Raw genomic sequence first — 144,179 nt, 5'->3', positions numbered from 1 at the left:
GTGGCCAAATTTCAACATGGAGGAAACATAAAGTACGGTAACATAAGGGATACATAAAGGGAGGACACACGAAGGAAACATAAAAGCAGTGGCCAAATTTCAACATGGAGGAAACATAAAGTACGGTAACATAAGGGATACATAAAGGGAGGACACACGAAGGAAACATAAAAGCAGTGGCCAAATTTCAACATGGAGGAAACATAAAGGATATTTCCTCATGTGAACTGCGGGAAACATACAGTAAACATAAAGGACATAACCATTTTCATAAGGGTTACCCTACTCGTCCACAGTATGCGGGAGAAGAACTCGAATCTCTCCCCAGAATCCTTCGTGAAAGGATCATAGTAGCCCCAATCCCTCAGAACATGAGTCCAAAATACCACCGGGGACGTAGAAGTGCTCGAGCTCGAACGTTAATGCAGCAATTCGGTGGAAACCGGAATACAGTCTACACCGATGTCCCTCGATGTGGTGCTTACAAATACGCCCTCGCAGTGGTAGGAGCGGCCGCAAATCAAGGGCTTGTGACTTGTGCCACGGCTAGAGTTACATCTGCGAATACCGCTGAAGCTTCAGCCATCGCGCTAGCTATTAAAACTAAGGACGCTCTGGGACAATCGTCGATATCTCTTTCAGATTCCCAAGTCGCATGTAGACTATTCCCCACCGGGAGGCTACCACACAGCACCACTAACCTATTAGGATCCAACCTAACGCAGAAACACATGATCATCTGGTACCCGGGTCACGCAGGACTCGAGGGCAATGAGAGAGCGGACGGCGCAGCTCGTGCTTTTGTCAACCGAGCGGTCGACCACTCTGACGAAAACCCCTTTTTACCACGAGACATCCTTGAGCACCAGCGGCGCGAGCGAAGAAAGTACAGTCCACCACATCCTGATCTATCCAGGCAGGACTGGCGCCGAATACAGACGCACACATTTCCAAACCTATATTTGAAAAATGCCATTCACCCAACGCTGTACAGCGTTCGCTGTCCTTGGTGCGGAGGCCGGCCAACTCTCGCCCACATTACGTGGGACTGCCAGAATAGGCCACCCAAAATTAATACACCAAAAATAGCCGGCGAACTTTCCGGAAGGGAGCAGTGGGAGACTTTGCTCGCCAGCGAGGATCGGGAGATGCAACTAGCGCTCCTCGACCAAGCACGGCGGAGCGCTCAAGCCAGTGGGGCCCTGGACTAGGGGTTCCACCCACACGCTTTCTGCATTTTTCTTCCTTTTAAATAAACGTTTTGCTATATATATATATATATATATATATATATATATATATATATATACATATATATATATATACATATATATATATATATATATATATATATATATATATATATACATATATATATATATATATATATATATATACATATACATATATATATATAAATATATATATATATATATATATATATATATATATATATATATATATATATATATATATATATATATATATATATATGCCAAAATTTTAAGAAGCGTGTCACTGAAGTGAGCCACAAACGTTACTAAAACTCTCGCTCTAACTGTGAAGTGGATATTAAGATTGTAGCTATTCTGAAACACTCAATGAATGAATGAATTATGGGGTTTTACGTGCCAAAACCACTTTTTGATTATGAGGCACGCCGTAGTGGAGGACTCCGGAAATTTTGACCACCTGGGGTTCTTTAACGTGCACCTAAACCTAAGTACATGGGTGTTCTCGCCCCCATCGAAATGCGGCCGCCGTGGTCGGGATGCGATCCCGCGACGTCTGTGCTAAGCAGCCCAACACCATAGCCACTGAGAAACCACGGCGGGTTATTTTGAAACATTCCGATATACGCTAGCGTGAAGTAAATAGTTCACCTGCGCGTGTTACATTGGTCGAATGTTCGTGCAGCTGAAGGAAAACAGTGAATTTACCAACAGAGTATGGAGGGCTTTAGTTTTAGTAATGTATTTACTATAGAGTAGGCGAATATCGAATTTTCGTATAGGAATAGTTGGCGTGTAATATTTTGTTGGTATTCGAAAATGAACTATTCTGTATTTTTGAACATCAAAGCTAACCAAATATTTCGCAAAAACCAACTGTTCAAATCGGGTTATTGTTCGCAATCTGCTGAACAAAGTAGCGCAAATTATAATTACCAGAAGCAGACCAGCGACAAAGTTTTTCAGGCAATGAAGAAACCAGATCGGAAATACAAGCTTTGTTTTCGGTTTTGCGGGACCCACCGTGGTTGCTTAGTGGCTATGGTGCTGGGCGGCTAAGGACAAGGTCGTGGGGTCTAATCCCGGCCACGGCAGCCGCATTTTGATGTGGGCGAAAACGCCCGCGTACTTAGATCTAGGTGCACGTTAAAGAACCACAGGTGGTCCAAATTTCTGGAGTCCCCAGACACTACGGCGTGCCTAATATTCAGATCGTGGTTTTGGCAAGTAAATCGCCATAATTTTCGAAGGGGGGGGGCGGTATGCGGTGGAAGTTTTGCGTTGGTTAACACTCCTTGGGGCTAGATCTTGTACACATACATGAATACCCAAGAATGCATGGACGTAGGAGCTGCGCCATCGCCGTAGCACAATTTGTAGTGCGACGCGTGCGTAATGCAGAGGTTGTGGATTCTGCTCTGACCATCAGCCCCCCTGCCCCCAAATTCAGTTTTCCTTTATTTCCCATTAGCTCGTCATTTTTCCATTTCTATTATAAACTAAAAATAATTTATCCTATGCTTTCCGTTTCTTCATTATCTCTTGTTTTCATGTGGTTCTGACTAACAAACACGCGTGAGCGTTCTTACAAAACAAGGCCCCTCGGGTTTCCTTCTTTTCGTCCAATACTTGACAATCGGCTATATTGTGCTTATGGCCTACCCATTTGTCTTTGTTGCAGCCTAGTCGTGTAGGGGTTTTATCTCTTACGTTACAGCCGGTGACGTTCTTGTAAAAGGCTTGCTATTTGGCGAGAGAACGTTATACCTTTGTTCTTAACAGCAGTCAAGGTGAGGTAATAATTTCTGCATCATTCTGAGAAAGAAAAATTGTTGCATAAACCATCGAAAATAATTCTCAAAGTCAGCGACACCTTTATTGTGTACTCTGCAAAGACACGAAGTGACAGTCTCTCTGCCAATGACAGCACAAAATTAAACCAGGATACAGTATATCATGCTGCAATCGCATCATTCCACTTGAAACTCTATAGCGACCCCTCTCCCTACCCTCTACACCTAGTATTTTGGCTGCAAATTGTGGTCGTGCTCGACGCGGAGGTGTCTCGATACGCACTCATTACCTCCTCCTCACCTACGTGACGTCCCTCGCGTCCACGCAAAATATTCAGATGTCTTGATGTCCGCTTCCTACGCACCTGTGCGTTCTCTTCCCGATCTCTACTCTCCTCCCGGTCTTTTCTGCGCGAGATAGGCCGACATCTATCCTAAGTGGGCTAAGAAACTAAATAACTTCTAAACAGGCCGGACTGCAAGATGCGACAGTCATCAACAACGTGAATTGTATCAAAGTACCTTGATTTCATCGTCAATAGAAAGAAAGGAGAATTCTGAATAGCGAGATAAACGTCATCAGCAAACATTATTCTAATTCTAATTATACAAATTAATTCTTCTAATTGCGACCCTTGAGGAACACCGTTGGTTGCCTTGTACGTAAAAAAGAAGCCGTTTTGTCATTGACGTTAACAAGGTATATCAAGAAAGTAGCTCTGTAAGAGATTAATAACTCAAGAGCCTACACAAGAGTGCGTAAGCTTAAACAGAAGTACTGAGTGGCGTACTGGGTCAAAACCATTGCTGAGCCCCTAGTAAATGGTTTCAACTTGCCTTCTCTGTAGTACTGGTAAGAAGCTCAGTGTCATGAAACTTGCTAAATTTGTGGTAGTCGAGCGACAAGAGAAAAATCCATGCTGATTCATAATCAAGAAGCTCTTCACACTAAAAGACAATATGTTTTGAATATCAATCTGAAAAAATTATATGTAGCAACCAGAAGAGAAATCGCGCGATATCTTAAGACACTGGTTTTGCAGCCCGACCTAAATACAGGAGAAGCACGAGCAGTAATAATACAATTCCATAAATAACACTGGTTAGCTTAAATTGCGGGAAATATACATATGTGCGAGCAAGGAACAGCCAATGGAAGGTTGGAAAGGCAGTGCCCGACAGTGGTGCGCAATATGTGAGGTATTATGGGGCATGTTAACGTTGATAAAAAAATCGCAGATAACAGTAATAAAAGGTGTTTTATTGATGAGTGCACGAATCGTTATAGATTACTGATATTGCATATACAAATAAATTAAAATTCATTAATATCATATGAATACATGATACAGAACGAACTTGAACTTAGCCGTGTTGTTCATCAAAAATATTTCATTTTACATGCTTTTGAATATCTATGAAGCATAAAGCGTGCGTACATGGTCGTCTCAAACATCATACGAACACTAGACAGTATATAACTGTCATGAGACCGAAAGAGTAGGGGAGGTCTGAACAAAAGACCTAATAGCTTAACATACAATACCTTAGCACAAATGCCTCTAAGAACAACATATGAAAAAATAAAGGAGCGTAAATTGATGTTTTCCTCGATCGACAAATCATAAATAAGGGATTTTTCGATGGAGCTAAGTATTCTGTGGACCTAACTCCTTCAAAGCCACAACAAAATAAAAACAACATAAACCATAATGTGAAACAACGTATGCTAATGTGTGCACGATTTGTTCGCGTACTAGTGCTGGAAATGGCAATTGCATTGAGTAAAACATGCAAGCGACTATTCTAAGTTGTGAATTTACAACGGCCACCTAGCTGTTAGAGGACCCTTCATAATCGAATAACATATGTAAATGTTTATAGTCTATACGCATACTTATTTTGAGCAGAAATCCAACTTCGGCAATGAAGGACGTGCAGAAATAGCGCGAATGGCTGTGGCAGTTGCATTAGTGGAATGTGAAATAATACAATCTGTGTTTTTTGTTCGCCGCAATAGAATATTGAAATGGGCGGAGATGTAAGATTAAATGGGATCGTGTTTCCTATTCAGAATATATGGCCGGTACAACTAGTATGGCGGAGCGTTAGGCTCGCCCCACTACGCCGTCTATTTCGCCTTGTAGGTGATCGCTTTCTTCGTGTCTCTCGTGGCACCATGACATTACCCCTTTTGGCGAAAGCACCGACCCGGCGCCTGCTTGATGGTGGCCGCATGGTATTGCTTGAGACGACCCATTTGGACGACATCAGATGACGTGGACGACGGGGAAGCATCAGCTGGAGCTGTTTAAAAGTGACATCACTGAGTTGTCGAACGACGTGGTAAGGACCAGAATACCGGGAGGGCAGTTTTTTCGATAGGCCCACACGCCGTGAAGGACTCCAAAGTAGGTCGAGCTCGGCGGTAGAGACACCACGATGACGGTTGTCATAAAGATACGTCTATCTTGCCTGCGACTCAGAATGGCAACGGTGGGCAATCTGGCATGTCTTGGCGGCTGCCGCTATGGCGTCGCGAGCGTACTCAGACGGGGCCTCGAGAGCAATTGGCTGGAGTGGGTCGAATGGCAATGTCAGGTGACGCCCAAAAAGGATATAGAAGGGGTAGTAGAGAGCGTTGACGTGACGAGTTCTACGCGTATGTCACAAATGGGAGAGCGGCGTCCCGGTCACCATGATCTGAGCAGGCTTACATCGAGGGCGTATCTGTAAGCGTTCGGTTCAGGCGTTCAGTGAGGCCGTTCGTTTTAGGGTGGTATACTATCGATAACTTCTGTTTTGTGGCGCAAGGGCGAAGTAGATCTTCGATAACCCCAGATAAAAAGTAGTGGCCCCTGTCGGTGAGCAGCTGGCGAGGAGCTCCGTGGTGTAAGATCTGGCAGCATCAAGTCTGCGAAATCGGTAGCACAACTGTGTCTGGATGGCTCGTGGGACGGCGAATCGGGTTGAATAATTCGTTGCATAGGCAATCCACTTATTTCTTTTGTGGTGGAGCTGATGGATACTGCACCAGACGGAACTCCGCAGCGGGCTTGTCCTCGGCTATTCTATTACGCTGACAGACGACCGCCGCTGGCAAAAGCATGGCATCAGCAGTCTCGTCGCCAGCATCTGCAACGCCGCAACCGTCAGCCGTTTTGACAACATTTGCACGGCTGTGGCACCTTCTCCGGTAAAGGCACCGACAACGTCGACGACGAAGAATCGCTTGGCATAAACGAACGCGTCGCTGCACACGAGCGACGGACCCAACGGTGATGCTCTCAAATCTCGTCTTCTACCTCCAGGGAACCGCACCTGTATGGTGTGACACACATGAAGAAGAGCTGATCAGTTGGGACTTATGTAAGCAGAAACTATACGCGACCTCTTTGGCAAGCTCACTGGTCGCAAGTGCGCAGCTGCGAAAGGCATATCCTGTTGGGCTCAGACAGCGGCATAGCCGTACGTTTCGTACATGCTTGATGTCCTAGCTCTTTGCCGTCCCATCGATTGCAGTACGCCCGATGCTGACAAAGTGAGACATATTCTGAAAGGCATCGCCGATGATGCGTTTAACTTGCTCGTTTTTAAAGATTGCTCGACAGTTGACGAAATTATCCATGAGTGCAGGTGTTCCGAAGACGCAAAGAGCCATCGCATCGCCTGGAAGCTCGTGCGGCTTCCCAACTCCCCGCTATGTCATCGTACAAAGACGCTCATTCGTCCTTTCAGTCATCCACTACGGATATCATTGTACGAATTGTGCGGCGCGAAATCAAGGCTGCGTCGCTGTCTTCCTTCGTACGCCATTCGGAGGATACTCAAACGATGACCTCCCTCATCCAGGCCGCGAAGAACTGGCAAATGCAGGCATTGAACTCGTGTGCTCCATAACCTGCCAATCGGTTAGACCTACTGCCCCTCTTCATCGACCGCCGCCGAAGTTTCGGCGCTATCGAGATCCGGCCCAATGGCGAGCACCTGACGACAAGCTCATATGCTTCCATTGCTGTGGTGTGGGGCACAATTCCCGCTAACGCCCTTATCGTCAGCCATCGTTTTCACGCTCCACGTTTTGTTAACGCCAGAATGACAACCAACGCCTGCCATTTAATGCTCCACATGGTCCGACATGCCGTGACAATGGCCCATCGGCATCCACCAGACGCTAAGGCCGTTCGCCGTCGCCGCACGATCATCGGTCCCACTCGCCTCTACCTCGCAGCCCCACCAAAAATGAAACGGGCGGATATATAAGGTTAAATGGGACCGTGTTTACAATTCAGAAAATATATCCGATGCAACCCGTAGGGCGGAACGTTAGGCTCACCCCACGAAGTCTTCTTTTTCGTCTTGTTGGTGGTCGTCTTCTTTGTCGCTCTCGTGGCACCACGACAATATTGAGCAAACCGCTGGTTGAAGGCTGACTTACACTCAATCTGTACAGCCTTCCGTGCGCCATCTCCACGCGTACGGACGTGCTGAAAACTGCTCATGTCGCACACAGGTGCACAAATATCGGTTAACTTTACACTGCTCATGTGGTCCAAGTGTAAACCACAGTTCGTGCACATGTGTACGACATGCGCAGTTTTCAGCACGTCCGCGCGCGTGCGGAAGGCGTGCGGAACGCCCTGGATATTGCGCGTATAAGTCGGCCCTTACTTTCTCGCCCTCACAGGGTACGTTTCCCGTGGCACCGGACTAGTCACTAAGTCGTCTAAATGCCGACAATTTGTCGTCTACATACTTAAATACAAGACTGTGCTGTAAATAGTTCCGTGCGTCCTAAGCATATAAACGATCAAAATTGGTACTATTACAGATTCCGGGGAACTCCATTAATAAACCAAACTGGTTTACTTCTACAATTACCAAAATTAACTGTTTGCAATCGATCGCTAAAGTGATCACGTATACAGAGACAAAACATTAAATTCTTGGGATGTACGGGGCAAACCCACAATGTGATTATTACGTACATCGTATATTATTAAGCACGTCCTGCGTAAACTGCTATAGCATATAGCCAGGAAGCCGCATAAAAATGAAACGCTTATCGGCAGTTTCTTTAGAAAGACCAACCCATACGCGGTGCCATCCATAGCCGTCCTGCGGTGTAAGTGGCCTGTACACCGCTTGTGGCACGTTTTCTCAGCGGCCCTTCTCATGAGCGGGACTCAATGTAGCACGCAGATTTTTCGTCTGGCGTCCCGGCTAGTTACAAGGCCGTCTATAGCGATCTCCTGATTCTGCGTGACTCCAGGTCCGAACTGTTCTGGCAATAGGCGGCTTGCGCAATGAGCGGCCTTCCTATGTCCTGGCTATGAGCTATATGGTGTCTACCTAAAGCGGAAGAATAACAACATATTTTTTATTAAAGTTCCTGGTTATCCTACAGGGCATTTGAATGTTATACACATCTCTTAGCACATACACAATCGACATACGCGTATGACATTGAGATGTAAATCAGAGAAAATCCACTGCGAACACACAGGATTCGAACTCACGTTGATTGAGCCAACAGCCACATACACTAACCACTACACCACAACCTACACTACACTACGCTAACCACTACAACTACACCAGACTACACCACGCCACGCTACGTCTGAGGATTAAAATGAATGGGGTTATATAGGCACCGTGGGGCCACTGCAAGTTTTCACACTTTAGTGTAGAAGGAATCCTTATATTGCACTCCAGCCTTTACTGGTACGCCGGAAAGCATTTAGCAGCTTTCATGACGTTTGCGAAAATGGGTAGGAGGTATGTCAAGTTGTTTCTGAGAACATGCTTCGAGCGCATTTGCGTGCATGGTGAAAAATACAACTGTCATTTACATACACTGTGAATGGCACCTCATTGACATTTCAAAAATCTTCCCCGTTGACATTTTGTGTCTTTTGCTAGCCTGATATTTACTCATCTCAAGCTACATGTTGCTAGCCATGTCGTAAATGTAGAGACTGAAATCTTTATATGAATGCATCAGATTTGACTTTATCGGATGAGATTACAAAAATGACTGCTAACATAGTACAATAATTCTATGCACATTAGCCGTGGGCCGTTTGCCGCTCGTTGGCTGCCGTGCGACGGCGAACATTCGCTTGCCGTGTAACATGAGCTCAGGACCAATTTTCGCGGCAGTAGCACAGCGACGAAGCCATTTACCAACGACAAAGTGGCCACATTATCTATGGTGTCTCTGGCAGCTTCACCGCAGATGGTCGCCGGGCCGGGCGTCGATATCATCGCTGTGCCTTTAAAGGATCCTTTACAAGCAAAAGTCGTGGAACTCTGGATTAAGTATAACAACCTGGGGTTCTTTAGCGTCCACTTCAATATAGGTACACTAGCGTGTTTACTTTTTTTTATTTCATGCCCATTGAAATGCGGCTGCAATGGCCTGGTGGATCAAACCCATGACCTGGAGCTCAGCAGCGCAACGCTACAGCTGCTGGGCTACTGCGGCGGGCAGAGACAAAACGCTTCCCTCTAAAACCATTGCTATACGATTTGGGACATAAAATCACATCATGCCAAGATCAAACGCCTTTGAAACGTCAAGGAACAACACACATGCAAATTAGTTCACATCAATTGCAGTGTCTTTAAGATTTTAAACATTTCCTGGGGTCCCTTGTGTCCTGCGCCCTCTTGGCTTCCTGGAGAGGTTGGGAGGTTTCTTCCTGGATGCCCGGTAGTTCTTTCTGCGAAGTCGGCGTCCGCAACCTCCGACGCTCTTCCGGCAGAGAAGCTGATGAGTGCCGAAAGGATGCACACGCTCGAGGACAGAAGACTCAACTAGAATTCAGTTTACGCTCTTGCAGGGCATCAGGCGAAGAAGAGAAAAGTGATGGAAAGTAAGATAACTAACTAGCTCTAGAGGGACCTGCGACAGCAAAACAAACGCTGGTCGCGAAAAGTCTCAGGAATCCTTTTCAGACATCCTCACTCCTGGTTTTAAGCATTTTTTCATGCGAAGGGTCTTTTCTCCTTCGGGTCTTTCCGAGACGTGACGTCAGCCCTGCTGTCATGCTGTCACAGTCGCAACCAGTTTTCCTTTTGGTTCTCGGACGGCGAATAGTGGAGAGGGTTCAATGTTCGGGCCGCTCATCAAACGTCAGGCGCACTTAGGGGCAAGGGAATTTGATGAACCACACGCCCACATATTTCATGCCCACGTGTATGGATTGCTGACGATCCATGGTGAGCACTACGCCATCGTCAGATCAACAATCCCCGCCATCTAGCACAACATTTTTTTAATGTGTGTGTGATGGCTGGTAATTTCGAGTATGAAGCCATGGCAGCAGGCGGTCGATTTCATATAACAGCCCATTGATAAACTCAAATTGAAATTGAACGCTAGTTTTCGACATTGCTTTTTTTACTATATTGCTAAAATATAATTGTCGAATGTTTTCCTTAAGCAAACGGAATCATCTGCCTAGCAAAAATATTAATAATAGCGAGTAAAATGTACTCCAAAACTTCAAAGTGCCTACAGGGGACCTCAAGTGGCATGGAATGTATACCAACGGCATATGGCACTAATAAAACCGTACAGATAACGCCTAATTGCATCTTCCACTCAAGCGAGCAAAATGCTGGCTCAAAGAGAGGCACCGCAATGCTGCTCGATAACTGTCAGAAGCAATGCTGCATTGCCCAGTGTAAGTTTGGTGAAGGAGCGGTAAATATGCTGTGCCGTACTTCTTATAGTGATAGCATAAACTGCATTTGTGAACCTACGTCTTCGTAATCGGTCTACAACTGACCAAGTTTTCTATTTCGCGACACCAGGAACTCTTTGGTATAATGTTTGTGTTTCGCTGCTAGTAGTGGTAGACTCATGTAATGAAGAGCTTCGTTAGAAAGTACAGAGATGGGTCTGTAATGGCGACGAATGCGAACACTAATAAACGTTTAATTTAGTGGCTGCTATGTGTGAGCAAGTCTCTAATGTTGCCCAGCTCTGGGTACTGTGTTATAACCTATTCTTGATTACAAGAGGAAACTTCTAGGGTCCACAGCGAAATATGTTTTCAGCATGCTAAATGCTCGGGTACCCTTTCTTTAGAGCTCGTACCTCAGTGGCCTCCATCAAACAATAATACTAGCTATTAGAAAATTTACTTTTGTCTCTTATGATTATATGAATACAAAGTATAGTTACTGGCCGTACACCAATGGAGTGACCGAGCCAAATGAACGTAAGGTTGAAGATAAGGCGCGTAGCGGCGAATTCGGCTCCCTAAACAAAGTGGCCATATTTCCCACGAACTGTTCATTCGAATGTATGTGTAAGTAAGAACAAATGTTCTTTTGAGAGGTGGAATGCAGCTTCATATCACATAGTCAGAAATTCTTTTAGGTTTCGCGCGTACCTTTTTCTTTTTTTTTTTGTCCTGGAGTTATCAGCACGTGATCGTAAACTTTCGCCCCTAGCACATATATTCCTCTGCTTACGCACTTTCCGATGTTAAGTCTGACCCGAGGAGATCATGTCATTTTGTCGCCGCCTACAGAAATCAGTTATCCGTAAGAACCACCCTCGCTATCTTGGACACAAAATGGGTGCCGGTCAGTAAACTAAATGGAGCAAACCCGCTATCTCCTTGCTACCTGCTTCAGACGATGTCTTTACAAGAACGCCAATGACTGCACTTGCACTTAAAGAGAGGATATGTGTCAAGGTGAAGCAACCACCGTCAGACGCTGATAAGTGGGTCCAGGAGGTTGCATCGCTGCTGTATTATTCCCCCTTGTAATGTGAATGCCACGCAGCACTAGTACTCCATGTCGTGTTACTCCTAAAAAGAACAAAAACATTAAAACGTCTTCGGAAGCCATAAACACACAGGCACACACGGCAATGCCTGATCCACTAAAGTTTTCCTCCTGCTGTCAGAAAGAATCCGACGGCTTTCCACAGCTGGCGTGAGTGTTCCGAAGCTCGTCGCCCCGCTCTCCGTGCTCGCCGAGACAAACAGCGGCTCGGTTGACTTTCTGCAGAGAGAGAGAGAGAAAATGAAAGCAGGCGTCTGGGCACTTGCTGCGTTCTTCGCCCGCCGCCGTTTGCTCTCTCGCCACCTAGTCAAATTTGCTTCACACGCGAGCGCGCATGCCTGTCGGCAGAACGTCTCACTCGGGCCGCTGCTATTTCGGGTCGGTCGTATCACGCTGAGCTCCGTGAAACAGGGTTTACACCGGCGGCGGACACCTGTTCAGGCAGGCGCAGTTTAGCTGCCCTTTTGTTACATACGTACTGACGTCTTTTTTTCTGGCTTGCACTGAGCCCCGTACATTCGGCACACTGGCCTGGTCTATCGCGAAGAAAAGCAAATGGCATACCTCTGTTTGAGCTAGCGTGGTACAGGGCAGAGGTGGGACGTCGTCTGGTTAATTGGTTGGTAAACTGCCCCCGGATTCGCAACGCTCTTTCGGAAGCCGCGTCACTATGAGTCACTCTGAGCGCTACGCGCTATTGTTAGTTCCTCGAGCTTGAAGCACTGAGTGTGGCCATAACAGCAAGAATAGAAACGAAAATGCATGTGTAGTCCTTTAGTTTGGAGGCGAAGAAAAACGAAACAAGAGTAAGCAATCAGGAGGCAGCTTTGGCATTCTTTACTTTATGACGAGCTCAAGTTTCGTCGCTAGTTACTTCGATTTGTAAGAGAGCATGAAATCGAAAAAGTGCAGCTCAACTGTGTTTAGTATAGTGCAGAGATATGTCAGTATCCTGACTGTTCAAACAGAAAAGTGACTTCTATTCTAAGAGAAATAGGTTAACGCTTGCAGTTGCAAACAACATGGCACGTAAGCAGGTTAAGAAATTTTTTTACTGCTATGGTGGTGACTTACTAGAAAGTGCATTTCCTTTGTCCATTCACCCATTGCGTTACCCCGACGATGGTATTTGTCCTCAACCCCGTTAGTGTGTCGTCGTCAGGCTACCTCTTCAAGCTGAGCTTCACCATCGCCATGAAGGGCAAATAAAAAGAAATCTTCGTCCATGCAACCACAGGGATTTAAATTGAAATCACGGCAGTATCATGCACTTCAATATCAAACGGGTTAACTGTACTGTGCTATCATGAGGCGCATTTATTCCTTAATACAAGAAAAAGAAAACAATATCATACTACAGAAAAAACATCACTACACACTCACTCAAAACAAAAGTAAACACACAAATGCATCTAAGAAATCCATCCAGTCCGGCGTATTTTCCTGCGTAGCATCCACACTTCTTACAAAATCTACAATTCCCTGATAAAAGTGCGTAGTATATCGCGGGATTTCTGAACGTCTGTCACATAGTCTAGATCTCCAGATAATCTATAGACGCAGGAGTACGCATATGTTGTACAGGGGCGACGCTAGCATTCCTAAACGTTAAATTATGGGGTTTTACGTGCGAAAACCACTTTCTGATTATGAGTCACGCCGTAGTGGAGGACTCCAGAAATTTCAACCACCTGGGGTTCTTTAACGTGCACCTAAATCTAAGCACACGGGTGTTTTCGCATTTCGCCCCCATCGAAATGCGGCCGCCGTGGCCAGGATTCGATCCCGCGACCTCGTGCTCAGCAGCCTAACACCATAGCCAGTGAGCAACCACGGCGGGTATTTCTAAACGTTAGAAACTTCTGCATGGCATGAGGTCTATGCCCTTTTCAAGCCTTGGTTAGAGAAGCTCCCAGAAGATATAGCATCTGTACCGTCTACAACCGTGATCTATAGTCTCGGTACGTGGACGCAGCCGGCAGTGCGACGGCCAATGCACGAAGGAGCACCTCATACTTAGCAATGTTTTAACGGGAAGCGTTTAATTAAAAAAAAGAGAAAAATTAAAAGGCTTTCACTACAGGTGGTAGATACATTCTACAGTCCCGCATAAGTACACCTTGACATAGCTGACCCAAATAAGGCATGGGCTACAGGCATTCAACGTTTGGCAATTAGTGCAAGGCGCTGCGCACGGACCAGGAGAGTGGTATGGGGTATGTGCTTGTATTTCGCAAGCCACGACGAATACTGTAGTAGTAGTAGTTGTTGTAGTAGTAGTAGTAGTAGTAGTAGTAGTAGTAGTAGTAGTAGTAGTAGTAGTAGTAGTAGTAGTAGTAGTAGTAGTAGTAGTCGTATATTAATTTAACTCTCGCATACATACAGTAGAAAAGGGACAGAAGCAAAAGGTGTTTTATATGCCGGAAAAAGCCTTTGTGCAATCATGGTTTCAACATATACGCGTCTCTTACACAAAACGTAGTTGACGCATCACAGAACAACATGAGCGATAAAAGAGTGTTATTTGGTGCTCACAGAAATCCCTAATGGCAGGCGCATTTCATACAGTCATTTCATTTCCCGGGAAAACTTCTTTAGCTTGATTTTTAAAAGCCTGCGGACTAACGCCAAATTCTAAGTTCTCTTCCAGTTCATTAACTAATCGCATTGCCAGGTATTACATCGTTTTTTTTTCCATAATCTGTCTTTGTTCTTGGCAATTGTTGTGAATTTCTTCTTCCTGGATTACGCTGACTATTTTCTCTGCGTATGTACAGCTCATTCTTTTGTACTTCTTTAAGTACTTTAGAATAATATATTTGGCTTGCCTTTAGGATTTAATTTTATGATATAGCGTTGATGTACGCAAATGGTCGATACTACCACGATAGTTCCCGTACAGGCGAAGCATTTTCTTTCGTGACACAATCAGTTTGTCACATTTTTTTTTTACTTGAACGAGAAGGAAAGGGTTTAACAGAGGAGCCCGATTTTTATTAATCATATCATGAGAAGCCAACAAAAACAGACATCAAGGACAACACAAGGGAAATTACTTGTGCTTACTAATCGAATTAAAGGAATGATAAATTAATGGCAATGAATGCGGATGAAAATACAACTAGTCGTATGTGGGGAACAATCTCACGTCTTCGCGTTACGCGTGTGATGCCCTAGCCGATTGAGTCACCGCGGCGCACTTTTCTCATACACTTTCTTGGAAGAGACAGAGAGGGATATAAGAAAGGCAGGGGTGTTAACAAGTCGAGAGTTTCGTTGGCTACCCTACGCTGGGGGAATGGAGAAGGGGAAGAGAGAGAAGGGAAAGAGAGGGGGTATAGAGACGTTCACAGACAGTCATTGAGTCAAAGCCGCTCGTGCAAAGCAGACGTTCTCAAAAAGCACAAAAGTGCCTTCACTGCCTTCTGAGCCAATGATCTGTTGGGCCGGTGCTTCAGTACTGTCTGTTCACTCAGAGGACGATCATCTAGTTTCCTCAAGGGGTTGGACAAAGATTGTCTTTGTGCTTGGGCACTTTCTTGGGTATTTACGTTTTACTACTAGAACTAATCTTGAGAGTGTTAGCCAGCGCCACCACTCACAAAGCTTGGCGGCGGATGTGGAACACCCTTTCTACCACAGGGGTCACGAGTACGTGATCTTTTTGGGTGAAGGCAACTGGTCAATAAGCTCACACGTACTACGTGAAGGCAACATTGTTGCCGGATTTGAGACCCTCGTTATGTAATAAACGAGATGAAAGGGGGTTAACCGAGGGGCCTGATTTTTGTTAATCATATCATAAGAAGGCAATAAACAAAGACTCCAGCACAGCATAGGGGGAAATTACCTATACTTAACAATCGAGATAAATAAACGATACATGAATGTTAATGAAAGTGGACAAAAAAAAACAGCAACTGGCCGCAGGTGGGGAACGATGCCACGTCTTCGCATTACGCGTACGGTGCTCTACCCTATTGAGCTACCGCGGCGCCGTTTTCCTTTCCAGTCCACTTCTTTGGTTATTTATGTTTTACTACGAAAACTAACCTTGGGAGTGTTATCCAGCCCCACTCAGAAACCTTAGCGCAATATATATATATGTGTGTATATATATATACACACATATACATGTATACATATACATGTATATATACATGTGTGTATATATATACATATATATACACACATGTTCGCGGAGGTATATATATATATATATATATATACCTCCGCGAACAAAAACCAACTTAAGTATAAGCCTTTAGCCAAATAGATGCGTGTACACGGTTCCATAGTTTTGTATATTTGAACTAAACAAAACTCGTCGATTTAGATCTGGGGAGTCTGAGAGTTCTGAAGTATGCGCATGTATTTCGAATTAAGTAACATGCGCTAATATGACATAAGGAAAGGAGGTTGCTTACAACGAAAAAAAAGACGAGGTCAAAGAATTTACTTAAAGAAAGCTTTACTTTCTGTAACCTTACAGAATTTAATTACCCCTTCTATATTCATTAAATTGTCTAATTTAATTGCAATTATCGAGCATGAATCACCGCTGGTTGAGGGACAAGCATTGGTTGTTCGTAAATTTACTTTACAGAAGAAATGGTACCTTTTTATTTGTTGCACTATTTTACTTCTAGAAGACATGGGTGTATGGCTTAATAGCTGTAGCCTTCTGCCGCTGACCGCGAGGTCGCGAGCTCGAGTTCTGGTCGTTGTGGCTCCGTTTCTATGTGGGCGCGTTCAAGAAGCACTCGTGCACCGAGCACTGGGTGCACATTAAAGAGCCAAGGGCGCTCAAAATTAACCTGCAGCCCTCCACTGCGGTGGTTGTCATGGCCCCCTTTGTTGCTTTCGAAGGTTAAGCTCCGCCATCCAATAAATGCCTTGAATCGGGCCAATTTAAAACCAATTCTTCGTTGTAAACTGTTTTTAGCCCCTTAGCAGAGGGCGCCGATTTGCGTTAATCGGCTGGACCTAATACTCTGAACATGAGCTGAATTTTGGGTACTTTGTTTTAAAGAAATTCAATGACACGAGAAATAAACCATATGTACCAACCTATTCACAGCTTTCACTTCATTAATTATTTTAAATGCCATTAGTACCTCGACTTGAAACCTATGCGACAAGTGTCGCCCCACGATTAAGGCGTCGAGGGCTACGCACCGGTAGTTCCTGTGAGTATAACTTAACAACTCTTTGTGTTGCACGCCACTAGCAAAAGGCATTGTTCTTTATTGGAGCAATACACTCTGTGTGCAGTTATACTGCCATCTATTAGGAAACGCCGTATCAGAAATGACTATTGATAGAACGGCACAAAGTGTATTATGTTGTGCCTTAGAAAATAACTATGTATGTCGGCAAGAACGAACGTACCAACGACGTCAAATGCGACTTAATGGAAAAAGGCTTAACATGAAAAACTAAGCCCTTCTAGGACTTTATCTACGTCAAACTGTTTTCTTGTTACAAGAAGGTTATTGAATAAATCGAGGTTATTTGTTATCCAGAGCAAAATTCACAAAGAGGTAACTGTGCCAACGCTGAACGAAGCGTGAAAGAGAGCAAGCAATAAGATAAATTTTGCGTACTAGTATTGGCCGACACCTTTAGCATTAAACGCCAGAATAATTATAATCAAAGACTTACTAGACCAGCATGTGTTTCGAGGAAGGCGCCTGTCAAAAACACGAGAAACCCTTCGGTTTTGAAAGCGAAGAAATGTATTTATGACATCCGAGGGAAATCTGTTTTTTTTTAAGTGATAAATCCGTTCACACAAACGCTTCAAAACGCATTTGTCTCAGTTACAATGTGTTGATAGAATATTACAAGGTTTAGAAATTACTCATTCACTGAAATGCCTTCTGGCGAGTGTTTAAGTTTTATTATTCATCATATGAGGAATCCTGCTGTGTGCACACAAAGAAATCTGTCTCTTCATTGCCCGCAATGTGTTCCAGTATCTGCAGAGCACGCCACGCCAGCCTCTGCTCCTCTCAAAAGCCTGTGCAATGTGGTGCACCTCCGGTGTCTGCCTTTTCACTTTCGAGCATAGAGTTCTCATCCTTGCAACGCAATGCGCTAGTCCTACTTTTCACGGCTGCACATAATGCTCCAGTAGTTCCAACGCGATGTTGCAGTCCAGCGCGAACCCCGTGCAAACTGGCGTATCTTTGCCATTTAGCCATTTCAAGATTCCGTATCAGCTGTACACGTTCATGTTGGTACTCATACGTCGGCATAGCTGTGGCTCACGTGGCTCACAGCTCACGGCGCGGATGCGGGTAAGTTTGTGTACGCTACTCTTGTGGCGTTGTTTTACGGTGCGCTCTAGTTTATGCCGTATATATAAAATGTAGATAGTTCTGTTCTATTCGGCGTGCACTTCATAAACCAGTTCATTGAGGGTGAGTGCCAGTTGCATGCTCGTACATATGTTGTCCAGCACCTCCTGCTCGAGCCCTGCACTCGTGCAAGTGCAGGGAAATTTCTGAATTTGTTCTGCACAAAGCCTGTAGCAGGTGAAAGGAATGGCTACGTGGAGATAATATCTTATTATGCTGGTATTATGCACCATATTATACTAGCGAGGTTCGGCACCTCCTGAGCAGGCGAATAGAAAAACCTAATGTTGCTGTTCTTATTGACGGTCCGTAATATGTTTCATGCAGGCTGTAATCATGTGCTATATAGGATTCCAACTTGATTATTTTATGCATGTCTCACCTCCCTGCCGCTGCCTACTGCTCTGGTGGTGGTCACTTTCAAATGGCTTATCGCTCTTATTCTGCCTCCGTCGACAAGTGTACGTGCATTGGCAGTACATAAATATTATTACATTAAAACACATTACTTAGAAACATGGACGTCGACCTGCATAGCATACCGATAGGATTCCTTCGCGTCATTGCACGGAACTTCCGCTGTTAGAATAATCTCCTCCCTACCGAAAAGTCGCGATTTGGAACACCAGTTGCAGACTCTTTTTTTATGGCCTCTCAGGCTTTTCTTAATTTAGTGACGTACAGAATTAGCGAAGTAGAACACTAGCCGAATATCCATTTGTTATCTGTATGGATACAATTACCGGTAAATTTACAGGGGATGAAGCAAAAAAATAATTGAAGTCTTTTAATAGTGTTTAAGATAAGAGATTGTACTCTCTATTTCTCCTGTTGTTCTGTAGAAATGCGCAATGTCTTTTCTTCCCGAAAACACTAAAATATCAAGATTTGGAAGAAATTCAATATATGGGCGACAGTGGAGGCAGCGTGGTATAAGGTGACATTTAATTAACACAGTATTTATTGACAACATACGGAAATGATACGTTCGATAACCTCGACGGTCAATGACTTATACTTTGAATATGACCAAATCATTTGCAAAATATTTGTTGCTGCAGTTAATAACCTAATGGAAAAAGTGTCAAAGTGCACAGAAAAAATGAATGCTCACTGCTGAAATTGCCACTAGCGCAAGCAATGTAACTTGCCACTAATAAAAGGAGGCCTCAGTATTAAAGAGCGCCCATCCCCCGCGCAAATTGTAGATGTGACACGCGAGTCTATGTGCTTGGGAGCTTTGTCTTTGTTCCCGGTCATCACGCTTTCTATTTCCCCGCCGTTTCCCTTTTTTTTTGTGCGTGCCGAGACGTGTCTCATTACTAGGCGGCCAGCTTTGTTTCAGGTCAGAGCTTAGATAGGAACAAGCGATACATGGGTGCATTGCGGAGGATTCCAAGCACCGTGGATGGCATCGAAAAGCCATCAGGAAACGCTCACGCGCTCTGGCGCGCTCCGACCATAGATGGGAGGGACGCACTGCTAGCTGACCCCATCGCGGCGCGGATTGGCACGACCAAAAAGACACAAGGGGGCCGCTGTCACAGCCCACTCGCGCAGTGTGGCATCCTTGTTCTCGGCTTGCTGGCTCACCGCAGATGACGTACCGGGAAGGCTCGTACAATCGACCGTGCCCGAGAAGGGGCTCTGCGAGTGAACAGACAGGTAGAAACACCCAGCTTGGCATGAAGCCTTCGCGGACAAGCATAAAGACCGTTTGACGAAAACAAAAGTGACCCCTCTCGTCCCTGGGGTCATGTACAAAGGGCGTCCCCTCTGCGCGCGGCGAACGAGTAAGATGGGCCAGGGAACCCTTCTAGGTCAGATCCCTCGAGTCGGACCTCTTCTAAGTCGACTGCCGTAAGCGGTGCGAGGGAGGGACTCGTCTGCGCTGACCCTTCTCACATTGCCAAGGTCACGTAAGCCGCGCGCCTCCTACGAGGCAACCCCACAACGCGGTCTACTTTCTCCCCCGATTTCATATATAAACGACGTCACTAGCGATTTTGCTCATTGCAAGGCATACAACAGTCAAGCTGTGGTCTCTGACAACGGCGTCACTACGGCCTTCTGCGGCGCACCTCCACACGGCAGAAACTGTGCGCTCGCCAGCAGTGCTCAAATCTGGACAGTGTGTAACCGACCGCTCGACATGGAGTTACTTTCGGCAAGTCGAAAACTTCTGTTATCGCTTCATTTAAGGTGTCGATTTTCGCCTGAACAACAGAGTGGCACAGGGGCCTCCGCTTCTCGTTGTTCTGGCGTTCTTTAAAGTTTGTAACACGTGCTACGCGTCATGCATTCTGGACCTGAATTCTGGGAATCATTTGCACTCTAGGATTGTTTGTAAGGGCACTCGACGGCTAACTATGACAGACAATGAGATGGTAAGCAACCAAACGGCCTTGCTTATCATTTCATTAACTAAAGCATCAGCTGTGTGAATTCGGCCTTTGGATTACGACTTTAGTCTTATCCTACCCACTAACCATTTGCGAGAACGGGCACTAGTAAATCACCGCAGTGAATGGCATGAAAAACAATATGTTTGTGCGTGGAGTGAGTGAGTGACACAACTTCATTTGGTGCGTGGAGAAAAATTTTCCTCACACTTCCAACGCTGCATGTGTAAGATTTTTTTGATGGGAAGCTATTGTGGACTGGTTCCTTTTTGTTACACTGGAAGCCATCATAAGACATTAGTTCAATCAATAATACACTGAAGTTTATTGACCATTTATGTTGCGTACTCGGCAGTTCAAATGCATGGTTAGGCATTTTAGGCTGACTCGTTGTATAGTAAGCGCATTCGAGCGTAGTAAATAAATTCGACTATCCGATAAAGTTGTTTTATTTAGACACCTTCTCACAGGCACAATAAGTTTCAAACTCTTCCCCATCTATTCTATATATGTGCTTCAGTTTTGTTGGTCTACTGCTCGCACGACCTGCTGATGCTATCATTGTGTAATTACTGCTTCAGTTTACCTTTGCTGCTTAGGGGATGGAAGTACGCTATTGTTACGTGTGTGTCCCAATAAGCGTAAAGTCTGAGAAAACACTGTGTACATTTTTTTATATCGCATGTGAACCGCTTTGAAGTGATGTGCGTACCCCATTAACAGTCTGCACTTTATCCGTCCCAGCGACACATTGAGGGATCCCGTATAGTGACCTAAAGCCGCAGAGAGAGTTGCGCAAGAACAGCTACGTACAGGTGAAGTTAGAAGGATGCTGTCATTTCTAAATCTTAGTTTCCTCGCTGGATTTGCTCAGTTACATCGACATCCCTACAGCAACAGGGCAATCATTGTGACAATTATATGCACTACAGTAATTTTTAGAACTCCAAAAATACCAAGCGCTTTCAATTTAGAGAAAGTACACGTGAGCTCACCAGCAGGCATTGCGGAAAAATATTTTTTGCTGTATTACAGGCATGTGTCGGGCCTCTTGCGGTTTAAAAACAAACATTTATATGTTTGCAGTGCAGGCTGTATCAGAGTGCCAAAATGTAACAGAGTTCAGCCAACCAGATAAATGTACCTTACTTTTTTTTTTCAGTATTTTCTGCACAGTTAGCGAGAGCATAGAAGTGGGAGCATGCACAAAAATGTCATAGATCGGGAAGGCGGGCAGCTACTTTTTCTAGAAGTGTACTCTTCTTGCCAAAACGATTATCAAAACCTTCGAAGAAAATAGGTACCACTTAATTACTGCTTTGTTCCCCACGCTCTATTGTCCCAAGAAATTTAAAATCTCTTCCCGTACTCACGTTCGAGTGTAGCAACGTTAAGCCGCGGCATAGAAAATGCATTCTATCAGAGCATAATAAATGCTGCGATTTACTGGATTAATGGATTCCTATGGACGACACGCAATTCTTGATTGAATATTGGATTTAACAAAAAAGTATAGGGTTTTACGTGCCAAAAGCACGATCTGATCATGAGGCACTGCGGAAAGTTGGACTACCTGGGGTTCTTTAACGTGCGCCTATATCTAAGTACGCGGATGCTTTGACATTCCGCCCCCATTGAAATGGGGCCGCCGTGGCCGGGATTCGATCCCCCGACCTCGTGCTTAGCAGCCCAACAGCATAGCCACAAGGCAACCACGACGGGTGTTTGATTTAAGCACCCATATGCGCGCTTCATTAGCTTCTGTACGTTTGCAAGCGTTTTTATTACTTTGTTCTTTCTGATTTCAATAAGAAAGGTAAACGCTCTTCATGAATACTCTTTTAAATTGCAGTGTAGACATGAAGCCATAGACGTAATCGTATTGTGCCCTCGTCTTCTGGAGGTGGGGTGCGTACGTCCTAGATACTTGTGGTACTTAGCTTAGTCACAGGAAATTTTAGTGTTATACAGTTGTACTTCATTTTGCTTGAATAGCACTTTTCTTTACCATACAAAACGCCATACTGCCGTCCCCTTTCCAGTTGCTTTTCTCCCTACTATTGGCAAGTCACGGAGCCACTGGTCTCCGCGGCTACCGGCTCTTCAAGGGCTCTCTGGGCAGCGGCATCAGTCAGCGTCTCGGCGGCGGCGGTGGCTTGAACATGGGAAGTTTGAGCAGCTTCGGAGGATTCGGACACACCGGTGGGGGCTTCGGCGGTGGTGGATTCAGTACAGGCAGCTTCGGTGGAAGCGGCGTGGGTGGTGGAAACTTCGGAGGTGGAAAGCGCAACCAAGTCTACATTGTCGAATATGTTCGAAGCAATCAGAAGGTAGGTGTGAATAATATTCAAGCTATATCGCGCAGCCAGGCTAAACCCGACAGGCCAGGTATCGCGTTCGATCAGCGGAAAGAAAAGCAATGAAGATGACAATTATTAAAGTTTCAAGTTTGAAGTATACGTTTACTTCCAAAAGGTTGGAGGAGACGGACAAACAAAGCTGCAAATGCAGCTTGAAAAACACCCTGCCCAGACACCTCCCGATGTAAACGCTATGACACTGAGGATGCTCAAATTCATAACGCATTAGAGAAAATTATATCTTCAGCCGACTTTTTTGCTTAACGACCAATTTTGGGAAGGCAACTCCCAATACATTACTTGGGAACACGTTGAAATCGTCCATGAAGTGTAAGTTTGTTAGAGGAAATGATGAGATTGGCCTTAAATATCAGCATAGCAGGAAGCTTTATAAAAAGCGCCCTAAATACGAAACATTATTTGCGCCGATATCATTAAGTGTTTACTGAGTGTGAGGTTTATTACTCACTGCTTTCATGAACTCTAAAAATTCTACCTAGGAGATGCTTCTTAATCGATAAATCAACTGACATCAGCAGATGATGTTGATTAATGAACTGACTGCAGGACAGAACGTCCGTGGTAAGAAAGCGTGGAGATGAGTAATTTTTGTTATAAAAACTAGCAGAGATAAATACCTGCAGCAAAGCTCCACCATGTGTCGCGACATCGAAAGTTTGTACTAGTGAACCACTCTTTACTCGCGGGATATGCTTTTATACCAAGCCATGAAAGTCGATTTTGATTACTGCCACTGCTAGACCAGATCTGTTTATGCCGTGAAGTAAATAGCCGTAGACGATACTTGAATCAACAAATGAATCAAATGCTCTTAATGTAACTTGATGCATACTTAATGCAAGTTTCCAAATTATACGTTCCACTACATAGATTACCTGCAAATGCTTTATAAATCCGATCGCAAAGTGAGCTGAAGCAAGACGAGGTTAACGTGGAGATGACGTTGTCTTAGAGTAAATGTAATGATGATGATGAAAATGATGATGATGATCTTCTATAGTTAGCTTTCGTCAATTTTATGAAAAAAAGGTTACTGGATCACTCCTAAACTGCTGGACAGTAAATAACAATACTACAATGTCGGCAACAGCTAAAAACTTCATGCCGATCTTCTGCGAACAAACTATTCAGTTTCTCCATTTCACAGACGTTATTTAGGCTACTGAATAAGCTTTCTGATTGCATTTACATTGTACATCATAAACAACTGCAGAATTGGGCTAGAGGTTATAACCTTAATAACTACTTGTGATAACTGTTACTTACGTGTTCTTCACTTCTCGTAGTTTCCTTTATTGTTTCTCTCCACTACTCCAGACCCCTAATGCAAGAACCGTTTTGGGCAATTTATGAATCAACAAAAATTAAGTATAAACTTGCATACCCATTGTCCATATAAGCCATTGCATACTTCAATGGCTTATATGATGGACTGCGGCTGCCGTACTGTCACTTTCTAATCTGGTTTTGCAGGGTCACAGTTCTGGCTTCGGCAAGTCGGCAGGAGGGGGCTTTGGCTCAGGGCCCATCTACATCATCCAGCAGATTAGCGGGGGTGGTGGCAGCGGTTTCGGAGGCGGCGGTTTCGGCGCAGGTTGGAAGCCCGGAGCTATGGGTGGATTCAGTGGTAGTGGATGGAAAGCCACTGGCGGTGGCGGGTGGAAGGCGACTGGAGGCTCCGGTGGCGTGTGGAACACGGGAGGTGGCTTCGGTGGCGGCTGGAAACCGGCAGGTGGTGGACTAGGAGGAGGATGGAAGGCAGGAGGTGGCGGTGGAGGTGTCACTGACACCTACGTAGTGATCACCAGCAAAACCAGTGGTGGTGGAGGTGGTGGCTGGTGGTGAGCAAGGTGGTTCACTCGCGAGCACTTGACGGATCTCTCTCAGGTGAGGATGCTGCACGAACCTCCTTTAATAGGCAGATGTGTGTAGTGAGCTGAGCTGGCAGCGTTTAGATGAATTGAAATGACAAATAAGAGATGTGGTTGTGCCAAACACTTCTTCACATGCGTATTTCTTTATTTTTTTAGGAAATTGAAAAAAAATATTTGTAATTTGGGAAAACGTTTTTGTGGTTGAGTTGCTCCCGGTTGGAAATTACATAATTATATTGGTGAAATATAGAAAATACACAAATAAATATAAAATCAAACTGCATTATTCGAGCTACATTGGGTATCACTCCTCACCATAAGCAAATAGAGGACAACCTGCGTTCTGCCATCTTCTATTTTAAGACTTGTTGATTTTACACATAGCAAGAAGCCTAGTAAACAAGCATGATGCTTTAGTTTATGCCTTAAAAAGCCGTTGTCCACATTCCGTACCAAAGATGTATCGTAGCTTAACTGTACTTCAGTTTTCCGCGGAAAGCAGAATAGCTGACTAGAAAAAGAAAGCCAAAACAAAACGACTGATCCAGTTGACTAGAGTATTTAGGTACGAATTTGATACGATGGCGTCTGTAGGAAATTTGGCTGTTTTTACCTCGCTGTTGTTCAGAACAGCATTCGCCAATAACCGCCGTTCAAAAGGAGATAACGCACGATGTTTTGCATGCTTTGCAACTTGACTTCGCCATTTATGTAACACCATGTCATATTAAGGCGTAAAATTGGACGCCTTTGATTAAGACATACCGCAAACTTGCAGTAAGCACTGTTAAGTAGAGTGAAGTGGGCAAAAGTGCATTTTATATGTGCCTGACTCCACGCTCTGTCACCATACTTTTTTTTCTCAGGCCTTAACCTTTTCTTTAATTTCTTTTGTAGAGTAGCAAATGGGACGCATGTCTAGTTGGCACTCTGTCTTTCCTTCTTTCTCTCCTCCTTTTAAGAGTTTCGCAGTACATTAAGCGTCAAGTAAAACTCTTGCTTGGGCTAATTGGTTCATGCTTGAAGTAGTAAAGGCAAGGCGCAGAAGACCAGGACTCAAGAAGAAGAACACAAACGACAGGACAGGCCTGTCGTCGTCGGTCCTGTTGTTTGTGTTCTTCTTCTTGAGTCCTGGTCTTCTGTGCCTTGCCTTTACTACTTCAAACATTAAGTGTACTCAAGCGTCTGGATATACAATATAGCAGGTGCCATAAGGACGTGTACGGAAGACGAATAAAGCTACAATAGTTTTCTTTTCTTATTATTTCCCACTATATTGTTACTACGCGTAATCTTTACTGATGATGCATAAATTATTGTTGTGTATACTTGCGTGTTTTTTGTTTGTATGAATGAAACTATGTATATATCTCTTTGTTTTATTTTTTGCCCCAGCAGGTATTTCATCAGGACGTACTCAGCGGTCATCTAGCCCAATAACTGAGGGCATTGACTATTGGAGTCAACCTTGGAAGTATTCCTGAGCAGCAACTTCGGTGTGATCCAACAAAACAGCCCTACACGCACCCTCCTCTTTTGTACAAAAGCTAGCACATTCTCCACTTGCGAAGAAATGCCTACCATGTCAACTTGCATCAACATCTTTCATCATCGTTCATCATGAATGACAACTGCGATTACGTTGGCTCACACTCAGACGTGAAGTCCTCATACCGCACGAATAACACAACGTGAAGTCCTGCTCGCCTCATCGCCTTACAATGTGCTGAAATGTGCTGAAACCACAGTTCTCATGCTCTCACTTTTAACTGATCAAGCGTTTATGAATAAAGGTTTTAACCATGTTGCTGCTTGCATCGAAGCACAAAGGCGAAGAAAAGCGGAGAGATATTGTATGTTTTTCTGCATTTTAATGCAGATGGCGTAGATATTACTGCAATAAAATTGCATTCCTATAACTTTGTGTTGTTTCTTCATGGCATAAGTACAGGACAATTACTCATGCAGTCGACGTTTTCGGTATTACAGAGAACGTGCAGATCCAGAAATGCTAATATTCAAGTAAAATTACATGCGGCTGTTATACGCACAAAAAAACCACCATCTGATTGTGAGGCTCGCCGTATTAAGGGAGTCCGTAGCTGTTTTGACCACCTGTAGCTTTTCAACGTGCACCTAAGCACGTGCGTCGTTGCATTTCATCCCCATTGACATACGGCCTCCATGGCCGGGATCGAACCCGCGACCTCGAGCTCAGAAGCACAATGCCATAGGTAATGGGCTATCGCGGCCGCTGTAAATGCGAATATTCAGCGCAGAAGTATTTCAAGACTAAATACACTTATATAATGAGGTAAGTGACCACTAAACATTTTCGCGTATTGTTTATGCTGATCATGAATAATATTTATTTAAGAAAGCCACCGATCGGATGCGAGAAATCGGTAGCCGCTGCCCATTACTAATGGTAGAATATATATATATATATATATATATATATATATATATATATATATATATATATATATATATACGAAGAATACCAACATTCAGCGAGTGTGACAGCGTCCCCGTAGGCCATACCAGTATCTGTAAAAATGATAAGATGAGCAGGCACCGTAGTGAGTGAGGCAGCGATAAGAAAGAAGGCTGGGGTGTTGAGTAGTCATGAGTCAAGCTGGTTACCCTACGCTGAGGAAGTGCAAAAGAGAATAGAAAGACGGGGAAGACGGGGGAAAAAAACTCAATGCCTTTCCATTCTGCGAAGAAGCATGATCAGCGAAGCTGTGTATGTTGTCCCCGTAATGGGTAGTGCACCTCTGCCGTGCGTCCCCGAAACTTCACTATCTTCGGGATCGGCCCAAGTGTAGGGAGCGCTTAACGCCTGCATCACCTTAGCCGTGGGTCGGCTTGGTATTGTACTATCTTCGGGATCGGCCCACGTATGGGGAGTGCTTAACGCCTGCTTCACCTCCACCGCGGATCGGGAAGGTATTGCACTACCTTTGGGATTTTTGCCTACACGCAGGCAGGATAAAGGGGAAAGTAGCCCTTAACAGCTTCGCTGCAAAAATATGCGGTGAATGTGAGCACGTGCACAGACGCCACTAAGCAGTGAAAGACACTCGCAAGACCCACTCGTTCTCAGAAAGCATAAAAGGGCCTTCACTGCCTCCTGAGCCGATGATCAGTGGAGACGGTTTTCCAATACTGTCTCTTCACTCACTCGACGATCATCTAGTCCCCTCAATGCAGTAAACATACATTGCCTTTGGAATTCGAATTGGTAGTGGTGGTGTTGGTAGTGTAGCAGCGGGTGTGGTTAGCCTGGAAAACATTGCCGGCAGTAGTTCCGCTTCAGCTTCCTGAAAGTTGACATCAGGGGTATGTCACCAGGTGTCGAAGAGCGCCGTGTTTCTAGTGCTGATGGACTGAAAGTCAGCAATACAAGGATTACAGCGTGGCCTACACGGAGAGACGTTTACAAGCGGATCTCAGGCACTAATTAAAGATCTAATGAGCAAGGGATTTAACGTAAAATTTCAGCGGATGCCATCCCGCCTAAGAATTGAAGGAAATGAGAAAGCTGACGCTCTCGCATGCGTAGCGGTGACATGCGTCCTAAAAGTGAGAGTGCCAAACCTCTTTCAGAACTCAAAACATGCAATCCGCAATTACTTTAGGACAATCTACAAGACTCAATATCAAGCCTGTGTGACCTATGGCCTTAGTCGCGAAGAAGCAACGCTGTTGTAAGGCATCAGAACCGGCTCCGCATACTCCCCGATTTGGTTATTCAAGACTGGACGATGAGCTCCCCCGCTCTGTGCCCTCTCTGGAGATATCGGTGACATCGAACATTTCATTTGGCTATGCCCACAATTCGACACAGAAAGAATAGCGATGGTAGAAAGCCTGGAAGAGAATGGTCTTTCGCACAGGACCTTTGAAGACCTTATTATACCCAGAGGGCCCGTGGCAATCAGGAAGAGAGTGCAACGACTGCTTATTCGGATTCGGATTGAGGACAGTGGCACAATAGGTGGTCAATGCTCTCCTCGAAACCACAGCAATTGGAATAAGTACTGAATAAGCTTTCGTGAATGCAACTCCCAACGATAAACAACTCAAAAAAGACGCTTCGCGTCGCGCAGTCCGGCTGGAGGTCCAAGCTGCAGCGACTTGTTTATTCTGTGCAGTCTGGTGCGCCTTGTATGTGCGGTATTCTACTCGTATAGAGCAACTTGCTGCGTCACGAATGAACGACGAAGCACATGTGCCGACGCTCTGCTGACAATTCGGCTAGGAACTTCGTCTAAATTAAACACGGATAGGAGACCCAGCAAGATAAATATTGAAGAAACTAGTCAGGAAATCATTGATATTACAAAATCTGGAACAGTGTTGAAGAGCAAGTTTTACTGAACGAATCATACATTGCTCTTGAAAAGTGGTTTGATTAATTTGGCATGAAAATTGTTCTAAATAAAACAATGTGCGTTTGTATTACAAGCTAAATAGCGCCTTGGAATTATACTCGCGCCCTACGTCATATTAATATTAAGCGCACTACTGTATTAAAGTACTTGGTATAAAAATTCCTAACAAGCTAAATTGGAATAAGCACAGAAAACAATACTGGATCCGCTTCAAAGAAACTTCCTCTGTTAAAATGCAAAGAAAACGATGCCACACCCGATCTCCAGATAATGACCTATAAAGCAATCGTACGACCGGCTTTGGAGTAAGTTCGTATAGTCTGGGCATCACATAGTGAACAACACATTAAAATATTTGAACAAGTTCAGAAAGTGGCCGTCAGGTGCATTTCTTCATGTTGTGACAGGACTAAGTACGTAGGTCACATTTACGTTGATACGGATGGATCATGCTGGAAACAAAGCTCTACACCTGCGTTTTATAAACCCGCATACCAACAGAAAAGAGTTTATACGCTTTGCCAATTTACAACATCCACAACGGGATAGCATTACGCAATACTTTCTGCTTTAGTTACATATGTCAGCAGTCAGAACCACTTCGCTGGGTAATTCTTAGTGGCTCACAAGCCTCATTGCTATGCTTAATGAAATCAGCTAAAGAAAAGCAAACAGCACATTAACATACGAAATACAGAATACATACGTCATAGCGAAAGGTCTACGACACGACGACATAACTTTCCAGTGGATTCCAAGTCACTGTGAAATCATAGAAAATGCACGTGCCATGCTGATCACATGACACGTGCAGCACATCAAGAGAATGAATTAGCACTACTTCCTCTAGAGGCAAGTGATGCGCGATGTCTATTGAACAACCTATGCCATAGATTGTCCAAGGAAACTTGATCCATAAATGATAAGCAGAACTCTCAATTATATAATATAGATCCTGGAATAGAATTCAATATTCTGTTTAAGATTAGTCGACCTGCTGAAACAACAGTTCATAGGCTTCGACTAGGCACTGTCTATACTAAAAGCTTCCTGTATAGGATAAGAAAAACTAACAGTGCAACATGCTCATGTGAAGAGGCTGAAGAAGACATAGAACGCCTTCTTCTACACTGTAAAAATCACGATGCTCCCCGCAAGAACCTCACGAAAAAAGTACATGGCTTGGATCGACGGCCATTATCCGTAGGAGAATTATTAGGTCCATGGTCAACAGAAAAATTTCAAACCATCGCTGAGCGCGCCTTATTACAATTTTTGGAGGAATAAAAGAAAACACGAAGATACTAAGTTATACAATGATACAATAGTTATTGCTCGCGTTGTTATTATTAACAGGCACCCTTAATTCCATATTCATTGTGTCTTCATGTTCATGTAGCTTTTGTATTTGTTGCATTTAGAGTGCGGCATTCAAGTGCCCAACATCTGTGTGAACATCTTGGTTTTGTGAACATTTATGCTCTGTGAACTCAAATGTTGCGTGTGAACACTTCTGTTGCGCGAACATTTATTCATATTGCAATACTGAGACTTTGAACGTGAATGTTCGTTTATTTATTTATTTATTTATTTATTTATTTATTTATTTATTTATTTATTTATTTATTTATTTATTAGGGAACCCACAGCGCCAAGGACTTACAGTGGGGGGGGGGGGGTACACGAAGAAACACATACGACACCTCTGCTCTTGGACAGTGTTAAAAGCGATAACAAAAGAGGAAAAAACGAAAAAAAAGACAAATTCCTTAGCAATGCACATCTACAATCTACAACATCAAAAAGAAAGCGTCAGTTCATTCAACCCTCACAACATCACTCGGCAGTCTATTCCGTTCCCTAATGGTTTTAGGAACAAAACACATTCTAAACAATTCACTTTTTTCGCAAATTCACGGACCTTAAAATCATGGTCAACACGATTGGATCTATAAAAAGGCTCTTGCACAAGCTTTTCGCGATCAACCCGAACGGCTGAATAATAAATAACATGGAAAAACTGCAGCCTCAACTTCTTACGGCGCGTGTCTAGCAATTCCCAGTTTAGTGCTTCCTTCGTACGCGATGCGCTGTACTGAGCCCCGCGTATGCCAGATACGAAACGAGCGGCAATGTTCTGCACCCGCTCCAGCTTATCTTTATCTTTACGAGTAAGCGGGTCGCAAACCGTACACGCGTATTCCAGAATTGACCTCACATAAGTCTTGTACAAAATGTCCCGAGATGACTCTGGCAAAGTATATGCATTTCGGCGAAGAAATCTCAGGGTTGCGCATGCTTTAGAACCGACATAATCGACTTGACGGCGCCAATTCAAAGCGGGAGTAAAAGAAACACCTAAATATTTAAATTCGAATACCTGTTCCAACATTACATTCCTAATAACATATTGTTGCATATCAAGGTTTTTCTTTCGTGTAAATTCCATGTGAACAGTCTTAGACGAATTCAAATTCATATTCCATTTGACGCACCACTCCGAGATTCTGTTCAAGTCTTCCTGAAACATCTCAGCATCACGGTCACAAGTGACTACTCTTAGAGGACGCAGTCGTCCACGAATAACCGCATTTGATACACTATTCCGTCATTAATGTCGTTCACGTACAGCAAGAACAATAGCGGCCCCAACACGGAGCCTTGCAGAACACCGGACACAACTTGCACCTTCTGAGACTGAGTACCATTCCCGACCACAAACTGCTGACGCAGACGTAGGTAATTTTTTACCAATGATATCACTTAAGGAATGTTATTGTAAAAGGCCATTTTTTATTAGTAAACAGTGCGTCACGGTATCAAATACCCTTTTGAAATCCAAAAACACACACTCCACGCTAACACGCCTGTCCAGTGCTTCTGACAGGTAGTGCACAAATTCAGTCAACTGTGTAGTGCAAGATAGGCCCCTTCGCAAACCATGCTGACGAGAATTAAACAATGAATGTGCGTCCATATGTGCTGCTATACTAGTATACAAAATATGTTCAAGAGTCCTGCACGCAACTGAAGTTAGTGATACTGGTCTATAATTTGGGACGGTGCCACGAGGACCAGATTTGTGAATTGGCACTATGCTTGCAATTTTCGAGTCATTTGGAAGGCAGCATTCGTCAAGCAATTTTTCGAAGATAATCTTCAAGTATACGGTGCAACCGACTGAGCAGAAAATTTATAAAACTTGTTTGGCAAGTCATCAGGACACCCAGCCTTAGCAATCTTAAGAATGTGCAGCAGAGACTCTATACCATCAATGCTAATAACAACATCATCCATAATACTCATCACCGGCTGGAAATTCAAGGTACTCATATCATCATGCCTCCGTTGCAATGCACAGCTGAAAACAGATCTAAAATACATATTAAAGAACCCAGCTTTTCCTACGTCATCATCAATAAAGCTGTAACCAGACACAAGCGCTGGTATAGTCACAGTGTCTTTTCCATTTCTCTTTGAAAGTTTCCGGAATGCCTGCGGATTATCCTTTAATTTCGACTCCATTGAAATTACAAATGAATGCTTTGTAGCTGCCACTGCAACTTTCATTTTTTCGGTAGTTTCATGCAGCATCAACCAATGATCACGTGTCGGCTTTTCTTTATATTTACTGTAAGCTAGTTGCCTTTTGCATGTTAGACTGCGTAACTCCCGAGTAAACCAACGTTTACTTTTACTTCTTCTTTTCGTTAATGTCGACGCCGGAACAAAGCGCTGCCTCAGCTCAAACATCTTCTCCTTAAATATAAGGCATAATTCAGTTACTCCAGTGTAGTCGGCATATGTTTCAAATACCGTCCGGTACTCATTCAACGCTTTATTTATCTCGCTTGCATTTGCTTTTTCGTAGTTATATATTCACCTGTTTGCTGTTCCAATGCTTCTTAAATGTTCAACATTCATTTCACAAAGCACAGCATTATGATCGCTTATTCCAGGTAGCACTTGAGTAGAGCGGACGAATTCAGGTTTATTTGTGGATAACAAATCTAAGATATGGTTCGCACGTGTCGGTTACAAAACAGTTTGACGTAACGCAAAAAAGTCAACAAAGTTAATCAGTTCTTGACTAGACCGACCCGAAAAAAAGTTAAAGTGAGATTGATGACTCCAATGAATGTGTTCATGTGTTTATTTGTCCAGTTTGGTGATCGTTGACAACTTTGCGGTGATGACTATCATGTAAGAGAAGATGAGTAGCCCGTGCCACACACAGGCACCAACCTCTCCTTAAATACATTAAATAAAAAGAAGGCCATCGGTAAAAACATTGATTCAAAGGGCTGGTCATCAGTCATTGGCTAGCCGAAGAAAGATAGCATGCTTGAAGTCTTTTATTTGCTTTACAAAAGAAAATTTAACTTGGATCGCGTAGAGTACTCACACCCCCCTGGTCGAGCTTCAGCAAGAATCAAACATGTGAATGCTCTTTTGCCTTGTGCACCAGAGTTTATATATTTAAATACGGATTTTTGCCACGGCCTATCGTTGGCTGGAATAGTCTTGTTCCTCACGTGTTTGTTAACTTCAACTCGGTTTACCCATTTCGAGGAAGACTGAAAATGTAGTGTGTATAAGTTTATGTTGATTTACCGGCCATGAAACCGCTTGAAGAAGCTAAGTACTGTAAATAAAAACATAATTGAACTTCTCATTTGTTAAATGACGATAGTATTCTACACTGTGGTTTCGTTTTTCTCCAGGCATTGTCTACTAATATACCATGAATCAATCGCGCTGATAAAATAAAGTTGCAATCAACCTTGTATTCATTCTTGTTACGAAAATCTTCGATAGTGTTATTCCCCACCACATCATTTTTTCCAGACTTGCTCCTGAAAGTATAATTAAACCCCACTTGAACTTTCGCACACTTATTTGCTTAAAAACAGCAGCAACAAAGACAGAGACAAGGGGCAAATTCCAAGAACTTCCTTCCGTTAATTAGCCCATTTTCTTATCTCAGACGAGGATCAATCTCAGAGAGCCAGAAGCGTGGAAAAATCCACAAAACGTACAAAGGGGATACGGACAATGCTATAGCCTAGCAATGCATTTTATTATTCAAAACAAACGCGTTTGAGGAGGGTAGGACAGGTGAAACTTTCTTGTATTTTTAGTCACCATTTAGTAGCTGTCCGCCATACGTGGTGCGTGGATAAATGGACTATCTGATTTTTAGAGAGATTCATAGAAGGAATGCTGACACTGAATCATGGATGACTATTGCTTCTATTATTTCGCATGACAGCGCGCTGCCCGGTGCTGCATCGTAAGGACCACTTTTCTTACATCTCATATGTGGTAGCCAGTTCCTGGCATTTACTTTATAATACTTGAAGTACTGTCCCCATTAGTCAAGACTGTTCAAGTGTGACGTTGGTACGGCAGAGTACAACGAAGCCATCTGTGTACTTGCACAGGTACCAACACACGCTGGTCCCTCCAGGTATCTGCAGACCTGCGGTAGACAGCAAGGTACCGATCATTGTGGTGGTGTGCTTTCCTGAAACCTATGCAGGTCTCAATCTTCATGACATCATAACTTACCAAGACGCTATCGATAAGCAATGTGCGATGAAATTAGTTTTGATGCCACTCACGTCACTACCCACGCCACCCGGTCCGCTGACAGTCTGAAAGCTTTTTCTTGTGCTCTCAGATATTTGATCATATTTATTTTGCGCCTGCTGTGTAACCAATGAAGAATCTTCCTGAATATAGAAATTTAAACCCTTTCGTTATCGTACCGAAGCCAAGATGCATTCTTTATCACTAAATTATTATCTAGGCTATGTTTGGCCTGCATTCTATCAATGTATTATCTATTAATGCAACAATGAGATCATGGGCACTCAAGTAATCTTTTTTTCAAAGGCTTAAGGCCTGTTATATGACAGTGTATATCATTTGCAGTTATAAAAATACTGGAGCTTTGACTCTCAACCCCGATTAACAACGTGCCGTGAGAGCAATATATAATTAACCCTGAGAAATACAATTTCATTCTATTCATATCTAAACCAGCTTCAGGTTTTCTTGATGAAGATCAAGTGGTCAAGTGATCAAGATCATGGTATTTATATCTAAACCAGCTTCAGGTTTTCTTGATGAAGATCAAGTGCCTCTCTAGTAGAACACGTCTGTATTTAAATAAAAAGCAACAACAATCACTTAAACATACTTTGGTCCATCATCACTTTTTCTCGGTTGCCGCTGCAATATTTTAAAGGCAAGGCTTCCCATGTTACAATGAATATTTTCCAGTCTTTCGAGATACCACCCATTTGGCGATCTTGCACGGGAATGACTGTAAGAAAATAGGAAAATGTTTGTAGTGGTGACAACGAGGGCATGGAGTTCTGCTCCGCTTTAGGTGGAGGGAAGAGCTTCGCACCGATCCTGAGTCTCTTGCATGTGTAATCATGCGAACGACAATTAAAATTTCCAGTCGGATATCTTGGAATACAGACGTGCTGGAAGCATTCTTCCAAGTGAAACTGTGTAGAAACATGACTGCCTCTAAATTTTGAATACAAGCATACATATTTACTGAAGTTAATGCAAAGCTAATTTTATTTGACAGCGATAATTATCATCTCACTTTGTGTCCCCCTGGCCACATAACTTATCTGCACAGGTGGTCTTCGCGTCCCGGCCAGTGCCTAATTTTAAGAAAACCATAAAGCTTAATTTTGAACATATGGTACTTTTCTTTCATTCACAGTCGGTGTCTGCGAGCTAGGACACTGTTTCTCTATCTCAGTTGTTTTCTCCTAATTTCCGCGTACATCTTTGGAGAGCCGCCAGTTGATGCAAGTTGACGTTGCCATGCCTCTGCCGGGGATGGCGACTTCAGTGGCGGCTGCGTCTTGGAAGCGGACTGGCCTCCAGAGCGACACCGACGGCGATGACACCAGTGTCTACTCGCTCAGCAGTGAGGACTTCTCCGATGACGCCTTCGAGCTTCTGCGGAGCCGCAACGCGAAACGAAGACACACCACCAGGGCATCCATGTCTTCGAGCACGTCAACGATAGGACCAACTCGAAATACCGCAATCAGTACGATTATATTTGTACTATAACTCGATACCAAGAACCAGAGGCGACTCAACAGACATTCTGTATTGGTGCAACTTGAAGCGGTGGCGCCAAATCAGGTCGCAGACGTTAGAGTAAAAAAAAAAAATAGGTTGCCTATTGACCTCACACATAAGACTGCGTTGAGAAATTTGTTTAAATTTACAGAACTTGATGGCATAAAGCTAGGCTCATACATCCCCTTGGACAGTGGTTCCATTACTGTTTTCATCTACGACGTGGAGATCCCCATCTCCAACACTGACTTGTCGACTGTAGTGAAGCTTGCCGTTGATGGCATCACCATAACGCATGTGTATCGCCTCGGCCAATCCCGCAGTGTGAAAATTATTTTCAAGGGCAAGACACTCCCTTCGCACGTCAAGGTGGGCCACTTTAGACACCCTGTTCGGCATTCATCCCAAAGCCACTGCAATGCCGCAATCGTATGAGGCTGGGACACGTGAGCGCCGTGTGCGAGAACACGAGAGTTTTCTCACGCTGCAACGAGCCCCACGCTGCAGACTCTTGGGCAGCCATGGTTCTCAAATGCACCAATTGCCTTGGGTGCTATGATGCTTCCTCAAATGACTGCCCCTCGCACGTCAAAGTGGGCCACTTTAGACACCCTGTTCGGCATTCATCCCAAAGCCACTGCAATGCCGCAATCGTATGAGGCTAGGACACGTGAGCGCCGTGTGCGAGAACACGAGAGTTTTCTCACGCTGCAACGAGCCCCACGCTGCAGACTCTTGTGCAGCCATGGTTCTCAAATGCACCAATTGCCTTGGGTGCTATGATGCTTCCTCAAATGACTGCCCCAAAATGAAGGCCCCAAAATGAAGAAGGAAAAGGTGGTCTTGAAGCAGATGGAGAGAGACTTTTCGTCTCGTCGGGAAGCTGGGGCGGCCGTTAGAAAGGGATGTTCTCGACGCCATTGGAGTTCAAAGAACGCTTATGCCTCTGTGAAGAGTACGCCCCATTCGACAACACCTCCTCCTTTGCCCCCTAGACCTGGCGGAATCCAATCTAAATCTGACAAGGTCATCGAGGAGAACAATACAACTTGGTCCGCACTACTAAAGCCACAGCCAAAGTCAGAGTCACAGGGGAAGTGAGAACCGAAGCCACAGCCGATGCCACTGCCGGACCCGGAGCCGGAGCCACGTCAAGTGATAAAGCTGCGCACCGCTGTAGAGTGCACAGCGCGGGTTCCTGACAAGTTGCCCGAAGAAGACCGGCAAGTCGTTGTGATGCTCCGGTCTCTGATGAATACGTTTCGAATGCTCTTGAAAAACCTGTACACTCCGTCAGCGCGAAGTGCAATGCCAAGTGCTGGATGCTCTCAGTTCAGTACTTGCAAGTCTTGAGTAGGCATCATGGCTCCCCCGCAGCATTCTATTCGCACTGAAGTAAAAAAAATCCTGGGGTTTAACGGCATACTGCCAGGTACTGCAACGTACTGCTGACAACCTACGGCTCCCTGGTCTTCACAGGTGACTTCAACGTGCATCACCAGCTTTGGGGAAGCATCAGATTTAGCTTCAGACGGCAGAGTGACAGCATCCTGATTTTTCGGCGAGGCACTTGCTTAGACTTGACTGATTTCAAGGCGCTTTGCTGCGTGCACACACAGTGTTGCCTCTGTCCCGCTTTCCTTTTTTTGTTCCCCCTTTCCCTTCCCCTAGTATAAGGTAGCAAACCGGACGCTCGTCTGGTTCACTTCCCTGCCTTTCCTCTCTTTGCTCTCCGTCCCTCTCTCTCTCTCTTTCATTCACAGTCACATCAATTACGGCATTGTTTTCTGAGGAAATACATGTTACGGTCATATATCGTTTACTCAGCACTTTGACCTACCGTGGTGACTTTGGGGTTTTGGTGTTACACAGCTAAGCACAGGGTCATGGGATCAAATCCTGGCCATGGCGGCCGCATTTGGATGGGAGCCAAATGTAAGAAGCACCCATGTACTTCGATTAACGAGTGGGTCAGAGAACCCTAGGCGGTCAAAATTAATCCGGAGTCTTCCACTGCGGCGTGCCTCATAATCAGATCGTGGTTTTGGCACGTAAAACCACACAATTTTTTATTCAGCTCTTACAAAACCAAGCAATGCACATGATCACTAACAACGGATTTTTTGCGACTGTTACTCTGTTACTTCATGAAAACAACATTCTTCTGGGGACGAGCTTGTTCACAAATCATTACACAAATACATTTTAGAAATTATTGACTAAACAGCTTTCACACGAGTTCATTGATTCCAGTTATCTGATTAATAAGAAGAATATCAGGTTTGTACGTAACTCCAATTTTCTAGTGCATATAGTTAATTCTAACTATGGAAAAATTATATCGTCGTTCACGGCTATAAAACAATAGAATGGTTTACTCAACACGATTAAATCTGCATCATTCTTTTATGCATTTAAATTTACTCTTAAGCGTGTTTACATGTATAATAAGTTTACATTCTTGCTTATACCACCGTTGCCATTTTAATATAATGACAGTATTTTTATGTACTAGAGGATTGCATACTGACAATTGAATTTCATTTGTTTATTTTCTTATGTTACATTTAAGTAATTGCGTTTGTATTATCTAAGTTGCCTACGTCTTTCATACCTCTCTACATTGTTATTACCAGCCAAGGATCCCGTTGCAGTCTTCGACTTTGGGACCATCGTCTATGTATTATTTCTAACCTATTCACTGCATTTAAAAACAATAAACTGAAACTAAAATAGCCATTGTTTGTTAGTGATGATTGCCTATCCTCTTACGTAATTCTCCACTAAGGTCCCATAAGGGTAAATAATTGACGATGACCATCCCGATGATATTGATGACTAAAATTTAAAATTTTATTCTTAGCAGCAGATAAACCATCATGCCATTTGACGCTGACAACCGGAGCGTGATGAGCACTCTACACACGATAACGTGGTTCGGCAACATCAAACGCCGATACCTGATACCGGAGCAGGGTTTCACCACAACAGCCATCATAGGTGATATCCTGACATGGATGTACAATATGTAGACTTGCTACTACACATGTAGAGAAAGCCTGCTAGCGAAGCTGTTCCCATTGTGCATGTCGGCCGCCATGGGGACGCGCTGTGTGAAGGTTACATTTATGGTGACCCCGTCGCAACTTTCGTCACTTCCGACACACAGTCCGAAGATTCATTCTGAAACCGTTTCAGTGTCACAAGTTCCTCAAAAGAGGAAAAGTGAGTCATGTTTACAAACTGTGTGGTGCGTGCCCGGTGGGTGGAACGGCGACCATTTATTCTCTTCAGCAGTTCAGTTTTGATGTAATGGGTGAAATGGTCAGGGATTTATTGCGCTGCTGAAATAAATAGCACCACCTTTTTGCATACCTGGCACCGGTTATGAACTTCTTGGACGACAGGGTTCAAATCTTGAATTAGTATCAGTCCTCTCCTTCTGTTAAGGATTTAGTTTAATATTCACAATTGCTTGTTAATTACTACCACAAGTCGAAAATGTACGGATTTGTTGCAAACCTAATACTGCGGAAAGCACTCAATTATTACCTCCTCCCTCTTTATAATAGATTTCCAATGCATCTGTTGAAACGCCCTGACATTATCCCTATCCAAGGCGTTGTCTTCTTATCGGCAAGGTTCGCAATAGTAGGGTTCTCTCCCAATGTTCAGTTTCTTATAAGCAATACGAACATTAATAATTACTCTCAGGGATGGCCGACCATTTTCTTATTGATTTCTAAGTGGCCAACTCTTTCTAATCGTTTTGATAACGAAAGTTTCTTTTATTTAGGATGATCATTGTTTTAACGTCATATAGTATCGTCTTTAGTATATTTCGGATTTCAAAGTCACGCAGTTCACGGCACACATTCCCCTTTAAGAGACTAATGCATGCATCGACTGTGTGGAGACGTGGTTTCTCGGACTCAGCCAAACTCCTCAAGAAAGATTACTGAGCCCAAAACACTGCTTAGACTTCTGCCAGTGAGGCCAGGCCAGCTTTCACAGCTGAGCGTTCTGAGCGCGCGTACAAGAGCTCGAGCTATGTGCCACGGGCCGTAGTTTACCCAGCATCCGGCGAGAGGCAGCCCACAAGCGATGTATAATACTATGTTTACCCTTTAGTACTCTTCGGCGTTTTGCAACACTCTTTTTTATTTATTTTTCTGCAAACTAGGGGTTGAACTGTTTATTTTGGTCGCTTTAATAATCGGAACCCTTTTCATCGCATATTCGTATTGGATTTCGTTAAAAAATACTTTTATTTGTAGATTTCTTACGAATCACAATAAAATATTTACTTTTTTGATGGTAGATGTTGGCCTGCCCCCCCCTCCCCCCTTCGGTTTCTCGTCTGTTGTTTAGAAAAGAAAAAAAAAGAGAAACAATAAGTTCTACAGCGTCTGCACATAAGTTAGGAGGAAGATGGGAGATAGCTGTTTGTAAAGAAACAAACCATGCTGTTGTTAATGCAATTATACGTAAGGCTGCGCTATCCACTCGGCTGGCAACATCATAGACAACTAAAAGCACCAGGCAAAGGCACGGCTCTGTAGTCGCCCCCCCCCCCCCCCCCCCGATAGCTTCGCCCTCTCCTCCTACTTGAGGTTTTTCATCTATTTTTTTTTTTCAGACTCCTCTGGGAGGCGCTTGCCATACCGCGGTTTCATTCTCCTCCTCCGTCCACTCCTCGTTTCAATCCGTAATCATATAGAGATAATCTTTACATATTCCCTCATGAAAATGCAATCAACTTATTTTTATTTTTTTATATGTTTGCATATTTTATTCCTCTCATTCATCAATGCCAAGCAGCATAATGAACGAGGCACAATCGCTAGCTCAGTTGAAAGGCAAACAAAGACCCGGTATTTGTTGCGCGCTAGTAATATAGGAAGCGTCGTCCAGTGGTTAAGACATTGAAGTAAGCTTGACTGCCCGCCTGCCCAAAACTCATTAGCGGCCACGCATTTCATGCCTTAGCATTAAACCCCTGTATCGTAACACGGCAAAAATTACCGAAGAAAAATCAAACACGCTTTCTCTGTAGGAGCGGATGCTGGGTGGGAACGATGCACCGGCCGACCTTTCAGTGTGCTGCACTTCATCTTGTGGCCCCACCTACGGCACTCGAAACGATGGGCGCAGAGTTTCAGTCAGCCGTGAGCAGCACTCTTGCCTGATAAGCTTCGAGAGCGACACAATTAAGGCGCCCCGCTACTGCAGCTCCACTCGGCACCGAGATGCATCACGGCTGGTCGGCGGACGCACGTTCCACTGACCGACTGACAGCGCGGTGCACACGGAATGCGCCGCCGCCGGTCGGGCCCGGGCACTCGCGGCCGCACACCGTCTATCTTTAGGGGGCCCGCGGCGGGGGCCCCGCCTGCACGCTCGGGTCCTCCGTCAAGGTCGCCTTCGAGGGCTGCTGCCTAGACGCGCGCCGCGAACCTTCGCCAGGCCTCCCGCTTTCAGACAAGCTATAGCTTTCAGTTTCGTTGCGCTCCATTACAATATTTGCTTCATCCACTTCAAACAACGTTGTGCCGAATTCACTCTATCTGTCTCCCGTTTATGTCCCGCAGTCGTACAACCTCTCATTCGGCACCCTTCTTGTGGAAGGTACTCGGGAGCTTTTGTTTTGTTTGGGTATACTTTGTAACCATTTTCAGCCAAAGTGTTTAGGCATTTGCAGACATACAGGAGTGCAGAGACTACGCAGACAGCGATACGACTTGGTTTGGCAAGACTGCCGATCAACTGTTGCGATTTTCCATTAGTGAAGTGAGTTCCCTGGAATCCGGTCCCACTGGAATTTTTTGATAAGACAGATGTATCGAGATGGCATGATCCATTTTTCTTACGTGAGCAGAAAACCATGGAAAGCTTTTACTCCTCCTTAAGAACAACAATAAAAGCAGGATAAGTTATGTTCTCAGTGCGCGCAGATCTTTTTTTTTATCCCGTTGGCATAGCCTTTGGAACTTCTCTCAGTCTTCTGCGATAGGAATTATGGGCAAGGGTTTCCGCCAAATTGAACCAACCCGCATTTGAAGGAAGAGTTCTTACTTCATTGACAGCACATCTAACCACGTCTTCAAGAGAAATTTCAACTTGCAGCTACTTTCATTACAGCACTCTACTCATATTCATTGACAACGTAAGGAAATACATTTTAATTACGACTTACCACGCTTCAATGGAAGTGTCAGGGAAACTGTGGCGCTGCTAGTCAAAGAGAGTTAAAGAAGAAGCCTTAGTGCTTCGTCACACAAATGCACAAGTTGGTCAGTATGCGGCTAGCGCGTAGAAGACACTCCGGTACATCAGACAGTGAAACGTCTGGCATGGGATGACCCGATAATGTAGGCTGCAACCATCCAACCGGCAAGTATATGGAACTCAATATAAAGCATTTATTTTTGTGACATGGACTAGAAAGGTTATTTGAGCCATGTTTGTCGTTCGGTTCATTTTTTTTGCCTTCCACATTTCGCAATGCGTTGGTCGTCGTCACACCACAAGAATAATACCGAAGTTCTTCTGTGGTCACGTAAGCTAAATAGCACCGGGCGGCGTCACCCCCTGACAGGAAGCCCTCCCTCGGAATGCCTAATGCTGGCTATTTTTTTGCTTACCTGGTATTGTTATTGTGTTGGCCTCATGATAGAAAGTCCCAGTTTCCGTGGCAGCGAATTCCCTCACGACGTTTGCCAAATACTACACCCCACCAACAACGTACTTACTAATTCTAGGAACTGCCATGACTTATTCGAATGATTCAGCTAGAAAACGATCTTAATTCGCTAGAATCTACTCAAAAAATATAGTGCGAATAACTGTGATAAGAATGAACATAAAATCAAGCCGCTCGTCAAGACGCTCGTTTGCGCAGATAGCAAGGGCCTTATTAAAGGTCTTCCAAAAAATGCTCCAAAGTGTGGGGATGTATGAATAGCCATATTATACCTAGGTACAAATTCCAGTTACTGATACCAAAAAATCAATCTTTTCACTTAGTTTATCCGGAAGATTGCGATAAAGAAGCATTAAAATGTGCTCATATTCGCTTTATTCCACTAAAAATGCCTTAATAAAATCGCTACTAAATGTTCCCTAAATATGTGGAATATGCTGAACAGTCAGTTTTGCCTCTTAGAAAGTCAAAAGCCTCAAGACCTATCAACTAATCTCCTAAAATGGCAACATTCCCCATTTTATAATCTTATTTCATTGTCATTATTATCGGCCAATCTTCAACCGAACACGAGATGAATGCATCTCTTAATGACCTACACTTGCACCAGCCCTGTGTTAGCAGAGACCATGTTATGCCAGGGCACCGGTTACGCACTCTACGCATGACGTGAAGTACCGAACTACACTGTTTTCTCTTAATACCACCTAGAAATCACTTACCTTCGTTTGCTCTCTAAACTACACTGCCGTCTTCCTATCATTTATGTTTCACCTAAGATTTTCCTTTCAATCGCTTGTAATGCCTAACGCGATCGCTAGCTTCCTCTCAAGTTTCTTTATTACCTTCCAAGTTTCCCCTACATAGGTTGCTACGACAGAATACATCGATTGTAGACTTTTTTGTTCAAGGATGTTGGTAAGCCGCCATGTGTGATTTGGGAGTGCCTGCTAAATGCGCTCTAACTTATTTTATTCGGCAGATTCCCTTGTCAACATACGAGTTGCCTGTGTGGACTCGGCCTAGATAGATGTACTCCTTCACTTCAATAGACTGGCTACCAATCACGAACTCTTTTGAAACAAACTTGTTTCCTACGTTTATTGAATTGAGATGTTACCTTTATTCGCGATGTAATTATCATAACAAGTAGTATTAGAGCACGAGCACCTCGATAATAAGCCGATAAATGTTCTATGCTCTGATGTTCCCTTCAAAATGGCCTAGCGTTACGGTAACCTCATCCGAAGTATACGGTTCAACTAAAGTTACAAGGCGTTGCAGATAAACAGTCGAAAGCATTCGCATTAAAAATTACCCGCCGTATTTTTTCCGCTCAAGAGATATTCCATCCTCTACTGCAACCATTCTTTTCGACATATCTTGCAAAGGCCACCTAACTTGATAAGTACTTGCACTTGAAATTCACGTAGCTTATTTTCAACTGTATCTAAGAATGCCTATATTGCTGTTGTGGGGAATGTATAGTTCAGTAAAAAAAAACTGGTTGCTACTCTTCATATGCTGATTACATTGCATTGTCTAGCATTGTCGGCATACACCTTTCTGGCAATGCCGAATGATCGTTTTGTTCGTATCATGTTTATTCTGTTAGTATCTGACACATCTTTCCAGTGTTATGATTTGTATTTTTCTCATTTCATGCGCATTTCGTTAGTTAGTGTCACCCTAAATGTTCCCAGTGTTATAATTTGCAATATCACTTATCTAAAGTTTGTTGATGAATTTCGACAGTTCGGTCAATTTGACCTACTATGCAAAGTTGCAAACTACCATATCATCATCATCATCATCATCATCATAATCATCAGCCTGGTTACGCCCACTGCAGGGCAAAGGCCTCTCCCATATTTCTCCAACAACCCCGGTCATGTACTAATTGTGGCCATGCCGTCCCTGCAAACTTCTTAATCTCATCCGCCCACCTAACTTTCTGCCGTCCCCTGCTACGCTTCCCTTCCCTTGGAATCCAGTCCGTAACCCTTAATGACCATCGGTTATCTTCCCTCCTCATTACATGTCCGGCCCATGCCCATTTCTTTTTCTTGATTTCAACTAAGATGTCATTAACTCGCGTTTGTTCCCTCACCCAATCTGCTCTTTTCTTATCCCTTAACGTTACACCTATCATTCTTCTTTCCATAGCTCGTTGCGTCGTCCTCAATTTGAGTAGAACCCTTTTCGTAAGCCTCCAGGTTTCTGCCCCGTAGGTGAGTACTGGTAAGACACAGCTATTATGCACTTTTCTCTTGAGGGATAATGGCAACCTGCTGTTCATGATCTGGGAATGCCTGCCAAACGCACCCCAGCCCATTCTTATTCTTCTGATTATTTCTGTCTCATGATCCGGATCCGCAGTCACTATCTGCCCTAAGTAGATGTATTCCCTTACGACTTCCAGTGCCTCGCTGCCTATTGTAAACTGCTGTTCTCTTCCGAGACTGTTAAACATTACTTTAGTTTTCTGCAGATTAATTTTTAGACCCACTATTCTACTTTGCCTCTCCAGGTCAGTGAGCATGCATTGCAGTTGGTCCCCTGAGTTACTAAGCAAGGCAATATCATCAGCGAATCGCAAGTTACTAAGGTATTCTCCATTAACTTTTATCCCCATTTCTTCCCAATCCAGGTCTCTGAATACCTCCTGTAAACACGCTGTGAATAGCATTGGAGAGATCGTATCTCCCTGCCTGACGCCTTTCTTTATTGGGATTTTGTTGCTTTCTTTATGGAGGACTATGGTGGCTGTGGAGCCGCTATAGATATTTTTCAGTATTTTTACATATGGCTCGTCTACACCCTGATTCCGTAATGCCTCCATGACTGCTGAGGTTTCGACAGAATCAAATGCTTTCTCGTAATCAATGAAAGCTATATATAAGGGTTGGTTATATTCCGCACATTTCTCTATGACCTGATTGATAGTGTGAATATGATCTATTGTTGAGTAGCCTTTACGGAATCCTGCCTGGTCCTTTGCTTGACAGAAGTCTAAGGTGCTCCTGATTCTATTTGCAATTACCTTAGTAAATAGTTTGTAGGCAACGGACAGTAAGCTGATCGGTCTATAATTTTTCAAGTCTTTGGCGTCCCCTTTCTTATGGATTAGGATTATGTTAGCGTTTTTCCAAGATTCCGGTACGCTCGACATTATGAGGCATTGCGTATACAGGGTGGCCAGTTTCTCTAGAACAATCTGCCCACCATCCTTCAACAAATCCGCTGTTACCTGATCCTCCCCAGCTGCCTTCCCCCTTTGCATATCTCCCAAGGCTTTCTTTACTTCTTCCGGCGTTACCTGTGGGATTTCGAACTCCTCTAGACTACTTTCTCTTCCATTATCGTCGTGGGTGGCACTGGTACTGTACAAATCTCTATAGAACTCCTCAGCCACTTGTACTATCTCATCCATATTAGTAATGATATTGCCGGCTTTGTCTCTTAACGCATACATCTGATTCTTGCCAATCCCTAGTTTCTTCTTCACTGTTTTTAGGCTTCCTCCGTTCCTGAGAGCATGTTCAATTCTATCCATATTATACTTCCTTATGTTAGCTGTCTTCCGCTTGTTGATTAACTTCGAAAGTTCTGCCAGTTCTATTCTAGCTGTAGGGTTAGAGGCTTTCATACATTGGCGTTTCTTGATCAGATCTTTCGTTTCATGCGATAGTTTACTGGTATCCTGCCTAACGGAGTTACCACCGACTTCCATTGCACACTCCTTAATGATGTCCACAAGATTGTCGTTCATTGCTTCAACACTAAGGTCCTCTTCCTGAGTTAAAGCCGAATACCTGTTCTGTAGCTTGATCTGGAATTGCTCTATTTTCCCTCTTACCGCTAACTCATTGATCGGCTTCTTATGTACCAGTTTCTTCCGTTCCCTTCTCAGGTCTAGGCTAATTCGAGTTCTTACCATCCTGTGGTCACTGCAGCGTACCTTGCCGAGCACGTCCACATCTTTTATGATGCCAGGGTTAGCGCAGAGTATGAAGTCTATTTCATTTCTAGTCTCACCGTTCGGGCCCCTCCACGTCCACTTTCGGCTATCCCGTTTGCGGAAGAATGTATTCATTATCCTCATATTATTCTGTTCCGCAAACTCTACCAATAACTCCCCCCTGATATTCCTAGTGCCTATGCCATATTCCCCCACTGCCTTGTCTCCAGCCTGCTTTTTGCCTACCTTGGCATTAAAGTCACCCATTAGTATAGTGTATTTAGTTTTCACTCTACCCATCGCCGATTCCACGTCTTCGTAGAAGCTTTCCACTTCTTGGTCATCATGACTGGATGTAGGGGCGTAGACCTGTACAATCTTCATTTTGTACCTCTTATTAAGTTTCACAACAAGACCTGCCACCCTCTCGTTAATGCTATAGAATTCCTGTATGTTACCAGCTATATTCTTATTAATCAGGAATCCGACGCCTAGTTCCCTTCTCTGTGCCAAGCCCCGGTAGCACAGGACGTGCCCGCTTTTTAGCACTGTATATGCTTCTTTTGGCCTCCTAACTTCGCTGAGCCCTATTATATCCCATTTACTGCCCTCTAATTCCTCCAATAGCACTGCTAGACTCGCCTCACTAGAAACTACCATGATTTGATGTTACTTCTTAATCAACACTTTTGTTGCATGGGAAAGTCAGGGATGTCTGTGTGACGACACGATAGAGCGTCATCTGTGCTACTGCCCATCCTTCGAATGTAAGTCATATGCGCTGCGAGAAAGTATCGGCCACTTAGATGCGAGGGCGCTCATGGAAGAAAAGATGCTGGCACCTTGGCCGAGAGCACTGTCGCGTATACGAAGCCAAAAAAGCCCCACTTCGCTTTTTGAAGCTGACCCGACACTGCGACCGCCTGTTAGTGTCAGTGAATATATTCCTGAGTTAGTGTGTCCACACTCATTGCCTATTTCTTCTTTTCTTTATGTACCTTTCCCCTTTCCCCTTCCCCGAGTGTAGGGTGGTCAACCGGACATTACCTTGGCTAACCTCCCTGCGTTTCTTCTTTGTCGCTCTCTCTTCTGCAATGAGCATTGCTATCTGCGTATATCACTCCCAAGTTCATTCTCGCTCAGAACACACGCACGGAGGCATGCACACACTTGACTATATCAGTTGCGTTTTTTCGGGTGAGCTATCCTTAGTGTGGCGTTTTTCCGGTGAAAAAGAAGGCCACAGAAATGCGAAAAAAGAAAAGCTGGCGCAGGCTGGTGCTTGGGCACAGCAGCAGCACTCCTGCTCCCAAACGTGCTGCGAGCGAGCTAAATGTGCTAACCAAACCAGTCGCATCAATTTCATGGGAAGTTCATGTTGAATGTGTACGCTTATTTCCTGCTATTTGCGAGCCTCACGTTTAATTTGAGTATGGGGGACGGGACAGTCTTGACCACGATTAGCAATATGCGGAAGTCACGTTGTCGCGAGCTGTGTCGGAAACTGGATTTTCCATGTCAGGTGAACCAAAGTATTGCAGCCAGCATTCACAAAAGCCACTTGCGTTAGAATTGTGCATAAGGGCAACTTCAAGCCAATATGACGTTGGACAAATCCTTATAGGGAAGGCGCCCTGCCAATAACAAATAGCAGTTACCAAAAAAAAGAAGCTTTGTGAATTGGCCCCCTGATGTTTTCAAATATACTCTCGAGACATATCATATTTATGGACTGAACGTAAATTTATTATTTACTGAGTTAGTCATTTATTAACGTAAATTTGATTAATTAAATCGATGAACTTCCATTATTACGGTGGCTGCTGACCGTTATTTTCGCGCGAAAGGAAGGTATCGTGGCTTTCTTGTATAGCTTGGTGCATGAGAACTGGACAACTTGCATACTCTCAATACTTCGGTTCGAAGTCACTACGGAATAATGTCTCTAGCTAGCCAACCCCGCGATTCTCTTTGTTTGTACCACTAGCCTTACTTTGCTAGAAATGTACGTGAAAGTCGGGAATAATCTCTATATCTTCTGCAATAGACGAGTCTCCCAGGTGGCCTTCAAATACAAACTTCACTTTCAGCCTGAATCCGTGGATGTGGAATGAATACGCAAGCACGCACATACGGTTATTGGAGCTCAAATGTGAAAAAAGTGGACAGACGGGCGCACAGATATTAGGAGTGTTGCCTTTGACATAGATTGGTGGCGCATACCACCACCCCGGATTCCTACAAATTAGAAAACGATGCCTCTTGTAGGCACGAGAAGGAAACACTCACTTAAGTGCTGTTTTTCGGATTAACTAATCTAAGAGTCAGTGAAATAGATTTCAGGCCAGGAGGCAGATAGTATGGCAATACGAAAACAAATTAAATCCTGGCAAGGCGCGTTATTATAAAATTTACTTTCGAGCTCTAATCAATCGATCTGATAGCGTCACATACATACATACGTACATCACATACTCCAAAAATATGAAGTGGGGTGAACGCACTAACCATACTGCAAAAAAAATTTGAGTACACCTAAGCATTTCTTATGAGTTGTGAATGCGACAGCATTAATGTCCGATTGAACGCCGCTGAGCGATCCATCGAGTTAACTCCTCGCGGGCAAGCGAGCGTGTTAAGACGTTTGTCAAACGTTTTCTCCCTCTTATTCCCGTCCCCTGTGCCAGTATGTATACGTTGATGGGAATGTGAAATATTGTTATTATTGCTCATCAGCCTAGTTGTCACGCACATAGTAATCGACGTTCTTTGGGCTGAGAAGTATGCGAAAATAGTTTAAAACTTTGGTTATTAGTAATCTAAGGAATATTCGGCTGACTTTGAAGAACAATTTGCGGAGAAACTACTAGTTAAGTGCAATTAAAGAGCGATCGTACATAGTGTAAAGCCCCCTCTTACATATTTCTCCTAATTGCGTTTTTCGGCGCAGTTTTCAAAGCACTCCCAAAATATCGCGCAAGTCCTGATAAAAACCTGTTGATACCAAGGGCCAACTTTTCGAACGGTGGCCGAATGCATGGTTTCGACAGCTAAGACCAATCTGTGAAAGCACTGTGCTATTTTATTGTGGAAAGTTACCTCATTACTCAATTGTGAGCGTGCGCTCCTATTTGCAGTGACCAAAAGACACACACAAAAGAAAGGAACACTGACAGACACGGACAATCGCTGCTCTCACAACTGATTGTATTCCATTAAAAGAAGTTGAATATAAAGGCTGCTTCGCGCATGCGCGTCCGGAGACAAAGAACGCGTGCCGCCAAAACACCCCACAAAGTACATATTATCTTCTTGCTGAGCAAAGGTCACATTCCGAACTACATAGCACAATTGACGTATCACTAATGCAATCACTGCCCTTTCATTTTATGTGGAAGGCTTCCAGTAGCTCTCGTGCGGTATGGTCTTTGCCCCTACCTAATTATTACCTTCGCTCTCTCAGAGCTCCCGCTAGAAGTGTTCGCCACATTTTCATTCACACTCTCTATTTCGTAGCGAGAAGTTCGACTTCTATAATTGAAAGAATGACACTGAAGGTCGCAGTGCTCTGTACGGTAGCGGAGTAGGTTAAGGGAACCAAAATATTTGATCGCCCTTTTTACCCACCGCAGTAACTCAGAAGCTATACTGTTCTGCTGCTGAGGACGAGGTCGTGAGTTCGATTCGCGGCCAAGGCGGCAGTATTTACATAGCAGCGAACTGCTAAAACGCTCGTGTACTTTGATTTAGGTGACCGTAAAGAACCACAGGTGGTAAAATTAATCCAAAGCCCTCCGCTACGTTGTCTCTCGCAGCACCAGTTCGTCTTCGGGCAATAAACCCCATAAATCGATCAGTTGCTTTTTAAAATAAAACTCTGCTTCCCATTCAAAATTTTCCATTTAGCCGCTACTAGCGTCTGTCGCTCATGACTGCCATCGGAGATCTTACTCAGGCGCCCACTGCGTTAATAGGAAATCGCGAATGTGCTTACGCAAGATAACGTTTGGGAATACGGGCCCAGCTTTCTTTCGTATGCGAAAAACACGGCAGACATTTGCTCATGGGCAAGTGCTGCTTGAATTATGTACCTCTGCGAATTCGGACCATGGCCATTGACTCTTAAAATATTCACCTATCTTGCCCCCCGTCAATGCTTGTCTATTCCCTTCAGCGATGTTTCTCATCAGTGAGAGAAAGCTAGACGAAATCCTTCGCTGCTACCGAAAAGGGAAATTGCCAGCTTCGAGCCGCCTACTCCCAAACGAAGGCAAGTGTGCGCTATTGTGCTATCTAATAAAAGAGGACAAAAATAAAGAAGTGAGAGACAAGAAAGTGTACCTTCGCGCACCGGAATAGACAAAGAGAGAGCATCAATGGTGAGCACGACAATGCGTGGTGCACGTTTCGGAAGAAAGGCGTTCCTTGGGTAGCAATGTGGTAGGTCCGTTGCTGTTTTTAGAGCAGCTCGCACCATTCGTTGGCACAAAAAGAGAAGCAATACTTCCTACTCTCTTCTCAAGGCATGCATTTCAAAAGGCAGACGCGACAAAGACGTACGGAAAGCGTTTCCTGGCGACTGCTTACTATTGCTATATGGTTGTGGCTTACTGTACTGCACACGCGTCTTTGAAAACTGTGAATTGTAATGCGTTACTTTTTCACATGTGGGTTATCTGGTATGTGACAGTGCATGCAAGAGTGCTTGCCCTGCCAGCTTTATGAAGGCCTAAAGCTTTCTTTGCTATTGTTAGTCTAATCATTGATTTCCACGTCAGGGTGTTCTTTATGGTGACCGGTATATACAGATACCATGGTTAGTCCGGCACCCTTATGTGTCAACAGCCACCATTATTACCCCCGAAGATATTTTTTGTTGAAATCGCCACAAAATCTAGAATGAGCAAATGTATTAAATTTCCTTAGGCAATTGGTTACGATAAGCGATAGCTTTAAGAGTGTTTCTTATAGGCTACATACCAGAAATATTTTTTTTTCTTGCTGAGTTTTGGCATTCAGTACAAAGTTTCTGGCTAAATGTATTCGGCCAAAACTGAATGAATGACCTCCGGAAGACGCCATTTGTTGGTTAAGAGCAGGAACACAGGACGAAAAATAAAGGGTTTAGCACGTAACTCGCATTCTTTGAAGGCACGGTTAGAGAAGACCGACTGAAGCAATATCTCCGGCTACAGTGCTATGACACACGGGATGAAAAGCAAATGAAATGTACACCAATGGTTCACATGTGGCTAGAACTATATGTACAAATTCCAAATGAAACCATATATGACTTGGGGTGAACCTCGCTTCCAGTTTTCTGCCTGGTGTTATCGCCATTTTCCGAAAAGGTGCCTCTGTAATTATTCATTCTTTTTGTTGGTTTTGCTGATCCTCAATGTGCTTTGCACAGTTAGCCTAAATATAAACATTCCTTAAACACTTATACGTCTCCTCCTGTGAAAGCTAGGTACGATTCTTACTTTCTCTGTCCACCAGTAAGAGATATAAAAGGGTAATCCATTAGACAAAGGGGCGAAGTGCGAGAGCACCCGTGTACTTAGATTTAGGTGCACGTTAAAGAACCCCAGGTGGTCGAAATTTCCGGAGTCCTCCACTACGGCGTGCCTCATAATCAGAAAGTGATTTTGGCACGTAAAACCCCCTAACTGAATTGAGTTACACAATAAAGAACCTATAACCAAGCAGTGAATGGACCTAAACAAATGCATACGGTAAAAATCAGTTATTAGGGCGACGATTTCTTTGACTCTTTCTCTCACGACTGTTGGGCGGTTATTTGGCCGAGTAAACTCTGCCGATCCTGGGGACAGTGTAATCAAAGGTGGTGACTTGGTGACTTGGTAGGCCCATCCTAATACCCGTGAACATGTGTGGTGGTGGTGGTTGATTGTAGCAACAGGCGGGTTTAGCCTCGCGGTCAAGACCAGCAATTGCTCCGCCCGAGCGTCTCGCACAATACCGCTGAAGGGTTTCACCATATGTCCATCAAACCAGTCTCTCTTAAAAATTCGATAAGGAGACGGGAAGTTTCTTTGCGGGCTATAACTGATCCCTGGGGAAATATAAGATGTTGCAGGCGCGCATGCGGAAGGTCCTTTTTTCGCAGATTCTTCAGGAGAGCGCCCCTTTCATCTTGGAATTGCTGGCAGGACCCGAAAAAGTGCTCAATGTCCCCTGTCTCGTTGCATGCCGTACAGTTCGGAGAATTGATTCGTCCCGTCTTAAATAACCAGGCCGGCGTATTAGCAAATCCTGTCCTTATTCGATATAGAAGTGAGGCCTCCTTTCGGTATATGCGGTGGAACCCAAAGTGACGCAAAGTGATTTCGAATGTCAGATTTTTCCACTTGATTACCCTTTAGAGCCTTGATTTTGGGAGAATGATAGAGCGCTGCGTATACAAGCGCATCGGCTTTTTCGTTTCCTGAGATACCAATGTGGGAAGGAATCCACTGAAACTTTACTGTGAAGCCTTTGTTGTTGAGTTCTTTCATGATGGCTAGTGATTTGCGTGGGAACTTGAGGGATGGCAGACCACGGTATACTTGTTGTAACGCGGCCTTTGAGTACGTAAGGACAACGACATTCTGCTGAGGCAAAGTCTTTAATTTGCGCAGAGCAGAAGCTATTGCTACGACTTCCACAACTGTCGACGAGGCTATACAGTCCAGACGGCCACACCACGTATATCTCAGAGAGGGACTATAAAATGCAGCTGCGCAGCGGTCTTCGTCTGCCTTGACAAAGCCATCTGTGTATACTTGTAGGTGATTCGCGTAAGTCGTGTTCAGGCGTTCCAGGACTAATGACTTGGCTGCTGCAGATGGAATGCAGCTCTTTGACTGCAATCGTGGTAGATTTAATTGGCATGTGATGTCCTCGAATGTCCAGGGTGGTTCTATCCTTTCCTCTGTCTCGAGCGGCGCAATCCTAATACGTGAAGCGTGTTTAGTGCTGCATAAAAATGTGAGTGCGGCCTGTTACCTATAAGTCGTAAGAGGGCTCTACCGGGCGTAGTCTGACTCAATCGTAGTAGCTGGATGATAAGAGCCTGAGAAGCTTGAAGTCGTAGAGGGCGTGACTCAGATTCGTAGAGCACTTTCTTGTTTTACGCTGGCTGAGGGACTCCAAAGCAAAGTCGGATACCTTTTCTGTGGATGGCTTCTAGGCGCTCGTATTGGCTGTCTGAGGGTGACATCAGAGGTAGCTGATACAGGATTCGACTGGTAACCAACGCTGTATGACCCCGTAGCATCGACGTCGGGTGGTTGCCTCAGCGTATGCCAGCGACTCGCTTGAGCCCATGTAGCCCGGGTGACGATGACGCCACAACGTGGTCAACCCCGCGGCGTCAGAGTAGCCTGTGGTCTAAGGTAACGCCAAGAAATCGGACGTTGGTGACTTGTCGAATTTGGTATCCGTCCAAATTCAGCGTCAAGCGTGTAGATTTTCTTTTCACTCTAGGAAATATTACAAATGATGATTTCTCTGCTGATAGCGGTAATCCAATCGTTTCCAAGTGGCCCTGAATGGCTTGTACTGCTCCCTGGGCTATTCGTGCGAGGCGGCGATGCTGGTAGCCGTAGGCCCATATGCAGATATCATCGGCATATATAGATTTCTTCACTGGTGTTCGATGGTTTAGCACTTTTGGGAGGCTACTCATGGCAATGTTAAATAATAAGGGAAATAAAACACTCCCCTGTGGCACGCCGCGAAATATACGTATTTCATCGCTCAAAGTGTCGCCATGACGAATTCTGATGCGACGATCATTGAGGAACGTATGTATGAAGTGCAAGACATGAGCCGTGACGCATATAACTTGTAACTAGCTGATGATAGGTCTTTGAGACACGTAGTCGTAAGCCTTGGAAACATCCATGAAAACAGCAAGTGTCGACAGGCCGTCCGCATTGTAATGTTCTATGTGGCTTAGCAGGTCCAGCACATTGTCTTGAGCGCTTAGGGGCTGCCGAAACCCAGTCATGCACGATGGTAGTTTTCCATCCTGCTCGACATGCCAAGTGAGTCTTGTGCACGCCATCTTCTCAATTAGCTTCGCTGCACAGGAGGTCAGCGATACCGGTCTGTGTGAGTCCAGAGCTGCAGGAATCTTTCCAGGCTTCAGAACCGGTACCACCCATGCTACCTTCCATAAATGTGGAATATCCCCACTGGCCCACACTTGGTTCAAAAATGCCAGCAAATCACGTCGTCTATTAGCCGGTAGGTTAGTCAGCATCTGATTACTGATAAGGTCAGGTCCCACCACACAGGGACGTCGGAGGCTGCTTATAGCTAGTTCCAACTCCCTGACTGTGAAAGGAGCATCCATTAGAGACGATGATAGTGGTGGAGGCGGGTTGGTGGTGCCGGCTGACCTACCGGAAGAGTATATTTCACCAAAGGCATTCGCGAGACAAGTGAGCGTCTTGCCTAACTTCAATGCTAGGGTTTCAAATGGCTTGTTTGGTCGAAAGTTTCCAGCAAGGTTATTAACGACCCACCATATCCTTGGAACTGGCGTGAAGACCGATAGGCTTGCACAAAATGGTGCCCATTGATCTCTTCTTAGTTTCCTTGTATAACGTCGAATCACTGCGTTTTTCCTGTTATATATAGTCTTCATTGGTGGGTCACCCTTCGTCCTGATCAGCCTCCGTTCCGCTCTTCTGCGGGCAGCGCATAGATTTTTGAGCTTTACATCCGGGGCGGGGAAGTGATCGGGTAGCTTCAGCTCAGCGGCAGCTAATCTCTTGCTACGTAGCATGTCCGCAAACAGGTCTCCAGATGATTCGCTTAGTCCGTCCCTGTTCGTATCCCAGTGCGTCACAGGACTGGATCTTCGGCCGTTGGTTCTATATCCAAAAATGTTAACGAAGACAGGAAAATGATCACTGCCCATTCTATATGGGGACTTTAACGCGCACCATATTCTCTGGGGCGATAAGGCGATTGATGCACGTGGAAAACAAATTGTTAGTGCTTTGAACACCGAGGGACTCTGGTGGCAAATGACAAACAGCCAACGTTTTTTCGACCACCGGCCTCTTACAGTGTCATTGACTTGACGTTACACTCAGCGGACATCCTCGCACCGTCAACGACGAGTAATGATAGAATGAACATGTGTCATCGGACTGGGCTTAGTGTGGTTCGTAACGCGGGTTGATTCTGGAAGCAGTGCTTGCAATGCTCAAGCACCCGCAGGCCTCATTGCGTTGACCAGTGAAGCTAACCAATTAGCGCACCCAGTAGCCTATATCAGAAGGTCTACCGCAAAGCTATCGTTTGACTTTGACAATTATCCTCTAGTGCTTTCTAACAATTTCTTCAGTACGGGCAGTTTGCCTTGTTTTAGTGTCTGACGATTGGGATTGGGCGATAGAAAGGTTGCTTAGACCACAAATGAAAAGAACTGTGTGAGACTCTCCTGTGTTAAAACGTCTCCAGGAGGGACAGTTCCCAGAGCGTGGTGCGGCGCTCTTTAAGTACTCGCGTGGTGTTAACGATGTGGTTCATTCTTCAACATGGGGAGCAATGCCACAACAGTTTAGTAATTATGTTCGTGGCCCATTCGATTGCTGCACAGACAAACCGCTGGTTCACAGAAAGGCGTACGGATAACTTAGATCACGGCGTTGCTGCATTGATCCGCTTGGTTACGGCGCTCACACTACCATAGCACCATTATTAGCGATCAACGTCGGAAGTGCCTTGTTACAGCTCTTACCGCGGCGGTCAGTCGAGAGAGCGGCACTGGGTGCTTCGACAAGAGAGAGAATATTTTAATGGGAGAGAGAGAGAGAGACAAAAGGGAAGGAAAGACAGGGAGGTTAGCCAGTGTAAATACCGACTGGCTACCCTGTGCTGGGGAAAGGGGTGAAGGGAATAAAAGGGGAAGGAAGAGGGAAAAAAACAAGAAAAATGCACACAGTAACGCCATGTTATGCGCAACAATTGTCAAAGGCGGTCGCACAATTCACATGTTCTTAAGAATTTGAGCAAAGCCCTTAACGCTTGAGTGCCGAAACCCGTCTGGAACAGTGTCCTAGAACTTTCCCTCCTGTGAAGGGGCGATTGTCCAGTTTTTCGAGAGCGGTCACAAGCACTTTCCTTGGCACATTGTAACGTGGACAGTCACAGAGTAGGTGCGCGATCGTCTATTCACAGCCGCAGGTGTCGCAAGCAGGGCTGTCGGCCATTCCAATGCGGAAGGAATATGAGTTCGTGAATGCCACGCCGAGCCATAAGCGGCGCAGGAGTGTATATCGACGGGAGAAGCTTTGTCTCTGGCTGGATACTTTGCGTATGGGAAAGGGAGAAGGGAAATAAGAAGGAGAGAGGGGAAGTGTGGATGGCACTGACAGTCCACAGTGAACTATCGACAAAAACCCTGTCAGCGCTATGGGCGGAAACTATGCGCCGACCAAGGGACGGTTTCGCAAAGCTTTTCGTTTATAAGTGATCTGCGTCATTGGTCAATCACCTTAAGTAATAATAAAATTGTGTCCTATCTCATGATTTACTCGCATTGATCTGCTCTTAGAAACAGTTCTAGCTTGACAACATTTTGTGAGAATGGATCCAGTTTGTGCTGTTCCATCTGCTTCCTGGCATCTGTACTTTTTTTATTCAATGGGATCTGGATTCACACTAATAGACAGAATTGTCGCATTTAACATTTCACTGGTTATGGTACTCAGTGATCTCAGTAATATTTGCGCGGTCGGCTACAAAACTTTACGGACCGCGGGATCTGAAGAAAATCAGGCTACTTCAGCAGCTTGGGCACATAGTTTGGTACGCCTTCTCACTCGGTTCTAGTGCGCTCAAACAACATGGTGTTGTGCGGTTTTAGTGGCTGAGGGCACGAACCACTTGAATATTGAACTTATTCGTTGAACCTACACCCCATAAATTTTTGACGCCGACTTCACATGCGAGACTGAACGCGCCTTTGTCGATCTAGCTGCCTGCACATCGATTCACAGAGATTGCAAAATAGACGGTTCTCTCGGGGCAAAGTCCACCTTAGATCGAAAAGTTTAACGACCTCAGCAGCTTCGTGCTTTCAGGCGAACAAACCGAAGAGCAGTGTCGATGAAGATTAACCAAGCATGACCATTCAGCAAACTAACCCCGCCTGTTTTCATGGTGTTACAGTTAATTTCTGGATGCGAAGGCGATGTGCTCTAGTCTTTGTTCATACGACGCTTGAACCATGCATAAATAGGTGCGATGAATGGCTGGTGCACGTTTGGGACATGGTTCTTCATCAGTTTAGAATCACACTCACAATTGACCAGAATCAAGCACTCTCGATTGTCCTTAATCTCGGCATATTATTCCCAATGTGATCGCATGGTGTCGCTCCGGCATTTAGGCACGTCATCAGCCTTACGGTACCATAGGCAAGCAGCGAATAGAAAGGTTCTGCACACCTCTCAGTGTCGCTCGTCTGCCCACTTGTCTCTCAGCTTCTGCTAATACAGCAGGGGCCCAAAATGAGAATGAGGTTGGGAAAGCTCTTTTCAAGTGCTTCCGGAGGCAGATCTAGTAGCAGATTTAGACTTGAGGTTATCAAAAAACAACAGTGCTTTGAAGCTTTGTGATTTTGCGCGATCGTGAAATTTCATCTAAAGATCCCTCATATATAGGTTGTTCAGTTTGTTAGACTATTCAGAATTTTCAAAAATTACATATGCTGGATAGCAGAATTCTAATCCATGAAATTATTTACTCGCAGAGGTGGAAATTAAGTGAGCTAGTGAATTTGCAACACCTACCAATTTGGATCGCATTCTGAGAATGACACCGTTTTCGGGATATGCGTGGTCAAACTTACGGTAAAAATACACGGACGCCGCACTTCTCTTTCTTTTTAGGAAAATGTCGCTTGGTACATTGAACTTTAGAAATGAATATCTTGAAACTGGTCTTGTTCTGGGAATTAGTTTGATATATACGTGCTGTGAACTCACGGATCACAGTTTATAATCTGCAATATGTGCGTGATATAATCAGTTAAAATTTGATTGGCGCAAGTTAATGAACTAGTTTATTTTGTATTCTGATTTCTCCTGCGTACCATGCACGCCTCTTCGACTAACCCAGTTCAGTCATTAAAATTGGGCTATCTGCCCCGGGTGATATTTTGAAAATCTGTACACTATATAAAAAAAAGAAGCGCCCTATAGTGACTCAGAGGGTATGGGCGCGAGCTAGTTGGTAAGCCCCAAAACCCAAAAGTTGGTAAAATGAATTGGTATTGGTAGGTAAATAATGGTAAATGGTTGGTAAAACAGTTACGTGTGAACATCCGAAATTTCGAATACCAGTCGAATAGTTCCTGCTGTTTGGTTCGTATTACATTCGAGAATTCGCTATTCGGAGTTGTCTGATATTCGCGTCTTCCAAATATATAAGGGATAAACACACTTATTGGAGTAGACAGAAAGATGGATGTGAGGACTGCTTCGAACGATCCTGCTGCAGGATAGCTGCGGCTGCGCGGGTTCAACATTTCTTGAGTGAATGAACGGGGTAGATAATTTCTCCTCAATAATTTTCATTCATAAACTAAGATTTCAAAAGATGAAGCTCCAACAGTGACAGCACATTAAGGAGGATCAAAGACAGGACAAGGCGCACTAAGAAGGAACAAAGACAGGAAGCGCCTTGTGCTGTCTTTGTTCCTTCTTAGTGTGATGTCACTGTTGGCACTTCATCTTTTGAAAGTTATGCACCAACTAGCCCCACAACGTGCTTTATAAACAAGGAATTGGTTGGATTAATTCAGGCAGCCTGAATACGAATTTGTGCCGACTTATTATTTGGCCAGTCTCACTATTTTGAGTTTTTTACGCACCATTTTACTGCTTTTTAAAGCACTGTGTGAAGCCGTACTATCTGTATACATATACGTGCGGCTGCTACAATTATGTTCTCTCGTTTCATTGCTGTCATAATCCACAGTTCCCCACATAACTTAAAGCAAGGCGCTATGTTCACGCCGCGGCCAGTTGGGGCGCTTGTTGGCAGGTGTCCAGAAAAGCTTGATATGGAAGAATGCATATTTAGGAGGTGGTTTTTTGGCTCTTCCTGAAATTAACTCGAGGTTCATAGCTATCGAAAATGCGGTGAGTTACGCTGGGGAACTGCTGTTGTGAAGGGCGCTGATTGGTTCGCAAGACTCGCTTTTGATCTAAGTATTAGATGGCTGTGTTCTATCCCGTTCAGTGCGATCTCCTTGTCGTAATGCTTCGTGATAACAGCGACACCCTTCGTACGCCTTAGTTCGTTCGGCGGTCAACATCCGGTGGATTTTAAATGTGGTTCTCAGGCTTAGCCACTGTTAACAGAAGTTGTTTGGACAGCTAAGATCATCCGAACCTGGCCCCCAGCAACTTGCTTTCTCCTCCTACAGTCAACATCTGCCCCCTAATGTTAATTTAACCAAAGGATCTGTAATAGAGGAAAACAGTCTGTCACAAAACAAGCTTTACTTGTAACTCAAGCTCCAGTGTATTGTTAAGTGTTCACACAGATCATTCACGCAGTGTATCTATAATTCTTTGGTTAACGGAAACACCCTAGAACAGATATAGATAAACTGCATGCTGTCTTGTTAAACAAAACAAAACAGCACAAAACAAGCAGTAATTACATAAAAGCAGCTGACCTCAATACTCTGCAAGCTTTGAATAACAGCATATCATACTATATACGGTGCTCAACGAGTGAAACGCGTTATTTGGAGCACATGGTTTCTGGCGATTTTTCGCTGCTGAAAACTAAGAAAACCAACACGAGTAATTGTGATATACGACAAGGTGAGAGCCATTGTAAAGCAATGTCACGGAATTTGGTCCCCCAACGATCACCTAACACACCCGGCTGGCGCAAGAAGCATGGACCGCCATGAGCTCCGAGTATTGAGTTTCAATTGCAGAGCACTGTACCTAAAGCGTTCACTCGTGCCCTGCAAGTGTGCTCAATTTTTGAAAAGATATGAAAGAAGGTAAAAAAAAGAACAGCAGTGATAAGTCACTCTTCTACAATTTGTTGCTAAGCAATGACGCGGAATAGTTTTAGCCTTATTTGCGCTTCGACGGAAAGACTCGGATTTAGTAAATCACTGTTTCCTTACGAGGCCTATGAAAACAGTAGTGATCGTTAAACCTCGCATGCTGAGATAATTCACTTTGACTTACAACCCCTAGGGGCGCAAATCAGGAGGTCTCCACCGGAAGCTATAAGAAAACAATTAAAACCACGGCCCATGATTGCGCAGCACCCTACGAGAGCCTCAGCAAAAACAAGGCCAAATCCCCTGATAAAAGGCTAAAATATTCCTTAATGGAGCAGATAAGTCCTGCGGAAATCCGCAAGGTTGAGTAAGATTCAGCAAATGAATAAAACCCTCCCCATGTCAATGAAATTACGCGAACGTGTTTGGTGCTCTGATCGCTGCTTCTGCCGACTTGGGCAACTCTGCCCAGCAGATTTCGGTCGGATGTCGGCGACATGGGGCGCTATCACGTGAAACTATTCCAAACTCATCTATTCCAATTCTGCAATCAGCCCACCACGATTGGTCCAAAACTTTTTTGAACCAACCCGACTTCACCTGCCTGTGACGCGAAATCAAGAAAACCACGATAGCTTCCCATCTGATACGACGTGTACACACTCATTATGCATAACTTGACCGAACAAAACAAAAATAGTTAGTTCTGATTCGACGCCTTTTTGCCATTAGCCCTCGGCGATTGGTCAAAAGTTTTCGGGCTGCCCCCACTTCACCTGCGTCTCTCGCGGCGTCACAAAACCGCAAAAATTTACCGCGTGAAAGTGACGCGTACGCGTTAAAGATGCATTAATATGCCGAACAAAACTGAATTTTCTTCTGAATAGCCGCAGGCTGCCCCGTTCCGAATGGAATAAAAGATGGCTGCCGCCGATCGCTGCGGAACTGGCTACTCGCCCCTGCCGGAGAGCACGGGATTATTTGGGTGTAATAAAACTTTTTGCGTGGCTGTGTAACGTCTTTGAGAACTTTCGGCACGTTTACGACCTCGTTCTGCCATTTCTTCTTTGCTGAAGATCCGTTTTAGCGTTATAATTAAGCTTCCGTTGCATGCCGCCGCGATTGTCGATGAGCCACCACAAGCTAAGTAAGAGAAAGCGGACCAATCGAAGACGCCCGCACCACCCTCTTCATCCGGTTATCGATATTCAGTGCAGTGGCTCGGCCCCATCGAATCCCTCTCCACTTGAGCATGCTCCTCGCCTCTTGTGAGCCAATTAGGTAAGACAAGCCGCACAGTGCAGGCAATGTTATTCATTTTTCAAGCAAACAAAAGTGACCTCCTATGAACGAGGGGAGAATTTGATTGAATTGTTCAGACAACCCTGCGGGTGACCACCCGATGCTTGCGTCAGTGGTTGGGCAAATTTGACGTCAGGAGATTGGAATAAAAACATATTGGAATAGTTTTACGTTATACGGCACATGATTGCATATACCATGCGGGTAATCTCGTCAGTAGCTCGTGGGATCGTTATTATAAAATCAAGAGGAGTTTTCACCAGTTCATTTCGGGTGAAGAATTCTGTTCTAAGGGAAGACACGAGCGAAATAATGAAGTGTACAGTCATCATCGTTACACAAAAAAATGACGGCATATGTACGTTTAAAATTTGTGATGTCCCATTTATTAATCGGCTTTAAGCACAGCTGGTTTAGCCATAATGAATCTTATAAAAAGTTTCAACATTTCTCTGTCCGGATCACCTCACACGGCAGCACATATAATGCTGATAATACTGCCTACCGTGCAACGCTTACATAGCTATGCTACAAAATTCCAGTATTATATAAAATATTCACCAAGATAATATCCAATAGAATAAGGGCAGCACAGGACTTCAGCCAACCACGGGAACAGGCTGGTTTTAGGAAGAGATACACTACAATGGACCACATCTACATCATCAATAAAGTAATAGAGAAATCCGCGGAGTACAACCAGCCTCGTTATATGGCTTTCATAGATTACGAAAAGGCATTTGATTCAGTAGGGATACCAGCAGTCATAGAGTCATTGTGTAATCAAGGAGTACAAGATGCTTACGTAAATATCTTGGAAAGTTTCTAAGGAGATTCCACAGCTACCCTAATTCTCCACAAGAAAAGTAGGAAGATACCTATAAATAAATGGGTCAGACAAGCAGACACAATCTCTTCAATGATATCTACTGCGTGCATGGAAGAAGTATTCAATCTTTTAAACTGGAAAGGCTTTGGAGTGAGGATCAGCGGTGAATATCTCAGCCATCTTCCATTTGCAGATAACATTGTCCTGGTCAGCAACACTGGGGACGAGTTACAACAAATCATTGAGGACCTTAACAGAGAGAGTATAAAAGGGGGGTTGAAGATTAATATGCAGAAGACAAAGGTGGTGATCAATAGCCCGGCAAAGGAACCAGAGTTCAGGATCGCCAGTCAGTCTCTAGAGTCTGTGAAGGACTATGTTTTCCTATGTTAATTACTCACAGGGGACACTGATCATGATAAGGAAATTCACAGAAAAGTAAACTTGGGTTGCAGCGGATTCGGCAGACATTGTCGCATCCTGACCGAGAGCTTGCCATTATCATTGAAAAGAAAGGTGTACCATCAATGGACCCTACCAGTGCTCACATATGGGGCAGAAACTTGGAGACTGACAAAGAAGTTTGAAAACAATCTAAGGACCGCGCAAAGAGCGATGGAACGATGAATATTAGGCGAAACATTAAGAGACAGGAAGAGATGGTGTGAATCGGAAAGCAAAGAAGGATAGTAGTTATTTTATTTGACATTAAGACAAAGAAATGAAGCTAGGCAGGTCATGTAATGCGTAGGTTAGATAACCGGTGAACCATTAGGGTTTCAGAATGGGTGCCAAGAGAAGGGAAGCGCAGTCAAGGACGACAGCAAGACTTGGTGGGGTGATCAAATGAAAAGATTCGCAAGGGCTAGTTGGAATCCATTGGCGCAGGATAGGGTGCCCTGCAAGTATGCTCAATTTTTGAAAAGACATGAAAGAAGGTAAAAAAAAAGAACAGCAGTGATAAGTCACTCTTCTACAATTTGTTCCTAAGCAATGACGCGGAATAGTTTTAGCCTTATTTGCGCTTCGAGGGAAAGACTCGGATTGAGTAAATCACTGTTTCAAGGACGACAGAAGACTAGGTGGGGTGATCAAATTAAGAAATTCGCAGGGGCTAGGTGGAATCGGTTGGCGCAGGATAGGGGCAATTGGAAATCTCAGGGAGAGGCCTTCCTCCTGCAGTGGACGTGATGTTGATGATGATCACACTAGAAAATGAAGTTAAAATAATTGTAAGCGCCTGTCATGTTCATACTCCAAAAGACGGCACAAAAGTTCACATTCCGTGCAAATTATAAGGCCATTGAATGCGGTTGTCTAGATTTTAAAAAAATCTGTTCACCGAATTTTATTTTTCGCTGAGATGACAACAGGCATATAACTTAAATGCCTATGAGACTTTCCGAAAAAATTATGGAACTCGTAAGCTTGGCTTTTTCCCTGGGCCATATTTACAGGGCAGAAAAATGTTTTCGTGCAGTGAGACCACGACCAGAGATTATTACTGTTTGATATAGTTATGGATGTAGTACCTATAGATGGCTTTACCGAGAGGAAGTTATTGTTCCAGTAACGCATTGTGCATGGACCCAGTTCAAATTTACTTAACATATACAGGAGATTTTTTTAAAAGTGTCATGTAATTTTTAAAATCGACTGTTGCAGAAGCGTATTTCTTGCCGCTGAGCTGGATTATTAGAATAGGTGGACTTCACTTGCAAGCGAAATCGAAACACATATCCAACTTCAACTGGTTAGCAAAATGTACTAATTAACTTCTTAACTAATTACGTTGGGTACATATTGAAATTAACGAACTGTAACCTGTGAGGTTGGAAGATGCATCTCCTTGAAATGAATATGCGGGAATACACCAGTTTCCAGTTATTATTTTTCAAAGTTGTAGACGAGACAATGGTGTTCCGGTTATTTTTGGGCTTCAATGCATAAAAGAGCGCTTTGGTAAAAAAGTCATTGCACAAACAGTGCATTTTTACGCCAGTGCATGTCTTGAAGCTGGGCGCCATTCTGGATACGCCATTCTGAAGTGGATACGCCTGACAATCTTACTGGCTACAATTCGTAAATTGCAATGATTGCTCCACAATAATAGCACGACTAGATGGAATGTGATGTTAGCTATGGTATTATGCTGCTTCCGGAAAATAATTGCCCCGGCCACGATGCAAATGTGCGTCTCTGTCGGTTCGGGTGAGGGCGCCAGCACGCTATTGCGCTGGGGTGGGAGGAAGCTCCGACGACCCCAAAGGTCGCTTGAGCAATCAGTGCCTCTAGCTGTTGTTGGGCTGCTTCCCTAGAGGAAGTGCATCCGTGGCCGCTTGTTGCGGAGGCCTGGTGAGGACTCTAGGGCCTTCTGGTCTTGAACAAAAGAGGCTTTGTGAAAGTTTTGAAAGTTAAAGCACTGGTATGCTTCGTAACTTCCTTGTTTACCTGCTGCGTTACGAACAGAACCGCATAGCTCGGATGTTAGATGAACCTATCAACAGGAGCATAAATAGAACCTGCCTCATTTAGACTGCTGTTACAGAAACGAGGGCACAAGGCGCTAGCTTGGCACTGAAAGAAGCTCTGCAAAGACGATTAAAGGGTGCGAGTGACGTTCTTCTACTGCTAAACAGCGCTGGACTATTACGAAGCACAGCTTCTAAAGAAGCATAATACTTTCCGCTCCTGAGAATAAGGCGCCTTCCCGAGCGTGATTCCCTGCCGTCCAGTGTGAAGTTCTTTTTTTTTAGTTTTTCTTGTGCCACGTGGCGCTTCCTGTTAGAAAGGGTTTTCAATTCAAACCGTTACGTCATATGACCTTTCAATCATCTATTGATATTTAAAACGAAATGAACATTCAGGTTTAAAGCTGTCTTACACCAAAATAAATACTTTAGTATGACAGATAGGCGACTCGCAACCTAACACCTCCAAATATAAATGCGAAACGACTATCCGTTCTTGATTGCAGACCCTAACAACCGCAATTCACAGCGTGATGGTGGTGGGGTGGTAATGAAAGATTGTAGCAACAGGCAGGTTGAGCTAAAGGATTGGGATTCGCAATTCACAGCAGCTTTCTCCACATCACGGCCGTCCCAAAGGCTCTCACAGGACGAAGTAGACGGAGTACTTACTATGGCAGCTATGCTTGTAAGCGCTTTGTTTGACAAACAACTAAGTCGACATTGTCTTTTCGTCTTCGTAATTCCTTCACGACGACAACAAGAAGCGTTCACGAACACTTTGAAACATTGCATAGCTTTATGTTCCTCCATTAGTTCTTCCGTCTTCCTTCTGCACAAATAAGCTACTTCATGCGCCATATATAGGCGAACATTTGCCAAATGCTGCGTCTACAAAACCTGCGAGCCTGTGAGCAACACGGTACTATTGGTTCAGCATCCAGTCGGCACCAATAGACCATAAATATAGCGCATTCAGACCACTCTCACATGTTACGACGCGCAGTAAAGCGGACCGACTAGTTACATTTATGAACTTCTTATCCTTGACTTGTGAAGTGCTTTTATACCAGGTGTTTTAGCGAACACTTGCGAAAATTATTTAAAAATTGCTTGTGGCCGACAACCCCATTCTAGTCCTTGATCTGGTCTACTCGAAGATGGGGACATTACTTTCACAATAAATTGAAATGCATAATCAACTAATTACCAAAGATTCACTAATCATTTTTAACTAATTACCTTACGGCACATATCGAAATTTTCAAATTATAGCCTTGGAGCTCGCAAGGCTGATCCACTTGGAACAAATTCTGAGGATGACAGCTTCGAGATAATAATTCTCAAACTTTGCGAAAAAAAATGCGTTGATGGTCCTCTAACTTTAGTGCTTCAATGCATAAAATGACGTTTCGATAAGAAAGTAAGCTGAACGACAATGCATTTTTACTGCAAGTTTACCCGCCGCGGTTGCTCAGTGGCTATGGTGTTAGACTGCTGAGCACGAGGTCGCGGGATCGAATCCCGGCCACGGCGGCCGCATTTCGATGGGGGCGAAGTGCGAAAACACCCGTGTACTTAGATTTAGGTGCACGTTAAAGAACCCCAGGTGGTCAAAATTTCCGGAGTCCCTCACTACGGCGTGCCTCATAATCAGAAAGTGGTTTTGGCACGTAAAACCCCATATATTATATTATTACCGCAAGTTTGATGGCGCACATTTCAAAAATCGTGTCATCTACACAATTCTTTTGAACTGGATATGCCTTGCAGTTTCACCACCTGCAATTTGTAAATTGCCCTATGTGTCTAAAACGAGAAGAAAAAGGGTTAAACGAGGGTCCCGATTTTTATTAATCGCATCATGAGAAGCCAACAAAGACACCAAAGACAACATAGCGAAATTAGTTGTACTTGCTAATTGAATTAAAGAAATGATAAATTATTGGCGATGAAAATGGATGAAAGAACAACTTGCCGCACGTGGGGAAAGGTCCCACGCCTTTGCTTTACGCGTGAGATGCTCTAACCAATTGAGCTACGGCGGCGCCGTTTCACCATCCACTTTCTTGGGTATTTGTGTGTTACTACTAGAACTAACCATGGGAGTGTCAGCCAGCGTCACCACTCACAAATCTTGGCGGCGGATCTTGAACATCCTTTAAGCCACAGGCTTCTCGAGTACGTGATCTCGCTGGGTGAACGCAAGTGGTCAATAAACGCGCACATGCTGCCTGAAGGCATCAATGTTGCCGGATTCGAGACCCTCGTTACGTAGGAACGAGAAAAAAGGGTGTTAACCGAGGGGACCGATTTTTATTAATCGTATCATGAGAAGCCAACAAACAAAGACACCAAGGACAACATAGGGAAAATTACTTGTACTTTCTAATTGAATTAAAGAAATGATAAATTAATGGCGATGAAAATGGATGAAGAAACAACTTGCCGCAGGTGGGAAAAGATCCCGCGTCTTCACATTACGCATAATCGCATTACGCGTAATAAATCTAAGTACACGGCTGTTTTCGGATTTCGCCCACACTGAAATACGGCCGCCGTGGCTGGCATTTGATCCTGCAACCTCGTGCTTAGCAGCCCAACACCATACTGACTGAGCAATCACGGCGGCTTTAGACGATAGACTACCCAGTGTCCCAAGTTGGTGGGAAAACGGTTAGGCGCGGACAAAGCGACGGCCATACCGCAAACTAAGTGAAGTTCTCAAATAACATTAATTGCATTAAAAACACAAAAAACACAAGTCCTCAGAACTAGGAGGATAGAGTTATGCCAACGAGGACTAAATAATGGCTACTCGTCGCCAATGTTGGTCGCGTGAGCAGGTATAAAGAGAGAAATCAGCATGCATCAGCGATTTCTCCGGCTCTGAACTCAATTGCTGGGGCAGCAGCAGCCGCTCACAGCGGATGGAGGCATCTAAGCAGTTTCTCTGCTAGGAGCACAACTTCGTATTCGTGGGCTACAGTATTGCCGGCAGTGGCTTCCGAAATTCATGCACCGACGCGATTCCATGCTCAGTCATCATTGCGCATGAAAGTGCGTAAGCATTGCCAAACCCGAGTGCTGTGCCAAATCTCACCAGTAAATGCATCCGGTTGCCAAACGCACATTGCCTCCCACTTCGCAGTGGTGTAAGTTTGACTCCCTGAGTCGGCGGTGGGTCAAGTTTAGTTTTTCTTGATGTATGCCGAAGTTTAAGCTGAGGTGAGGAAGTTAACTGACGACGGAGGAACGGAAACGATGGTCGCGCTAAGCAGGAAAGCAACTGTTGCGCTCCTTTAACTGCTGTCACAGTAAACCAGTTTGTACCATGCCTACCTACCCAGCCTAATAGTGGCTGGATCATTGGATATTGGCGTTAGCTCACCTACGTTTCGCTTTTGGAAACGCTTCTGAATTTAACGACACCTGTTTAAACAAAAGAGCAATTCAGTTTTTCACGCTATCTCTGCTCGACAAAACTTGGCACAAAGTGCGATAAAAAGGGGCGCAAGGGCATCGACTTGGGATTTACCCATGTTGTCAAATGCTGTCAGTAACTTGATGTCTGCATTGCCTAATCGTTCGCATTCGTCGAGGTGGAATCGACGGTTTGATGACACCTCGTTTGGTATGGAAGGTAAAACGTCTAATATTTAAACAGCCCTTATTGGTCGGCGTTCTCTCTTTTTCTTGTGACATGAACTTAGAGGTTCTTGAGCTTTATGGTTTAAAACTAAGAGTGAAAAACGAGATAAATTCACCGTAGCTCAACTGCCAGGAAGTATAGGAATAATTTTCGTCAATTACACAAATAGAACCGGTATTCGTCAAAAGTACTTACGCTAGAATGATTTGTAAGATAAAATTTATCCTAATCCTGATGTTCGACATATGTTCGACATTAGCGATCACGGATGACCAAACGCAAAGCGCACTTAGGAAAAAAAGAATCTTTGGGTAGAATTCACAAAGCTTTTTTTTCTTAAGCACTTTTTCCCATTGGCAGGCAGCTTTCGCTAATAATATTCCCGCCATTGGGATTGGCTGAAATTTTCCATTTTATAAACAATTCTAGCATAAGAGATTTTTTGTGAATACGCACCCAGGGCTCGAATTTACAAAGCTTATTGTTAGTAAGTACTTTGCCATTCGCTGGCCACCTTCGCTAAAGTTATGTCCAGCGTCAAGATCAGCTGGAGTTAGCTTTATGAACAATTCTAGAGTAACAACCTTCTGTCGTCGACTTCACAAATGTTCTCGTTAGTAAGTGCTCTTTGTCTTCGCTAATATTATGTCCAGCACCGTAATTTGCGGGAATTTGATCTTGCGAATTATTGCAGCGTAAGAGCTCCTTGTGAATATGGGCCCACGTTCGCAGGAGAAAGAAAAAAAAATAAATTGTGTCCGACAATCACGACTCTAGCTCCAAACCTCTTCGTTTATTAGGCTCGCACCTGCAGTGGTGTAGAAGTTGCGATGGGTAGTATATGACGCAGGGGGCCCATCAATAGTAGGCAGTCTGAACAAGCTTGCTTGATATGTCCATGCTCACTATTATTTGTACATGTATATGAATACCTTGATAATCCCAATGATATACTCTCCTCGTGGTCAATGAAATTTTCCAAAACATGTGCCATCGCCTGAATATTGCTATCACCTGAGAATTTGCTTTGACGGTTCAAGTTTTCCCACCTTGTATACCGATGAATGACATGTACGCTTCATTCCGTCTTTCGAACCAAATTAATAAAATCGACGAGATCGCAAGGAAGATACCTACGCAGACACAAGAAACACGTATTACCGTGTTGCTGAAATATATGTAATAGATTCACACAACAGTAGGAAAAATAATTGGTGCACTAGGCAGTTTTGTTGAACATGTGATTCCGTGTCCCTCATGAACTGACAGAAGACCTAAAACCAAACACCTTACTTTCCTGATGTACAGCTTCAGGTAGTTACATAAATCAGAATTTGTCACACGGCTTGCCTAAATAGCAAGTAGATGCGCTCATAAATTTTCTCTCGCGAAGTCGTGCGTACCCACGTCACTGGAATCTGCAGAGAGATCGCACGTTCCACTTGGCGACGCCAGAGACGTACGAGGTGCAGAGAGAAGGAAAGGCACCGAAGAAGACGGATACACGTGCCACACGCCTCGCCTGCAGCTGCTTCAAAGGAAAGTGTCGGCTGCATGAAAGACGCGTCGTCGTGCTCCGATAGGGAAGAAGGATGGCTCACGCTCACGAAGCTGGCGCGAGCGGGTTGAAGGTGGTGAGAATCTGCGCGCGGGTCGGGTGTCAACAAATGCGACAGCGCTTCCTGGCCGCGGGAGGCCACTTTCACTGATGAGATAACGACGCATAACTGATCCAAAGCGTGTAATATAGGCTCCACGGGCAGCTGTGATGGAAGACTTCCTTGACGAAAAAATGCAACCAAAGGCGAGCTGTCTACGCTGGACGGTTCTGTCGCCATTTATATCCGACTTGTTGTCACACCCATGCCGGAGTCCCGGTGACTCACTTTGATTTACGCTGCGTGTCCCACATAAATCAAAGCAGCCGCAGCATCAAACCCTGCCCACACCAGAACCACGTCCTTATTATGGTTAGCAAAAAGAAAAAAAAACGTGAAATGAAACTCACATTTGTCACTGAGTGTATGTTATGGACCAGGCATTTCATCGAAATTCGCGCGATTCTCGTGTATGATTACTGTCGCATGTCTGCATGACGGCTATGATTGACGCCATATTTTGTCCACCTGACATAAGCAGACTCACGTCACACTGACACGCATACGAACGAGGAACAAGGGATTAGGTATTAAAAAAAATAAGTTCGAGGGCTTGTTGTGCCGAAACCACAATCTTACTATGAGGCACGCTGTAGTAGGGTACTCCGGATGAATTTTGTCCACCAGGGTTTCTTTAACATGCTCCGAATGAGCGAAACACGGGCGTTTTTGCATTTTGCCCCCATCAAAAGGTGACCGCCGTGGCCATGACTTGATCCCACGACTTCGTGCTTAGCAGCACAATGCGATAGACACTATTTCGTTAAAAATGTCCGATCCACTATAGTGGTGGGTCGGACATTTTTAACGAAATAAAAAAAATGGCTGCCGTTTGTCTTGTTCTTCCTTCCTTTGCCTGTTTGACCGTATGCGTCTGAAACTTGTTGCTTCTTTTGCATTCGTTGCTAGCACAACTCCCTGCAACATATGGTGACTTGATGAATCTCTTACCGTCTTCCCCTTCCCAAAGACATGACTGCACAGATTACGTCTGCTCATATTGGTCAATGATACCGAATTCGTGTTATGGCCCGAGAATAATTATTTCCGGCAGTCGGCCATTGGTTCATTTCCATCATTACTGTATTGGAGACTGCAGGCAGGGAATTAAAACAGGCAGTAGCGAAATTACCGAATTAATGCTAGTTATATTTACCTAACTTAAAAAAAAGCCCCCGTTTCGATATACGTATGTTTTCAATAAGGAAATTCAGGGGCCCGCGAGAACGTAGCTTACTGGTTTGAGGTCAGAGACCACCAACCCCTCGGGGCTCTGCTGTAGTCTAGCGTAAAAGTATTTTTCCTAGCGTAAAATAGGCCCGCGATTGCACGCAAAGTGCCTCGAGTGGCCAGTCGCTCGGCAATATTGCGTGTACTTGCGAGCTACCTTCACGCTTGGAAAAACACTTTTATGTAGCACGCATTGAACAACATAAAGCTGTATCGGGAGTTACTCATATCGCTCCACAATTTTCTCAGGGACGCTTTTCATATAATTATAATATTTGGGAAGTTGGAGGAGTATCTCCAAGAGACGGCACACAACATTACCTTGCTTTTGCACAACTACGTTGCATTTGCATATTTTAATGTTTGGCTCAAGTTACGGGGCACACCCTGTATATCCGGGGCCGAATTCCTAAATATTTTCGTTCGTAATGAATGTTTATCAATGGCCGTCCACGTTCGCAAATATGTACGACACCAGGACTGGCAGGCATCTACTGTTTCGAACAGTTCTAGCGCAAGACGTTTCTGTGAATTCGGGCACTGACCTTAAATAAGAAAATATGTACCGTGAGCTGGTGATTCCGACGGCAGGAATGGAGTGATTGGAAAGCGGAAACGCAGGTCTAGCTTGGCTGAAGCGACCAGATAGATGGCGGGCTGCAGTTTTTTCCGAAGTGCATGCGAAACCCTTCGTGTTAAACTTACGACGCCAATGAAGCAGCGTTAAGCTTTTCTAAAGCTTTTGTTAGTTGCTTGGACTTTTTTCATAACGGTATTATCGCAAATTTTTTGCGACTTTTCTAATTGTATGATGAAAAACTGGCATTTTTAAATATAAACATGATATTTTTCATAGAAGTTCATGCTTTCACATTTTTCACAGCAAGGGGCATTCTTTGAGATGAATACGAATAATATGACCTAAATAATGGTTATTTTATTGCTCCAAGTAACGCTATTGTAAGGAAGAAACAAACAACTAAGGTATTGTTTAAAATTCAGTCATGTGGTCACAAGACGTTGGCTGTATTTCAAGTGAAATATTTGGCATGTTGGACTCGTCATTTGAATGCGCTTTGAAAGAGGTATATACGAAGTTGAAAATAATATTCAAACCATATTTAGAGATCATGCGGGTTCTGACAGCGGCGATCTCCTTGATTGCATCACACATCGGAGCGGGCTTATTCTTGAAGTAAAATTTGTTTGCCACCTTACAACCTTTGTAGCCTGGCCTAACTGCTCTGAACCAACCAGTAAACAAAAATACCTTACTAATAGAAAATATTTTGCTGCCTAGAGGAAGTCCACACAAGCGTACTCGACGAATTTTCGCATGTTCTTCCGACGCTTTATTCGACCCCCCACTGAACAATAAAACGCTGCAAAAATTAGAAAGAGGAAGATGCGCCTATTTAAGCCCGAACCTGAACTTGGAGAGATCATGGAAAAACATGCGCTAGCCGGGGGTTACACTTGGCGCATCATAAAAGAATTCGTGAACAGTGAGAAGAAAGGAAACACCGTAAATAAAAAGAGGAACCGATATTCGCACCGCACTTGTGTCCTAGCTCTCATTGAGTCCATTGTGAGGCGCCTTTGACTCTGGACATGACTCTGCAGACCAAAGACGGTGATTTGGAAGTGAAAGGGCCAGTCAAAGTGAAAGCGTCGAGATCAAGCAGCCTCGGGCGCTGAAACATTGCGGAGTGCGAAGAACGAGGAGCTAAGCCGAGGAAGTCGTGGAGCATCCCTCGCCGCGCGCAACAAAGGAAGCGCACGGCCGTGTTTTGCCTGCGTGCCGACGCGCGCGGCGGTCCGTCCGCTCGTTACTATCTTGAAGCATGCCCTCGCCGTCGGCATGCACCTCCCCTGGCCGCAAGGGACGCCCATGGCATTTCCGCTCGCCCGTTTCCCTTTCGATCGAACTGCTGCTTGACACTAGTTGTGGGTGTGTGACCCCTCGGAGGACTTCACCTTTTAGCCAGGCCCCTCGCGCCTCCTGGGCACAAGGCAGCGGACGACAGCGCTTCTGGAGCGTGCCACTTTCTCTTCGTTTTCTCTTTCTTCCTTCCTGCCGCTTTCCTCTCCTTCCGACCAGTCTCGCTGTCTTTTATTATTATCTTGAAAGCGGGGAAAGCAGAAATGAAGCGCAGGTGTGAGAGTTCCGCGAGGTACGGGGGGCCCGCTAAGGTGCACTGTTTGTCCCTCCTCCGGGCCACTCGTATAAAAGTACGGGACCCCCCTAGATCAGGACAACGTTGAGTCGAGAAAGCCGTGCACGAGGAACGCGGACAAGCTCGCTCCTGCGCGCACAGCTCACGGATCTCGAGCAGCCATGAAGTCGCTGGTAAGTGGCTGCGCACGTGAACGCACTCGTAAAAGTCGGGTATTGGGCACTGTGGCTGTAGAGCTGGGGGACGGGGGAGCCCATGAGCATCGTGGTCCGGCGCTTGCAGAGGCGGCTCATGTAAACTCCTATCGCGAAAACGATCGTTAAGGAACACCAGGACCAACCCCATAATTTATCTGCTGGCAGCTCTTGCGCGGGCCTCGGAGCATCTGCTTCGATTTATTGTTTTTCACACAGGTGTTTCCTTCCCTCTCTCCCCTGAACAGCGTTTGGCAACTGCGTAGAATCAGCTGTGTAGCGCTTTTCTTCAAGCATTTAAAAGGACATGACAAGGTAGTTGAAAGAAGGAAGCATTACCTTCCATGACGAAGACATGTCTTCGATTAGCTCCAGAAACATTGATTACACAAGACCTAAAAAGCAGCTGTAGTGTCAGCAAGAAATGTTTTGTCCGTGTGAAGTTTTCCAGTGCGTCTAGCTTCTCTGGAGTATACGCACAAGTCCATATTCATCATCGCATAAGAATTTTGCATATGAATTCTTTCTTTGTGTCCGGCACAACTCACCATCCTAAAGTAAGTTAGTCATTCTAAGTTACTGTGAAACAGACGATTGTTCGTGGTGCGACGCAAGGTCTGACCCTTTGCGGCGCGCTGCGGACAACGGTTTGACAAAAGTTTTGACGTCTACCTATATGAGGGATGACAACTGACTTAAAACGCCATAGTTAGTGAATTGAATTGAATTCTGGGGTTTTCACGTACAAAAACAACAATTTGACTATGAAGCACGCCATAGTGGGGAGACTCCATATTAATTTTGACCACCAGGGGATCTATAACGTGGCCCCAAGGCACGATTCACGGGCGGTTGCGCATATCGACCAGTGGGAATGTGGCTGGCCCGGCCGGGATATATATATATATATATATATATATATATATATATATATATATATATATATATATATATATATATATATATATATATATATATATATATATATATATATATACGTTATCACAGGTTAGCATATTTCAAGCTCTCCCAAGCAATAAAAATCACACTGTGTTTTGCACCTTCCATTATTTCGATGCTCGAAGGTGGCTCAAAGCTATACGTGAGCCCCGACATTTTTATTGCGTATGCATGGCTTTATCGCCGCACTGAGTGCTAACGTGCTTCTTCTACATAACATTGTGGTACCTTTCCTGCATGTATACAAGCCGCTTACATAAATTCACGAAACGTGATAGTAACAATTGTCAATGCAACAAAGATAAAAAAAAACTCAACTGACCGTTCATGCAACTTCTACTCTAAGCCAGTCGTCAGAGTTAAATCAGTAGTCCTTGCTGACTGTAACATGTCAACCAAAAAACTGTTGTAAGTTGACAAGAGTAATGCAAAAATAACATCCTACTATAAGCATTTATATTATTAATAAGCATTTCCGCAAAAGTAAGAACAAAAGAGTGTAAAAAAGTGTTTACAAAAAGGGTAGGTTTTAAGCAGTTTAAACTAATGCATATTCTTGCTCGGTGTTTCTTCTTCATCCTTTGCTGCTTTGAGCCATAATGTTTGGCAGCAGTGTTGAGAATGTTTGAGACAACGTATTTTTGTGTTTCTTTCGGCGAACCCCGCTTATGAAGTTTGTCGCAATTTCGCCTAGAGCTTCCACATATGCGTTTCCGCACGGGACACGGTGGCGATCACAAACTCCCAAGAGGCAACACAAATTAAAAGCAGCAATACGAGAGCTTTGTTGTGTCAATACTTCGAGATTATCTTCTCTGTAAGATCCGTTTTTACAGATAGGCTGCTAAAATGGGGCAGTACCATATCAATTCTAATATTTTTTTACATCCTTACCTTCCGTTAAAAATCATATCTTGGTTCATGCAGGCAAGATATGAAGAGATATAAAAGAAGGAAGGCAGGAGTCCATTTTGGATATCTTTAGCAAGCACCGAAACTTTATGCTTATAGGAATGTGGAGTTGCAAAAACAGCTGTAAGATTTCTTGGATATCGGCTAGAATCCATAACTTAACCATCTGATGAATAAATCCAGGAACTGCTGAACTGCTCACGAAGCGTTCTGACGGGCAGCAATCTTCAAAACACAGCGAACAATGAAAGTACCCTACGATTATGGAATGCGCCATTTCTGTGGGCCGTGTTTCGCGAAGAAAGGAATAGAAAGAGGAAGCAGTGATCATGCAGAGTTGTCGGGCTATCCTCCCTAATGATGTACGACCCCCCCGGTGACTAGAGCAATGGGATCCCGAAAGATCATCAAACAGCCCTCGATGGGACGCCATCAAATAGAAGATACGCCGAATGCAATGTCAAAGTTCATTTTATCCAGGTCAGAATTATACCCTGTTGTTTCGGCAACAACAGTCTCGATACTATGTGTGCTGCGAATTCTGCCATGTACTAGGGCCTTTTAAAGTGGAATACGCTTCTAGAAGAACATGCAAGCCTTCCCGGCGTTATGAACCAATAGAAAATCTGTAAGAAGCAAACTATATAATGATTCAACTGGGACTCAAGAACCAAGATATAACGTTATATGTATAGTCTAGATATAGTTATGACCTCCAGGTGCTACTGTACAACCATGGTTCAACGCAGGAGCGTTTAATAGCTAGGTTTTCCGAGAACTTGCCTTAACCGGAAATATCACGCAACAGACGTGAGTCGTTGCGCTATGCTATTCCACCATGCTATATGAGTCAGCTAAAGAAACAATAGCCAAGATGGCCTGTTCGAAGTTAATTTGTTTATTGCAAAATTTCTTTCATACAGATCTTTCAAACTCAATAAGATTAGCAGCTGTGGTCCATACGCCATACCGAACGACTTAGTCTAGAGGCAGTTACTAACAATCACGTGGCCGTGAATGTCCAATTGCGGAATTAATTTCAAATAAGTCTGCTTTCATAATTATCCAGAGAAGAACATGGTACCTAACAAAGGAAATGTGAAGGTGCCGACTAGTTTCATCGAGATCAGAACAAATACCATTGGATACCAACCACACTGCAGAACGCTACTAGAAATTTCAGTAACTGGCACAATTTCCTACAGCGCCTAATTGCGAAGCTTATAATACTGTATACCAAAATTCCCAAAAGGTAAACGTTTGCCTGCATGCTTAGATATCATCACCAGATGCTCCAGTTTGGAGGCTCATGGTTCTGTGCACATTCTGTTTTCTTTCTTTCCCCATACTGGCAGATATTGATAGCATCCCTGATCGGGCTCACGCTAGCCGGTAGCCTTGGAGGTTACGGTGGCCCTAGCAGCGGAGATGCCGCAGGCGACTCCGGTGGAGGAGGCTCGGGATGGCAGCCAGAAGCCGGTGGTGGAGGAAAGGGAGGTTCGTCCGGTGGCGGGTGGCAACCGCAGGGCGGTGACTCTGGATCTGGCGGCGGCGGTGGCGGCTGGCAAGCCCCGGGTGGAGGAGGCGGCGGCGCCGGCGGTTCCGGGGGCGCTGGGTGGCAACCACAGGGCGGAGGAGGTGGCGGCGGCTGGCAACCACAAGGTGGAGCCGGAGCCGGTGGCTGGCAGGGAGGGGGCCTTGGTGCCGCCGGTGGCAATAGTAAGTCGCCATTTGCAATTTACTCACAAGGTCAGAGGTTACCATTGTATTTCATGCGTGTGAAATTATTTTGTAATTATCCACCCATGTACACAATACTTTACCTAAATTTGTGAGCAAAACAAACGACAGGGCTAGGTTAGAGCGAGTACACACAGTATACATAACATTTGTGTACTTGCTCCAGTCTTATCCTTTCGTTGTTCTTGCAACAAATTTAGTTATATGCAACCAACTAGCCCTCCGCCAAGTATTCGGTAGCAATAATTTGACACGCGTTATGAGCTACGTCAGTGCAGCCTTTCTATACATGGTATAATCTGGTGGTGCTTACCACTTAAGGGATAAAGGGCTCAGTGGCGCTACTTTTGCACACACAAGCTTCCACCAAAACTTTACTTCGCATATTACGTATCTCTGTACTGAACGGAAGATAAATGGATGTGTGATAAATGCTTTATTTTGTTTACATTGAGGATCACAAGCTGTACGTCGTGAGATGAATCAACAGTAACGTTGACGAGGCGTGAAGAAATTTTGCAATCAGTAAATTTTTTACCCAGGTGGCCATGGCAGTAGCGGTGGCGATGGTACAAAGCACATTTATATAATCCGCACTGTCACAACAACCGGTGCTGCTGGACACGGAGGCGGGGGAAAATCCGGCCAAGGAGGTGGCCACGGAGGATGGCAAGCTGGTGGTGGTTCTGGCGGCTCTAGCTGGCAAGCCGGTGATGGCTCTGGCGGCACTGGTTGGCAAACCGGTGGAGGCGCGGGATGGCAGACTGGTGGCGGTGCAAGTGGCTCGAGCTGGCAAGCTGGCGGAGGCTCTGGCGGGTGGTCCAGCGGCGGCGGTGGTGGCGGCTCTACCGGATGGCCCAACGGTGGAAGCAACAGTGGTGGCTCGGGAGGATGGCCCAGTGGTGGCTCCGGAGGATGGCCCAGTGGCTCAAGTGGTGGGTGGCAAGCCGGTGGTGGAGGCGGACACGGTGGCAAGGCTGGCGGTGGAGCAGCGGGTGGCGTCACGAAGCACGTGTACATCATCAAGACTCTGAGCAGTGCTTCGAGTGGCAGCGGCCATGGTGGCAGTCATGGAGGTGGACAGGGTGGTGCCAGTGCTCACGGTGGTGGCGCTTCGGGTGGCCTCGGAGGAGCACACAGCGGCCACGGAGGAAGTACTGGTGCTCACGGAGGTGGCCATGGCAGTAGTGGTCACCACGGAGCTTCTGCCGGTGGCGCTCCCGAAAGCATAATTGTTATCCGCACCGACGGAGCCTCCGCCAGCGGGGGCCATGGCAGCCACGGTGGCGGCCACGGAGCACTGAGCAGCTTCGGTGGTGCAGCTGCGGTCAGCCATGGTACGGTTGCCAGCGCTGCTGCTGGTGCGGTGTGGCGAGCAACCCTTGGCGGAGGAGGCGCAGGATGGCCCGCTTCTGTCAGCGACAACAGCGGTGCTGGCTGGCAGACCGGCGGCGGCCGCAATGCTGGCGGGTGGCAGGCTCCTGGTGGCGGCCTCGGAGGAGGCTGGCAACCTGCAGGCAGGACGGCTGCAGGCGGGGGCGGCGGTGGTTGGTGGTAGGCACCGGAACCAGAACGCTGCTTTGAATGCAAGACCTCACCGTAAGAGTCCAAATACATAACGGAATTCTTGAGGTGGCGGGATACCATAGCGACGTAGAGAAAGTTACCTTGAGCACTTCTCTTTAAGATAATACTAATTAGCGCTTCTTTCCACTTTAGGCACCTTTATGGTCGGGTGAAATTGACTTTCGACTTTATATGCAGTTACAGAAGATAATCACATACTGAACAAGTTTCCGCGGAGACACGAGGACAATGCCGAGAAAAGAGAGGAACGAGCGCTAACTCACAACTGAAGTTTATTCTCGGCATTTTCCTCGTGTCTCCGCGCAAACTTTTTCAGTATGCATTTCAACCAAGTAGCCCAACTATTTGCTCTCATAAGTGGATAATTACTTCGGAGTGGGCATCCATCTGTTAAGTTCCCTAATGACGTGTGGTGCTCCAACAAAATGGCCTGCCTTCCTAGAGCGATCGTTTGTCTGAAGGCATCGCATCTCTCAATAATAATAATAATAATAATAATAATAATAATAATAATAATAATAATAATAATAATAATAATAATAATAATAATAATAATAATAATAATAATAATAATAATAATAATAATAATAATAATAATAATTTTACGTGCAAATAAAGACATATTTTCATAATGTCTGCTAAACCACTTGCTAGACTGGAGTTGAGGAATTAATTGAGTCAGTTTAACATAAACAGAGGGTCACTAAGGTGACTGTTTTCGTATGTTGGTAAGACATAAATGCAGCTTTTTGCGCACAAGACGAGAATAGGGAAGAAACAAAGACACACGAGCGCAGGCTTCCAACAGATGTCGCTGTGGCGCTCACATGTCTTAACCTCTTCTCTGTCATCGTCTTGTGCGCAAAAAGCTGTAAACCGAGGGGCTATGTGAAATTGGTATGACGGCTTCGGGTTATTTCTGAGCGTCTGGGAATTTTCAACGTCAACGCAATGTCCAATACACGAGAACTTTTGCATTCCGCCCTCATGATAACGTGGCCGCCATGCTGTTCAGGTGCTGTAGCTGCCAGTCGAGACGTGAAATGAAAAAAAAAATATATGCACAGGGAATGTTTTGGGTACTCCGCGCTCGGTCTTCCTTAGGTCGCTCTTGTCAGGGTAGAATTTATGATTGAGCCCGCTTCTCGCGTTTAGTCTCAACAGGGGATCAAAATAACCGGAGCCGAATTCACAAAGCTTATCACTTGTAAGTGATATTTGTCATTGCTTCGCTAATAATTAGTGTCACGCATAAGGAATGGCTGAAAATTTATCTTACAAACAATTATAGTGTAAGACGTTTTTGTTATGGGCTCTGAAAATTATGAGTCGAAAAAGAAAAAGAATGAAAAAATACCATCACGTGAGAGAGCTTAGTAAAAAGAAAATGGCTTTGTAAGAAGACACGCGCAATCCTGAGCGAGAAGGAGCAGGTGGCATCGAGCATGGCACGAAATTTTCAAACACATGAAATATCATCTCAACAAGAACAGGCACCAGCGGATACACTGATGATGCCAAACAGGTGAAAGCAAAAAAAAAGAAAGAAATTTGATGACAGAGGAAAGGAACAAGAAACCAGTATAGAAGCCTCCATTTAACCTTGATTATTTTGTCGCGCGCTTATGAAACTCACTGCAGAGAAGTTATGTCAGCGCAAGAACATAAGTAGCAGTGTATAGAAACTTCTTGGACCGTGAAAATCTTATGATGGGCACATACATACTCGTAGGCGCAGCTTTCGCGTCTTATTGGAGAAAGGCACATTTTTGGGGGCAAAGCGACTATTTGTCTGCCCCCGCTCGCTTCAGCAGTTATTTTACACAGCTATCAATCCAAGTGAAAATCTTCGTAAAAAAAGAAAGAAATTCGCACTACGTAAACACTACATTACTGAAAAACTAGTCAGCTGGCCCTGGTGACGCAGTGAATACCAGTGCCGCAAAGTTCTGTCGGAAAAGCGCTCGTGGTCGTGTGCTATCATGCTTAATATGCCCATCTCGAAAGCAGAAGAAAATTTTTTTTCCTTTTTTACATGTGCCCCATATTATTTCTTAGCTTGAGCCTGTCATGCACTCGCACTTTTCAAAGGGCGTACATCTTGCGAACCAAATCCATGCGGAATCGTGCCTATAGGACAGCAATGTACTTCAATGCTATTTTCCATTACCGTTGTGGAGTCTAAATTCTGCCTTAGTGCACTTTTATATTCATCCCGCCTGCGTGCAGCATTATGAGGCAGCATTTCCAAATCCACACATTGCACAAAGCAACATATGGGGTTTTACAAAGTTGAAAACATACTCGTATCTTTAAAGGGCCTCTTACTATATTTGTTTGGTCGTCGTAAATAGACAAGCGTGTGACCTAGATCACGCTGTAGTGATCGCGCCGGCAAAGGTATTGCACCGATGTACGCGGCAAAAAAAGAAACAGCCGAGAATTCAAACAAAAGCTCTTCTTGGACGAACTTGGGCCGCCAGTGAGATTACCTCTCATCCATGGCATTGCACAAACGGCAAGCAGTATCGCAAGGAAATTGCAGATTCGCGTAGAAATCTCGTGCAAATACCAGTAAATGCTCCGCGCAACAAGGAAATAACCGATGACAAAAAAAGAAAAGCTTGGGAGAGAAGAGAATGTGTACCATATGGGCCAATATGTGAGAATGGAAGAGAGAATGTCACTTGGTCACACTGTTTGAGGCAACAGGAGAGTGTGGCTACTGCGGCAGAGTGTTGCTGCCGTCTTCTAATCATTGCCTGAAGGCTATACATTGGCTCTATGTATCTTAGTTACTGCGAAATTCCTTCGAGAAACTCTTTGCAGTAGAAGGTTCTCTGGACTATCAGCCTATAATTCCTTGAGTAAAACCAAATTTCTGGAGGGGTTGATAATGGTCATTAAAGGAAGCCCACAGCGAATGTTATTCGGTTTTTACCAATACGTCCTTAGCGCTAAATTAGTATGAATAATGAGCATAACTATACGTTCGTTGCGCAATCAGAAAAAGTTTGTGCAAAGGCGAGCTTTAGAGGTTTCTAATATCGGTAGGAAAGGAAGTAGTAGAAAGCTCTATTATGCGGTGACTCAGAGTGGGCCCCGCTGGCAAAAGTGGCGTTCAGCGGTGGTGAATTGGAGAAATGAGGCTTGTTGCTTTACAAATAAAGGAATATACAGCGGGTGTACTTGCACAGCTGTTGTTTCGTAAGACCTGTTTCTCATTGGACAGAGCTGCTGCTCACCATTCTTGAATGTGAGGAACAGCTACTGTCCATGATTGTTGCATCCGGACAATGGCGCAGTTTGGACAATGTAGTAAGTCGCGCAGACAAAGGGCTTATTGTCTAGTAAACATAATTACACGAGGTTTAAGATTCAAGCCGAGTGGTTTAAGTTCTGACACACAAGTTACCTTGACTTATGCCACAAGCCAAGCTTGACCTGTGCTGTAGGGTAACACCAGTTTGTGCTCTCAAGTCGTTGAACGAAATATTTCCCTAAATAACATGACATAGCGCATGCATCTAAATTACCTTACATTAATACAAGACTAAAGCACTAAAGCCTTTTTTTTTCTTTTTGATCCGGTACGTTAAATGTTTCTTTCATTTATTTTGATTAATTTTTAATATTGAAGCCCTTGTCCTTTTCTCCAGTGTGGAGCAGACGATCAAATTTTATTCTGGCGATCTTCTTTATATTTCCTTTCATATGCACCACCCATTCTTTGTGTTTCTACGCATCACTTTTCTTTTTTCTTTATCAGAAGATCACGTTTTGCATACTTTCCCAGGCCTCCTCAGAATAAGTACTGCAGCTGTTGAATTTTGCGCATAACATTGCTAAGCTGTCTATATGGTGCACCACCCCGATATTCATGCTCCTTTCTTGCATTCATACTTGTGATAGCTGATTTCGCTCGTCGTCGACAAATTTTCTAGCGCTGCCACCTAGCTTGTTACTGGGCGTTAAATCAATCTGTTATCACGTCTTGTGTCCCCCCCCCCATAAAAAAACATTTTACTACACGTTACCTGGCTAATCAGCAATTAGTCTAAAAGCGATAGCTGTGACGGGCCGTTTGAGCTCTCGACATGTCCGTACGTCAGTCGAGGCCGCGGCGTAGTTCCTTCGGATATGTACTTGAAAGTTGTCTAAGTGTATTTTGCATAATCGCAAAAGTTGACATGTGCTCGAAAGTGTTGGGAAATATATTTGTTCATTCACGCGCACTTGTTGTTTCTCGGTAATCCTCTTTTTTTTTATCCCAACATCAGTTATACCACTAAAACTTGGTTTACTGTGTCTGTCCGTCCATTCTTTCCGCTACACCACTGGCGATGGCGGCTGCAGTCATTTGCCGTTTCTTCGTTTAGCCAGCTCCTCAGTCATAGCTTAACCCTCAGCATAGGACAAAGGAAACTTTGCCAAAAAAAGAACAAGAAAATACAAAAAAACACAGGGTAGCCAATTAAAATTTTGAATGTAATGTATCTTTTGCATGAAATAATACACTGGAAAACACCATTTCTGTTTTTTTTTACTATGGTGAATATTATTAAACCACCAGTATGGTATCTCTACTGTGATATGGACATGTTGAACACAAAACTAGGCACGACACAACATTGACCAGGACTTATTCTTCCGGTTACTGCTCCCATATGCTGCTCCATCTGAAAGATGGGTGAAATGTCAGTTCACTAACAGCGTAAGTAAAGACAGAATGAACAGAAACAAGTACACGCTCGAGCAGTTACTTAAGAAAGTGCATCGAATGCAGTGAACCTGCCAAGGTCAAGAACCTAACAGTGCATGCCGCAGAAAATGTGCTGGCATGATTCCAGACGAGTTGTATACATGTATTTGTGGGCACCGAGAAACTGTGCGTAAACATTTGGTTTGGCTTTCTTACATTCAGATGACCAGCCGCGGCCCACAATCCAGATGGGCCACGTACCTCGGCCAGGAGTTCGACTGTGCCATCAGCAACGATACCTCAAGCATACATTCCACTTTACGGTTACTTCATCTGTACCTACCCAACTCCCAGAAACATCCTCTCGTAAATCATGTGTGCGTGTTCTTTTATCTCATGTTGTCATTGGGGTTTTCATAATAAAAAGCGTCAATGTGAAATTCAAGGCTGTTGTAACCATTTTTAATTAACCATTCACGGTCTTTATTTCAGACGTACGTCAGCTATCAGGTTTATATCACTCTGCCTCCTTTCTATCCACCTTTTCAGCTTCCACAACTTGTAGTAGCCAAAATCTTCAAGGGCTACAGCATCCCTGCCATTTATTTTTTCTTTTTCTTTTCTTTCTCTCAGGGAACAACTGCAGCTCTTCATTTTTTAGAAATGAAATTCTTGTAATGAGGGCGAGTATTGTGGCGCATTCTGGGAATGGTATCTCGAAAATGGGACTGGATTCAAGCTTTATACCTTATGTACGTTGGTGCGTACCCTGATCGGCTTTAATTCTGCGACGAAGAAAAGCCCTAAAGACATAAGCATAGAAGCTAAGTAGTGAAATTAAGTACTGATATGGCACACCTTGTTATTTTTTGTTCAATTAATGTCTGTTTCTATAGCCAGATTTTTAAATATAAGTTGGATATAACATACAAAGACACTGTAGTAATGAGTAAAACGTTTGGTGAATGCTCCTAATTCATAATGGAGTCTCCTCTACTCTTTCACAAGCAGCAGTCCGAGAATAAAATTAATTATATCTTCATCGTCACTGTTTAAGTCAAGAACAAGAGCTCGAAGCTTGAAACTGAGGTTTCGTTTGCGTTGAAAGCATAAAATTCCGCATACTCCTGCAAAATTCAAGGAGTGCAGCACAAGATTGATAGTAAAGCATATTTATTCCACTGGCAAAAATGACACCTACAAAAAGAGCCAAAGCAAGAGCCTATAGCACTGTAGGGATAAAACAAATAATTGTTGATTTTGCTACAAATTAGATGCGTAAAATTAATAAATATCAGCGGAACGCAATTCGAAATACGTGCTTCGCACCGTTAGAAGAACAGTGTGTTACAGAGTTTCAATGTTTTTTTTTGTTTTTTTTAGCTTCATGACTACAAGTGCACAACCATACACATAAGCACACAGACACATACGCGCAAGCCCACCCCCCCCCCCACACACACACATACAAGATATGAAGTCAAAACTTGAGTTAGGAAGACAAGAGCTGCCTTTGAAAGCACACAAAAGCCTCAATACCTCACATATCGTTGCAGCCATTCAATGTCCCTAAAATAATCACTTTAACTCACTTCGAGTTTTCTCACTGAACAGGGTTATATTTACAGGGTGTTTCAGCGAAAACTTTCAAACTAATTAACGAAAAAGCAGTAATTATTTTCTTACCTAGTTACCTTAGGAGGCATACTGCAATTTACAAATTGTAGGCGGTGAAATTGAACGCACATCCAGTTGAAAGAGTTATGTAGATGACACCATTTTCGAGACATGAGCGATCAAACTCGCGGTAAAAATGCACTGTCGTTCTAGTGACTTTCTTAACAAAACTTCATGTTATGCATCGAAACACTAAAGTAATCGGGCCCTCAATGTGGTTCATCGCAAAGTTTGGGAATTAATATCTCGAAACTGATGTTATCCTGAGAATTTGTTTCAAGTGGATCCGCCTTGCAAACTCCGAGGCGACAATTGGTAAATTGCAATATATGCCATAAGATAATTAGCTAAAACTTGATTAGCGAAATTTTGTTAATTAGTCGAATATGCATTCCAATTTTTCTGCAAGTAATATCCACCACTTCGGGTAGACCAGCCCATGGATTAGAATTGTGATATCTGTGACAGGCAATTTTTAAAACATATTTAATCAAACCCCGCCGCTGCCAGTGTTTGATCGCGTGACCTCGAGCTTAGCAGCGCAACACCATAGTCGCTAAGCAACCGCGGCGGGTTCAGCAAAGTATGATTGAAGAAACTGACCAAGGACAATTCTACCCACAAAGAGGCAGCCGCTTCCATAGGCCTCGAGAAGAAACATTCCCGTCGTAAGGGAGTAAACATTGCGCCTTTAAACTTCAAGCCTTTACCTGTGTCGGTATCCACTCCACGAGAAGATACCACGAAGGCTAAAGATACTACTATAAATGCTCAGCCTCGCGTAAGCGACACCTGACTTGACTCGCAAACGTGGCCTTCTTTGCATTCCAGTAACAGCAACTTCGAACTTCGCTCCTAACGACAGCAATACAGACAGAGCGCCGTTGTGGACAGTCACATCGAGGTGTCGCTCAAGCAATTGATAAGCACCTTGCAGCAACTACTTGCCAGTTTAAACATACCTGTGGCTAAGACAGCAGTGCTAGTAACGCAGGCTGTTGAGATGATGCTGGCTTCTCTCGATTAGCCTAAATCATTCTTACCGCAGGTGTGTCACAGCATGCATCTCTTTCACCATAACTTTCACCCCTTACTAGCGCCTGCCTGTTCTATCCCAATCTGTCCCCTTTTCCCATACCCCTGCGTTGAGTAGCAAATCAGAAGCACTGCTTTCAGGTCGACCTCTTCACGTTTCCAACATTAAACTCAGTCTCTCTCTTTCGTGTTTGTGTGTGTGTATTATATTGAAGTATAACGAGCGCAAAAATGCGAGAAATTACTGATCCACACAGATCACTTCATCCCATGTAGACAAGAAACAAGACGTACGCGCGCCACAATTTTGATAGCTTTTTTTTTCTTCTTACCTTTGAGCAGTGGAAATTTATTAATATTTTAATCCAGCCGCGCTACAGTGCGAAACCTATACCCGAAGATAACTGCATCGTGGCTATAAATCATCAAATCGATTAAAAACTAAAATTTGTTGAGTGTGACTTTATGAGGCACCTTTCCTAAATTAGCGTTAGGTCACTTTTACTGCTACGCTTCTCTCCCCGTACTCTGGAAAGTGAAATAAAAGTACAAGTTTCCGGTGAGCAAGCAAAATATTTAAACAGGTCAAAGCTTTGAAAGTAAGTCCTGCCAATGACTTTCTTCCTATAGAAATTTTCATATACTACAAGGCGTGGTTGGGGTAAGCTCATGCAAGGCAAAATATCACGATAGTGACTGCCGTAAGCAAATTATGTTAAAGCCGCCGATGACAATTTTATGTAAGATTGGCAACAATTCAGTTTTTTCTGGCCAATAGATGCCTTCTTAAGCCTAATATTCAAGCATATACGCAACCTGCAGTTGAGCATTAGGAAACGTAACATCCAAATTACCATTCAGGAAGTCGTACTGCCTCGACATTTATCTGATAAAAGAAATACTCCTACATCCTAAATGTTCGATAGGAAAGCTTGGTTGTACGCACTATTATGTTATTTTTTATGTATCGCTTGAAGTAAATTCCAATTTTCCTGGTATGCAATGCGGTGAAGCTGTAGGCATGCTGTTTAGAACCTTTCCAGTTGGTTGTTTCCAATCTCCCTAGTAAAACCTATTCAACCAATCTACTTCGTCAGCTTCGAGACCAAAATTCACGAATAATTGTGACTTAATAACAAGTTCAGCGTGCTATTTCATAGGGCTGAGAAATATACGTCTTAGACACACCCTCTGGAAAAAATTCTTGTGTGCCTTCTGGACCAACCTGCTAACCAATAGCTGCGAAAAAAAAAACTCATTTTCAAGAATTGTGGGCTCGTGGACGAAAACGCATTGCATTATGAAACTTCACTGGAAAAAAATCTGTAGACTTTAGCGACTCCACTGGCGCTGAACTCGTTTACTGCTGCAATAGCAGGCTTGCTTGCTTAAACATGTTATATTGAGTTTTGGAGTTTTACGTGTCAAAACCACTGTATGATTACGAGGCATGTCGTAGTGGGTGACGCCGTAATAATTTTCACCAGCTGGGGTTTTTTAACGTGCCCCTAAATCTAAGTAGATGAGTGTTAGTGCACTGCCTCCCCATCAAAATGCGAGCACCGTGGTCTGGGTCAAACCAGCCACTGTGCTATTGCAACGCGTAGGCTTGCTTGCTTGCTCCTTACGCCATAGCATTTACCTACTATGGTGGATTGGCCAAGAAGCCGGTGGTTAAAACAGCTCTGACAGCGGCACCACCAAGTCCTGATGAACTACTGCTTTTCGGTGCACACAACATCGTCCTCGCTCACCGCAATATCAAATGTTGCGGCCTACAAATTGTATGTAGAGGCGCCATCGCTCTCGGATACTTTGGGGCCCAAACTATTGCACGAATTGTGAAGTTGGGAAGCGGAAATATTGGGCGACAGCCCAGTGGTTGTAGAGCACCCACTTCTCCTGTGCACATTGACACGGGGACGTGAGTTCAAAGCGCAGTGGCGGCGGTGGGCAGTTTCGTTTTCACATGGCGTCCGAAATAGGGTGGTCCACCCACGCCACCTGATTTTTGAAATTATAGTTTAGGCATGTGAGCGCCAATTTCGCTATGCACAGCACGCTTTGCCGATGTTCGTATGTTGCACCTAAAGTGTTGCATTACTGTTATGCCTCTACCATAAAGCGATTAAATACCATGGACTGTTCTATTACCAGGTCTCTGTACGTTTGGCCCGCAGTTAGCCCATGGGTACGTAAAACAGGCATCCCACCCTGGCACTACTTAAGCTTCATAGTGCTACGCTACGTAACTTGGTTTTTAAATGCTTGCGCTCTAAATACATTTGCACCCTTTGGGCCGTACACTTCCCACACAACGATAATGGTCCTCTGCCTTGCTTTCGTTACTTTCCTGTCGAGCACGCTCTGTCATGCTGATAGCTTGCCCGCCGCTCGTGACTTGGAAGTACCGGGCTCGCAGCGTTAAAGAAAGGAAATGCGTACAAGACAGATGACTATTATTGTTGTGTGGCAAATATACACTCCAAAGGGTGCAACTGTTTTTAGAGTGTGGGGATGACAACAGCGCAACCTTGTGGGGATGCTGGGCGAAGCTTTTTTTTTTTCGGGAAAGGGCGAGGAGGGCGATATCACTATGGCACTGATCAGCGATGGCTGTTATGGTCAAGTAGTACTCCTTAACGTAACGAAAAAAAAGTGAATGGCCAGACGAAGCAAATTCAGTTTCGGACATACAAATGATGTCGCAATAAAAAAGAAAAAGAAAGAAAGGTTTCGCATGGCAGAGATTGATGTGATTCCAGCCGTGGTGGCTCAATGTGTATGTAATTTCGCCGCTGGGCACAATGTAGAGGGTTCAATTGCTGTCCGCGGCTGCCGTTATGTGAGGGGGGCGTCAGAACGCAAACATTCATGTACTGCAAATTGGGTGCCCATTGTGCATGAGGTCGAAACTCATAAGGCGTCCGCACTATACGGCTTGTAGAGGCTTATACGTACGTGACAGAGCAGTAACGACGTTCGTCAGAACACTTTTGTTGTTTTTATTGTTGTTGTTGCCTCAAAACTTACCAATATAATGTAGAGCCTAGATGACAGTGGCACATACACACTCTTCGATACTGGCCGAGAACGGGGTAGTTCAATATAACCAAAGAAAAAAGAATCATAAAATGATGTAAACAAAATTTGCGAATAGGCATATGGGAAATAATAGATAGATGCATGTTGATGATTGTAATGTAATGACCGAATTAATGAAAACAGAAATGCAGCTAATTTAATTGATTTACTGACGATACGCTGCCATTCTCATCTTCCTCGTTGACCATTCAACCTTGCACCGTCATATAATATATATATAAACTGTCCCCATGTCTCCTTGGGAACCTGAAAAGAATGCAAAAGTGAGAAAGCGCAAATTAAGGTAAGCAAGGGAACTCACAGAGGCGACTCATCCATGCGCGAACAGGGCGAGCGCAACTATGCATTGTCCTTGAAAGTCGTCGTTCGACTATTAATAGCCGCTCCCGTGTCTGGGGTGCCAGTTCACTATCAAGGCTGTTTTTAACGAACTGTAGCCTCCTCAGTGTGGAAATTACTTGCTCGGTGCACATTCATCTCATACGAAAATATGACGGAACTAAATAGAGAGCTATACACCATGACCTTATGCAAAAATACTGTTGAACTGGTCGATACTTATAATTTTCTCGCTCAAACTGTTACTTGCTCTTGCTTCTATATTAATCCTGAACTACTGCTTCTTTTGCTTTTCTCGTGGCATGAGCGCCAGCCAGTTACGTATTCTGTCGTATTCGATAATGAAAACAAGGGAGGGAGGCGCTTTTGGGACAACAGAAGCTAAGTTTAGCTTACTGCGAATAATTCACGTGTAGCCTGGAATTTGGGGGTGCAGTGTAGTGATCGCACAGATCTGTCGTCTCTAGAGCCAAACCCTATAGGTTCTCCAGTGAATTCTCTTCCTTCGCCCGACGTACAGTCTGAAAACAATCGTGGTGAGATGCATACGGTTGCTGTTCAGCCAGCAGAGATTTGTGTTCCGTGAACAGCAGGCAATTCAGAAGCCACGCGTGCACTATAAGGAGAAAGATATGAGTGGCGCTTCTGCAGGAGAAAGTGAGGTGCCTCCTCGAGAGTTGGGCGATGCAGCATACCAGCAAAGCGTTTTTCCCGTGGTCGAGCGCAAATCGCTGTTGAACTGCTCTCAGCGAGAGTTCAGAGTGTCAGGCGGAAGCGGAAATGCGCTAATCAGGCGCAGCTCCTGCTGCCGTTGACTTCACACGGTCTTGCTAACAATTCTGCGCGCTCGCAGACGTTCTCGCCACTTCTCCTTACTTCCCAGGCGCTCCTCTGACATGCAAATGAGGCGTAAATTATTCGGCCAGCAGCTACACGAGCGTCTTCATTAGTCCTTATCGAGTTTTCATACACCCTGGGAGTGTTGGGCCTATTAGCGGCGCTCCTGTAAGGCATGCCGCGCCGGCAGCGTGAACTGCGCTGCCGGCAGTTCTTGTGTTGTGAGGCGCGGCGCGAAAACCGCTATGCGGGCACGAAGACGAGCACACGTGCGCTTTGTCCCACTGCTTTTCTGTACACGCTTAGTATGTAAGCTATACCACCGGTGCCTTTGCTCGTTCCTTAGTCCTTTGGCTTTCAGGCGTTTCTCCTTCACAAGTATGTCTCGTCTATAGACCGCGTACAGTGTGTCACGAAAATGTCAGCAAGTGATAGAATTCCCGAAGAGTCCCCCAACAAAACGAGCAGAATCAGCTTGCACAGGTGGTGTCTACCAAGCATTGTTTCCAAAAGAAACAGAACGAAGGAAGGAAGCTTTGCGAAATTCTCATTTCAAACACGAACAGCACGCTACGCATTCACCTGGAAAGCACTGTTTGGCGAAATGAGAAATGCCACGGATGCAGTGCAAGACCCCAAAGTAAGAAATGAGTACCAGGAAGAGAAACTTCACGAGTGCAACGGTGTGCCAAGCGTCTATAGTTTGTGTCCGGACCTGTATATGTTTATTATCCGGAACTATTCGTTATGAACGACCCTCTTGTCTTACGCGCTGTAAAATATAGCGAGTAACAAACACTAGACTTTTTATACACGAGAATGTTTGCAAACACTAGCAAAATGCGCCGATTGAAGTGCCCTTTTATATTAAACCTGGAAGAACGCATAGCAGCACAGAACAGACGAACTGATCTGGATTGAGAAGAATCTAAGGTGCATGTATAAGAACACATGCAGTCAAATTTAATTCTAAGCCCATTCACTACGGTGCCAAAATATCACTTTAGGACATTTTTTTCTTCATTTTTTGACCAATTTAACCAATCACCATTACTTGAACCAGCGCAATACGTGGGCGCCGCCACGTAGGCAGGCAAACACTTAGGACTCGTGAGTGGCACACTCGTGTTTGCAAAAATACTTTGGAAGCCCAGCCACCAACACGATCCCTCTCGGCATCCTATTATTGAACAGCGAGTGAGCCCACGACACCACTCCTCATCATTCCCAGATGAGGTTGGTGATTGCTAACACCGTGCATCACTCGCCTCGTCCGAGCTGTAGTGTGGGCGCCGCAGCGGAGCATTTCCGCTTACGCAATGAGCACGCAGGTATAATGATACAAGATCAGGCGGACACGCTATCGGTTCACACGCCCCTTTCCTATTGACAGTCGATGGCATTTATTGTCCCTTGCCGGAAGTACAAGAGCGGAAGACAAGCCGAGAAAGGCTGTGTAGAAGCAAATTTTCGCTACCGTGACAGGGCGCACAAATGACGCAGTAATTTAGGAGCAGCGAAAGGTGATGAGAACCAGTGCACCTGAGATACCTCCCTTGCGCTACTTCTCTCGGGTTGTCTCACACTTTCTAGCCGTGTGGGCACAGGGCGGTAAGGACAATCCTGCATCAAGTGAGTCTTTCGTGGATGTGAAGCTCAAGGGGGACAACGGAGGCAACCTATTTGAAACCAGGTAATAGGCGCACTGCCTATTACCATGCCTGTTCCTTGGTGCACTGCGTAGTACTTAGCGCCAGCCTATGATGCTCCACCCGAAGGAACCAGTCGAGCAGCGAAAGTAGAATGTATATACATATTTGAGTGCGGTACACTGACAGTGCACATATAATTTTCATTTGAACCACAACTTGTAATCCGAAGACTTACGTCTGACTCTCTCTCTCTCTCTCTCTCTCTCTATATATATATATATATATATATATATATATATATATATATATATATATGCGATCACATGGAATCGTTCTCCACTTGCGGCAACTTGTTTTTCATCCACTTTCGTTGCCGTTCATGTAGCATTTCTTTAAGTCAGTTAGTAAGTACAATTTCAGCTATTTGGCCTTGGTGTCCGTGTTAGCTGGCTTCTCATGCCATGATTTATACATACATATATATATATATATATATATATATATATATATATATAATGTACAAGTGTGCAGCATAAGCGCGTCGATAATAGTGTGTATCGAAGTGGCTTGATGGTTAGCAGACAATGGAAGCCAGGAAAAGGGAAAATACCCAATTTCCGTATTTATTTTGCATGCCGGACTATATACAAATGAGGCCTCAGCATTCAATACCCATCGACCGCCAAGAAGAGATATGAAACTGGATCCAAAGTCATGACCTCCACATGACACGTACGGTGCTCTAACAATGAGTACACGGACAGTGATGGTTGTCATTCTCTTGTGTATTTAAATATGTTTGCCGGCACCACGAACGGCATCAGAAATGCTGTGCGAAAATGCGTTCTATTCACTTCTGTCTTTCTAGGTACACTTGTAGGCAAGAGTATGTTTCCTCGACAATATTGCTTGTCCTTATTGCGTTACGCAAGTATAAGCCCCGAAACGTACCCGAAAGCCGGTGGAGCAGCAAGATCGGTAGCCATGGCTGGAGTAGAGAGAAAAACACGGTAACCAATGAGTAACTGTGCGACTGTTGCGCTTGGTAATTTGGGCGAAGTTTTCGTACCGGACAGACTCTGAGAGTGGTGGTGTCTGTGCATGTATTTCAAAAGTCACAGCGTGACACAGTATAATGGACGAATACGATGTTGTGAGCGTTCCAAAGAAAATGCTATTCTTGAGAAGACTACGGTGCCGTATGGCATTCGCAGAAGTGCTCTCTTGATTATTTATAAGCTTTTCAAGCAAAGCTTGTATTCACTCAGAACTTTCGGTGGTGTTGTGGGCGCGAAAATAGACCCAGTTGGTCCCACAGCAGAGCACCTGCGGGAGAGGGCGGTTTGATGAGTTCACAGTCACGCTGGTGCCAGTGCGTGAATCCTTTGCAAGGATTCCAGCTGCATAGAAGCGCGCTCATGCTACGCGAGCAACACATCAAAGCCGTTTCACTTCCGGCGGGGAGAGAAATGGCAGGAAAGGGTTTCGAGTGCGCTGCGCCGGCTTCGTTTCCGTTCAATTAATTCACAGAAAATGGATGGGACGGCCACGCGTTGTGCGTTCCCTCGAGGAACTGGCAGCCTTCGACGAGCGGCGGCGAGAACTTGCCCGTGAAAGGGCTCGACATTGGCGCGGCGATCCAACCGTTAGAGCCACCAGACAATCCGACAGCAACGAGAAGAATGTCCCTAGCTGAGGGAGTGGGAGGCCGAAGCGATCCGGCACCTGTGGGTTACTTAACCGTGACGAAGGTCAGGTGCACGCCGGACAAGATTCGCTTACCCCCATTTTCCTGTAGGGGAAGGGTTATTCATTTCTTGCTCGACCTCTATTTCAGTCTGTATTCGTCTTTTTAAGTGCCCCGCTTTAAAGCTCCGCCCATTATTAGTTTTCCAAAGGCAAGCTCTTCTCCAGTGCCTTGCTCTTCCGCACTCTGTGACCATTTCAGTGCTTTACCTTAAAGCTTGAATACTTTAGAGCAGTGCAGATTTGTGAAAGACAAATTGTCTTTCTATAGAGGCTGTTTTTTTAGTTAGAAATAAGGACGTAAAGTGGAGTTTCTGTTACTGAATTCGGTATAAGTATCGATTCGAGTTTCGACAGCATATCACCGGAAGCATGAATGAAGTTTCACGATTTCGCACTTCGACTAGATGGGAGCTTCATACGAGTTATGCATCAGGTGCCACAAGTGTAATACCTGCCTTACTACGTGCGCATGGTAAAGGAATGACATAGAGATAAAAGGGATAAAGGAAACGGAGATGTTAACCAGGGTGAATTCCTTTGTCTACCTGTCACCGGGGAAAGGGAAAAGATAACTAAAAATGCTGGAAGACGAGAAAGAAAGTTCCCAGGGTGCACGCAGCCAGATGCACAATTCTTCATAGTTTATTTAGTCATAAATGGTCATACACAGAACGGTCATTTTTAAATTTTACGGAATTTTCAAAGATCGCCTATTGCAGGTAACACAATCCATCAGCTGAAATATTAGAATAGGCGGACATTACTAGCACCAGAAATGCAAACAAATATTAAACTAATTATCTTAATTAATTACTTTACAGCACATATTGCAATTTACGAATTGCAGGCGGAGAGCTTGCAAGACGTATCTACTTGAGATGATTTTCCAGGATGACACCACTTCCGAGTTGTTATTTCTTAGAGTGGGGGATGAAATACATAGGTGTTTCAGTTACTTTTGTGCTTCAATGCATAAAAGAGCGTTTTTTTATAAAAAAAAAACAGGAACAAAAGTGCATTTTTAGGGCAAGTTTGATGGTGCATATCTCCAAACTGGCATCATTCTAGAAATTCATTTCAAGTGGATAGGTCTTGCAAGCTCACCGGATACAATGCGTGAATTGCAATATGTGCCGTGAAGAAAATAATTCAAAAGAGAATGAGTGAATTAGATGATAAATTAGATGAGTATTTGTTTAGATTTATCGAGCAAGTAATGTCTGCGTCTCTGGATAATCCAGCTCAATGTCTAGAATTACGTTAGCTGCAATAGGCTGTTTTTAAAATTTCTGTAAAACGTAAAATGATAATCCTGCAGACTTATGGATCCCAAGAAAGGCAGCAGCGCTTTAGTGGTTTTGTACTTCTTGAATGCTCGAGGCCTCAGTCCCAAGTTTCTTCGATCTGAGTTTCTTCGAAAGGCCTATCATTTAATTTCCCTAAAGTGGTTCGAAAAGCAAGGTTGCAATGTTCGTATGATGGGCAGTCCCACAACAGGTGATTATGGAGTTTCTACTGTGCCACATGTGTAATGATTCACGCTGTCCACCACTCCAATTAGGAATGCATAGGCATTCACAAAAGTAATGCCTATTCGTACGCCTCACAGTAGTGTATCTTTAGGGCAAGTAAGACTATATAAAAGTTGCAGCTTCATATGCGTGCTCATTGCATGAAGGCGCCAGTTAGTGAACTGCCATGATTTCTTCGTTAACGTACTAGTACTGGCCAAAACGCTAAGGTGCCACGCAACGTCAGTTCTGGACAGCGGAATTGCAGTGCTTTCGTCTTCTCCATGGACCACACGGGCATGTAGCCTTGTGGGTACTATAATTGAAAAAGATATTACACTGCACCGTTAACCATTAAAATATGATGTTGCCGCATTATGGCCGCATTGTGGCAAGGTATTCTAATCGCGGACGCCAATTATTCATGTGGGCCTCAAGGCTGAACTTACAGGAGAGATTGTAAAGCTCTTCCGGATAAAAACCGCTGCGCCTCCTACATTGTAGGCTCCAATATACATTGCAAGCATCTTTGGAGGGGCTAACACCCTGCTTGAAATGGTTTAAGCCATAACTATGACTATTATGTTGCGACCTAGGCGCCAATTATCAATGAAAAACTATGCATTCGTTCAGTTGAGTCTTAATTGTGTGTTTGATAATGTGACCATTTGGCGAACCCATTTCTAATGTAGGTTGTAAAAATGCTTTCGCGTAATAATCTTCTCATTTGGGAAAGCGGGTTAGGCTCTTTACCCTCCCCTTCTCAGTGCATAATTTTGCGGTATGCGAACACCTTTTTATAAGACACATTGATACAAGGTTGAAATTTAGAAATAAGGGCTGCAAAGACCTCAATAATTATTACAAGTTTGTTAAGTAAATCGCATGGTATTTGTGTTGTTATGAGCACATCATAGCCGCCTAGCTATGCCCTAGAGCACTGCGGCAACGGCGTTCCCATCGGATGTAATAAAGTGAACTTCGCAATACTTAGACGTTTTCAGAAAGGCCACATTTAAGCGCTTTAAACGTTATAAGGCCCTTATTATGTATACTCCAAAAAGTGTGGACAAAGACGCTTGAAGATAACAATGAGGCTTAGCCTTATGTTCCCCAGAAAAGTCAGGTTAGTCATAATACAAAAACCAGCCATGCAGGTCAGCTGATTCATGCAATTTGAAGCTAATCAACACCTTAAATGGCGCTAATTTTTCAGTACCCTGCAATCTCATGCGTATTACTAAGATACCCGAGCATCTTCTCTTGCAAGAGACAAAAACAAGAGGAACGCGCGAGCCACAGAATGGCCTCAGTGGGTGAGGCATGTGTCCGTCATCGAGGACACAAAAATAACTGCGCCGATGTCTGGGCAACTGACCTTAAGGCCACCAAAAACAAAACTTAAAGATTAAAACGTAAAAAAGTTGTAATGAAAAAATGACGTCAACCAATAGGTAAGAATTGCTTCCTCCTTCACTCACCGCAGACTATTTTCTTTGCACAAAGGTCATGAGGTAAAAGCCATGAGAGCCAGCCAGCCAGCCAAAAAAAAAAAAAACACAGCAAAAAGGTAGAAGTCGGATAGAGAGATCTCTTTCACATGCGTTCGCCTGTAGCGTTTTCTTCCTCCGCTTCATCTTCGCTGGTTTTTTATATATTTGTGTGTATATATATATATATATATATATATATATATATATATATATATATATATATATATATATATATATATACTTATTGCCACTTCAACGGCCCTGCGACTGGCCAAGCAAGACCACTTTCCTCTGCGGCGTGAAGTGGAAGAACGAAAGGGCGACAAAAACAAAAATGGCCAAACGCGTGCAAAAACGAAAGCCTCAAATATTTGACTCCCGAAGCGGCAGCGCCGACGTGATTTATACGCTAGTCAAGAACACCTGCCCCCCGCCTCTCCTCTTTTCCTGTACTGCTCTCAGGGAATGCGCTGCCCCCTTCGAGGTTGCGCCCCCACACCTCTTCTTAAGGAACCTCGAAATTCATGTTTCGAGGTCAGCGCACCGGCACCGGTGTGATGTAGTGCCGAAAAGCTTTCTTGTGACGGCGGGGAGTATCCTCCTTTTTTTTTTCTTACTTTGATATCACCGCGTACAGTACTTGGCGTCCCTTTCCAGCCCTCTGCACACATTGCTCATTGTACTATACGGGATGAAGTCGGCTAGGACACGATTATAATATAGGGGCTCTACCCTCCACAGCGAACAAAGCGTGTCCCAAGCGAAAACGGTGCCGTCATTCGTGCACGATGGAAAGCGAACGGCCAGCGACAGCGCCACGCTTCTCATCGTATTCGTCACGACCCTATAGCTGCCTCATTGATCTAACCTCCCAGAGTAAGAATTGCTGTGCTGAAAAGCTCACTGACTACCACCGATTATCATCAGCGCATACGTTAGCTGATTTTATCACTGTGTTTTGCCCATCCGAACGTGCAAAACGCCAGTAGGTAATAAAAAATATGTTGTCGGACAAGCTTGCAAAAGAAACAGTATCTTTACTACCTGCCTCAGTATTTATGGGTAACCACTTATGTAGGAAATAATTGCTTTTTTTTACGCAGAACAGATGTACGCTTACTCGCACTACTTTGTGGGTCAGCATACAGGGTTCATGTCAGGCCGTTTGCTGGTGCGTGCACTTGAAGCACATATAGCATGCGTATATGCACACACAAATATATCCGGCGAGAAATACATTACTTACGCCCCGCCACGGAGAGATTCGAAAAGAGAGCGCAGCTCTAAATGTGACGGAATTTCCTGCAGTATGCACTCATGTCTAAAATATTTGCGTGTACATGAGGCTCATACACTGCGTCGAATGATTGCGCTAGCTCATACGATATCAACAAAACTACAGCCTGACTGCTTCGTGGAAATAGGAACCCTGTGTTTAGGAATATAGGTTAACTTCGTTCTATATTTGTATTAGTTGGTGCTCACCCGCGACAATAAATCTGAAATATTCTCAGGTGTGACCAATGAAAACACGTCTGCACAGTGACGCAGTGACAGTAAGTTATAATAACGCCATGAGTATTGTAATAAACATAGAACCTATCCACCAGGTAAAAAGTAAAGTGAAAAAAGAAGAACATTCCTGTTTGAGTGTTTATTTACTGCGAACGTTTGCATAGGGATGAGTACGCTATCCAAAAATCATAGCTAACACCCACACGCACGCACGCACGCACGCACACACACACACACACGCATCACGCACGCACGCACACGCAAGCATGCACACGCACACACACACACACGCACACACGCACACGCACACACGCAGAGAGATAAACAACACGAGGGAACAGTATAAATATAAATATAAAAACTAATGGTGAAAAACTTTCACAATCGCACAGCATGAAACTCTTTAGACGCACTCTAAAAACATACAAAGGTTTTGACAAAAACTGCAAATCTATGCACACGTCATATAGAGACTGCGTGTGACCAGTGACAAGCACAATTACTCTGGTTATGATGAAAGGTATCATTTAAATGTATAGCGTACAAGAAGTCTGTTGCATAATAAAAGCACACCAAAGCACCCATAATGTCAAATGGTAAGATAAAGTCATCACGGTGTTTTTTTCCAGCCATATTTCGTGTAACGTCAGCCCTTTGGTATGTCCGGGTTTGAAGGTTTTATCGAAAAATATTTGGATACAGGGAAGTATATGGTAAATATTAGTACAGAAGGAGGTCCCAGAGTTTAAACCGCCGAGGGGACATCCCTTGCTAAGTACAAAAAATATCAAATATAGACACGCAGTGATGTTGAGGACAGTATTACCAAAGATAAATTAAACAACGAGAATACATAACTTCATTATAACATCATTTTACAGAGAGATATACATAACACAAATTAAGTACTAGACGGTGATACATAATGTAAAGTGTAAAAAGCGAAACGCGGTTCATTGTCAATAAAGGTAATTTATTACTAACAGTCTGTTGACCACAAGTGAATTTTCAGTGCTTTATGAAATGAGTGTTCTGAATGGACGCACTTGATATTCATGGGCAATGAATTCCAAAATATTATACCCGAAAAGAGCGCTGTCTGACTGCCGTAATTTGTGCGTCCTTTAGGTAATAACATTTTATTTTGTTCCGAGAATCTTGTATCATTACGGTTGAGTAGTTGGGGGCAGAAATATTATTAATGACAGTACCTTGATTTCGTATGCGATAAATTAAAGGACCAAGCTTTGGCTGTAAAGAGTAAGTGAGCGGAAGGATACTTAGTTTCTGGTAAAGTGGAAGGGTAGATGCCAAGTGAGGACTAAATGTAATCAGGCGTACTGCTTGGTTTTTTAAGTGATCAAGGCATGACATGTGTGTTTGATACGTGTTTCCCCATGAAGTGAGGCAATATATCATGTGACTATGTATGAACGCGTAATACAGTGACCGTAAGATGTGCTGCTGAATAATGTCGAGATTTGTTTAATACACGTAAACAAAAACCAATTTTTTACAAAGGATATGGTATGTTTGTTAAACTTTAGATGCGAGTCAAGAACGACGCGTAGAAATATGGTCGTATCAGATGGATAAATTATGTGGTTATCTAGATTATACTCGGAACTAAAGAGTTTTGCTTATGATGAGTATGAAAAATTATGAAGCATGTTGTGGTGTTCATTTGCAGCGCATTCTCAAGACACCAAGACGCGATTTTTCTAAGGTCTTTGTTTAGTCGTGTTCTTAAGTTAATAAGGCCTTTATCTCTAGCAAATATAGTTGTATCATAAGCGTAAATTATGCATTCTGAATTGTTAAGGCAATTAGGTAAATCATTATTACACAAAAGAAAAAGAAGAGGGCCTAAAATGAATCCTTGCGGGTAAACCTTGATTGGTAGTTATTGGCTGCGATGTGAAATCAGCGAATTGGACAACCTGGGTACGGTCAAGTAGATAACTCTGTAAAACGGTTAGACCAGGTCCAGTGATACCTAGTGATTTTAACTTAGAAAAAAGTATGGTGTGGTTAATTGTATCAAATATCTTAGTAAAATCTGTAATTAGCGCCGTGGCCCAGCACCCGTTGTCAATGAAGATTTTAATGTGGTCAGCGAATTCTGTTAGAGCAAGTTCAGTGGAAAAATTTGGACGGAAACCAAATTGACACGAGGTCAAAAGCTTAAATTTTTGAAGGTACTTCATGAGGCCGTCAGCAAAAAGTTTCTCGATTAGTTTACTAAAGAATGATAGGATCGTTATCGGGCGATGGTTACCTAATACGCTCGGATCTCCTTTTTTAAACTAGCACAACTTTTCCTCGTTTTAATAAGGAGGGGAAAATACTTCTGGAATATATATTATTTATAAGGATAGCAAGAACCCCCGATAGCTCATGTGCCACCAGTTTAATTTTAGATGGGTCAATGAGGTCAAACCCTAGGCCAGTGCATTTTAGACCACATAAAACACAAAAAACCTCCTGCGGTAGTCTAGGTCGTCAATAAAATGATTGGGAGCAGCATGCATAGTGCGAAATATGAGTCGGTAGGTTGGAAGTCACTGTTGAAAAAAAACTTATTGAATGCGTTAGCTATATCAGGTGGGTTAGTGAGACGCCGGCCAGCATCATTAAGTTCATTTTTATTTTTTTTTATTTCACAATAACCCTAAAGGCCCTCTAGGGAGGGTATTACATAGGGTAAATGTTACATAGGTGAGGTGAACAGTGCGTAAATGTAATTACAATGGAAAAACAAAACTGGGAAAAAATTAATTACAGTGCATCAACGTACAAACACAAAAAATGATAGTTATCAGTACAGCAACTCTAAATGATTTGTACAAAATGGGACACTGTCGTGGAAGCTTTGGTTAACGGCGCATTAAAAAAAGAGAACAAAAAATGTTTACAAATCAGAGAGTCAGACGTGATATATTATGTATTCATGGTACTGCGTAGAGCGTCTGTAAATTTTGAGGCATTTGTTTCGGTGACAATGTGTGATGGAAGATTATTCCATTCTTTCGCGGTGCGAGGTATAAATGACTGACCAAATGCGAGGGAATGACACATTATGCTTTTTACTTTGCAAGAATGATCCCGACGCGGAAAGATGGCTGAGGGTTCACACATGAACTCGTTATGAAGAGATGCGTGATAGTAAAGTTTATGGAATAGTGTTAAACGAGATATATTACGGCGAAGTGACAAGGCTTCAAGCTCGGCGCGATGTTTTAATGCTGTTACACTGGTTTCTCGTGAATAATCTGAAAAGATGAAGCGTACAGCACGGTTCTGCAGGGCTTCTAAGTCAGTTATTAGGTATGCCTGATGGGGATCCCATATGGCGGACGCGTACCCTATTTTAGGGCGTATTAGTGTTGTGTATGCCAATTTGCGTAAGTGTACGGGAGCATGTTTGAGGTTATGTTTAAGGAAACCAAGCGAACGGTTTGCGGAAGCGAGAATATGGTTAATGTGATTATTCCACGTCAAGTTAGGGGTTAAGTGTACGCCAAGATATTTGTAGCTGGAAACTTGAACAACAAGGCTGTTGTTTAAGATGTAAGATGTTGATGTTCGGGGCACCTGATTAGTAAAAGACATGAATTTAGTTTTAGTAAGATTTAGAGGCATTAGCCAAGTTGAACACCATACGTTTATTGCGTTTAGGTCAGATTGAAGAATGTCGTGATCATAGTTAGAGTGAATATTACGATATATGACGCAATCATCAGCAAATAGTCTGATATTGGATTTGATGCCGTCTGGTAGATCATTAATATAAATTAGAAAAAGTAGTGGCCCAAGTACACTTCCCTGTGGTACACCAGATGTTACGGGGACTAGAGATGAGTTGTGATTGTTAACCGATGTAAATTGCATCCTGTTAGAAAGAAAGTCTTTTATCCATGTGACAACAGTAGAGTCAATGTTCAGCTGTGTAAGTTTGTGAATAAGTCGACGATGAGGGACACGGTCGAATGCTTTTGAATAATCTAGGAAAACGGCATCTACTTGAAATCCGGTGTCTATTGATGAATGTATGTCGTGAATAAAACCAGCGAGCTGAGTGTCACATGAATAGCCTCTGCGAAAACCGTGCTGTTGCTTAAATATGAGGTTATGTTCTTCAAGGTAGTTAATGACCTGGGAATGTATAATATGTTCGATTAATTTACAAATGTTACTTGTTAAAGAAATTGGTCGATAGTTAAGCGGTGAAGAACGATCCCCAGACTTAAAAAATGGCACTACCTTAGCCACCTTCCAATCGTGAGGGATAACGCCTGTTGATAGTGATTGTGAAAATAAGGCGGACAGTATTGGGAAGATGCTTGGGGCAATATTTTTTAGAATTGTTTTATTTAAGCCAGTGTTATCAGCGGAAGATGAAATCTTAAGATTAGTGAGGAGAGAATAAATTCCAGGATCGGTAATTATTATTTCCGGCATCAACGAATCAGTGCGAGTTATGGTGGCTAACGGTTCCAAACATTCGCGCGTAAATACCGATGAAAAAGTTTCGTTCAGTAGTTGGGAACAATCAGTGTCAGTTATCGCTGCGCCGTCATGATCAGTAAGGACGATGTCAGAATTATGCTTGGGATTAATGACACGCCAAAAGCGCCGAGGGTTAGTTGTTAACATGGATGACAGGTCCCGTTTATAGAATTGTCTGCGCGTGGCTTTGAGTAAACTTTGGTATTCTTCGTCACATGCCTTGTACCGACGCCAGGATTTAGATAATCTATTTCTGTCAGCTTGCCTGAATAATCTTTTTTTCTTGTTATTTAGGCGACGAAGGTTCAGCGAAAACCAAGGAGCAGTGTTATCAGATTTTATGGTAATTACCGGGATGTATTTATCTATGAGATTAGTGAGTGCATTTTTAAGTAGTAACCAGTTTTCTTCTACTGTCCGCGACAAGTAATCTCTCAGAAAGTCGATAGAAATAAGCGATAGTTCATTGTTAATACGATCAAAGTTAGCTCTTTTGTAGCACCTAATCTGCTTGCTGATAATTTGCCTTTTGGTAAATGAAGGAACAAAGCGACCAGTTAAAACATCATGATCGGATAGACCAGTAATATGAGTTATTTCAGAACATATATCTTGATTGTTTGTTAAGATCAAATCAAGAATATTAGAAGAGTGTGCAGAACATCGTGTCGGGCTTGAAATTAATTGGGTTAGGCTGAAATCTAGACAACACTGGAGGAACGCATGCGACTCTGACTGTGTGCTACAGGTTGATTGTGTGGACCATGCTATGTCGGGGAAATTAAAATCACCAAAAATGATTACATTAGAGTGTGGAAACCGATGAGTAAGTTCAGTAAAAATGCGATGAAATTCTGCTGTGAACCCATGAGTGAGGTCCGGTGGGCGATAAAAGACACCAATAATTACGTTACTTGATCTGAACTTAAAACAAGTTACTACGCATTCAAGGAAAGTGCTAATAACAACGGGCACTACGATATACTGTCTGTTTATTGCAAGGAGGACACCACCACCTCGACGATTTTTCCTATCGCAACGAAAGATATTAAAATCAGCTTCACAAACGAATATGTTTTCATTAGGAGTAGCATCGTTCAACCAAGTTTCAGTTAATGCTATTACTGTTGCCGACGTTGAGTCGATTAGTGAAGATAGTGCGACATTTTTAGACATAACGCTTCTAATGTTAGCGTATAAAAAGCAGCAACCGTCCTCAGTATTAATCGTACTATTTGTTAATGTTTGTGGTGTTTGTGGAACCTTAGGTGAAGTTGAAAGGTTGGCGCCATGTCAAACTGGAGACACAACCGTGGAAACGAGCTTCGCACAATTTGCTTGAGTGTCCCATACGTACACTTCCTTGTTAATTTTTAGTTTGTTAAAGACAAGGCTTACACGGTCTTTTTCTTTCTTTATGGTTTTAGAGAACTGCCAAAGTTTACGTCTTTTATCGCGAACCGCCTCCGAGTAATCACGAGAAATGCCAAAATTAGTATCTTTCAGCTTGTGGCCATTACTGAGCACTGTTTCGATTTCCTTTTCATTGAAAAACTTCACAATAATTGGTCGAGTGCGTGCGCTTGAAAATCGTCCGAGGCGGTGCGCACGTGCGATTGAAGCTGCTGATACTCCTAGTTGATCTTTGCAGAATTTAGTTACTATTTGCTCGGACGTTTCCCAGTCTTCCGAATCGCCCGTGTCTTGTATGCCATAAAAGAGGAGATTAGAGCGCCTTGAGCGGTTTTCCAAATCGTCTATTTTATCGTGAATTATCGATATATCACGCTCGCTGCTGCTGCTGCAAGACTGAGGTGACACTCCTGATGCAAACTTTGATTCTAAATGCTGGATTTGATTTTGCATTTTGGCTAGATTAACGTCTTGGCTTGAGATTGGTCTCTCTGAGGAAAGTGACTCAAGTTTAGCTTCAACTTCATGTACGCGTTTAGTTAGTACTTCAAGGTCATTTTTTAGTCCAATGTGTATGTGTAACACTTTGTTCACCGATTCCAACAAGTTAGAATTACTCGCTTCCAAGCGTTGTACGGCACTGAATACCACGTCAAGTTTTTCTTCTTGTGCTTTCGTCATTGGACCAGGATTCGCTTCAATGTCTCCGCCTAGCAATAACAGGCGCCAAAGATACAGTGCTGTACGCGCAAACCGCTTGATACCGTTGGACATATCAGGGGGCCACGACACCGCAATGAGACAAGGATTGTTGCTACGATAACATGAAGCTTCAAGGTAACTAACCTGTACGAGTGCAAACGGTGAGCGAAACATTCCAACTGCGGTGGCGTGGCCCGAAGTGTGGAAGAAGGGTGCGTGGTTATATGCAGGCAGGTCAGCTGACATGGTTCCGAGTTGCCAGCAGAGTGGATGACTATCAATTAGGTTTGTCGGCGCGACATCTGGTGGATCCCGGCCGCTTTTTGTAGAAAATGGCTCGCTGCTTGAGAACTGGTTGTGGTAGCAGCATTCGCTCAGCCGAGGCCGAGCCAGTGGTGCCGGTGGCGTGGAACAGGACTGGCCAAGCAACGCCGTGAACAGGACCTGTACGAGTGCAAACGGTGAGCGAAACATTCCAACTGCGGTGGCGTGGCCCCCATTTGCTACAGGTAGTTGTTTAGTCATGTTGAAAAATTTATTAGTTCCCATTTCTTGCGATTATTGTTCCCATTTTAATAATCTGGTTTTGGTAATAATCTCGTTTAGCGGTTTTTAAAACTCTAGATAATGTTTGAGAGTATTTTTTAAGCAATTTTTCAAAGCCAGATTAAATGGTGGAAATCAAATTTTTTTGTGTAGGTTATCCTTTTTACGAATACACCACAGTAAGTTATTCGTAATCCATGGGTTTCTGGGGGCCGAGTACCGTTTTTAAGTAACAGAAAATGACGAGCATGAGCTAACTGTTTCGGTTATCTTAGCAAAAAAAAATGATTAAAAGCTGCCTCAACATTCGGTTCATGAATAAAAACGTTCCAGTCAATGTGTGATATTACTAGCCGTCGTCGCTCAGTGGCTATGGTGCTGGACTGCTGAGCACGAGTTCGCGAGATCGAATCCCGGCCACGGCGGCAGCATTTCGTTGGGGGCGAAATGCGAGAAGACCCGCGTACTTAGATTTAGGTGCAGCTTAAGGAACTCCGGGTGGTTGAAATTTCCGGAGCCCTCCGTTACGGCGTGCCTCAAAATCATGAAGTGATTTCGGCACGTAAAACCCCGTAATGTTTTTTAATGTGTAAAATTCTCTGTTGAAACAACTTGGCTCTGAAGAATTTTTTTTTGAAGTTTTTATCTTGAATTGGTTGTGCGATTCGGCAAACTAGAAAATGGGGTAATGGTCCGTGATATCAAAGCTAACAACGCCAGCAATCTGAGGTGAAATGACGTTTGTTAGAACATGATCAATCGGAGTACCAGGGCTATTTTGACATGTAGCGTGTAAGTGATTGTAACAGTGATTCCATGGCCGACAAAGCAATGTGCGTATTATGCGCAACAACTGTTCGTGACATCCGTAATGTCTATGTTTATGTCACCAACGCAAATTAAATTCTTGTTTTCACGAATCAGACGGGTTAAATGCTATCGAGTTCTGCGCAAAAACTCATGTATGATGACGACGGGGAACGATAAATGGATGTGATGACCGTGTTTTTGTTAGACAGAAAATAAGCGCGGTCAAACTCAACCCACACGGATTCGGCTTTATCAAGGTTAAGTGTAATGTCAAAGCGGCGTTTGTAGAAAAGCTGTTCTGAGATGAAAATGGCAGAACCACCGTGGCGGTCACTGTTTCGGTGGCTGTATTCCGCATCATAACCATGTACTGTGAATAGGTTATTATCCTGAGGTGATAGCCATGTGTTCGAAAGACAGATAACCGAAAAATTATGAGAGGAAAGAGTTAGAAAATTTATTAAGCCATCCTTATGTTTGGGTAAGCTACGCGTGTTAAAATCGATGACAGACTTGTGTGATGCGGATGACTTACTGAGTAATTGTTTTAGTTGACCTACGCTGTTATAAGTGCAAGGTTGGCTATCAGAAAGTTGATTGTTCATGTGAAGACGGAAAGATCATTGACCCCAGAGATGCGGTGCACGCGTCTGTCTTTGCACTTGCGAGCTAGAATTCTGCCATTAGTAGTCCAGAGGAATTCCCACTGTTTCTCTCGTTTTAGCGCAAGTCCTTGCGCAAACAGCTTCTTGGTTTCGGGGTCAAGTGTTCATTAACGTACAGTCGACCAAAAAAGTTTACGGACCATGACATTTGACAAAAAGCTCAATATCACCTCAGCCTCAAAACACAGCCTGGTGTTCCCATTTCCAGCCTTTAGTGGTATGTGCGAACAACATTCGGATGCCCGGTTTTACTGGCTGCTTTTAAAGGCTACTCGTATATTTAGAACTTTCTGAGATCTCGTGGTCCGTAAACTTTTTTGGTCGACTGTACATGGGCTTTGGATTGCCAGTTGGTGTTGTGAAACCGATAGCGCGAGGCATCAATCACGCCTTTGTTGGCGCTGCAGCAACCTCGGCTTTCTTCGCACGAGAACAGAATCGGGCAATAATGTGCGGTCCTTCCTTTGCCGGAACACGGTGTATAACGTCAATTTCTCAATCGTCGACTGTACAGCCAACTTTCTCGCCGATCTGCTTAAGGATTGCGCTGCAGCAGTCGCCCTGTATCGAAGGAACTCCTTTTATTTCTAGGTTGTTGTTGCCGGAGTTCGAGTTCGAGTTGCTGCTCGAGTTCAGCCACGCGCAGTGTTAGCCGCTGGTTCGCCCGGGTCAACTCCTTGTTATCATTGACAAGGGCAGCTTGATAATTTTTCATTTCCTCATAAAGCTCATTGAACATGGTTAGGCTTTTCCTCATTTCCTCAACCTCATTACTCAAAGTTTCAACAGATTTCGCAAGTTCTGCTATCGTCGGCATCATGAACTAGCACTTCACAATTAACAGCAAATGGCAGCACAGGCGCGGCAGGGAACGTCAAGTGTTAATGCGCGAAACTTCTCTGTATGCATTTTCTCATTTCAGTCAGTGCACGTGGAAATGGCGTGCCACTTTTTCCGCTGTTTGTGGGTCTCTTGAGGTAACCGCGGCGGCAGCTTATTCAGTGTTCTGGGCGTCTACAGCGCTCAGGGCGAAGGCAGGGAGTTTCGAATATTTTGCCGCATACGAATATCAGGTGTCGAGGTTCTTGGAGTAGTTCTGGTGTAGAGCACGGGCTCTCGCTTGTATTCACTCTTTCTGGAGAGAATAGCTTAGTTAGTTAACTTGAGTTTAATGGCAAAAAACCAACCAAGGCCATGTTGCACCAGTCACAAGACAAAAGGAAACGCAATGTTACAGCAGGTAAACCTACATTGCATTATAGTTCGTGTAAACAACGAGTTATCTCTAAAAAGTGGAACAGGTTAGTAAATGGCACGAGCGGGTGATCTGCCAGTAATAGGGCAAGGTGTAAAGGTATATGTAAGTATATAGGTTGTGTAAAAGCTTCCGTCGCTGTGTTTCAAAGTGTGGACATGTTATAAGGATATGTATTACTGTAAGAGGTCCATTGCATTTTTCGCAAGTCGGCGGGTTTTCTTTTCGGAGCAGGAAGTTGTGTGTTAGATGTGTGTGTCCAATCCGAAGTCGACACAGGATCACATCATAGAACCGTTGCTGATGAGTGCACGACTTCTACTCACCAATTACGGGTTTAGTAAGATGTACCTTGTTGCTTATACAATGGTCCCATTCTTGTTACCATGTTGACTTCAAGGCTTTACTAATCGCAGTGATACTATCCTTATATGGAAGCGTTATGTTTGTTATGTATTTGTGCGCTGCCCTTGATGCACATCTATCCGCTGTTTCATTAGCCGATACACCAACATGGCTTGGTACAGAGCAAAACCTAATTCACCTGCCGTATTTGTTTGACGTTACCATGTTTAAAATATCCCTTATCAGGGGTTCACATTCGTATTTTATGTGAAGTGCCTTCAGCGTGCTTAATTAATCAATGTATATGATTGTGTTTTCGTGTTTTTGAGCGATGATCTTTTTAATCACAGTCCATATTGCATAGACTTCAGCTGTGTAGACAGAGAAGTGGTTCTTGTGGGGAAGGAGGAAAGGCTAGCGCTATCTTCTGCAACCCATGCGGGAGCACGGCTCAGCGCCAGCAGGGTGGCGGAGATGGGAATTAAAGAGAGAGAGGGTAGGAGGCAGAAAGCTAGAGGGTCGTCCTATCAGTATCAGAGCAGCCCGGCCTGCAGGGCCCAAGGGGTTCGAGTGGAGGAGTAGGCTGGAGGTAGACCGTATAGGAGGTGGCCCAGCAGAATCGAAGTAGAGGCGGATCAGGAAGCCCGAGGTGGTGAAATGGCCGTTAGGCTATCCGCCTCTGTAGAAATTTCCTGTAGTCTCGCCGAGAGCCCCGACGAGTCGAGGTACTAGACGACAATTAGGAAGGCTGGTTTCTGATAACGACAGGGGAAGAGCATATCTTCCTGTCGTGAACATGGGAGCCCCAGGTGGGGGAACTCCTGCAGAAGTCGGCCGCGGTGCTGCAGGTGACCAGAGCAGGCCAGCAGGAGGTGCTCCAGAGTCTCCGGTTCATCGTAGGAGGCACAGGCAGGCGAGGTGGCATTCCCAAGGCGACGCCGGCGGGCTGTCGCCCAGTAGCAGCCAACTCGCAGTCGGAGCAGCAACGAGGCATCCCTTCGTGGGAGGCCGTGCTGTGGAAGAGGCAGTGGAGGCTGGCCTTAAAGCCCCTGAAACTTCGTAAAGTAGTGCCACTCTCCTCCTCCGCCTTCACTCCTCCTCGTTTCTCCTCTCTTTGACGCTCCCTCCTCGACCATGGCACCACCTACTTGCTCGAGCGCAGCAGACGACCTTTCGCAGAGTGAATGCACGCATAGCAAGGTAGTGCTCTTTAGGCGTTCACGTTGGCTTTCCAGCTCCGCATAACTTCGTGTACAGCATAGAATCTTTAGTCGGATGCTTATACAAATTCGGTAACGGCAGCTTTTGTTTCATTTTTGATAACTATTTCTTTAAAAAGTATCTGACGGAGTGTTAACGCTGTGCGTTGACGACTGCGAATGTATCGCGTGCCCTACAGTTAGGTACGCAACATTTGTCAAGGGCGTGTCGCAAGATATTGTTGCGAATGGTTGTAAATAACACGTTTACCATCGAATGACAACCTCTTGGCTTCCAGCAAGCCCTCAGCCTAAAGAATCCGCGCCGCCCTTACCATGTGAATTCGCGGCGCGTATCAGCTATGACGTACAAAGGCTGACGGAGATCACTGCTCTGGAGGCTCGAAAGTGTATTACAAGCTACAGTGCCGCCAACGTGCGTGCTTGCCAATCTAAGCGCGCGCAAAGCCTCAGAGGTGGGCGCTGGTGCTATTATGTTTCTCGTGTCTCAACGCCGACAGAAATACCGCGGCCGATCATCGAGTCGGGACTGTGCGTACACAAGAAAATAAAATGAGTTTTTAGCATTCGTGCGCGAAGCGGGAGCGCGATAACAATGCTTGACCCAATCTCAAACAAGACTACTGTGGCCTTCAGTAATTTTTTGAGGTTAATGACTTATCACGAATAACACTTCATCGTGCGTTGGTTCGTCCGTTTACTAAGTGACATACTTGTCGCGAACCGAGTTGCACTGAGGTGCATGCATTGAAGACGGTTGAACTCCCTTCGAAGTAACATTTGTGAGATATGACTTTATTAGTGAAGTCATGATCGCGCAAAGAATCCCCCCGCCATGACGCGGCCGAAATTGCGGCAAGTGAAATGGTTTTATCCATAGGTTAAAATGATATGAAACGGCATTCGAGTTGCAAGCTAACAGTTTATTTTCACATAGATGCATTACAGATTTGCCTTTGCAGTCACAAGTCCGTGTCCACCATTTATTGTCTCATTGCGTAAATAAACGCACCAGCCTAAGAGTCCTACAGCAAGCGCGTCTCAATAAGGCATAGTGACTGTAGAAACTAATAGTGGCATAGACGAGCAAGCGAACGACTATATGAGCGCGCGAACTAACGAGCGAGCAAACGACTAAACGAGCGTGCGAACGAACGAGCAAACAACTAAGCACGAACGACGACTAAATCAGCCAGGGAACGGGCGGGCGACCGCACGTTTTCTTTGCGAGTGCTGCACCGCCGCATCTTCAGCTTCGCACACTTTAAAGCTTACGCGAATTAGCACATACGTCTCAATTACCTATGATGCGGTCGCTCGACGACGAACGCACCGCGTAACACTGTTTCGGGAGAGCACGCACGCTTTTCATCGGTGCCTCTGTATCGCAAATCCACCGGGCGACCGCCAACGAGGAACACGAACAAATGTGGCAAACAAAGCTAGTCTATCTAAAGAAGGCTAGTAAGTAACCACAAAAGGCAGAGAGTTGCTCTCCTGAGGCGCTTTCATGATCGAGACTGAAATTTTATCAAAAGGACTGCGCTGAATCTTACAAATTTCGTAATCACGTTATCGCACGCAACGTCGCGTGCCCGCGAACTCAAGCCGGTTGGCGTTCAAAACGATTAAGCGCACCAAATATGACTAACACGACCACGTAGTGCGCATATAAGCAAAGCAGACGTTGCGTAAAAATCATGTTAAAGCGTGCGTACAAATGACAACATGCACAGTGAACTGCGCAATATCTACTACGTTATTGCCCGCAGCACAATACGCAAGCCTGGCACATACAATACTCTGAGAGAGTCACACCTTACATCACATAGTCGCGCGGAGGAAGTTGGTCGGAACTTCTCCCTCCCGATTCGGTGAAGCCATGTCTTTCTTCTTAACCCGTTGCGCTTACCGGACGGTATCGCGAACATATTCTTGCCTTTGCTAAAACTATATTGGCATCCAAACGCGCAGCAGGTCATGGTAACAGAAAATGACGTGAAGCGACGTCGCAGTTGCCACAAAACATCCTTCAAGGCGTTCACAAGACCAAAACTACACAGAATAGGAACGGAAAGAATGCTGCCAACAAGCGCCGCTTCTCGAGCAAAGATGGCACTGAAGCGCGACTGTAAACAAACAAAGCCGGCGCAAGGGGCCACGTGATGTCATTAGGCCAATAGCGACGCGGCGTCGGCTTCGGCCAGAGCGCTGGAGGAGGAGGCGGCATTCTTCAAAGCGTGGCACTACTTTACGAAGTTTAAGGGGCTTTAGGCTGGCCCAGGGATACCCGTTTGTCCGGGTGGCCAGCGAGGGTGTGCTGGCGGAGCCTGTGTCTCGAGAAGTCTGCGACCGTTACAGCAGGGCTGAGGGCGACGCTTGAGGGGTGGGCACTCTTTGCCCTTTCCGCTGCACTACCTGCAGAATCCTGAGAGGGCTAGCCTTGGGGTTGAGCTGCTTTCTTCAAGACTGATGGCCCTTCAGGACGCAGGATGCTCACTATCCCTGCATTGGCTACCGGCACATGTGGGGACCTCGAGCAATGAAGAGACGGCTGTGTAGACAGAGGCGGGCTGTGGCAAACGAATGCTTCTTTCCCAGTCTTTTGTCACGGCCCCCACGCTCACGTACTCTTTTGTTTAAGAGACATCAGTGTAATATTCCACGTAATTTTCATATTTCTCTTGAAGAGCGCGGAATTCTTGTATGATGTGTTTGTGCAGGGTGTCATCTTTCTTTAGAGTTATCAATGCCCAGTCACATAACTGCATGAATACCCCCCACGTGGGTAGTCATTGTGGCCGTTTAGGAACCCGCAGGAGCTCATCAGGAATGTCGTAATCACGACAGTATTGCTCAGAAGAACTTCAGTTTGGCCTAGTTGGTATTTACTGCAAATCATATTGACCGCAAAAAAGACGGGGACATAGGAAGAAAAAAGACCGCCTGTGCTGTGTATGTGTTTTCTAATACCGCCTATGCTGTGTATGTGTTTTCTAATACCGCCTGTGCTGTGTATGTGTTTTCTTCCTATGTCCCCGTCTTTTTTGCGGTCAATATGATTTGCAGTATTGCTCATATCGCAGAAGAAGAGGTCTAATCATTTTCGGTTTATTTGTGCGGTGTAATCGTGAATTGCACTGTGTGACGATGTTGTAATGTTGTAGCATATGTGTTGTGGTGAGGACTGGATTTTGAGCATGTAGGAAAAAGTTAGTAGCGCTCTGCGATGCTGTAAAGGAGGCTCATTACAGTCGACTTATAAACTGTGGACTGGTGATGTTCTGTAAGCACCACTTGCCAGTCGTAGTCCTAGGTTATGAAATGGATCAAGTCAACGGACGTAAGCATGTCTAGCTCAACGATATATGATGCTACCATAGTCGAATATGCTACGTGCTAAAGTGCGGTAGATGTGTAGCAGACATATGCGGTCAGGGCCGCAGCACTTCCGGGACAGGACTTTTAGGATGTTAAGTTTGTTCGCTTTAATTTTAGGGCTATTTATGTGCGCGAGAAAGCTCAACTTTTTGTCAAACAGAACACCCAGAAACATGTGTTCGTGTTTTATCGGTACTGTAGCTTCCTGTAGCTTAATGACGGGATCTGGTTGTAGGCCTCTTTTTTGTGTAAAGACAACACTAATAGTTCTTTCACTTCAGAAGCGAAAACCATTTTTAGATGCCCAATGCGTTAGATTATTTAACGTAATTTGAACTTGCTGTTCGTAGGTTACCAGGCTCGATGCCTCGCAGGATATTTGTAGGTCATCCACATATAATAAGTGCATTACAGAGAATTGAATTACATTACGGACTGAGTTCATTTTCACCACAAACATTGTTGTGCTTAGTACGCACCCTTGTGGCACACCATTTTCTTCAATGAATATACGTGACAGCGCCGTTCCTAAACACACTTGGAATGTTCCGTCGCAAATGAAATCGGCTAGACATTTTAGCATTCTAATGCGGATTCCTAAATCTGCTAAGTCCCTTAAAATACCAAACCTTCACGTTGTGTCGTACGCCTTTTCTAGATCAAAGAGTGAAACAATATTGCTTGCGTGGAACGAACACACGTATCTCGTGTTCTAGCCGGACTAGGGGATCCGTTGTAGAGCATCCTTCTTGTACCCACACTGATGGTTATCTAGCAGGTTCTCCGTTTCAAGGGCATATGTCAATCTTATTTTTATAATGGCGTCATAAAACTTTGAAAGAGTGCTATACTTGTGAGTGCTATAGGTCCGTAGCTGGTTGCTGTTGCGGGAGTTGTTCCAGCTTTAAAGAAAGGGATTGTGATGGCTTCCTTCCACTCATTCGGCATTTTCCCGTTTGTCAGATTATATTAAAAAAATCGGACCAAGATTTCAACTGCATTAGGAGATAGATGAGCGAGCATTGCATAATGTACTCTGTCCGGACCAGGTCCTGTTTTTTGTCATTGGTGAGTACTCTATTGATTTCGGGTAGTGTTAAGGGAGCATTATACGATCTCTCTGAACTTCCTGTGGTTAGAAGCTATAGTTTTTCTGCTGATTGCTCATATTTTAGGAATATAGCGGAATAGTCTACTGATCTTGATATGCTATGAAAATGCCACCCTAATATGTCTACTTGTATTCTATACTTGTTTGTGTGCTTGGAGGTGAGAGTATGGGGATAGTGTGATAACCGTAGTCACCTCTGAACTTGCCAAGCTGATCCCACATTATTTAAATACCACATCGATCTATTTATTCAAGATAGATAGTTTATTCACGACTGTCTTTCTCCTTGTCTGCGTATGTTCCTGGCTTTGGCTTTTGCTTTTTTGAAAGACAGTAGATTATCTTGTGTAGAGTACCGCACGCTTTGTTTTGCCATTTTTTATTGCTTGCGCATTCATCTGCTCACCAGTGTTTTCATTTTTTTCCTAAGACGGAGAATTGCGGGATCGTCTGTTCTTCTGCAGGAAGTATAGAGGCAGTAATCGTTTGTTACATCTATTGTTATATCAGCAGATAGCAGCAGATAGTTTCCAACGTGGTGATCTTGATGGCATTATCTGGAAAGGAGATAATATATTAATGATACCAGGCATATGGTCACTACCATATGGATTTTCGATAACACCCCATTAAAAATCAATAAGGAGAGATGGAGAGCACAGCGCCAGATTTAGACAGCGCATTGGTCCTGTGCTTTGGGAGCAGTATGTTGCAGCACTAGTGTTTAGAAGGCATATGTCATTTGTTAATATAAAATCGTCAAGTGTTTGTCCCCTGGTGTCACTCGTTCTGCTACCCCATAACGTGTTATGTGCGTTAAAATCACCCGCTATTACGAAAGGTTCAGGTGGCTGGTTTAATATTAACTCCAGATCTCTTACAGTACAATGTGAATGTGGTGGATTGTATATTGAGCAAATGGTGATAGTTTTGTGTGCTAAAACAGGGACGGCAGTGGCTTCCATGTGACTATTAAAGGCAACTTCTCTAACTGCTATACCGCTCTGAAGAACAATGGCTACACCACTCGAGAGCCGATTCGCCTGAGTACGGTCGCGCCGTACAAGAGTGAAGCCATATAAAATGTTTTTGTGCTTTTCGCCTAAGTTTGTTTCCTGTAAGCACAGGGCCACAGGATAGATGTTAAATAACAGGTCTTTGATGTCACCTAAGTTATGTAAGAGACCTCTACAATTCCAATGGAAAATAAAAGTCATTATGAAATTGAAAGGTAAAAATTGAGATTAACACTGAATGAGACTAAGAAAGCTGTTAGGTGACATAGACCTAAAGAAGGTTGATATGAAGGAGCGATAACCTTTAGGTTATCGCTTTCTTATGTAAAGTATCTATTGCGACTTTCTCCCTCTTTCCGCGCTCAAGAGAGCGCTTGACCTTCGGCGTCGATGACACCGGGATTTTTGGGTCGACCTCGATCGCTCTCTCGGAGGCGCAGGAGGACCGAGAGTTGGGCGCCGAGACACATGTCTCGGGCATTGTGCTTCGTTTGATTTTAGGGCCCTGCGGGACTGGTGTCTGCAGGGCCTTCGAAGAAGGTGGAGCAGTACTGGCTGCTTCGACCACGGTGGCGGGAGGGGTCACTGCGGCACCACTGCGCGTGCGCTCGGAGGACTCCGGAGGCCTCTGTGACACTGCCCCCGCCTGCGTCACACCGGCATAATTTTTTCGCGAAATGTATAACAATCGCTTTCTTGCCTCAAAGAACGAGATTTTTTCTTTACCAGTTAATACAATGACCTCTTTTTTTTCCAGCAAGGGCAAGACCGCCAGTAAGCTGGGTGACCTCCTTTGCAGTTAATGTAATGTGGAGAAGTGCAGTTTTCAGATTGATGATCGTTGGAGCTGCATTTAGCACAGGTTGTTTGGCCTCGGCATGCATGTGAAGCATACCCAAGCCTTTGGGCCTTGAAACATAGTCTGGGGTTCGGGATATACGGTCTCACGTTTACTTTTACATACCTTGCATCGAGCGAGGTAGGCATTACACTTGTTCCGAAAGTGAATATAATACGCTTTGTTGGGATCTCTTGGCCGTTCCTGCAGATCACAATTCTTTGGACTTTGGTAATATTTTGTTCCTGGAAACCTACCAGCAGTTCCTCATTGCTTAAGCCAATAAAGTCTTCTTCGGATATCTCACCCATGCTTGTATTTAGTGTTCTGTGTGGTGAAATTGTCACTGTCGCGTCACCCATACTGGTGTGTTCTGAGAGCTTTTCCGCTTGATCTTTGTCATTTATTTCTTGAAGGAGGTCCCCGATAGTCATTTTTGAGGCTTTGTATGTAGGTCCGATTTTGTCTTTTAGACGCTTGCCCACTAGGAATGGGGAGAGCTTTCTTACTGGTATGTTGTTTTTACTGTGCAGTACATAGTACTTGGGAAATGATGGAGCGTTGCTCCAAAAAGGGAACTGGAATGGCGCTTTGGTATGGCACCTTTTCAGACACCGATCATAGACAACAGATGCTTGCGCTGTCATGAGAAAAGTGTGTATGTTCGGCGACAGCACCGACCGCCCACCAAGGAGCCCAACGTGGGGACGCGGCAAAGCTTGTGTACAAGTCTGCATGACGCCAGTCGTACGCCGTCCCTATAAGCAAATATGATGTACCAAAGGTAGGATAGCCACACAAAGTTAACCCTTGTCGCCAAGAAGAAAGGAAGTAAGTACAAGAGAGAAGACAGGAAAGGTCAAAAAGTGAGAGAGAAAGACGAAGATTCGAGGAGAGAGAGACAGGAAAAGCCGATTGCCGATTTCTCCCAGGTGGGTAAGTCTGGAGGTGCTGTCTATGTGAAGTAGAGGCCAAAGAGGTGTTGCCTCCGCCGGGGGGCCTTAAGGTCCGAACACCCAGCATCTGCTCAAACCCAGGATCCCCCTTTCCCCAGACACGGCTAAGCCGCACACGGCTACACGTGGGAGGTTCCAACCCTCGTGTGCTCGGGTACGTGGTGTCGCAACACATCAAACGCCTGCTGATGCAGACGGCCCCGCGGGGTGTAGTGAATAGCGTCGGCAGTAGGCTCATTAACGTGCGTCTCTGACTCTTAATCATCAACCTATGGCACTGGATTAACTTAATTGGTTACCCTATTTCCTCCTGAGGGCTCGTTGGCTAAAAAAACTTAGCAGGGAGATCAAACCGCGGTAAAAAAAACACACAAAAATGTGGGTTTGAGAATAACTGCTTATCTGTCTTGTACACTGAAAGGGGACCTATGACATAAAGAGAAAAGAACGCGAAACGCAAGGAAAAATAAAGGACATCTAAAGAGCTGAAGAGTAGCACGCAGGATACACTGAGTGTATTTCACAGGTACATAGCCCAAATGTGTGAATCTGGGTGCCCAATGAAGCTTCGTAGATTTCATCAATGAATTAGATGGCCGACCACATTGGCTATAACTGTGTCATTGCTAACACCCCCAGGTGGTATAGTAAGCCATTTTTGTTGATGGAGAAAGTGTGGCTCACCCGTAATTCAAAGTTAATGTGAGCATGAAATGGCTGCCGGCAAAGCTGATTGATTGGTTGGAGATGAAGCCACAACCTTAAAATGGGCATATTGCATGTTGGCAATGGCACACCCCACCCCACCACGTTACACCACGGGAGCCTGTTCTGAACTAAACCTCATTGAAAGTGTCCCACCAGTTAAACAACCATCCGCGTCGTGCCGGACACTGTCGCCTGGATCAAGCAGCATGGCGATATCTCTGGAGGCGGCGCAAAACCCGCGCTACGGACCTCACGGACCGCTGGCGTTGAACAAGCAACCCTGTCTCATCACCAAAAGGTGACACTCAAAAATATGGTGCGCTGTATCGGCCTTTTGAACGTCGCTATTGGAAATGACAAATAAAACTTAAGCGTACCAGAAGTTACAGCTTGATTGATATTGTGAACAAACATTAGAAACTTGTTCGGGCAGTAACTAGCGTATGTAATGTGGTCCTGTACAAAGAGTTGGGGGCTAGAGACCGCATTTTCTGAAGTTTTGACTGATTGCCTGGATGATCTCGCCTTGTTCTCGCAACTTGCCTGGGTGTTTTCGTTTGAGCGTCCGGATAACGGATATTGCTTTTGGCTTAAGGTCACTTGAAGGTCGTCGACAACGAGAGCTAAAAGGCGTTTCTACCCGCCGTGGTTGCTCAGTGGTTATGGTGTTGGGCTGCTGAGCAGGAGGTCGCGGGATCGAATCCCGGCCACGGCGGGCGCATTACGATGGGGGCGAAATGCAAAAACACCCATGTACTTAGATTTAGGTTCAGGTTAAAGAACCCCAGGTGGTTCAAATTTCCGGAGTCCCCCACTACGGCGTGCCTCATAATCAGAAAGTGGTTTTGGCACGTAAAACCGCATAATTTAAAAGGCGTTCCTGTAAAGTTTCTTGAGCCATGCACGTGCGGGTTTAATGTGGACAATGAATTCAGCTACGGCAGTGCACGTGCTTTAACAGCATGAAAACAAGACACCCGTTACTGAATAGGTATGCATGCTATGTCAGCATAACCTGAAATTAACCTGCACCACCACCTCTGAATATGAAACATGAGCGCAAAAGTGCAATGACGATTTTAGAGTGAGGATGGTATAATGGCGACAGCGTGCCGAGGACGGCATGAGGGCGGTAGCGCGATGACGACTGTATGACGACGATGGCATGAGATGGCGTGATGACGAATGTATGATGACAACTTTATCACGATGATGGCGTGAAGAGAATCAGATGGCATAACTGGATTGACGATGACTACATGACGACGAAATAAGCAGATGAATAAGAATGGGCTAGGGTGCGTTTGGCAGGCATTCTCAGATCATGAACAGCAGGTTGCCATTATCCCCCAAGAGAAAAGTGTATAACAGCTGTCTTACCGGTACTCCCGTATGGGGCAGACACCTGGGCCGGTATTTTGTAGCGATGCCTTTTCCGATTCTATGCTTTTTCAGGCTTTTCGCGCTTGGCCGCTGGTCAGAGCGACGGTCTGCCCACATTATCAACGCGATCAGGCGGCCGTGTGTGGTGGATGATAAGAATAGCATAGAATAAGGCATAAGGCATCGCTACAAAATAGCGGCCCTGGATGCTTACGAACAGTGTTCTACTTAAATTGAAAACGACGCAACGAGCTAGGGAAAAAAAGAATGATGGGTGTAACGTTAAGCGATCAGAAAAGGGCAGATTGGGGTGAGGGAACAAACGCGAGTTAATAACATCTTATTTGAAATCAAGAAAAAGAAATGGGCATGGGCAGGACATGTAATGAGGAGGGAAGATAACAGATAGTCATTAGGATTACGTACTGAATTCCAAGAGAAGGGAAGCGTAGCAGGGGGAGACAGAAAGTTAGGTGGGCGGGCGAGATTAAGAAGTTTGCAGGGACAACATGGCCACAATTAGTACATGACCGGGGTAGGCGGCGAAGTATGGGAGAGGCCTTCGCCCTGCAGTGGGCGTAACCAGGCTGATGATGATGATGATGATGATGATGACACGACGATGGCGTGAGATGGTAGGCCGACAATTGTATGAGAATTGCGGCGACTGTATGATGATGACGGCATGATGAGAATTGGATGATGAAACCGGAATGACGACGGTGGAACGACCACGACGACATTACGACGATAGAATGCACGAGGACGACTGCATAACGAAGACGCGATCACGATGATTGACAGCGGCGTCTTAACCACGATTGAATGAGCACAGCGTGATTAGGATGCAGTGGCAAAGAAGAAACGATCTCGATAAACCCATCGCAGCGGTACACTGCCATATATCGAGGATCGGCCCGCCGCTGCTGACGGCGCAAACGGCGAAAAACTGAGAAACGAGCTGACGCTTTAAAGATGTTTGACATATCTTTAAATATCTCCCAAGAAAATATAGGGAGCACTAAATTCTATGAGAAGTCGACTTATTTTCTCGCCAACAATAAAGCATTCACCTTTATTATGTCAATCACTACTATGATCGGCTCGTATCCAAGCACGAGAAGTAGAGAATATTCATGAGACACAAACTTGGTACGCAAGGTTTCTGCTGGAATAGTGTGATGGGATTCTGTACAACTCAAACATAAATTTCCATAAACAGCGCTCTTATTTCGCGGTTAATCTTAGTACGCGGTGAAGTATTCAGTTACGAAACAGGGTATGTAGCCCTGAGCAAGCCCGTAACTGAACGCCTGATATGGACGGTTCTTCCAGGAAGCACCTAGGAGTATACGTACAGAGTCGATAAGGGACAATTTTTAGAAATATTAGAAACCGCAGAAAGGAACTTGAGCGGCAAATGCATTCATCTGTGAAAAAGAACGCGAAGCCGGAGGAAATGAACACCAGCGTGCCAGAACTGCAGCCGGGCATGTCGGCAGGTGGTTCCCGCTGTCGAACGGTGCGCCCATCGCACGGTGGGCTTCTAAGCGCCTACTCGTCCACAGCAACCACCCACCTGAGAGGGGGGGCTGGTTTGGTGCTCGCGCTCCATGTAAATCACTTCCCAGCGTGTCACCACGAAAGTGGCGACGCGCGCGTCGCCGTATAAAAGGATAGGCGACAAAATATTCAGCGACGTATTTTCACTGGCGGCGGTCTCTGGAGGTGGTTACCACAAAAACAGCGCCCAGCGTGTTGGGAAAGCCATGCGGTTTCTTCCGGTAAGTGGTAAGCACTTTTGGTGAAGCGGTTTAGCGAGCAGCCTGGAATTTTGAGAATGAACGTCGCCACTTCCTAGAAATACCAGAACTTATCAGCGGCTTATCAAATCATATAAGTAAAATTGAAGACAATATTGCCTGTTTTTGCCCTTGAGCGTAAGTTTATCATTTTTATTACCTAGTGTTCTATAGTATCGTTATCCTTACTACTGCTAACCCTCCCCCCCCCCAAAAGAAATAAAGGTCTGCGCGTTCCGTGTTTGAATGGAATGACCAATGATTGCTCTATTCCAACGTATCACAGCGATGGCCACGCGTCAACATGTCTATCCACGCTGCTTGAATTTATGCTCTCCTTTCGCTAAACCTGCAGAGTAGTCGACCACGCGTTTTAATTGAGCTCTTAAATCACTCAAAGACAATGATTGCATCCACGTCCTCATTGATCGCAAGTGAAACGAAGACGATATGGACAGTCGCCAGTGGGAAGCATGAAAAATAGCTAGCGAGTTAACTGTGACGCATGTGCGCCAGCATTGATTGAGAAGAATTTGTATAACATATTGTGTAAATATATTTTCCTCTGGTTACAACTATTATACGTAGCGAGTCCAGGAGAAAAGCGTGAAAAAAATTGAGGGCCCGGTCACATAGATATTCGTCACACTTTGACATTTTACTATCGCACTCAGTATATGAGCAACAAAGCGCGACCGCTTTCTACGCACTTCCGCGTTGTAGCTCATACTGATGCGATGGTACTTCGTACATATCGACAACTGGCAATTCTTTCGTACGTTCTATGGATCTGGCATGTGCTGCAAACGTCACAATCTACATTGCGTTGAATAAAAGAAATATTCACTGTGCCCAAACACGGGTCTGGCTCGCTCATAATTAGCGAAAGCGTTTCGGCATCTCGCAGATTAATCGAGAAAAGAAACCGTAAAGCTCTTCAGGCAAGGGCCATAGTTAGGCTATAAGCTACTAGACGTTCCGTATGACAAATTCGCAGTAAACTATTAACACAAATGTTTTTACCAACGTTTTCATTAACGCGAATCAGCAAGCGATAATTTATCTGCGCGATTCTTGTATCCCGGCGCCATCGTACATTGTTGGGACTCGTTTGCTTGAAAAGTTTAATTATGTATTGGACAACATGTTCCTCACACATTATTAAAAACAGAGGTAAATAACTACAATTAAGCCGAGAAACTCACCCTACTAGCCCACGGCGCATGAGGGGTAGTGTTTTGACCGCAGCAAATTGCATGAGGAGTTTCAAGTACTGAAGTTTAAGGAAACCGTCAAGACTTCGTTGCTATTTTGTGCAGTTAAAAGCGATGTTTATACAAATCTACTCAGGAGGAGTTTCAAATCGGAGATTTTACATTTTGACACTGGTGTCAACGGTCCTAATTTGCTGGTTCGTAAATGTCAGAGCAATCACGGCTCATGGAGCGAGCAGCCTGCTCGCACGTTTGCCTCTTGCAAGCCTGTACTGACGCTTAAGCCGAAGGCCTCCGGTTCAGCGTCATACCTCGCGTCGCAAGATGCAACTGAACAAAAGAGGCAGAAGAGCAAATAAAAACAAAGAAAACGGGGAAAGGAACAAGAGAAATTACAGGCTCTCCCGTAACCCAGAATGGATGTAAGCATGGAATGGCAGCCAGTGCAGCAGATTAGTTGGAGATGATAGTCACAATCTTAAAATGGGTGTAGTGCATGTTCGCAATGGCACACCGCACCACACCACACCACACCGCCTCACACTACGCCACACCATAATATGCATTCGTCCATAGGGACGCTGCCCACCTCGAAGAAGAAAACCGGCTGAAGTAGCCATGACAGGCAGCGAAAACGCCACGGAGCCAGAGCACAGTCCCCAGCTAGAAGAATGAATTGAATTGTCGGGTTTTATTTGCCAAACGCACGATCTGCTAATGAGGCACGCCGTAGTGGGGGCTCCGGATTAATTTTCACCACCAGCGTATCCTGCCTCCAGTGCAAAAGACCCCCACGGGCGTTTTTGCATTTCGCCTCCATCGAAACGCGGCCGCGACGGCCGGGACTTGATTCCGCTATCTCGTGCTTAGCAGCGCCACACCATATCCGCAAAGCTGTCGCGGCGGCCGCTGGCGTTCAAAAGAGCAAAGGCAACCCTGTCTTAGCGATGCAAGATGACACTGAAGTGTATGGCACCTTGTATCTGCCTTTTGAAGGTCGCCTCCATATTATAGGAAATGATAAATAAAACTTCAACGTACTAGAAGTTCCAGCTTGAGTGACATTGTGAACAAACTTTAGAAAGAACTTGGACGATGTATTTTTTCCAACTTGTTTGACCAGTAACTAGCGTATGTAATGCGGTCCTGTACAAAGGGCTGGGGGCCAGAGACTGCATTTTCTCACGTTTTGAGTGGTTTCCCAAATGACGTCGTTTTGTTCTCGCAAGCTCTTTGGCTTCTGGCTCAAGATGATTTGAAAGTCGCCCGCAACGGGAAATAAAAGCATTTAATGCTTAAAAATGTGTTGCTTGACTGCTTACCCTCAAGAAAGCTAAACCGACGCAGAAAAGGTTTAGAAGGAAATACGGGTACATCTTCTCGTCGAGCGATGCCGAATCTGCTGGCGTAAACCAGATTTCTTCTGAATGCACGCAGTGCGTTTAAAGAAGGCTTTCAACGTATATAACTTTCATCTACCGAAGATTATGAATTTGAAGTGGTCGTGAAATCATATTGCTGGGTTACGCCACAATAACATGCCAACTCGTAAATTATAGCGCACGCGATATTATTGTGATATTATCGTAATATAGACGACATTTACACTTGCCAGCATAAGTGGAATCAATACTGCGATTACTGGTTTATTGTTGTTCGGCCTGTCACTTAATGAATTTGAAGTGATGTAAATACTTTTTACAGACCTTGTATTAAGAAAACTAGGACCTATTGACTTGAGGTCGGTTGCTTCTTAGTTATGCTAAGAGAAACGAGCGAAGGAGAGAATAACTACTGAAGTGCGAAATCCATCTGTTCGAGGGAGTGAAAAAGTTGAACTTTATTCAAGAGGACATAATTTTATGCCAGCCTAGAAGTGGCACTAGCTTTGATGGTCATTCGATATACCCAAAGTTTCATTCGTCAACCCTTTTATGCAGCTGTGCGCGTTGTAAAATCTGAGTGAGAACACGAACATTACAACTTTATCAAGCTGTGTTCGCCTTGATAAAGCAATAAGTGGCACCTTTTGTACAGAATGCACTGCATTGCTAGTGCGCATGATCTAGTGCTGACACACACACAACAGCAGCATTACAAAGATGTGTTTACATTTCAATAATCGTGCTAGGGCTCACTGTAATAGATGTTATAATATAAACAAGTATAAACACGTCATGAGCCTTTTGGTTTCTTATACGTAGCCTATGTACTAATCTACAGTGATGTACGCATAGTATTGTGCAATTGCGCTGTTCCACTCGCCTACATAGCTGTGTCAGTCTGTGTATGAGTTGTATTGTTTTCTGTGCCTGCCCTTTAACTCATGTGCATAACTTCGTGTATACGTTCGTGCTATTAGAGACTCTTTAGCATTTTAATTTGCTATCAATGCATTCATTTGTCGTTGCTGAGTGACAGGAGCAGTCAGCGCAACTAACCGTGCCCAACTAACGCTTCTCATAAATTCACATGATTAAAGAAACAAATGCTTGTGGTGCTGCCACAGTTTCAACCTACTAGGAAGTGTTATTCTTTTTCATTCATATTGCAAAAATATTTTCATGAAATTGTTTTTCCAGCCCAGAAGCCCATTGGGCCATAGAATCTAGAGATAAGGTGTACGTTATTGTTAATTAAATGGCATAAAATGACAAGTTGACTCAATATTTATTTTGTTATTGTCCTATGAATAAATGGACTTGATGATTTATTTTCGTCGTATAGATGAAATATTTGATACCTTTGTGAGGCGAAGCCCCGATTAAGAACTTTTTTTAGCTTGAACTTTGGTTATTTTCCGTCCATGTAAGGATAGCAAAAAAGTAGAGAGAGAGCGGTTAGCCTGTATAAAAACTTACATGCTACCCTGTACTGGCTTACGGGGGTAAATGGACCTAGAGGTGCTATAAAAAGAATACATAAAATAAAAATGAAAGAAAATAAAAGTGTTGAAGAGCCTCTGAAACGGTTCGGACAAATTTTGCAGACGCGTAGGGTACAGCTAAAGTTAATCATTCGAAGCACAATTTATGTGAAGCGTCTCATATTAAGAGAGCTACGGATGAATACAAGTTACCCTCCTCCATAGCCATGCATTTTCTCCTCAACACGTTTGCCGAGTGATCGGGGCAAAGCTCCACCTTCACTGGCTCTGCGTCATGATGGCACGTCATGTCGTCTACTTCCGGTTCTCTAGGAGCGAGCGCGCGAAGCCTCTCGAACCTCCCCGGCAGCTGCTTGGCAGTCGACCCTCAGCGAGACCTATCAAAGAAGCTTGCGTTGCGAGCATTCTGTCGCAGCGCCGAAAGTGTGACAAATGGGTGGAGGCATAAACTTAATCTGATGGAGGAACTTAAGCGTAGACGTACGTGAGCGGCTTCATCGGTCCGCACGGTCCGTCCACCTGTTCACGCAGAGCTTAACCAGCTAACCATAGAGCTATCCCGGCCACGGCGGCCGCATTTCGATGGGGGCGAAATGCGAAAACACCCGTGTGCTTAGATTTAGGTGCACGTTAAAGAACCCCAGGTGGTCAAAATTTCCGGAGTCGTCCACTACGGCGTGCCTCATAATCACAAAGTGGTTTTGGCACGTAAAACCCCAAATATTATTAAGCATAGAGCGAATATTACTCTAAGAAAAAGTAAAATATTCTAAACATTTACAAAAACAGCTTGTTAACGATTACCCTCGTGCGAAACATTCACACCAGCAGCAAAGAAGAATACACTTCGTTACTGCCACTGTGTTTGGTTGAGCTCTGTGCCACTAGGTGACTGCACCGTGCAGATCATTCACGTTTGCGCTCCTGCTCATCCCATGAAACGGCAAGGTCAAGGGGCCAGGCCCTGTCCTCTCGCTTGCGTTTACCCGAATACCAGACACGCGAAACGCTATTTGGTAGTAATCCTCTGGTGTAAAGGGACGGCCGCAAAGGCACAAATTCTGGCGCCGATCTGATAGCGACAGTCAGATGTGCTGCAGCCACTCCGCTCGTCTGCTGCTTTGCAGAGGGACACGATGTCGCAGCTTGACATATTGCCAGTCGCTACGGTTGCAGCCCACAACGCAACAAAGGCAATTTATGGTGTTCACGAAAAGACAGACCGACACTGACCACGGAGCTGTCGTCATGACGGAGGACGTTGTAACAGAAGCAGACGGGGCTTGCTGTGCGCCGGAAGTGCTTTAGTGAGAAATTCTTCTTGTGCATTCTCTTGCTGTTACTTTCTTTTTATATAAACAAATTAACTAACATTTCAACTATTACGAAGATCATTTGTTTACCATAAAGGTGAAAAAATTATCGATAATGCGCCCTGGACAGCCAATCGTATAGCTCGCCCTACTTACGTCAATTGGGTGATTTACGTCATATGGGTACGGGTGGCTGAAAATTCCGCCGAGCAGTGTGCTGCGATCGACAGCGATGTACATTTTTAAAACCTTATAATAAATTACACGCTTTAAACGGAGCACTTAGATGCGTCAATGAATGATCAGAAGGACTTACTCTTACGAGTCAGTACGTTTGTACAAAATCGTCAAATCGTCAAAATCGTTTCAGGGTCTCTTTAAGATCAACGTTCTAGAACTCAAAGTTTGTTAGTCAGTCCATGTGGTACTCAAATAGCGAAGGAGCCTGATTAAACCACTTGGTGCGGAGGATTGTATGGAAGAAGGGGACAGGCTTCTTTCCTCCTTGCACTTTGGTATTTGCCCTCCTTAACGTGGAATATACACTTCTGTGTTTTCATGCTAGGCTCTATCATATGGTTACTATATTGGTTACGGCTCCGCGCAATATGATGTGCCCTATAGTACCCATAAAAGGGGAAGAATTGACATCCATTCGACAGTATAGCACGATTATACAAGGAAACGAATACCGATTTCTGAATGGGTTTTCTGACACTACTCTTGAGAAGATGACAAGTTTTTCCCCATCGCCAGACGAAACACAGATGCTAGAAAAATACTTGAAAAGAGATTGGAACTACAAATGAAGCAGGCACACCACTGACATCTACACGGACGCTGCAATCAGAAACGATATAGTCAGCATGGCCTCGGTTAGCACATTTGCACCGCAACACAATGGCTATCAAGCATGTGAGCTTCCTGGGGGTGCAACCATGCACGCAGAAATCTTAGCCATATGGGGAGCGGTCAATACCATTCCCATTGACATGGGAGACATTGTAGAATGTGCGAAATAATTATCGGGTCCTTACTGACTCAGACGAAGCGCTGGCCGAATTAACGGCGCCGACGACAGATCTCGCTGTGGCCAACGACACTAAAAGAAAACTAAAGAGAATGCAGGACGATGGGACAACTGTTTATGGACACCGGGGCACACCGGTAGGGATGGGGGAAACGCAGTTGCCGCGCAAGCGGGTGGGCTTGATGCCAAGTGTAATGTCGTAACGGGCTTGTAGGGTGCGCAAAATAAATAAATAAATAAATAAATAAATAAATAAATAAATAAATAAATAAATAAATAAATAGATAAACAATGTTACTCAGAGTCGTGGCCGCAGTATAAACAATGCCTTACACAAGAATTGAAAATTCTGCCGTACTGGGGAAAGGTACACACAGGTAGCTGGAATGGTTAACAAAGTAAGCAACTAAATTGTGCCCCTCGTCCCTCCTATCTGTTGGAACTCTAAAATTGCATGGGTGGGGAGCCTAACACCCGGCATATTAGAAGTTGACGTCGCGAACGAACACAGGACATCGTGAGTAATACGAAGCTGCGAGAACAGCGCCGAATTGTGAGTGATGGGACTAACGCAGCTGTCAACTGTAAAGTGAAGAAGTTCTCTTACTTCCCGCGCAGACGACTACGGTTCTGATATGCGTGGTGTTCTTGTCAGCGCAATGAAGTTTTGTTTGTCAACGTTTAGATGCGGTGACAGCTGTCGGGAGTCACTCTGCAACGCTAAGATGCCTCTGGTGTGAACACACTATGCGCCTCCACCAGCTGGATTTTCCCGTGGGTGCGCCAATATTGAATGCTGGCTTGTCAGCGGTGAAGCGATAAGCGATAGGACCGAAGTTGTGTTTCAATGATCTGATGCAAGTCGTATGCTTGAGTTTTGCGGTCCGCTCGATCATATCGACTTATTGGGTGATCATTCTTAAGTTTTATGGAATTTTTAACAATAGCCTGCTGCAGATAATATAATTCTAGTCCTTGAGCGCAATTATTCAGAGAGGTGGTGATTAGTTGCATGAAAAAAAAATAAACATACGTTCAACTCATTCACAAAAATTTACAAATTATATTTTAAATAATTGCATTACACCGCATAATGCAATTTACGAATTGCAGCCGTTGAGCTTGCAGGGCGTATGTATTTGAAATCAATTTCCAGGAGGACACCAGTTTCGGGAATTTGTTTCCCAGATTGTGGAACCAAACACATGGGTGTTCCTATTACGTTTGTGCTTCATTGCAAGAAGAGTGTTTCGTTAAAAAAGTAAGTGGAACAACAATGTATTTTTACGGCAAGTTTGATGGCGCGTACCTCCAAACTGGTGTCATTCTGGAAATTCATTCCAAGTGGATACGCCTTGCAAACTCACCGGCTACAATTCGGTAATTGCAATATTTGCCATAGAATAATTAATGAAGAAAGTAATTGGTGAATTTATGTAAATTCGTTGAATATGTGTTTCGATTTCTCGTGCTAGTAACGTCCGCCTCTTCAAATAATCCAGTTCAAGGGCAAGAATTTTGCTAGCTGCCACAAGCGATTTTTGAGAATTCCATAAAACTTAAAAATGATCATCCTGTATCTTGGCTCTATGGAGCAGTGTGTTTAGGCAGTGGTGAGGTGCAAAGAAAATAAATATACTTGCACATGTGCATGGAATCTGCGAGCGAGAACACACACACAAAAAAATTATAACTGTACGTTTCTCAAATGCCTTATCGCTAGTTCTTTTGATATACAGTATAGTCATCTAGCGATCTTAACCTATGATAAACTTTCATGCTTGGCTCTTGAAGCCAATGAAACAAATCAGCTGAGCTTATCTACGGGTGTATAATAGTAGGCTCCGCTTCATCTCATACGGAAGTGGGTGAGCGGAGCTCTTCTGATTATCCTACTATGCCTAACCAGTACTCGCTTCTGACCAAGTGTTGACCTCACAACCACGGCTTGTAGGTTCGGCGTACCAGGCTAAGGCATGCTTAAATATTCGTCTATATTTTTTTTCTACGTGCGATTTCTTTTTCCAGGAAAGATGGAGGGGACCTGTCTAGAAAGATCTGAACTGTAAATGACAACACGCTTCCACACTCTTGTTCATGGTCCTGACCTCTACACATGCTTTTCTTTCTTAGCGAATCTTACAGTCGGAACAAAAAGAAATCAGAACTATTCTATACTGAACAGCTGAGAAAGCAGTCAGAGGAGCTCATGCTTGTTAACAGCGTTATGCAGAGGAGCATTACGAGCATTGTATTCAACGATCCTAACATCTGTTATGACGCACTTACTCGCCCCTCCTACTTACACCAGTAGTAGGCAAGAGGAGTCAGTTTCAATCTGGCCACTACTCCACACAAGCCTCTCTGTCGCGTAGGTACGAATATTGAAAATTATATTTATGCACAGTATACAAGCACACGTCGTACGTATAGTGCGTTTAAATAAATGGTTATACACGTGTGCAGGTACAACAAGGCAATTTTTGTCGGTTTCTACTGCAAATAGCTTGCATTTGTGTATGTACATACATTGTCGATGGTTGCGTGCTTCCTTATGGGTTAATTTAAGGCCTGCTACTTCTTACAGTACGCCTGCCAAGAAAGGTATCCGGGCTGATGGACGGCACGATATATTGGCATGATGCGCCTCTTTGCAGGTCGTCCTGCTTCTTCTGCCAACCTGCCTGCTGGAGGCCCGGGCCAGCCAGGCTGACAGATGGCCAATGACAGGTCAGCCGAAGACTTGCGTTGGCCGCGGCTACCGTCGGCAGCCAGCTGACACTATATTTACCGTTTGAACGCTCCCCCCCCCCCGTCTGCCCTTTCTTTTTGTCGATGGTGGACCCGGGAGGTTGACAGCAGCAGTTGCGGCCACCTCGCAGCCGCATAATGGCCAGGAAACAGGAAACTGAACTGTTGACGGACGTATTGGAAGCTTTAGCTGCAGACCCAGGAAGTGATTACCATTTATTTAAAATGCGCTTTACGAAAGGAAGTGTCCAGGGGCATGAGCCGTGATTCTGGGGGGCACCCGGGAACGGTTGAAAGAAAATTCTGGTGTGGAACAAAGTATTGATAAAATTGTACAGCAACGCTTGACTGCGATTGCGAATTCTCTGTCTGTCAATGAAGTGAACCATCCCATCGTCAAAAAGGCAGAGGCGAGCGCCTTATAGAAAATCTAGAAGGAAAAAAGACTTACATCGCAGTCAAAGTTGCATAATTTCCTGCTTAGCGCACAGGAGTGTACATAATATGCTAACACGGAACTTGGCATCTACGGGAAAAGCTCTCGTTTATCCTGGGGAGATTAGACAGCCTTCAATTGTATAATAGTATTTAAGTGATGCAAGACAAAGCCAGATGAAGGAATTTTACATCTATTCACAGCAATCATTGCCTTTCAGAAATATAACGCAGACGCAGTCAGGACTGATGAAGTTTCCTCTATTGTACCAGTGCAACATCTTATAGAAGCATATTCTTGCGCACTGGAAGTCATTAAAAAGTTATGTAAATCTTTCGCAGGTAGGCGCTTAAATGTGACCTTCTTACAAACAATGGCTCTAAATTAAGCGTTGTAAGAAGCGCCAGCACACACTACTACGCTTTGATGTCGTGGTGTTGCTATCTTGTCCTCCCAGGAAAATTATACAAATGGTAAGAGAAAGAATGAAAAAAAGTGAAACAAAGGTAAGTGCCGCGAGACGCTTGCAGGCGCCGCGTAGTTACGTGCTGCAGAGGCTCTATTGTTGTCTTCCTTTTCGTTCGGTGGTCGGCGGGTCCCGCTTTCTCCGCGCAACACCACTGCCCTCCACCGTGGAGCTCACGACCGAGGGCAGCGAGACATGAATAAAGCACGCAGAGCTGGCTTTGCAATTAAGGGCGTAATTGTAATTGTTTCGCTAGCTGTCCGGGTCAACAGCGCTCACGTAAGATGCTTGTCCAACGGTGCCGTGTAAGTGGAGCAGGATGCAAATCGAGGAAGTGTTGAAATACGACGCGGGCCTGCCGCAAGCCGCAGGTCGAACCAGAAAGTGCACAATGGATGCTGTGTCGTGGGTGTGCAGCCGCCTTTCGTAACCCGAGTGGAGCGGCCGACGCGAGCCGAATGTCTATTCTTGTTTTGTGCGACTCAGGTGGCCCCTGTCGAGTGTACGCTGCCTTGACGTGCTCTGCCTGGAATGACTCTTGTTCGCCCAGTTCTTTTATGCTTCCACAGCCAGCGCTATAAGCAAGGCTTGTGGCAGTATAGGTTAATGGAAGTGCAGCTGGACACTTTAATGAAAGCGCAACTTCTAACGCGGGTGCTCTTTACGAGGAATGACGTTTGTGGGTGGCCAGTGGCACGTCGGGGAGGTGTGCGCATATTTTCTTAATGGGGATGGCAGGTGTGCTGACAGGGGGTAAGGCGTCGAGATCGCCCGCCAGCAGATGTTACTTAAAGCGTAGAGAACGGGAAAATTTCAAGCATTTTTAGTAGGTACTCAACGGTCCACTAGTTACAGGGTGTTGGAAGAAAGAATGGAAGACTCTTTCAGTATTATAAATGAGTCCTACCAGAGGATCCTGCGCAGAACTCGACTGTTCGCTTGCATGGTCAGGAAATAAATAAAGAATTCCGCACCAATAAGTGTGGGGATCAAACGGAGGCTCACTCCATGCATGTGATAGCCTCAAATAGATCATCACCAGGAATATGTTTTATGAAAGTTTTTATTTGTTTAAAGATTCATTATGCAGCTCCTTTAGGGTGCGGAAGGCGCAAACAATACGCAGAACTCACCTTTCCAAACATCCCGCTATCTTTTGTGCCACATGAGTTTCACCACGCAGGGCCGCCACAATTCTGCTCATTTGCGCAGTGGTTCGATCATGCTAATGCGATAATCACTGTGACAGTAATATTTCATTTTTTCATTGCTTCTAGCCATTTGGGCAGTAGTCACGGAATTATTAGCTAGGGCGGCCGCGATGCACCGATTGGAAAACTTCGAGGCCATTTTCCTTTATTGAGTAGCGCCTTATCACTGTTTTAATGTGGCAACTGAAGAAGCGTATTCACTTGGCAACCAACATGGCTCGTTGCGCATTCCCTGAAAATTACAAAATCGAGTTGTTATCGAGTTGCCTGGCTGACATCTAGATGTTGCAGTATAGTGCGGGCAATTCACAATATCTAGAAAATCTCATTCTCTGCAATATATACAACAATGAAACAATCATGAAATGATTGCGAGTTTTAGTAAACTCTTCAGTGGCTTACGGTATCTAATGACCGAACGTAACGCAGGGTTATGAGAGATACCGTAGTGGAGCATTACGGAATAATTTTGAGCCAACTGTACCTTTGTTACTTGAATGGAAAAATGAATTTCTTTCGGTAGCTTAGTACTACTTTCAGATAATTGATGCTTTTTTTCTTTTTAATGAAACTACTTCCACCTTACGTATTGCCTAGGAACTGAAATTCTGTGTTCTGTGATCCTGCTTTGCGACTGGCCAATTATTTCGGTCTCACGCTGCCATTATTTAGCTTAGTCATCAGCTCAAATGGTAGAGCAAAAGCCTCGGAAAAGCGTTGATTCAGCGTTTGGTCCCTAGCCCAGGAAAAGTTTTTCTTCAACTGCAAAGCTTTCTTGATGCACGATTTGGTTTTCTCTATTGCTCAGCGCTATACTCTTTAGTGAACGGCAGTTTTGCTCTCGTGAAACTTCCTGTCTCCAGAGTATGCCCACATAACTGATTTTGTGGATTCTTTAATTTGCAGTGAAAGCATCTAATACAAGCGCATATTGTGTACCGCCCCATAGGAAGAGAGAGACAAAAAAAAGGAGGGGAAAGACAGGGGGGAAGATCCGGCTTGCTACCTTACCCTGGGAAGAGAGGGGGAGGTAAAGTGACAGGAAAGCAGGAATAACTTCTAAATACGTAATTGAAGGTTGCTTAACTCATTCTTTAAGGCTCGTAACTGTCGTAAAGCGCCAACTATAGCGATAAAAAATTTATAGTGCAAATGCATCTGTTCGAACCTAAATGTGAGCGTTGTTACCTGAATATGCGCTTGTCTCAGGGCATCGGTTCGGTACTGCATGCAGTATTAATGCTACCGTAAACAATCAAAAGTGCTTAGTTTCCTTCCTTGGAAATATACAAGTGCCTTTATTTCCATAAACGTACAATTTATGGGGGATTTAAGGAAAAAGTTGCTCGCAGCAACTTGACGGGCCTTAAACCCGGTCTGAGGGCAGCAGCAGAAGGCACAGGCACTGATTTAGAGCCGACAAACAATACATAAGCGAAAAAAAAACAAAGACAATGACAACTTGGCTTAGACAGTATGCCAGCAAACAGAAGTGCAATGGAGAAAAAGAAAAAAAAAGGAAAAACGTTACAAATCATAAAAACTACGTGAATCCACAGTGTACAGTATTGTACAAAAGAAGCAGCAATAGAACAAGGTAATCATTTTAGGAAAGAATAAGACATGATTTGACAGAGGCTAATATCAAATTGAGATGTGTGACGACAGCCTACTTCAGAAAACAGTCACAAACAACCCATTAAATCGTCTTCAAAATGTCACTGAAATGCTCATATAAATGCGATACAGGACAGGAGGTGACATCTATGTTATTACATTTAAGCGTGTTTAATAGGCGTGGTAAGCGGTGGTACAACATTTGAAGAGAATAGTTAGTGCGAGGGTGCGGCACATACCAGTGTTCAGGTGACCGTGTACTGTATTCTGTTCTGTTTCTAGTTAGCTGTGCTAACGATGTGATGTATGGCTGGCTTTGTTTTGCTTCTTTACGATAGGCTAGTAACAGCCTCAACTGCGACAGAGAATGCAGTGTGAGTAAATTCAACTGTTTGAATAGAGGTGCAGTGTGAGCGTCTACTGGAGCATTACAGATACTACGTATTGCCTTTTTTTGAAGCAAGAATAACCGGTTTATGTTTGTAGCAGACGTCGTACTCCACACGAGGCAGCAGTAGTGTACGTGACTCAGGAAGAGAGCGTTGTACAAAAGAAGTTTGACCTTGCGTGGCAGCGGTCTTAAGCTGAAGAGCGCCCCAGCTACTTGCGCAAGTTTGCCTCCAAGGAAGTCGATGTGATTAGTCCATAACATATGGCTGTCAAAAAAGACACCTAACGTCTTCGCAGACTGAACAAGCTCAATTCTTGAAGAACCTATTATAATGTCGGTCTCTAAGCTCACACCTTTATTTTTTGGTTGAAATAAAATAGCTTTTGTTTTGTCAGTGTTAATTCTTAAGCCATTATCCTGTGACCATGTGTGTATTTTTTTAAGAACAGAGTTTGCAGTTGAAACCAGCCTTTCAACGTTGTTCGATGAAAAAAGCAGCGTAGTGTCATCTGCATAAATAATGTATTTAGGTTCACTATCGACAAGAACAAGGTCATTAACGTATATGTTGAAAAGCAGGGGGCCCAATATGCTTCCTTGGGGAACACCAACTGTTACTTCCTTGAACTGGGAGCAGATGCCATTAATTTCAACGAGTTGATTCCGCTGATTTAAATAAGATTTCACTATATCCAAAGCAATACCACGAATACCGTAGTACTCTAGCTTCTTTAACAAAAGTTCGTGGTGAATAGAGTCAAACGCTTTACTGAAGTCGATAAGAACCCCGAGCGTGAGCAGCTTGTTTTCAAAGTTTTGCAATATTTGTTCCTTTTGTGTTAGTAACGCGAGCTGGGTTGACCGTCCCTTTCGAAAAGCATATTGACAGTCAGTGAACAGGTTATGTTTTTCGAGGAAATCTGAAATACGCCGAAATATTATTTTTTCAAGTCCTTTTGAAAATACTGGAAGTATGGAAATGGGTCTGTAATTAGATATCACAGTTTTATAACCTTTTTTAAACAGAGCAAGTACTTTAGCTGTCTGCATTTTGGCAGGAAATACCCCAGATGTCAGGCAGAGGTTGTAAATGTATGTTAAAACAGGCGATATAATGTTCAAGACGTGCTTTACAGGTGTAATCTGTATGCCGTCAATGTCACACGACGTGGTATTACGCAACTCAGAAAATAAATGGACTAGCTCAGACTCAGTAGTAGGATATAAGAATATACTATCGGGGCACCTGACCTGAACATAGCGGGTGGCATTTCTGTGCACACATGAACCAGCTGCATTAACAAAGAAATTATTAAAGTAATCGGAAAGCATTTCATCCGGGATGATAATGCCATTTTTAAAAATCTCAATATTTGTAGGCGACGACGGCGCTCGGTTTAACAGAACATTTAGTTTTTTCCAAGTTTTGCGACTATCATTTTGACAAGACATGAAGTATTCATATTCATAAGAGGCCTTGGCTTTCCGAAGCTCATTTGTTAGCTTATTGCGGTAGCGTTTAAATATGTGTAGATCGGTTATATTACGAGACTTAACAAACTGGTTATAGAGCATGTTTTTAAACTTTATTTTGCGAAAGAGGTCATCCGTGATCCACGGTTTGCGAATGTGCGATGATCGCTTGCGTCTAGTTCGCAGAGGAAAGTTTTCCTGGTAACACGTGATGAAAATACGTAGAAATTCCTCATATGCTGATTGTGCACATTGTGTGGCATATACATCGCTCCAGTCAAGTAACTGAATCTGTCTGCGAAACGTTTCGAGACGGTTTGGTGTAATCACTTGGCTGGGGAAAAGACGCTGTCTGTTTTTTTCAGTGCATCGTTTGAAACAGAAAAAAACGGGCATATGGTCGCTCAGGTTACATGAAAGAACGCCGGCTTTTATGATAGCCGTTTAAACATTGGTGATAAACAAATCCAGGCAAGTTGACGCGGCATAGGTTACTCGTGTTGGAACAGAGATAACGCTTGAGCAACCATGCGACTGAAGCAGGATATGAAATTCCCGAGTTAAGCACGTGTCAGCTAGGAGATCAATGTTAAAGTCACCACCCCAGATTACGTCATACTTATACGTACATACATATGCAAAGAAATTTTCGAGAAAACTAAAGAAACGTGGAATATTGCCTCCAGGTGGACGATAAAACACCGAGTAAACGCTTCTGCCGCTGACAAAGGATAGAACTTCGTAGTCATCTGTGACACATGAGAATTCTTCGATGTAGTCGACATTAATATTGTCACGAACAAGCAAGCTAACACCGCCACCTCGAGAGGTAGTCCTAAATTGGTTGAAACACTGATAGCCCGGTAGATGCCAAACAAGAGAACTGTGGTTGTACCATGTCTCAGATAACATAACGAAATCGAATTTAAAATTAAGACTGGCAAATAACACATCTAGCTCATTATGTTTGTTTCGAGCAGACTGGCAGTTTAAATGAAAACATTTAGTGGATAGCCAGTGTTCCGAACCGATGAAGTCGAGTAATTCTGTAGGCGATACCCAATCTCCACTTGACATGGTGAAATGATGGCATACAGATTACCTCGTCATTTGAGACTATTTAGATCAGATAGATTCTTTACGACATGGGCGCTATCTCCTTCTTCCTTCCTAATAAAGATCTTGCCACCACGGTGCCAGACAAAGCGGAATTCATTTGCTTTCGCCCATTCCTTAGCCTTCTTAAGTAGAGCCCCATTTTGCGTTGTCAAGTTTTCCATCACATGTAGGCCAGATTGAAGAGCCGGAAACTCTTTCCTTTTCTCTAACCACTTATCTCTAAGCGACTGATTCGCAAAACGTATCAAGACGGCTGGAATTTTAACTGCTCTAGCTGGCAGCCTGTGGATTGCCGAAACTAACTGATCATTCAGCATGTCTAACTTGAGTTTGGATGCGATAGCGTTTATTTCTGTAAGCAGGCATTCGTCTCGAACGTGCTTAAGACCATGAACTTCGAGGTTCAGCTTTCTCCTCTGGTACTCAATGTCATTTACAGAAGAAGCAATGCGCTGCAGTTCCGCACCAGAGCCGTCTGTTTTTTCGAGCTTTGAAACCCTAGCGGTAAGACATTTAATCTCGCCTTCATGCCTAGTTACGTCACCAAGAATGGCATCGTACTTGTCAGACATGAGCTTGACCGAGGCCTCTAGGTCGTGAACCATCTTCTTCAAGGGAAGCAGCTCGTCAAGCTTTCTGTTCATCTCAAGAAGCAGGGCAGCAACAGAAGTATCTTCAGCATCTTTGGGACGGGAAACATTTGGCTCAGACTTTCGACACTGTGTACATTTCCACGATTTCTTATAGTCGTCGCCTTTCGACTTAAAAGTTTTTTCCGAAACTCCGGAGCACGAGCCCAAATGGAAAAGGCCTAAGCATTCACAGCACACCATGTGCCTGATATCAGATGATATATCTCTCATGCAGTTCGCACAGGTTGTATCGCTGAGATCGCTCATTGTAATTTAAGAGCACGGCTATCTGGTACAGAGGAAAATACTTCTCGAAAGGGTAACTGACAAGAGCTAGGAGCACTTGTACATAAAAAATGCAGAAGAACCAGCGTGGCAGCAGCAGCGGCAGAGTACGTTAACATGAGTGTTTGCTAAATAAGTCAGCAAGTGTAAACAACCAACCTGCAAAAAGTTTTCAGCAGGTTTAGACAGCGTGCCAGGCCTCTCCGCTGCTACTGCCAGAAATGACGGCAGGCTCGTGGGGACGTCTTTTTATGCCTTGGCCTTGGTTCCCCTGGCGGTTCCGTCGTAGCGGCAATGATGTGGCTCTTGACGTAGAAGGAAGATATCTTGCGTGACTTCGGAGACTGCGCAGTAGTTGGGGCTCCGAAAACAGTTGATCGGTGGATCTGCAAAAAGTTTTCAGCAGGTTTAGACAGCGTGCCAGGCCTCTCCGCTGCTACTGCCAGAAAATAATGTTAATAATGTTAATGTTACATAATGTTACCGTAGTGACAGTAATTCCAGTGACAAAGCAGAGCTAAAAATTGTTGCAAAGTCAAAGCGGTAATATCAGCTGCCACTGTCAACTGTGGCATCGAGGTTCCCATTTGGGTTGCCCTTTATAATTTTTCTACATCTGTTCATTCTCAAAACCGAAAAATAAAAGTCAAGTGAGAGGGTCTGTAGGCCGGCGTTGGGTCTGGTGGGTGGTCGAATAACGGGAATAATACCCACAGCACTTGCTCCGGTATGAATTTTAAGGATGCGTGTACAAAACGGAAAAAGTGAATTTCAGAGCGGTTCTTCACATTATTGATACTGAGACAAGTTAGAAAACTTCAACTCATCGTCTCTCAGCGGTGGCTGTCACCGGGCCAATAAACAACTAATTTACGAGCAGCCTGCCTACTTGCTTGCGTTGAATGCATAAACAAACGTTTAGAATATCCCTCTCCAATGACAAAATATCATCAGTAATCGTATGGAATAATGAGAAATAAAAAAATTGCTAACTTTTCCTTTATCTCGCTCTTTTATCTCTACTTGGTCGCTTTACCTTGAGTTGCGCGAAAAAGCGCAGTAGGTTGCGTCCCATCAGTTTAAACAGAGTTCACTGCGAATGAGGCGAGAATCAAGTGGTTCCAGAGAACCATGACCTCTCGCTGCGCGTCACATTGTGCTCTTCAGTACGTTCTGTGGGAGTTTACGCCTGCGGTGGAAGGGCTGCAGTGGGTGATAATGTTCGCCAAGTGACGTTGTAACACCACACTGAAGACGATCGTGATCACTTTTAGGCGCTAAAGCAGCATTTATACACTCTGTGGTTTATCACCACAATTCCTCTCAATACGCTGTCAGATGCACAAGTGACTTAACAACTGATGTTTGTTATTTCGGTCATTTAGGGATTCGACAATTAAGATCGATTGAAAAATGCGTTGCGAATGAATTCTGACCACAAACGGTGATTTAACCTCGAGTCAAAATCTCAGTACACAAGCCAGTACGCACTTTCACTCGAAAACCAAACAGAAGCTGCTGCTAGGGCTATGCCGGATGTCACAAGTTCAAGAGTACGTCTTGAGCTCTTTGCACCAACAGCAAGTGTAAAGGTCGGGCACTTAGCAACTAAAAGTTAATTGCTAATGATGCTAATGCTAATGATGAAGCTACAACATAATCATGATCATATCCACCGTGCAACTGCACCTTCAAGCGCGCTTATTTTCTTGAGATAGCGAAATGTCTAGCATTTCATGCATTTGTTTTAATTTTGTCACGAGGAAAAAATTTGTCTGCCAGTCCTTGGCAGTTGAACATACCTGTAATGCGTCGTATATGCAGGCTTGGCAGCATTATGTCAAAGAGTGTATGCAATGGCGAGAAGCCCGACAAGCGGTTTAGCAAAATACGCTCAAGGCAAACAATATACAGCAAAAGGAACTACTTGCTGCTTTGTTCGTCATTTACACGGGGATACGTACATCAATAATCTGCCTTGGTAACGCCACCTGTCAGCACGCCGACGTCAAGCTCACACGATACACTAAACGAGCTTCCTCGATACGTATACGAGAAGGTGCAAGAAACAAGGCCGCATAGCCAGCGAGCACTTCAACAGCCAGATGACCTCTGTAGACACAACGCCTGTTTCCTGGTCGTTCAGCATAACAAACCTGTCAATCTGGACTGACACGCAGGAAGCTTTCGCGTGGACTGAGACTCTTCAAACCACCGAATCTTGAGAGAAAGCTGCCTGCGTTTCACTCGCATACCTTGTATGCTTTCCCCACTTTCGTGTCTTGAGCATCCATCCAGCCAGTCTTATAACAAAATGGGGCCAAGTGTTGCTTTTACTCATGATCAACATGTAGGCCGAACTGCACGGCTCACAGTAGCGCGAATGTTTCGCTTCTGCAAGCTTTGGGAGAGAGCCTTGGCCAGCTCCGACCTCGAGGATCAGCAACGGCTGATTGCGAGGGCCCAGGACGCGGCCCGAGCTCAAGGCATTCTGGAATGATGACGCCTCTCCCTAGCTGCATTTACCTAATAAAAATGTTTATTCTCTCTCTCTCTCTGCAAGCTAAAGAAAAGAAAAAATACAGCATTTGTAAATGTTTCTGTGTAGTGAGGGTAACAATATTCAAATGTCTTAATTGGTGACGTTAGCCTCATCGCCATAACAGATTTACCCCAGTTGAAGGATTATTAAGCGTGAGAATAAGTCAGGGTCTAAAAGCGTAGTACTCGTAATGAGCGTTCGAAATATACTTAAACAGCATAAACGAGCGATGCGGCCTTTCTTTGCTTTATGGTGAGCTTCTCGCTTCTATAAAAGCAATTTAAGCTCTCTGCAGAAACATAGTCCGAAAAAGAATTTTTTCGTTAATTTTCCTTTTCATACGGTTTTACATTGCACTTTTATTCTAGGTTGTGGACTTGGATTATGAACTAGATGTTCTTTTTCCCCGACTTGGGAACTACTCGGGGAAACTCGTTATTAAGTGCTTTTACATTGTTATGGCTTTTTTATTCCAAGAGTATTCATATTATTATTGCACGTTAGAGCAGAGTAGGCAAGCTATGCGGTTATTGCGACATGCTACACTTGACAAACAATTGAAAATTAGGCACAGTCGGCACAGTTACTCACTAAAGCCTTTGCATGTTGCCGCATCATGAATTAGTGACATATTTCCACGGCAATACAGTACGCAGCGCTAATTCTAGGAAAATACATTTTCTATTTTTGCAGAGCCTCTAACACATGGAACGGCTTCTAGCAGCAACGCACAAGGCTTTTATGTTCTGAGAAGACCACCTCGCTATGACTCGCCCCAACAACCGGCGGCATCTGAACCCCTCAGAGGTGATGCTTCGCTTCGCCAATGGAGCGACAACTTTCCATCAGGTACTCAACCGCTCACAACACGTGACCAATACAATCAGGCAAAAACTTCCGCGTCTTCGTATCAGAGGTCCCAGAATGCACCCGCAACGGCTAGATGGAAGTACCCTGGCTCTACCGATGCTTGGCAAATGCGAAGCAGTGGTAGGAATGGCCAGGGCAGGGCGACAGAACGCTTCGAAGTAAGAAAGACGAACGACAGGTCCCACAGAAAGCCTGCTGAATCGAGCAAGTCAAGTGCCAGTGCTGGCTGGGCAGCGGCCAGCGCACCGACTAATAGCAAGCCCAAGAATATACTCGTCATAGATGCAGGGTACACAACCGGTAACGTACAAGATTTTCTGAACTCGGGCTGGCCAATGAAGAAGCCAAACGGCAATGGTTGGCAAATGGCTGCAAGTAGTGGGTGGCAGGGTGCTAATTCTAACGGTTGGCAAGCAGCGGCTAGTAGCGACGGCTGGCAAGCATCAAGCGACAATGGCTGGCAGACATCAGGCAATGATGAACAGGTGTACACTGTCAAGACAGCGAGCATGGACCATGCCGCGGGTCTCGAGGCGGACACGCCTCCTTTCTTTTCCGGAGCGGGACCGAGCAATGGAAATGGACACGCGGTTCCAGAGAAGCAAGTGTACATAGTGAAGACCATCAGCCACAGGCCGGCGCCAAGCTCACCTGCAATGGCTCCTGCGTGGCCTTCGGATGAGTGGAGCGACGCACCAGCGAAATGGCCATCGGACGGCTGGAACGGAGCCATGGACATGCCAATGGCGATGCAGAATGGTGCAAATGGCGGGATCGGTCAACAAATTCTTGCTTTACTAGGACAGAAGCAGGAATTCATATTAAAGACCCTGCCGAGCCTCTTGCCATCGGCGCAGCAGTCAGCGCCGTCTGACTGGCCCTCAGGCAACGGAAAGGCTTCCAAGGAAAACCCATGGGGGTGACTTCGTCCTTGGTGTATAGTACACACACATATATATGTTGCAATGCGCCCTTCAAATACCGAAAAAGAAAACTGCGAAAACTTTCTCTATGAAAGGAAGCGCGGAAGACTACATTTGAATGAAAAAAATAAAGTTCCTCGTGGCATTGATCTTATTCGTGTGAAAAAATAACATGAGCAGTGCTGCCACCACACCACTTCCAGCAATAATTATCCTAAAGACGTGCAGTGAGTAATGAACCTTTCGAAACTCAGATTAATCTTTTGCTTTCAGCTGAACTCTGCGTGCACGATAGCGATACACTCAAGAATAATCGTTATGCTTATATTGTCAATCAGTTGATCGATGGATGCAGATTTAAATTGGGGTGAACAATTAAAGCGCTGATACAACACATTTGAACACAAGCGATATGCCGGACTTTCTAACTTTCCAAAGGCTCCACAATAAAGACATATTTCCTATCCCAAAACTTGGAGACAAATTTAACTAATGACACAAAAATTTGGTACCTTATCTACAGCACAAGATGACGTGTAATTATAGTCAGCGCAGGGACACGGTTCAAGTATTTGCTTTAGTTTCTATGTAGCCCTCCGGGAAACAAACCGTTATAATCTGTTGCGCGATGGCGCAGTTCCTAAATTAGTTCCACAGATTTTAGTGTAACTAATGGCTGAGCGAGTGCACAAATACCAGAATGTGTAACGCGGGACGAAGACCGAGAAGGGGAAGTGATGTTTGTCTCGCATTCGCTGCTTACTACAAGAATACCAGCGTATTAGGTTAGTGTGGCTAAACATACGTCGTATACAGTAAAACCACAACTATTTCGGCACAAACGTGACTGCGCGACACCGCACAAACAACAGAAAATGAGCCACATAAAGCGCATTGTCTCCTTTCTTTCCGGGTGTCGCCTCGAGCATCGTTTG

At 44.4% G+C, this 144,179-nt stretch overlaps 3 protein-coding genes across 4 annotated transcripts; all 3 read left to right on the top strand.

Annotated features, from left to right (window-relative positions):
• The first annotated feature begins 20,567 nt into the window (after positions 1-20,567).
• LOC139057896 (uncharacterized) lies at positions 20,568-24,826 on the top strand. Its single transcript, XM_070536701.1, has 3 exons — positions 20,568-20,585; positions 22,643-22,930; positions 24,455-24,826. The coding sequence occupies exons 1-3, from the start codon at positions 20,568-20,570 to the stop codon at positions 24,824-24,826; spliced, it is 678 nt and encodes a 225-aa protein (XP_070392802.1).
• An 11,296-nt stretch (positions 24,827-36,122) lies between these two features.
• LOC139057871 (uncharacterized) lies at positions 36,123-84,870 on the top strand. Its single transcript, XM_070536659.1, has 6 exons — positions 36,123-36,213; positions 36,526-36,743; positions 38,247-38,309; positions 77,838-78,201; positions 78,765-79,821; positions 84,734-84,870. The coding sequence occupies exons 1-5, from the start codon at positions 36,123-36,125 to the stop codon at positions 79,778-79,780; spliced, it is 1,752 nt and encodes a 583-aa protein (XP_070392760.1). The 3' UTR covers positions 79,781-79,821; positions 84,734-84,870.
• Positions 84,871-106,215: 21,345 nt separating this feature from the next.
• Positions 106,216-143,398, top strand: LOC139049615 (uncharacterized). Of its 2 annotated transcripts, none has more exons than XM_070525239.1 (3): positions 106,216-106,509; positions 131,186-131,258; positions 142,145-143,398. In XM_070525239.1, the coding sequence occupies exons 2-3, from the start codon at positions 131,252-131,254 to the stop codon at positions 143,242-143,244; spliced, it is 1,107 nt and encodes a 368-aa protein (XP_070381340.1). In that variant the 5' UTR covers positions 106,216-106,509; positions 131,186-131,251; the 3' UTR covers positions 143,245-143,398. The 2 variants fall into 2 exon arrangements, with proteins under 2 accessions (XP_070381340.1, XP_070381339.1); XM_070525238.1 differs by lacking the exon at positions 106,216-106,509 and adding an exon at positions 121,972-122,066.
• Positions 143,399-144,179: the final 781 nt, after the last annotated feature.

This window comes from Dermacentor albipictus, chromosome 1 (genome assembly GCF_038994185.2).
Source record: "Dermacentor albipictus isolate Rhodes 1998 colony chromosome 1, USDA_Dalb.pri_finalv2, whole genome shotgun sequence".
Lineage (NCBI taxonomy): Eukaryota > Metazoa > Arthropoda > Arachnida > Ixodida > Ixodidae > Dermacentor > Dermacentor albipictus.
Note: the sequence above shows the minus strand (reverse complement) of the source record. Positions and strands in the feature narration are given on the sequence as shown.

Bases quoted from the DNA above. Each gene is read 5' to 3' on its own strand.
- LOC139057896 (XM_070536701.1), top strand. The intron at 22,931-24,454 runs GTAGGTGTGAAT...CTGGTTTTGCAG, and splicing joins ATGTTCGAAGCAATCAGAAG to GGTCACAGTTCTGGCTTCGG.
- LOC139057871 (XM_070536659.1), top strand. From the start codon at position 36,123: ATGGCGACTTCAGTGGCGGCTGCGTCTTGGAAGCGGACTGGCCTCCAG. The intron at 36,744-38,246 runs GTGGGCCACTTT...GGTGTTACACAG, and splicing joins CACTCCCTTCGCACGTCAAG to CTAAGCACAGGGTCATGGGA. The intron at 78,202-78,764 runs GTAAGTCGCCAT...TTTTTTACCCAG, and splicing joins TGGTGCCGCCGGTGGCAATA to GTGGCCATGGCAGTAGCGGT.
- LOC139049615 (XM_070525238.1), top strand. The intron at 131,259-142,144 runs GTCAGCCGAAGA...CTATTTTTGCAG, and splicing joins TGACAGATGGCCAATGACAG to AGCCTCTAACACATGGAACG.